Source organism: Colletes latitarsis, unplaced genomic scaffold (assembly GCF_051014445.1).
Source record: "Colletes latitarsis isolate SP2378_abdomen unplaced genomic scaffold, iyColLati1 scaffold0007, whole genome shotgun sequence".
NCBI lineage: Eukaryota > Metazoa > Arthropoda > Insecta > Hymenoptera > Colletidae > Colletes > Colletes latitarsis.
Window position 1 is genome coordinate 3,051,254 of NW_027488367.1, and position 144,179 is coordinate 3,195,432.

Below are 144,179 nucleotides of genomic sequence, written 5' to 3' on the forward strand. Positions count from 1 at the left end.
CCCAGACATAAGATGCGTTATCCTCTAAAATATTTATCCAGACCAGGTTTCGTTGAATGTTTCAGTGTGGTACCACTTTACTACGTGATCCAATCCAGAAGTAGCCCAGGATCTTAGGCTGGAAGTATGAGAAATATGCGAAAGTAAGAGCCTGATGAGGGCAAATCCTAGACCTATCCCAGACGTAACTTACGTTATCCTCTAAGATATTGATCGAAACCAGGTTTAATTGACTGTTTCAGCGTGGTACCACATTACTACGTGATCCAATCCAGAAACAGCCCAGGATCTAGCCATGAAGTATGAGAAATATGCGAAAGTATGAGCCTGATGAGGGCAAATCCTAGACCTAACCCAGACCTAACATGCGTTATCCTCTAAAATATTTATCAAGATCAGGTTTAATTGATTGTTTCAGTGTGGTCCCACATTACTACGTGATCCAAACCAGAAAAAACCCAGGATCTGTTCAACATGTATGAGAAATATGCGAAAGAATGAGCCTGATGAGAGCAAATCCCAGACCTAACCTAGACCTAACATGAATTATTCTCTAAAATATTGATCGAAACCTGGTTTAGTTGACTGTTTCAGTGTGGTCCCACATTACTACGTGATCCAATCCAGAAATAACCCAGGATCTAGCCATGAAGTATGAGAAATATGCGAAAGTATGAGCCTGATGAGGGCAAATCCCAGACCTATCCCAGACCTAACTTGCGTTATCCTCTAAAATATTGATCGAAACCAGGTTTAATTGACTGTTTCAGCGTGGTACCACATTACTACGTGATCCAATCCAGAAACAGCCCAGGATCTAGCCATGAAGTATGAGAAATATGCGAAAGTATGAGCCTGATGAGGGCAAATCCTAGACCTAACCCAGACCTAACATGCGTTATCCTATAAAATATTTATCAAGACCAGGTTTAATTGAATGTTTCAGTGTGGTAACACATTACTACGTGAACCAAACCAGAAAAAACCCAGGATCCGTTCAACAAGTATGTTAAAACTGCGACAGTATGACCCTGATGAGGGCAAATCCCAGGCCTAACCTAGACCTAACATGCGTTGTCCTCTAAAATATTGATGGAAACCAGGTTTAATTGACTGTTTCAGTGTTGTACTTCATTACTACGTGATGCAATCCAGAAAAAGCCCAGGATCTAGCCATCAAGTATGAGAAATATGCGACAGAATGAGCCTGATGAGAGCAAATCCCAGACCTAACCTAGACCTAACATGCGTTGTCCTCTAAAATATTGATGGAAACCAGGTTTAATTGACTGTTTCAGTGTTGTACGTCATTACTACGTGATGCAATCCAGAAAAAGCCCAGGATCTAGCCATCAAGTTTGTTAAATATGCGAAAGACTGAGCCTGATGAGAGCAAATCCCTGACCAAACCTAGACCTAACATGAATTACTCTCTAAAATATTGATCAAAACCAGGTTTAATTGACTGTTTCAGTGTGGTACCACATTACTACGTGATCCAATCCAGAAATAGCCCAGGATCTAGCCATGAAGTATGAGAAATATGCGAAAGTATGAGCCTGATAAGGGCAAATCCTAGACCTAACCCAGACGTAACATGCGTCATTCTGTAAAATTTTTATCAAGACCAGGTTTAATTGGATGTTTCATTGTGGTACCTCATTACTACGTGATCAAAACCAGAAAAAACCCAGGATCCGTTCAACAAGTATGTGAAGAATGCGAAAGTATGAGTCTGATCAGTGAAAATTTCAGGCCTTACCTAGACCTAACTTGCGTTGCCCTCTAAAATATTGATGGAAACCAGGTTTCATTGACTGTTTCAGTGTGGTACTACATTACTACGTGATGCAATCCAGAAAAAGCCCAGGATCTAGCCATCAAGTATGAGAAATATGCGAAAGAATGAGCCTGATGAGAGCAAATCCCAGACCTAACCTAGACCTAACATGCGTTATCCTCTAAAATATTGAGCGAAACCAGGTTTAATGGACTGTTTCAGTGTGGTACCACACTACTTCGTGATCCAAACCAGAAAAAACCCAGGATCTGTTCAACAAGTATGTGAAAAACGCTAAACTGTGAGCCTGATGAGGGCAAATCTTAGACCTAACCCAGACCTAAGATGCGTTATCCTCTAAAATATTTATCCAGACCAGGTTTAATGGACTGTTTCAGTGTGGTACCACACTACTTCGTGATCCAAACCAGAAAAAACCCAGGATCTGTTCAACAAGTATGTGAAAAACGCTAAACTATGAGCCTGATGAGGGCAAATCTTAGACCTAACCCAGACCTAAGATGCGTTATCCTCTAAAATATTTATCCAGACCAGGTTTCATTGAATGTTTCAGTGTGGTCCCACATTACTACGTGATCCAAACCAGAAAAAACCCAGGATCCGTTCAACAAGTATGTGAAGAATGCGAAAGTATGAGTCTGATGAGTGAAAATCCCAGGCCTAACCTAGACCTAACATGCGTTATCCTCTAAAATATTGATCGAAACCAGGTTTCATTGAATGTTTCAGTGTGGTACCACTTTACTACGTGATGCAATCCAGAAAAAGCCCAGGATCTAGCCATGAAGTATGAGAAATATGCGAAAGTATGAGCCTGATGAGGGCAAATCCTAGACCTAACCCAGACCTAACATGCGTTAGCCTCTAAAATATTTATCAAGACCTGGTTTAATTGAAAGTTTCAGTGTGGTACCACATTACTACGTGATGCAATCCAGATAAAGCCCAGGATCTAGCCATCAAGTTTGAGAAATATGCGAAAGAATGTGCCTTATGAGAGCAAATCCCAGACCTAACCTAGATCTAACATGCGTTATCCTCAAAAATATTGATGGAAACCAGGTTTAATTGACTGTTTCAGTGTGGTACCACATTACAACATGATCCAATCCAGAAAAAAACCCAGGATCTGTACAACAAGTATGCGAAGAATGCGAAAGTATGAGCCTTACGAGGGCAAATCCCGGACCTATACCAGACATAACTTGCGTTATCCTCAAAAATATTGATCGAAACCAGGTTTAATCGACTGTTTCAGTGTGGTACCACATTACTATGTGATCCAAACCAGAAAATAACCCAGGATCAGTTCAACGAGTATGTAAAGTGTGCGAAAGTATGAGTCTGATGTGGTCAAATCCCAGACCAATCCCAGACTTAACTTGCGTTATCCTCTAAAATATTGATCGAAACCAGGTTTAATCGACTGTTTCAGTGTGGTACCACATTACTACGTGATCCAAACCAGAAAAAAACCCAGGATCTAGCCATCAAGTATGAGAAATATGCGAAAGAATGAGCCTGATGAGAGCAAATCCCAGACCTAACCTAGACCTTACATGCGTTATCCTCTATAATATTGAGCGAAACCAGGTTTAATGGACTGCTTCAGTGTGGTACCACACTACTTCGTGATCCAAACCAGAAAAAACCCAGGATCTGTTCAACAAGTATGTGAAAAACGCTAAACTGTGAGCCTGATGAGGGCAAATCTTAGACCTAACCCAGACATAAGATGCGTTATCCTCTAAAATATTTATCCAGACCAGGTTTCGTTGAATGTTTCAGTGTGGTACCACTTTACTACGTGATCCAATCCAGAAATAGCCCAGGATCTAGGCTTGAAGTATGAGAAATATGCGAAAGTAAGAGCCTGATGAGGGCAAATCCTAGACCTATCCCAGACGTAACTTGCGTTATCCTCTAAGATATTGTTCGAAACCAGGTTTAATTGACTGTTTCAGCGTGGTACCACATTACTACGTGATCCAATCCAGAAACAGCCCAGGATCTAGCCATGAAGTATGAGAAATATGCGAAAGAATGAGCCTGATGAGAGCAAATCCCAGACCTAACCTAGACCTTACATGCGTTATCCTCTATAATATTGAGCGAAACCAGGTTTAATGGACTGCTTCAGTGTGGTACCACACTACTTCGTGATCCAAACCAGAAAAAACCCGGGATCTGTTCAACAAGTATGTGAAAAACGCGAAAGTATGAGCCTGATGAGGGCAAATCCTAGACCTAACCCAGACCTAACATGCGTTATCCTCTAAAATATTGATCGAAACCTGGTTTAATCGACTGTTTCAGTGTGGTACCACATTACTATGCGATCCAAAGCAGAAAAAACCCTCGATCAGGTCAACATGTATGTTAAAACTGCGAAAGTATGACCCTGATGAGAGCAAATCCCAGACCTAACCTAGACCTAACATGAATTATTCTCTAATATATTGATCGAAACCAGGTTTAATTGACTGTCTCAGTGTTGTACTTCATTACTACGTGATGCAATCCAGAAAAAGCCCAGGATCTAGCCATCAAGTATGAGAAATATGCGAAAGAATGAGCCTGATGAGAGCAAATCCCAGACCTAACCTAGACCTAACATGAATTATTCTCTAAAATATTGATGGAAACCAGGTTTAATTGACTGCTTCAGTGTTGTACATCATTACTACGTGATGCAATCCAAAAAAAGCCCAGGATCTAGCCATCAAGTATGAGAAATATGCGAAAGAATGAGCCTGATGAGAGCAAATCCCTGACCTTACCTAGACCTAACATGAATTATTCTCAAAAATATTTATCAAGACCAGGTTTAATTGAATGTTTCAGTGTGGTACCACATTACTACGTGATCCAAACCAGTAAAAACCCGGGATCCGTTCAACAAGTATGTGAAGAATGCGAAAGTATGAGTCTGATGAGTGAAAATCCCCGGCCTAACCTAGACCTAACATGCGTTATCCTCAAAAATATTGATCCAAACCAGGTTTAATGGACTGTTTCAGTGTGGTACCACATTACTACGTGCTCCAATCCAGAAATAGCCCAGGATCCAGCCATGAAGTATGAGAAATATGCGAAAGTATGCGCCTGATGAGCGCAAATCCTAGACCTAACCTAGACCTAACATGCGTTATCCTCTAAAATATTTATCGAGATCAGGTTTAATTGGTTGTTTCAGTGTGGTACCACATTACTACGTGATCCAATCCAGAAATAGCCCAGGATCCAGCCATGAAGTATGAGAAATATGCGAAAGTATGAGCCTGATGAGGGCAAATCCTAGACCTAACCCAGACCTAACATGCGTTATCCTCTAAAATATTTATCAAGACCAGGTTTAATTGAATGTTTCAGTGTGGTACCACATTACTACGTGATCCAAACCAGCAAAAACCCAGGATCCGTTCAACAAGTATGTGAAGAATGCGAAAGTATGAGTCTGATGAGGGCAAATCCCAGACGTATCCCAGACCTAACATGCGTTATCCTCTAAAATATTTATCAAGACCAGGTTTAATTGATTGTTTCAGTGTGGTACCACATTACTATGTGATCCAAACCAGAAAATAACCCAGGATCTGTTCAACGAGTATGTGAAGTGTGCGAAAGTTTCAGTCTGATGAGGGCAAATCCCAGACCTATCCCAGACCTAACTTGCGTTATCCTCTAAAATATTGATCGAAACCAGGTCTAATTGACTGTTTCAGCGTGGTACCACATAACTACGTGACACAATCCAGAAAAAGCCCAGGGTCTAGCCATTTAGTATGAGAAATATGCGAAAGAATGAGCCTGATGAGAGCAAATCCCAGGCCTAACCTAGACCTAACATGAATTATTCTCTAAAATATTCATCAAAACCAGGTTTAATTGACTGTTTCAGTGTGGTACCACATTACTACGTGATCCAAACCAGTAAAAACCCAGGATCCGTTCAACAAGTATGTGAAGAATGCGAAAGTATGAGTCTGATGAGTGAAAATCCCCGGCCTAACCTAGACCTAACATGCGTTATCTTCAAAAATATTCATCCAAACCAGGTTTAATGGACTGTTTCAGTGTGGTACCACATTACTACGTGCTGCAATCCAGAAATAGCCCGGGATCCAGCCATGAAGTATGAGGAATATGCGAAAGTATGCGCCTGATGAGGGCAAATCCTAGACCTAACCCAGACCTAACATACGTTATCCTCTAAAATATTTATCGAGATCAGGTTTAATTGATTGTTTCAGTGTGGTACCACATTACTACGTGATCCACACCAGAAAAAACCCAAGATCCGTTCAACAAGTATGTGAAGAATGCGAAAGTATGAGTCTGATGAGTGAAAATCCCAGGCCTAACCTGGACCTAACATGCGTTGTCCTCAATAATATTGATCGAAACCAGGTTTAATTGAGTGTTTCAGTGTTGTACTTCATTACTACGTGATGCAATCCAGAAAAAGCCCAGGATCTAGCCATCTAGTATGAGAAATATGCGAAAGAATGAGCCTGATGAGAGCAAATCCCAGGCCTAACCTAGACCTAACATGAATTATTCTCTAAAATATTCATCAAAACCAGGTTTAATTGACTGTTTCAGTGTGGTACCACATTACTACGTGATCCAATCCAGAAATAGCCCAGGATCCAGCCATGAAGTATGAGAAATATGCGAAAGGATGAGCCTGATGAGGGCAAATCCTAGACCTAACCCAGACCTAACATGCGTTATCCTCTAAAATTTTTATCAAGACCAGGTTTAATTGAATGTTTCAGTGTGGTACCACATTCCTACGTGATCCAAACCAGCAAAAACCCAGGATCCGTTCAACAAGTATGTGAAGAATGCGAAAGTATGAGTCTGATGAGTGAAAATCCCCGGCCTAACCTAGACCTAACATGCGTTATCCTCAAAAATATTGATCGAAACCACGTTTAATCGACTGTTTCAGTGTGGTACCACACTGCTACGTGACCCAAACCAGAAAAAACCCAGGATCTGTTCAACAAGTATGTGAAAAACGCGAAGGTATGAGCCTGATGAGGGCAAATCCTAGACCTAACCCAGACCTAACATGCGTTATCTTGTAAAATATTGATCGCAACCAGGTTTAATGGACTGTTTCAGTGTGGTACCACGTTACTACGTGATACAATCCAGAAATAGCCCAGGATCTAGCCATGAAGTATGAGAAATATCTGAAGTATGAACCTGACGAGGGCAAATCCTAGACCTAACCCAGACCTAACATGCGTTATCCTCTAAAATATTTATCAAGACCAGGATTAATTGATTGCTCCTGTGTGGTCCCACATTACTACGTGATCCAAACCAGAAAAAACCCAGGATCCGTCCAACAAGTATGTGAAGAATGCGAAAGTATGAGCCTGATGAGAGCAAATCCCTGACCTTACCTAGACCTAACATGAATTATTCTCTAAAATATTTATCAAGACCAGGTTTAATTGAATGTTTCAGTGTGGTACCACATTACTACGTGATCCAAACCAGTAAAAACCCAGGATCCGTTCAACAAGTATGTGAAGAATGCGAAAGTATGAGCCTGATGAGAGCAAATCCCTGACCTTACCTAGACCTAACATGAATTATTCTCTAAAATATTTATCAAGACCAGGTTTACTGGACTGTTTCAGTGTTGTACTTCATTACTACGTGATGCAATCCAGAAAAAGCCCAGGATCTAGCCGTCAAGTATGAGAAATATGCGAAAGAATGAGCCTGATGAGAGCAAATCCCAGACCTAACCCAGACCTAACATGCGTTATCCTTTAAAATATTGATCGCAACCAGGTTTAATTGACTGTTTCAGTGTGGTACCACATTACTACGTGATCCAATCCAGAAATAGCCCAGGATCCAGCCATGAAGTATGAGAAATATGCGAAAGGATGAGCCTGATGAGGGCAAATCCTAGACCTAACCCAGACCTAACATGCGTTATCCTCTAAAATTTTTATCAAGACCAGCTTTAATTGAATGTTTCAGTGTGGTACCACATTCCTACGTGATCCAAACCAGCAAAAACCCAGGATCCGTTCAACAAGTATGTGAAGAATGCGAAAGTATGAGTCTGATGAGTGAAAATCCCCGGCCTAACCTAGACCTAACATGCGTTATCCTCAAAAATATTGATCGAAACCACGTTTAATCGACTGTTTCAGTGTGGTACCACACTGCTACGTGACCCAAACCAGAAAAAACCCAGGATCTGTTCAACAAGTATGTGAAAAACGCGAAGGTATGAGCCTGATGAGGGCAAATCCTAGACCTAACCCAGACCTAACATGCGTTATCTTGTAAAATATTGATCGCAACCAGGTTTAATGGACTGTTTCAGTGTGGTACCACGTTACTACGTGATACAATCCAGAAATAGCCCAGGATCTAGCCATGAAGTATGAGAAATATCTGAAGTATGAACCTGACGAGGGCAAATCCTAGACCTAACCCAGACCTAACATGCGTTATCCTCTAAAATATTTATCAAGACCAGGATTAATTGATTGCTCCTGTGTGGTCCCACATTACTACGTGATCCAAACCAGAAAAAACCCAGGATCCGTCCAACAAGTATGTGAAGAATGCGAAAGTATGAGCCTGATGAGAGCAAATCCCTGACCTTACCTAGACCTAACATGAATTATTCTCTAAAATATTTATCAAGACCAGGTTTAATTGAATGTTTCAGTGTGGTACCACATTACTACGTGATCCAAACCAGTAAAAACCCAGGATCCGTTCAACAAGTATGTGAAGAATGCGAAAGAATGAGCCTGATGAGAGCAAATCCCAGACCTAACCCAGACCTAACATGCGTTATCCTTTAAAATATTGATCGCAACCAGGTTTAATTGACTGTATCAGTGTTGTACTTCATTACTACGTGATGCAATCCAGAAAAAGCCCAGGATCTAGCCGTCAAGTATGAGAAATATGCGAAAGAATGAGCCTGATGAGAGCAAATCCCAGACCTAACCCAGACCTAACATGAATTATTCTCTAAAATATTCATCAAAACCAGGTTTAATTGATTGTTTCAGTGTGGTCCCACAGTACTTCGTGATCCAAACCAGAGAAAACCCAGGATCCGTTCAACAAGTATGTGAAGAATGCGAAAGTATGAGTCTGATGAGTGAAAATCCCAGACCTAACCTAGACCTAACATGCGTTATCCTCAAAAATATTGATCCAAACCAGGTTTACTGGACTGTTTCAGTGTTGTACTTCATTACTACGTGATGCAATCCAGAAAAAGCCCAGGATCTAGCCGTCAAGTATGAGAAATATGCGAAAGAATGAGCCTGATGAGAGCAAATCCCAGACCTAACCCAGACCTAACATGCGTTATCCTCTAAAATATTTATCAAGATCAGGTTTAATTGATTGTTTCAGTGTGGTACCACATTACTACGTGATCCACACCAGAAAAAACCCAAGATCCGTTCAGCAAGTATGTGAAGAATGCGAAAGTATGAGTCTGATGAGTGAAAATCCCAGGCCTAACCTAGACCTAACATGCGTTATCCTCAATAATATTGATGGAAACCAGGTTTAAGTGAGTGTTTCAGTGTTGTACTTCATTACTACGTGATGCAATCCAGAAAAAGCCCAGGATCTATCCATCAAGTATGAGAAATATGCGAAAGAATGAGCCTGATGAGAGCAAATCCCAGACCTAACCTAGACCTAACATGAATTATTCTCTAAAATATTGATCGAAACCAGGTTTAATTGACTGGTTCAGTGTTGTACTTCATTACTACGTGATGCAATCCAGAGAAAGCCCAGGATCTAGCCGTGAAGTATGAGAAATATGCGAAAGAATGAGCCTGATGAGAGCAAATCCCAGACCTAACCTAGACCTAACATGAATTATTCTCTAAAATATTTATCAAGACCAGGTTTAATGGACTGTTTCAGTGTGGTACCACATTACTACGTGCTCCAATCCAGAAATAGCCCAGGATCCAGCCATGAAGTATGAGAAATATGCGAAAGTATGCGCCTGATGAGGGCAAATCCTAGACCTAACCCAGACCTAACATGTGTTATCCTCTAAAATATTTATCAAGACCAGGTTTAATTGATTGCTCCTGTGTGGTCCCACATTACTACGTGATCCAAACCAGAAAAAACCCAGGATCCGTTCAACAAGTATGAGAAGAATGCGAAAGTATGAGTATGATGAGTGAAAATCCCAGGCCTAACCTAGACCTAACATGCGTTATCCTCTAAAATATTTATCAAGACCAGGTTTAATTGATTGTTTCAGTGTGGTCCCACATTACTACGTTATCCAAACCAGAAAAAACCTAGGATCCGTTCAACAAGTATGTGAAGAATGCGAAAGTATGAGTCTGATGAGTGAAAATCCCAGACCTAACCTAGGCCTAACATGCGTTATCCTCTAAAATATTGATCCAAACCAGGTTTAATGGACTGTTTCAGTGTGGTACCACACTACTACGTGATACAAACCAGAAAAAGCCCAGGATCTAGCCATCAAGTATGAGAAATATGCGAAAGAATGAGCCTGATGAGAGCAAATCCCAGACCTAACCTAGACCAAACATGAATTATTCTCTAAAATATTGATCAAAACCAGGTTTAATTGACTGTTTCAGTGTGGTACCACATTACTGCGTGATCCAATCCAGAAATAGCCCAGGATCCAGCCATGAAGTATGAGAAATATGCGTAAGTATGAGCCTGATGAGGGCAAATCCTAGAACTAACTCAGACCTAACATGCGTTATCCTGTAAAATATTGATCGCAACCAGGTTTAGTGGACTGTTTCAGTGTGGTACCACAATACTACGTGATCCAAACCAGAAAAAACCCAGGATCTGTTCAACAAGTATGTGATAAACGCGAAAGTATGAGTCTGATGAGGTCAAATCCTAGACCTAACCCAAACCTAACATGCGTTATCCTCTAAAATATTTATCAAGGCCAGGTTTAATTGAATGTTTCAGTGTGGTACCACATTACTACGTGAACCAAACCAGAAAAAACCCAGGATCCGTTCAACAAGTAAGTTAAAACTGCGACAGTATGACCCTGATGAGAGCAAATCCCAGACCTAACCTAGACCTGACATGCGTTGTCCTCTAAAATATTGATGGAAACCAGGTTTAATTGACAGTTTCAGTGTTGAACTTCATTACTACGTGATGCAATCCAAAAAAAGCGCAGGATCTAGCCATCAAGTATGAGAAATATGCGAAAGAGTGAGCCTGATGAGAGCAAATCCCTGACCTAACCTAGACCTAACATGAATTATTCTCTAAAATATTGATGGAAACCAGGTTTAATTGACTGCTTCAGTGTTGTACATCATTACTACGTGATGCAATCCAAAAAAAGCCCAGGATCTAGCCATCAAGTATGAGAAATATGCGAAAGAATGAGCCTGATGAGAGCAAATCCCTGACCTTACCTAGACCTAACATGAATTATTCTCTAAAATATTTATCAAGACCAGGTTTAATTGAATGTTTCAGTGTGGTACCACATTACTACGTGATCCAAACCAGTAAAAACCCAGGATCCGTTCAACAAGTATCTGAAGAATGCGAAAGTATGAGTCTGATGAGCGAAAATCCCAGACCTAACCTAGACCTAACATGCGTTATCCTCTAAAATGTCGATCCAAACCAGGTTTAATGGACTGGTTCAGTGTGGTACCACACTACTACGTGATCCAAACCAGAAAAAGCCCAGGATCTGTTCAACAAGTATGTGAAAAACGCGAAAGTATGAGCCTGATGTGGGCAAATCCCATACCTATCCCAGACCTAACTTGCGTTGTCCTCTAAGATATTGATGGAAACCAGGTTTAATTGACTGTTTCAGTGTGGTCCCACATTACTACGTGATGCAATCCAGGAAAAGCCCAGGATCTAGCCATCAAGTTTGAGAAATATGCGAAAGAATGAGCCTGATGAGGGCAAATCCTAGACCTAACCCAGACCTAACATGCGTTATCCTCAAAAATATTGATCGAAACCAGGTTTAATCGACTGTTTCAGTGTGGTACCACACTACTACGTGACCCAATCCAGAAAAAACCCGGGATCTGTTCAACAAGTATGTGAAAAACGCGAAAGTATGAGCCTGATGAGGGCAAATCCTAGACCTAACCCAGACCTAACATGCGTTATCCTCTAAAATATTGATCGAAACCTGGTTTAATCGACTGTTTCAGTGTGGTACCACATTACTATGCGATCCAAAGCAGAAAAAACCCTCGATCAGGTCAACATGTATGTTAAAACTGCGAAAGTATGACCCTGATGAGAGCAAATCCCAGACCTAACCTAGACCTAACATGAATTATTCTCTAATATATTGATCGAAACCAGGTTTAATTGACTGTTTCAGTGTTGTACTTCATTACTACGTGATGCAATCCAGAAAAAGCCCAGGATCTAGCCATCAAGTATGAGAAATATGCGAAAGAATGAGCCTGATGAGAGCAAATCCCTGACCAAACCTAGACCTAACATGAATTATTCTCTAAAATATTGATGGAAACCAGGTTTAATTGACTGCTTCAGTGTTGTACATCATTACTACGTGATGCAATCCAAAAAAAGCCCAGGATCTAGCCATCAAGTATGAGAAATATGCGAAAGAATGAGCCTGATGAGAGCAAATCCCTGACCTTACCTAGACCTAACATGAATTATTCTCAAAAATATTTATCAAGACCAGGTTTAATTGAATGTTTCAGTGTGGTACCACATTACTACGTGATCCAAACCAGTAAAAACCCAGGATCCGTTCAACAAGTATGTGAAGAATGCGAAAGTATGAGTCTGATGAGTGAAAATCCCCGGCCTAACCTAGACCTAACATGCGTTATCCTCAAAAATATTGATCCAAACCAGGTTTAATGGACTGTTTCAGTGTGGTACCACATTACTATGTGATCCAAACCAGAAAATAGCCCAGGATCTATCCATGAAGTATAAGAAATATGCGAAAGTATGAGCCCGATGAGGGCAAATCCTAGACCTATCCCAGACCTAACTTGCGTTATCCTCTAAAATATTGACCGAAACCAGGTTTAATTGACTGTTTCAGTGTCGTACTTCATTACTACGTGATGCAATCCAGAAAAAGCCCCGGATCTAGCCATCAAGTATGAGAAATATGCGAAAGAATGAGCCTGATGAGAGCAAATCCCAGACGTATCCCAGACCTAACATGCGTTATCCTCTAAAATATTTATCAAGACCAGGTTTAATTGATTGTTTCAGTGTGGTACCACATTACTATGTGATCCAAACCAGAAAATAACCCAGGATCTGTTCAACGAGTATGTGAAGTGTGCGAAAGTTTGAGTCTGATGAGGGCAAATCCCAGACCTATCCCAGACCTAACTTGCGTTATCCTCTAAAATATTGATCGAAACCAGGTCTAATTGACTGTTTCAGCGTGGTACCACATTACTACGTGACACAATCCAGAAATAGCCCAGGATCTAGCCATGAAGTATGAGAAATATGCGAAAGTATGAGCCTGATGAGGGCAAATCCTAGACCTAACCCAGACCTAACATGCGTTATCCTCTAAAATATTTATCAAGACCAGGTTTAATTGAATGTTTCAGTGTGGTACCACATTACTACGTGATCCAAACCAGCAAAAACCCAGGATCCGTTCAACAAGTATGTGAAGAATGCGAAAGTATGAGTCTGATGAGGGCAAATCCCAGACGTATCCCAGACCTAACATGCGTTATCCTCTAAAATATTTATCAAGACCAGGTTTAATTGATTGTTTCAGTGTGGTACCACATTACTATGTGATCCAAACCAGAAAATAACCCAGGATCTATTCAACGAGTATGTGAAGTGTGCGAAAGTTTGAGTCTGATGAGGGCAAATCCCAGACCTATCCCAGACCTAACTTGCGTTATCCTCTAAAATATTGATCGAAACCAGGTCTAATTGACTGTTTCAGCGTGGTACCACATTACTACGTGACACAATCCAGAAATAGCCCAGGATCTAGCCATGAAGTATGAGAAATATGCGAAAGTATGAGCCTGATGAGGGCAAATCCTAGACGTAACCCGGACCTAACATACGTTATCCTCTAAAATATTTATCAAGACCAGGTTTAATTGAATGTTTCAGTGTGGTACCACATTACTACGTGTACCAAACCGGAAAAAACCCAGGATCCGTTCAACAAGTATGTGAAGAATGCGAAAGTATGAGTCTGATGAGTGAAAATCCCAGGCCTAACCTAGACCTAACATGCGTTATCCTCTAAAATATTGATCGATACCAGGTTTAATTGACTGTTTCAGTGTCGTACTTCATTACTACGTGATGCAATCCAGAAAAAGCCCCGGATCTAGCCATCAAGTATGAGAAATATGCGAAAGAATGAGCCTGATGAGAGCAAATCCCAGGCCTAACCTAGACCTAACATGCGTTATCCTCAAAAATATTGATCGAAACCTGGTTTAATCGACTGTTTCAGTGTGGTACCACATTACTGCGCGATCCAATCCAGAAAAAACCCAGGATCTGTTCAACAAGTATGTGAAAAATGCGAAAGTATGACCCTGATGTGGGCAAATCCCAGACCTATCCCAGACCTAACTTGCATTGTCCTCTAAAATATTGATCGAAACCAGGTTTAATTGACTGTTTCAGTGTGGTACCACATTACTACGTGATCCAATCCAGAAATAGCCCAGGATCTAGCCATGAAGTATGAGAAATATGCGAAAGTATGAGCCTGATGAGGGCAAACCTAGACCTAACCCAGACCTAACATGTGTTATCACCTAAAATATTTATCAAGACCTGGTTTAATTGATTGTTTCAGTGTGGTACCACATTACTACGTGAACCATACCAGAAAAAACCCAGGATCTGTTCAACAAGTATGTGAAAAACGCGAAAGTATGAGCCTGATGAGAGCAAATCCCAGACCTATCCCAGACCTAACTTGCGTTATCCACTAAAATATTGATCGAAACCAGGTTTAATTGACTGTTTCTGTGTGGTACCACATTACTACGTGATACAATCCAGAAATAGCCCAGGATCTAGCCATGAAGTATGAGAAATATCTGAAGTATGAACCTGACGAGGGCAAATCCTAGACCTAACCCAGACCTAACATGCGTTATCCTCTAAAATATTTATCAAGACCAGGTTTAATTAATTGCTCCTGTGTGGTCCCACATTACTACGTGATCCAAACCAGAAAAAACCCAGGATCCGTTCAACAAGTATGAGAAGAATGCGAAAGTATGAGTATGATGAGTGAAAATCCCAGGCCTAACCTAGACCTAACATGCGTTATCCACAAAAATATTGATCGAAACCTGGTTTAATCGACTGTTTCAGTGTGGTACCACATTACTATGTGATCCAAAACAGAAAATAACCCAGGATCTGTTCAACAAGTATGTGAAGTGTGCGAAAGTATGAGTCTGATGAGGGCAAATCCCAGACCTATCCCAGACCTAACATGCGTTATCCTCTAAAATATTTATCAAGACCAGGTTTAATTGATTGTTTCAGTGTGGTCCCACATTACTACGTTATCCAAACCAGAAAAAACCCAGGATCCGTTCAACAAGTATGTGAAGAATGCGAAAGTATGAGTCTGATGAGTGAAAATCCCAGACCTAACCTAGGCCTAACATGCGTTATCCTGTAAAATATTGATCCAAACCAGGTTTAATGGACTGTTTCAGTGTGGTACCACACTACTACGTGATACAAACCAGAAAAAACCCAGGATCTGTTCAACAAGTATGTGAAAAACGCGAAAGTATGAGCCTGATGTGGGCAAATCCCAGACCTACCCCAGACCTAACTTGCGCTGTCCTCTAAGATATTGATGGAAACCAGGTTTAATTGACTGTTTCAGTGTTGTACTTCATTACTACGTGATGCAATCCAGAAAAAGCACAGGATCTAGCCATCAAGTATGAGAAATATGCGAAAGAATGAGCCTGATGAGAGCAAATCCTAGACCTAACCCAGACCTAACATGCGTCATCCTGTAAAATATTGATCGCAACCAGGTTTAATGGACTGTTTCAGTGTGGTACCACACTACTACGTGATCCAAACCAGAAAAAACCCAGGATCTGTTCAACAAGTATGTGAAAAACGCGAAAGTATGAGTCTGATGTGGTCAAATCCTAGACCTAACCCAAACCTAACATGCGTTATCCTCTAAAATATTTATCAAGGCCAGGTTTAATTGAATGTTTCAGTGTGGTACCACATTACTACGTGAAACAAACCAGAAAAAACCCAGGATCCCTTCAACAAGTAAGTTAAAACTGCGACAGTATGACCCTGATGAGAGCAAATCCCAGACCTAACCTATACCTGACATGCGTTGTCCTCTAAAATATTGATGGAAACCAGGTTTAATCGACAGTTTCAGTGTTGAACTTCATTACTACGTGATGCAATCCAGAAAAAGCCCCGGATCTAGCCATCAAGTATGAGAAATATGCGAAAGAATGAGCCTGATGAGAGCAAATCCCAGGCCTAACCTAGACCTAACATGCGTTATCCTCAAAAATATTGATCGAAACCTGGTTTAATCGACTGTTTCAGTGTGGTACCACATTACTATGTGATCCAAACCAGAAAATAGCCCAGGATCTATCCATGAAGTATAAGAAATATGCGAAAGTATGAGCCTGATGAGGGCAAATCCTAGACCTAGCCCAGACCTAACATGCGTTATCCTCAAATATATTTATCAAGACCAGGTTTAACTGAATGTTTCAGTGTGGTACCACATTACTACGTGATCCATACCAGAAAAAACCCAGGATCTGTTCAACAAGTATGTGAAAAATGCGAAAGCATGAGTCTGATGAGGGCAAATCCCAGGCCAAACCTAGACATAACTTTCGTTATCCTCTAAAATATTGATCGAAACCAGGTTTAGTGGGCTGTTTCAGTGTGGTACCACATTACTGCACGATCCAATCCAGAAAAAACCCAGGATCTGTTCAACAAGTATGTGAAAAATGCGAAAGTATGACCCTGTTGTGGGCAAATCCCAGACCTATCCCAGACCTAACTTGCATTGTCCTCTAAAATATTGATCGAAACCAGGTTTAATTGACTGTTTCAGTGTGTTACCACATTACTACGTGATCCAATCCAGAAATAGCCCAGGATCTAGCCATGAAGTATGTGAAATATGCGAAAGTATGTGTCTGATGAGGGCAAATCCCAGGCGTAACCTTGACCTAACATGCATTATCCTCTAAAATATTGATCGAAACCAGGCTTCATGGACTGTTTCAGTGTGATACCACATTACCACATGATTCAAACATGAAAAAGCCAGGGATCTGATCAACAAGTATGTGAAATACGCAAAACTATGAGTCTGATGAGGGCAAATCCCAGGCCTAACCTAGACCTAACATGCGTTATCCTCTAAAATATTGATCGAAACCAGGTTTCATGGACTGTTTCAGTGTGATACCACATTACCACGTGATCCAAACCAGAAAAAGCAACGGATCTGGCTAACAAGTATGAGAAATATGCGACAGTATGAGCCTGATGAGGGCAAATCCCTCACCTAACAGTGTCCTAAACGGCGTTATCCTATAAAATATTGTTCGAGACCAGGATTAATCGACTGTTTCGGTGTGGTACCACTTTACGACGTGATCCAAACCAGAAAAAGCCAGGGATCTGTACAACAAGTATGTGAAAAATGCGAACGTATGAGCCTGACGAGGGCAAATCCCAGACCTATCCCAGACATAACGTGCGTTATCCTCTAAAATATTGGTCGAAACCAGGTTTCATGGACTGATTCAGTGTGATACCACAGTACCACGTGATCCAAACCAGAAAAAGCAATGGATCTGGCTAACAAGTATGAGAAATATGCGACAGTATGAGCCTGATGAGGGTAAATCCGACACCTAACCGTGTCCTAACCGGCGTTATCCTCTAAAATATTGATCGAAACCAGCTGTAATGAACTGTTTCAGTGTGGTACCACATTAGTACGTGATCCAAACCAGAATAAGCCAGGGATCTGTTCAACAAGAATGTGAAAAACGCGAATGTATGACCCTGATGAGAGCAAATCCCAGACCTAACCAAGACCTAACATGCGTTATTCTCTAAAATATTGATCGAAACCAGGTTTAATGGACTGTTTCACTGTGGTACCACATTACTACGAGATCCAGACCTGTGACAGCACAGGATCTGGCCAACAAATATGCGAGAAATGCGAAGGTATGACCCTGACGAGGGCAAATCCCACACCTAACCGAGTCCTAACCGGCGTTATCCTCAAAAATGTTGATCGTGACCAGGTTTAATCGACTGTTTCAGTGTGGTACCACATTACTACCTGATCCAAACCAGAAATAACCCAGGATCTGTTCAACAAGTATGTGAAGAATGCGAAAGTATGAGTCTGATGAGGGCAAATCCCACGCCTAACCTAGACCGAACATGCGTTATCATCTAAAATATTGATCGAAACCAGGTTTAATGGACTGTTTCTGTGTTGTACCACATTACTATGTGATCCAGACTAGAAAAAAACCCAGGATCTGTTCAACAAGTATGTGAAGAATGCGAAAGTATGAGTCTGATGAGGGCAAATCCCACGCCTAACCTAGACCGAACATGCGTTATCATCTAAAATATTGATCGAAACCAGGTTTAATGGACTGTTTCACTGTGGTACCACATTACTACGAGATCCAGACCTGTGACAGCACAGGATCTGGCCAACAAATATGCGAGAAATGCGAAGGTATGACCCAGATGAGGGCAAATCCCACACCTAACCTAGACCTAACATGAGTTATTCTCTAAAATATTGATCGAAACCATGTTTAATGGACTGTATCAGTGTGGTACCACATTACTACATGATCCTAACCAGAAAAAACCCAGGATACGTTCAACAAGTATGTGAAGAATGCGAAAGTATGAGTCTGACGAGGGCAAATCCCAGGCCTAACCTAGACCTAACATGCGTTACCCTCAAAAATATTGATAGAAACCAGGTTTAATCGACTATTTCAGTGTGGTACCACATTACTACGTGATCCAAACCAGAAAAAGCCCAGAATCTGGCCATCAACTATGAGAAATATGCGAAAGTACGAGCCTGATGAGAGCAAATCCCAGACCTAACCAAGACCTAACATGCGTTATCCTCTAAAATATTGATTGAAACCAGCTGTAATGACTGTTTCAGTGTGGTACCACATTAGTACGTGATCCAAACCAGAATAAGCCAGGGATCTGTTCAACAAGAATGTGAAAAACGCGAATGTATGACCCTGATGAGAGCAAATCCCAGACCAAACCAAGACCTAACATGCGTTATCCTCAAAAATATTGATCGAAACCAGGTTTAATGGACTGTTTCAGTGTGGTACCACATTACTACGAGATCCAGACCTGTGAAAGCACAGGATCTGGCCAACAAATATGCGAGAAATGCGAAGGTATGACCCAGATGAGGGCAAATCCCACACCTAACCGAGTCCTAACCGGCGTTTTCCTCTAAAATGTTGATCGTGACCAGGTTTAATCGACTGTTTCAGTGTGGTACCACATTACTACCTGATCCAAACCAGAAATAACCCAGGATCTGTTCAACAAGTATGAGAAGAATGCGAAAGTATGAGTCTGATGAGGGCAAATCCCAGGCCTAACCTAGACCGAACATGCGTTATCGTCTAAAATATTGATCGAAACCAGGTTTAATGGACTGTTTCTGTGTTGTACCACATTACAACGTGATCCAGACTAGAAAAAAACCCAGGATCTGGCCAACAAGTATGAGAAATATGCGAAAGTATGAGCCTGATGAGAGCAAATCCCAGACCTTATCCAGACCTAACATGCGCTATCCTCAAAAGTATTGATCGAAACCAGGTTTAATGGACTGTTTCAGTGTGGTACCACGTTACTACGTGATCCAAACCAGTGAAAGCACAGAATCTGGCCAACAAGTTTGAGAAATATGCGAAAGTATGACCCAGATGAGGGCAAATCCTAGACCTAACCGAGACCTAACATGCGTTATCCTCTAAAATATTGATCGGATCCAGGTTTAGTTGGCTGTTTCTGTGTGGTACCACTTTACTACGTTATCCAAAGTAGGAAAAACCCTCGATCAGGTCAACATGTATGATAAAACTGCGAAAGTATGACCCTGATTAGGGCAAATCCCAGGCCTAGCCTAGGCCTAACATGCGTTATCCTCTAAGATATTGGTTGAAAACAGGTTTAATGGACTGTTACAGTGTTGTACTACATTACTACGTGATCCAAATCAGAAAAAGCCCCGAATCTGGCCATCAAGTATGAGAAATATGCGAATGTACAAGCCTGATGAGAGCAAATCCCAGACCTAACCTAGACCTAACATGAGTTATTCTCTAAAATATTGATCGAAACCATGTTTAATGGATTGTTTCAGTGTGGTACCACATTACTACGAGATCCAAACCAGAAAAAACCCAGGATCTGTTCACCAAGTATGTGAAAAACGCGAAACTATGAGCCTGATGAGGGCAAATCCCAGACCTATCACTGACCTAACATGCGTTATCCTCTAAAATATTGATCGAAACCAGGTTTAATGGACTGTTTCAGTGTGGTACCACATTAGTACGTGATCCAAACCAGAATAAGCCAGGGATCTGTTCAACAAGAATGTGAAAAACGCGAATGTATGACCCTGATGAGAGCAAATCCCAGACCTAACCAAGACCTAACATGCGTTATTCTCTAAAATATTGATCGAAACCAGGTTTAATCGACTGTTTCAGTGTGGTACCACATTACTACGTGATCAAAACCAGAAAAGACCCTGGATCTGTACAAGTATGAGAAGAATGCGAAGGTATGAGCCTGACGAGGTCAAATTCCAGGCCTAACCTAGACCTAACATGACTTATCATCTATAACATTTATCGAGACCAGGTTGAATTGACTGTTTCAAGGCGGTACAACATTACTACGTGATCCAAACCAGTGAAAGAACAGAATCTGTCCAACAAGTTTGAGAAATATGCGAAGCTATGAGCCTGATGAGGACAAATCCCAGGCCTAACCTAGACCTAACATGCGTTATCATCTAAAATATTGATCGAAACCAGGTTTAATGGACTGTTACAGTGTTGTACTACATTACTACGTGATCCAAACCAGAAAAAGCCCCGAATCTGGCCATCAAGTATGAGAAATATGCGAATGTACAAGCCTGATGAGAGCAAATCCCAGACCTAACCTAGACCTAACATGAGTTATTCTCTAAAATATTGATCGAAACCATGTTTAATGGACTGTTTCAGTCTGGTACCACATTACTACGAGATCCAAACCAGAAATAACCCAGGATCTGTTCAACAAGTATGTGAAGAATGCGAAAGTATGAGTCTGATGAGGGCAAATCCCAGGCCTAACCTAGACCGAACATGCGTTATCACCTAAAATATGGATCGAAACCAGGTTTAATGGACTCTTTCTGTGTTGTACCACATTACTATGTGATCCAGACTAGAAAAAAACCCAGGATCTGGCCAACAAGTATGAGAAATATGCGAAAGTATGAGTCTGATGAGGGCAAATCCCAGGCCTAACCTAGACCTAACATACGTTATCATCTAAAATATTTATCGAGACCAGGTTGAATTGGCAGTTTCAGGGCGGTACAACATTACTACGTGATCCAAACCAGTGAAAGCACAGAATCTGGCCAACAAGTTTGAGAAATATGCGAAAGTATGAGCCTGATGCGGGCGAATCCTGGACCTAACCCAGGCCTAACATGCGTTATCCTCTAAAATATTGATCGAGACCAGGTATAATTGACTGTTTCAGTGTGGTACCACATTACTACGAGATCCAAACCAGAAGAACGCAGGATCTGTTCAACAAGCATGTGAAGAATGCGAAGGTATGAGTCTGATGAGGGCAGATTCCAGACCTAACATGCGTTATCATCTAAAATATTGATCAAAACCAGGTTTCAAGGACTGTTTCAGTGTGATACCGCATTACTACATGATTCAAACATGAAAAAGCCGGGGATCTGTTCAACAAGTATGTGAAAAATGCGAAAATATGACCCTGATGTGGGCAAATCCCAGACTTATCCCAGACCTAACTTGCGTTATCCTACAAAATATTGATCGCGACCAGGATTAATCGACTGTTTCAGTGTGGTACCACTTTTCTACGTGATCCAAACCAGAAAAAGCCAGGTATCTGTTCAATAAGTATGTGAAATATGCGAAAGTATGTGTCTGATGAGGGCAAATCCCAGGCGTAACCTTGACCTAACATGCATTATCCTGTAAAATATTGATCGAACCAGGTTTCATGGACTGTTTCAGTGTGATACCACATTACCACATGATTCAAACATGAAAAAGCCAGGGATCTGATCAACAAGTATGTGAAATACGCAAAACTATGAGTCTGATGAGGGCAAATCCCAGGCCTAACCTAGACCTAACATGCGTTATCCTCTAAAATATTGATCGAAACCAGGTTTCATGGACTGTTTCAGTGTGATACCACATTACCACGTGATCCAAACCAGAAAAAGCAACGGATCTGGCTAACAAGTATGAGAAATATGCGACAGTATGAGCCTGATGAGGGCAAATCCCTCAGCTAACCGTGGCCTAAACGGCGTTATCCTATAAAATATTGTTCGAGACCAGGATTAATCGACTGTTTCGGTGTGGTACCACTTTACGACGTGATCCAAACCAGAAAAAGCCAGGGATCTGTACAACAAGTATGTGAAAAATGCGAACGTATGAGCCTGACGAGGGCAAATCCCAGACCTATCCCAGACATAACGTGCGTTATCCTCTAAAATATTGGTCGAAACCAGGTTTCATGGACTGATTCAGTGTGATACCACAGTACCACGTGATCCAAACCAGAAAAAGCAATGGATCTGGCTAACAAGTATGAGAAATATGCGACAGTATGAGCCTGATGAGGGTAAATCCGACACCTAACCGTGTCCTAACCGGCGTTATCCTATAAAATGTTGAACGAGACCAGGAGTAATCGACTGTGGTTGTGTGGTACCACTTTACTACGTGATCCAAACCAGAAAAAGCCAGGGATCTGTTCAACAAGTATGTGAAGTATGCGAAAGTATGAGTCTGATGAGGGCAAATCCCAGGCCTAACCTATACCTAAGATGCGTTATCCTCTAAAATATTGATCGAAACCAGCTGTAATGAACTGTTTCAGTGTGGTACCACATTAGTACGTGATCCAAACCAGAATAAGCCAGGGATCTGTTCAACAAGAATGTGAAAAACGCGAATGTATGACCCTGATGAGAGCAAATCCCAGACCTAACCAAGACCTAACATGCGTTATTCTCTAAAATATTGATCGAAACCAGGTTTAATGGACTGTTTCACTGTGGTACCACATTACTACGAGATCCAGACCTGTGACAGCACAGGATCTGGCCAACAAATATGCGAGAAATGCGAAGGTATGACCCTGACGAGGGCAAATCCCACACCTAACCGAGTCCTAACCGGCGTTATCCTCTAAAATGTTGATCGTGACCAGGTTTAATCGACTGTTTCAGTGTGGTACCACATTACTACCTGATCCAAACCAGAAATAACCCAGGATCTGTTCAACAAGTATGTGAAGAATGCGAAAGTATGAGTCTGATGAGGGCAAATCCCACGCCTAACCTAGACCGAACATGCGTTATCATCTAAAATATTGATCGAAACCAGGTTTAATGGACTGTTTCTGTGTTGTACCACATTACTATGTGATCCAGACTAGAAAAAAACCCAGGATCTGTTCAACAAGTATGTGAAGAATGCGAAAGTATGAGTCTGATGAGGGCAAATCCCACGCCTAACCTAGACCTAACATGCGTTATCCTCTAAAATATTGATTGAAACCAGCTGTAATGACTGTTTCAGTGTGGTACCACATTAGTACGTGATCCAAACCAGAAAAAACCCAGGATCTGTTCAACAAGCATGGGAAGAATGCGAAGGTAAGAGTCTGATGAGGGCAGATCCCAGACCTATCCCAGACCTAACATGCGTTATCATTTAAAATATTGATCGAAACCAGGTTTAATGGACTGTTTCTGTGTCATACCACATTACTATGTGATCCAGACTAGAAAAAAACCCAGGATCTGGCCAACAAGTATGAGAAATATGCGAAAGTATGAGTCTGATGAGGGCAAATCCCAGGCCTAACCTAGACCTAACATGCGTTATCATATAAAATATTTATCGAGACCAGGTTGAATTGGCAGTTGCAGGGCGGTACAACATTACTACGTGATCCAAACCAGTGAAAGCACAGAATCTGGCCAACAAGTTTGACAAATATGCGAAAGTATGAGCCTGATGCGGGCAAATCCTGGACCTAACCTAGACCGAACATGCGTTATCATCTAAAATATTGATCGAAACCAGGTTTAATGGACTGTTTCTGTGTTGTACCACATTACTATGTGATCCAGACTAGAAAAAAACCCAGGATCTGTTCAACAAGTATGTGAAGAATGCGAAAGTATGAGTCTGATGAGGGCAAATCCCACGCCTAACCTAGACCGAACATGCGTTATCATCTAAAATATTGATCGAAACCAGGTTTAATGGACTGTTTCACTGTGGTACCACATTACTACGAGATCCAGACCTGTGACAGCACAGGATCTGGCCAACAAATATGCGAGAAATGCGAAGGTATGACCCAGATGAGGGCAAATCCCACACCTAACCTAGACCTAACATGAGTTATTCTCTAAAATATTGATCGAAACCATGTTTAATGGACTGTATCAGTGTGGTACCACATTACTACATGATCCTAACCAGAAAAAACCCAGGATACGTTCAACAGGTATGTGAAGAATGCGAAAGTATGAGCCTGACGAGGGCAAATCCCAGGCCTAACCTAGACCTAACATGCGTTACCCTCAAAAATATTGATAGAAACCAGGTTTAATCGACTATTTCAGTGTGGTACCACATTACTACGTGATCCAAACCAGAAAAAGCCCAGAATCTGGCCATCAACTATGAGAAATATGCGAAAGTACGAGCCTGATGAGAGCAAATCCCAGACCTAACCAAGACCTAACATGCGTTATCCTCTAAAATATTGATTGAAACCAGCTGTAATGACTGTTTCAGTGTGGTACCACATTAGTACGTGATCCAAACCAGAAAAAACCCAGGATCTGTTCAACAAGCATGGGAAGAATGCGAAGGTAAGAGTCTGATGAGGGCAGATCCCAGACCTATCCCAGACCTAACATGCGTTATCATTTAAAATATTGATCGAAACCAGGTTTAATGGACTGTTTCTGTGTCATACCACATTACTATGTGATCCAGACTAGAAAAAAACCCAGGATCTGGCCAACAAGTATGAGAAATATGCGAAAGTATGAGTCTGATGAGGGCAAATCCCAGGCCTAACCTAGACCTAACATGCGTTATCATATAAAATATTTATCGAGACCATGTTGAATTGGCAGTTGCAGGGCGGTACAACATTACTACGTGATCCAAACCAGTGAAAGCACAGAATCTGGCCAACAAGTTTGACAAATATGCGAAAGTATGAGCCTGATGCGGGCAAATCCTGGACCTAACCTAGACCGAACATGCGTTATCATCTAAAATATTGATCGAAACCAGGTTTAATGGACTGTTTCTGTGTTGTACCACATTACTATGTGATCCAGACTAGAAAAAAACCCAGGATCTGATCAACAAGTATGTGAAGAATGCGAAAGTATGAGTCTGATGAGGGCAAATCCCACGCCTAACCTAGGCCGAACATGCGTTATCATCTAAAATATTGATCGAAACCAGGTTTAATGGACTGTTTCACTGTGGTACCACATTACTACGAGATCCAGACCTGTGACAGCACAGGATCTGGCCAACAAATATGCGAGAAATGCGAAGGTATGACCCAGATGAGGGCAAATCCCACACCCAACCTAGACCTAACATGAGTTATTCTCTAAAATATTGATCGAAACCATGTTTAATGGACTGTATCAGTGTGGTACCACATTACTACATGATCCTAACCAGAAAAAACCCAGGATACGTTCAACAGGTATGTGAAGAATGCGAAAGTATGAGCCTGACGAGGGCAAATCCCAGGCCTAACCTAGACCTAACATGCGTTACCCTCAAAAATATTGATAGAAACCAGGTTTAATCGACTATTTCAGTGTGGTACCACATTACTACGTGATCCAAACCAGAAAAAGCCCAGAATCTGGCCATCAACTATGAGAAATATGCGAAAGTACGAGCCTGATGAGAGCAAATCCCAGACCTAACCAAGACCTAACATGCGTTATCCTCTAAAATATTGATTGAAACCAGCTGTAATGACTGTTTCAGTGTGGTACCACATTAGTACGTGATCAAAACCAGAAAAAACCCAGGATCTGTTCAACAAGCATGGGAAGAATGCGAAGGTAAGAGTCTGATGAGGGCAGATCCCAGACCTATCCCAGACCTAACATGCGTTATCATTTAAAATATTGATCGAAACCAGGTTTAATGGACTGTTTCTGTGTCATACCACATTACTATGTGATCCAGACTAGAAAAAAACCCAGGATCTGGCCAACAAGTATGAGAAATATGCGAAAGTATGAGTCTGATGAGGGCAAATCCCAGGCCTAACCTAGACCTAACATGCGTTATCATATAAAATATTTATCGAGACCAGGTTGAATTGGCAGTTGCAGGGCGGTACAACATTACTACGTGATCCAAACCAGTGAAAGCACAGAATCTGGCCAACAAGTTTGACAAATATGCGAAAGTATGAGCCTGATGCGGGCAAATCCTGGACCTAACCTAGACCGAACATGCGTTATCATCTAAAATATTGATCGAAACCAGGTTTAATGGACTGTTTCTGTGTCATACCACATTACTATGTGATCCAGACTAGAAAAAAACCCAGGATCTGGCCAACAAGTATGAGAAATATGCGAAAGTATGAGTCTGATGAGGGCAAATCCCAGGCCTAACCTAGACCTAACATGCGTTATCATATAAAATATTTATCGAGACCAGGTTGAATTGGCAGTTGCAGGGCGGTACAACATTACTACGTGATCCAAACCAGTGAAAGCACAGAATCTGGCCAACAAGTTTGACAAATATGCGAAAGTATGAGCCTGATGCGGGCAAATCCTGGACCTAACCCAGGCCTAACATGCGTTATCCTCTAAAATATTGATCGAGGCCTGGTATAATTGACTGTTTCAGTGTGGTACCACATTACTACGAGATCCAGACATGTGAAAGCATAGGAGCTGGCGAACAAATATGCGAGAAATGCGAAGGTATGCCCCTGATGAGGGCAAATCCCACACCTAACCGAGTCCTAACCGGCGTTATCATCTAAAATATTGATCGAGACCAGGTTTAATGGACTGTTTCAGTATGGTACCACATTACTACGTGGTCCAAACCAGTGGGAGCCCAGTATCTAGCCAACAAGAATGAGAAATATGCGCTAGTATGAGCCTGATGAGAGCAAATCCCAGACCTTATCCAGACCTAACATGAGTTATTCTCTAAAATATTGATCGAAACCATGTTTAATGGACTGTATCAATGTGGTACCACATTACTACATGATCCTAACCAGAAATAACCCAGGATCTGTCCAACAAGTATGTGAAAAACGCGAAACTATGAGCCTGATGAGAGCAAATCCCAGACCTAACCAAGACCTAACATGCGTTATTCTCTAAAATATTGGTCGAAACCAGGTTTAATGGACTGTTTCAGTGTGGTACCACATTACTACATGATCCAAACCAGAAAAAACCCAGGATCTGTTCAACAAGCATGGGAAGAATGCGAAGGTAAGAGTCTGATGAGGGCAGATCCCAGACCTATCCCAGACCTAACATGCGTTATCATTTAAAATATTGATCGAAACCAGGTTTAATCGACTGTTTCAGAGTGGTACCACATTACTACGTGATCCAAACCAGAAAAAGCCAGGGATCTGTTCAACAAGTATGAGAAATATGCGAAAGTATGAGCCTGATGAGGTCAAATCCCAGGCCTAACCTATACCTAAGATGCGTTATCCTCTAAAATATTGATCGAAACCAGCTGTAATGAACTGTTTCAGTGTGGTTCCACATTAGTACGTGATCCAAACCAGAAAAAACCCAGGATCTGTTCAACAAGCATGGGAAGAATGCGAAGGTAAGAGTCTGATGAGGGCAGATCCCAGACCTATCCCAGACCTAACATGCGTTATCATCTAAAATATTGATCGAAACCAGGTTTAATGGACTGTTTCTGTGTTGTACCACATTACTATGTGATCCAGACTAGAAAAAAACCCAGGATCTGTTCAACAAGTATGTGAAGAATGCGAAAGTATGAGTCTGATGAGGGCAAATCCCACGCCTAACCTAGACCGAACATGCGTTATCATCTAAAATATTGATCGAAACCAGGTTTAATGGACTGTTTCACTGTGGTACCACATTACTACGAGATCCAGACCTGTGACAGCACAGGATCTGGCCAACAAATATGCGAGAAATGCGAAGGTATGACCCAGATGAGGGCAAATCCCACACCTAACCTAGACCTAACATGAGTTATTCTCTAAAATATTGATCGAAACCATGTTTAATGGACTGTATCAGTGTGGTACCACATTACTACATGATCCTAACCAGAAAAAACCCAGGATACGTTCAACAGGTATGTGAAGAATGCGAAAGTATGAGCCTGACGAGGGCAAATCCCAGGCCTAACCTAGACCTAACATGCGTTACCCTCAAAAATATTGATAGAAACCAGGTTTAATCGACTATTTCAGTGTGGTACCACATTACTACGTGATCCAAACCAGAAAAAGCCCAGAATCTGGCCATCAACTATGAGAAATATGCGAAAGTACGAGCCTGATGAGAGCAAATCCCAGACCTAACCAAGACCTAACATGAGTTATTCTCTAAAATATTGATCGAAACCATGTTTAATGGACTGTTTCAGTGTGCTACCACATTACTACGTGATCCAAACCAGAAAAAACCCAGGATCCGTTCAACAAGTATGTGAAGGATGCGAAAGTATGAGCCTGATGAGGGCAAATCCCAGGCCTAACCTAGACCTAACATGAGTTATTCTCTAAAATATTGATCGAATCCAGGTTTAATGAACTGTTTCAGTGTGCTACCACATTACTACGTGATCCAAACCAGAAAAAACCCAGGATCCGTTCAACAAGTATGTGAAGAATGCGGAAATATGACCCTGATGGGGGCAAATCCCGGGCCTAACCTAGACCTAACATGCGTTATCCTCAAAAATATTGATCGAAACCAGGTTTAATGGACTGTTTCAGTGTGGTACCACATTACTACGTGATCCAAACCAGAAAAAGCCCAGAATCTGGCCATCAACTATGAGAAATATGCGGAAGTACGAGCCTGATGAGAGCAAATCCCAGACCTAACCGAGACCTAACATGCGTTATTCTCTAAAATACTGATCGAAACCAGGATTAATGGGCTCTTTCAGTGTGATACCACACTACTACGTGATCCAAACCAGAAAAAACCCAGGATCCGTTCAACAAGTATGTGAAGAATGCGAAAGTATGAGTCTGATGAAGGAAAATCCCAGACCTATCCTAGACCTAACATGAGTTATCCTCTAAAATATTGATCGAAACCAGGTTTAATCGACTATTTCTGTGTGGTGCCACATTACTACGTGATCCAAACCAGAAAAATACCCAGGATCTGTTCAACAAGTATGTGAAGATCGCGGAAATATGACCCTGTTGAGGGCAAATCCCAGGCCTAACCTAGACCTAACCTGCGTTATCCTCAAAAATATTTATCGAAACCAGGTTTAATCGACTGTTTCACTGTGGTACCACATTACTACCTGATCCAAACCAGAAAAATACCCAGGATCTGTTCAACAAGAATGTGAAGAACGCGAAAATATGACCCTGAGGAGGGCAAATCCCAGACCTAACCTAGACCTAACATGAGTTATTCTCAAAAATATTGATCGAAAGCAGGTTTAATCGAATGTTTCAGTGTGGTACCACATTACTACGTGATCCAATCCAGAAAAAGCCCTGGATCTAGCCATCAAGTATAAGAAATATGCGAAAGTATGTGTCTGATGAGGGCAAATCCCGGGCCTAACCTAGACATAACATGCGTTATCCTCTAAAATATTGATCGAAACCAGGTTAAATGGACTGTTTCAGTGTGGTACCACATTACTACGTGATCCAAACCAGTAAAAGCACAGAATCTGGCCATCAAGTATGAGAAATTAGCGAAAGTACGAGCCTGATAAGAGCAAATCCCAGACCTTACCTAGACCTAACATGAGTTATTCTCAAAAATATTGATCGAAAGCAGGTTTAATCGACAGTTTCAGTGTGGTACCACATTACTACGTGATCCAAACCAGAAAAAACCCAGGATCCGTTCAACAAGTATGTGACGAATGCGAAAGTATGTGTCTGATGAGGGCAAATCCCAGGCCTAACCTAGATCTAACATGCGTTATCCTCAAAAGTATTGATCGAAACCAGGTTTAATGGACTGTTTCAGTGTGCTACCACATTACTACGTGATCCAAAGCAGAAAAAACCAAGGATCCGTTCAACAAGTATGTGAAGAATGCGAAAGTCTGTGTCTGATGAGGGAAAATCCCAGGCCTAACCTAGACCTAACATGCGTTACCCTCAAAAATATTTATCAAGACCAGGTTTAATTGAATGTTTCAGTGTGGTACCACATTACTACAGGATCCAAACTAGAAAAAGTCCAGAATCTGGCCATCAAGTATGAGAAATATGCGAAAGTACGAGCCTGATGAGAGCAAATCCCAGACCTAACCTAGACCTAACATGAGTTATTCTCAAAAATATTGATCGAAAGCAGGTTTAATAGACAGTTTCAGTGTGGTACCACATTACTACGTGATCCAAACCAGAAAAAGCCCAGAATCTGGCCATCAACTATGAGAAATATGCGGAAGTACGAGCCTGATGAGAGCAAATCCCAGACCTAACCAAGACCTATCATGCGTTATTCTCTAAAATATTGATCGAAACCGGGTTTAATGGACTGTTTGAGTGAGGTACCACATTACTACGTGATCCAAACCTGAAAAAACCCAGGATCTGTTCAACAGGTATGTGAAAAACGCGAAACTATGAGCCTGATGAGGGCAAATCCCAGACCCATCCCAGACCTAACATGCGTTATCCTCAAAATATTTATCAAGACCAGGTTTAATTGAATGTTTCAGTGTGGTACCACATTACTACGTGATCCAAACCACAAAAAACCCAGGATCCGTTCAACAAGTATGTGAAGAACACGCAAATATGACCCTGATGATGGCAAATCCCAGACCTATCCCAGACCTAACTTGCGTTGTCCTCTAAAATATTGATGGAAACCAGGTTTAATTGACTGTTTCAGTGTGGTACCACATTACTACGTGATCCAATCCAGAAAAAGCCCTGGATCTAGCCATCAAGTATGAGTAACATGCGAAAGTATGAGCCTGATGAGGGCAAATCCTAGACCTAACCCAGACCTAACATGCGTTATCCTCTAAAATATTTATCAAGACCAGGATTAATTGAATGTTTCAGTGTGGTACCACATTACTACGTGATCCAAACCACAAAAAACCCAGGATCTGTTCAACATGTATGTGGAAAATGCGAAAGTATGTGTCTGATGAGGGCAAATCCCAGGCCTAACCTAGACAGAACATGCGTTATCCTCTAAAATATTGATCGAAACCAGGTTTAATCGACTGTTTCAGTGTGGTACCACATTACTACGTGATCCAAAACAGAAAAAACCCAGGATCTCTTCAACAAGTATGTGAAAAACGCGAAACTATGAGCCTGATGAGGGCAAATCCCAGACCTATCCCAGACCCAACATGCGTTATCCTCTAAAACATTTATCAAGACCAGGATTAATTGAATGTTTCAGTGTGGTACCGCATTACTACGTGATCCAAACCACAAAAAACCCAGGATCCGTTCAACAAGTATGTGACGAATGCGAAAGTATGTGTCTGATGAGGGCAAATCCCAGGCCTAAACTAGATCTAACATGCGTTATCCTCAAAAATATTGATCGAAACCAGGTTTAATGGACTGTTTCAGTGTGGTACCACATCACTACGTGATCCAAACCAGAAAAATACCCAGGATCCGTTCAACAAGTATGTGAAGAATGCGAAAGTATGTGTCTGATGAGGACAAATCCCAGGCCTGACCTAGACAGAACATGCGTTATCCTCTAAAATATTGATCGAAACCAGGTTTAATGGACTGTTTCAGTGTGCTACCACATTACTACGTGATCCAAACCAGAAAAAACCCAGGATCCGTTCAACAAGTATGTGAAGAATGCGAAAGTATGTGTCTGATGAGGGCAAATCACAGGCCTAACCTAGACATAACATGCGTTATCCTCTAATATATTGATCGAAACCAGGTTTAATGGACTGTTTCAGTGTAATACCACGTTACTACGGGATCCAAACCAGAAAAAGCACAGAATCAGGCCATCAAGTATGAGAAATTTGCGAAAGTGCGAGCCTGATGAGAGCAAATCCCAGACCTAACCTAGACCTAACATGAGTTATTCTCAAAAATATTGATCGAAAGCAGGTTTAATAGACAGTTTCAGTGTGGTACCACATTACTACGTGATCCAAACCAGAAAAAACCCAAGATACGTTCAACAAGTATGTCAAGAATGCGAAAGTATGAGCCTGACGAGGGCAAATCCCAGACCTATACCAGACATAACTAGCGTTATCATCTTAGATATTGATCGAAACCAGGTTTAATGGACTGTTTCAGTGTGCTACCACATTACTACGTGATCCAATCCAGAAAAGGTACAGAATCTGGCCATCAAGTATGAGAAATTTGCGAAAGTACGAGCCTGATAAGAGCAAATCCCAGACCTAACCTAGACCTAACATGAGTTATTCTCAAAAATATTCATCGAAAGCAGGTTTAATCGACAGTTTCGGTGTGGTGCCACATTACTACGTGATCCAAACCAGAAAAAACCCAGGATACGTTCATCAAGTATGTGAAGAATGCGAAAGTATGTGTCTGATGAGGGAAAATCCCAGGCCTAACTTAGACCTAACATGCGTTATCCTCTAAAATAACGATCGCAACTGGGTTTCATTTACTGTTTCAGTGTGGTACCACATTACTACGTGATCCAATCCAGAAAAAGCCCTGGATCTAGCCATCAAGTATGAGAAATATGCGAAAGTAGGAGCCTGATGAGGGCAAATCCTAGACCTAACCCAGACCTAACATGCGTTATCCTCTAAAATATTTATCAAGACCAGGTTTAATTGAATGTTTCAGTGTGGTACCACATTACTACGTGATCCAAACCTGAAAAAACCCAGGATCCGTTCAACAAGTATGTGAAGAATGCGAAAGTATGTTTCTGATGAGGGAAAATCCCAGGCCTAACCTAGACCTAACATGCGTTACCCTCAAAAATATTGATAGAAACCAGGTTTAATCGACTATTTCAGTGTGGTGCCACATTACTACGTGATACAAACAGAAAAAGCCCAGAATCTGGCCATCAACTATGAGAAATATGCGAAAGTACGAGCCTGATGAGAGCAATTCCCAGACCTAACCTAGACCTAACATGAGTTATTCTCAAAAATATTGATCGAAACCAGGTTTAATCGACAGTTTCAGTGTGGTACCACATTACTACGTGATCCAAACCAGAAAAAACCCAGGATACGTTCAACAAGTATCTGAAGAATGCGAAAGTATGAGCCTGACGAGGGCAAATCCCAGACCTATCGCAGACATAACTAGCGTTATCATCTTAGATATTGATCGAAACCAGGTTTAATGGACTGTTTCAGTGTGCTACCACATTACTACGTGATCCAATCCAGAAAAAGCCCTGGACCTAGCCATCAAGTATGAGATATATGCGAAAGTATGAGCCTGATGAGGGCAAATCCTAGACCTAACCCAGAACTAACATGTGTTATCCTCTAAAATATTTATCAAGACCAGGTTTAATTGAATGTTTCAGTGTGGTACCACATTACTATGTGTCCAAACCTGAAAAAACCCAGGATCTGTTCAACAAGTATGTGGAGAATGCGAAAGTATGTGTCTGATGAGGGCAAATCCCTGGCCTAACCTAGACCTAACATGCATTACCCTCAAAAATATTGATAGGAACCAGGTTTAATCGACTATTTCAGTGTGGTACCACATTACTACGTGATCCAAACCAGAAAAAACCCAGGATCCGTTCAACAAGTATGTGAAGAATGCGAAAGTATGAGTCTGATGAAGGAAAATCCCAGACCTAACCTAGACCTAACATGAGTTATTCTCTAAAATATTGATCGAAACCAGCTGTAATGAACTGTTTCAGTGTGGTTCCACATTAGTACGTGATCCAAACCAGAAAAAACCCAGGATCTGTTCAACAAGCATGGGAAGAATGCGAAGGTAAGAGTCTGATGAGGGCAGATCCCAGACCTATCCCAGACCTAACATGCGTTATCCTCTAAAATATTGATCGAAACCAGGTTTAATGGACTGTTTCAGTGTGGTACCACATTACTACGGGATCCAATCCAGAAAAAGCACAGAATCAGGCCATCAAGTATGAGAAATTTGCGAAAGTACGAGCCTGATGAGAGCAAATCCCAGACCTAACCTAGACCTAACATGAGTAATTCTCAAATATATTGATCGAAAGCACGTTTAATCGACAGTTTCAGTGTGGTACCACATTACTACGTGATCGAAACCAGAAAAAACCCAGGATCCGTCCAACAAGTATGTGAAGAATGCGAAAGTATGTGTCTGATGAGGGCAAATCCCAGGCCTACCTAGACAGAACATGGGTTATCCTCTAAAATATTGATCGAAACCAGGTTTAATGGACTGTTTCAGTGTGCTACCACATTACTACGTGATCCAAACCAGAAAAAACCCAGGATCCGTTCAACAAGTATGTGAAGAATGCGAAAGTATGAGCCTGATGAGGGCAAATCCCAGGCCTAACCTAGACCTAACATGAGTTATTCTCTAAAATATTGATCGAATCCAGGTTTAACCGACTGTTTCAGTGTGGTACCACATTACTACGTGATCCAAACCAGAAAAAACCCAGGATCCGTTCAACAAGTATGTGAAGAATGCGGAAATATGACCCTGATGGGGGCAAATCCCGGGCCTAACCTAGACCTAACATGCGTTATCCTCAAAAATATTGATCGAAACCAGGTTTAATCGACTACTTCAGTGTGGTACCACATTACTACCTGATCCAATCCAGAAAAAGCCCTAGGTCTAGTCATCAAGTATGCGAAATATGCGAAGGTATGAGCCTGATGTGGGCAAATCCTAGACCTAACCCAGACCTAACATGCGTTATCCTCTAAAATATTTATCAAGACCGGGTTTAATTGTATGTTTCAGTGCGGTACCACATTACTGTGTGTCCAAACCTGAAAAAACCCGGGATCTGTTCAACAAGTATGTGGAGAATGCGAAAGTATGTGTCTGATGAGGGCAAATCCCAGGCCTAACCTTGACATAACATACGTTATCCTCAAAAATATTGATCGAAACCCGGTTTAATGGACTGTTTCAGTGTGGTACCACATTACTACGTGATCCAAACCAGAAAATGCCCAGAATCTGGCCATCAACTATGAGAAATATGCGGAAGTACGAGCCTGATGAGAGCAAATCCCAGACCTAACCGAGACCTAACATGCGTTATTCTCTAAAATACTGATCGAAACCAGGTTTAATGGGCTCTTTCAGTGTGATACCACACTACTACGTGATCCAAACCAGAAAAAACCCAGGATCCGTTCAACAAGTATGTGAAGAATGCGAAAGTATGAGTCTGATGAAGGAAAATCCCAGACCTATCCTAGACCTAACATGAGTTATCCTCAAAAATATTTATCGAAACCAGGTTTAATCGACTGTTTCACTGTGGTACCACATTACTACCTGATCTAAACCAGAAAAATACCCAGGATCTGTTCAACAAGTATGTGAAGAACGCGAAAATATGACCCTGAGGAGGGCAAATCCCAGACCTATACCAGACCTACCTAGCGTTATCATCTATGATATTGATCGAAACCAGGTTTAATCGACTGTTTCAGTGTGGTACCACATTACTACGTGATCCAAACCAGTAAAAGCACAGAATCTGGCCATCAAGTATGAGAAATTTGCGAAAGTACGAGCCTGATAAGAGCAAATCCCAGACCTAACCTAGAACTAACATGAGTTATTCTCAAAAATATTGATCGAAAGCAGGTTTAATCGACAGTTTCGGTGTGGTGCCACATTACTACGTGATCCAAACCAGAAAAAACCCAGGATACGTTCATCAAGTATGTGAAGAATGCGAAAGTATGTGTCTGATGAGGGAAAATCCCAGGCCTAACTTAGACCTAACATGCGTTATCCTCTAAAATAACGATCGCAACTGGGTTTCATTTACTGTTTCAGTGTGGTACCACATTACTACGTGATCCAATCCAGAAAAAGCCCTGGATCTAGCCATCAAGTATGAGAAATATGCGAAAGTAGGAGCCTGATGAGGGCAAATCCTAGACCTAACCCAGACCTAACATGAGTTATTCTCAAAAATATTGATCGAAACCAGGTTTAATCGACAGTTTCAGTGTGGTACCACATTACTACGTGATCCAAACCAGAAAAAACCCAGGATACGTTCAACAAGTATGTGAAGAATGCGAAAGTATGAGCCTGACGAGGGCAAATCCCAGACCTATCGCAGACATAACTAGCGTTATCATCTTAGATATTGATCGAAACCAGGTTTAATGGACTGTTTCAGTGTGCTACCACATTACTACGTGATCCAATCCAGAAAAAGCCCTGGACCTAGCCATCAAGTATGAGATATATGCGAAAGTATGAGCCTGATGAGGGCAAATCCTAGACCTAACCCAGACCTAACATGTGTTATCCTCTAAAATATTTATCAAGACCAGGTTTAATTGAATGTTTCAGTGTGGTACCACATTACTATGTGTCCAAACCTGAAAAAACCCAGGATCTGTTCAACAAGTATGTGGAGAATGCGAAAGTATGTATCTGATGAGGGCAAATCCCAGGCCTAACCTAGACCTAACATGCATTACCCTCAAAAATATTGATAGGAACCAGGTTTAATCGACTATTTCAGTGTGGTACCACATTACTACGTGATCCAAACCAGAAAAAACCCAGGATCCGTTCAACAAGTATGTGAAGAATGCGAAAGTATGAGTCTGATGAAGGAAAATCCCAGACCTAACCTAGACCTAACATGAGTTATTCTCTAAAATATTGATCGAAACCAGGTTTAATGGACTGTTTCAGTGTGCTACCACATTACTACGTGATTCAAACCAGAAAAAACCCAGGATCCGTTCAAGAAGTATGTGAAGAATGCGAAAGTATGTGTCGGATGAGGGAAAATCCCAGTCCTAACCTAGACCTAACATGCGTTATCCTCTAAAATATTGATCGAAACCACGTTTAATGGACTGTTTCAGTGTGTAACCACATTACTACGTGATCCAAACCAGAAAAAACCCAGGATCCGTTCAACAAGTATGTGAAGAATGCGAAAGTATGAGTCTGATGAAGGAAAATCCCAGACCTAACCGAGACCTAACATGCGTTATTCTCTAAAATACTGATCGAAACCAGGTTTAATGGGCTCTTTCAGTGTGATACCACACTACTACGTGATCCAAACCAGAAAAAACCCAGGATCCGTTCAACAAGTATGTGAAGAATGCGAAAATATGACCCTGAGGAGGGCAAATCCCAGACCTATACCAGACCTAACTAGCGTTATCATCTATGATATTGATCGAAACCAGGTTTAATCGACTGTTTCAGTGTGGTACCACATTACTACGTGATCCAAACCAGTAAACGCACAGAATCTGGCCATCAAGTATGAGAAATTTGCGAAAGTACGAGCCTGATAAGAGCAAATCCCAGACCTAACCTAGACCTAACATGAGTTATTCTCAAAAATATTGATCGAAAGCAGGTTTAAACGACAGTTTCAGTGTGGTACCACATTACTACTTGATCCAAACCAGAAAAAACCCAGGATCCGTTCAACAAGTATGTGACGAATGCGAAAGTATGTGTCTGATGAGGGCAAATCCCAGGCCTAACCTAGATCTAACATGCGTTATCCTCAAAAGTATTGATCGAAACCAGGTTTAATGGACTGTTTCAGTGTGCTACCACATTACTACGTGATTCAAAGCAGAAAAAACCAAGGATCCGTTCAACAAGTATGTGAAGAATGCGAAAGTCTGTGTCTGATGAGGGAAAATCCCAGGCCTAACCTAGACCTAACATGCGTTACCCTCAAAAATATTTATCAAGACCAGGTTTAATTGAATGTTTCAGTGTGGTACCACATTACTACAGGATCCAAACTAGAAAAAGTCCAGAATCTGGCCATCAAGTATGAGAAATATGCGAAAGTACGAGCCTGATGAGAGCAAATCCCAGACCTAACCAAGACCTATCATGCGTTATTCTCTAAAATATTGATCGAAACCGGGTTTAATGGACTGTTTGAGTGAGGTACCACATTACTACGTGATCCAAACCTGAAAAAACCCAGGATCTGTTCAACAGGTATGTGAAAAACGCGAAACTATGAGCCTGATGAGGGCAAATCCCAGACCCATCCCAGACCTAACATGCGTTATCCTCAAAATATTTATCAAGACCAGGTTTAATTGAATGTTTCAGTGTGGTACCACATTACTACGTGATCCAAACCACAAAAAACCCAGGAACCGTTCAACAAGTATGTGAAGAACACGAAAATATGACCCTGATGATGGCAAATCCCAGACCTATCCCAGACCTAACTTGCGTTGTCCTCTAAAATATTGATGGAAACCAGGTTTAATTGACTGTTTCAGTGTGGTACCACATTACTACGTGATCCAATCCAGAAAAAGCCCTGGATCTAGCCATCAAGTATTAGTAACATGCGAAAGTATGAGCCTGATGAGGGCAAATCCTAGACCTAACCGAGACCTAACATGTGTTATCCTCTAAAATATTTATCAAGACCAGGATTAATTGAATGTTTCAGTGTGGTACCACATTACTACGTGATCCAAACCACAAAAAACCCAGGATCTGTTCAACATGTATGTGGAAAATGCGAAAGTATGTGTCTGATGAGGGCAAATCCCAGGCCTAACCTAGACAGAACATGCGTTATCCTCTAAAATATTGATCGAAACCAGGTTTAATCGACTGTTTCAGTGTGGTACCATATTACTACGTGATCCAAAACAGAAAAAACGCAGGATCTGTTCAACAAGTATGTGAAAAACGCGAAACTGTGAGCCTGATGAGGGCAAATCCCAGACCTATCCCAGACCCAACATGCGTTATCCTCTAAAACATTTATCAAGACCAGGTTTAATTGAATGTTTCAGTGTGGTACCGCATTACTACGTGATCCAAACCACAAAAAACCCAGGATCCGTTCAACAAGTATGTGACGAATGCGAAAGTATGTGTCTGATGAGGGCAAATCCCAGGCCTAAACTAGATCTAACATGCGTTATCCTCAAAAATATTGATCGAAACCAGGTTTAATGGACTGTTTCAGTGTGGTACCACATCACTACGTGATCCAAACCAGAAAAATACCCAGGATCCGTTCAACAAGTATGTGAAGAATGCGAAAGTATGTGTCTGATGAGGGAAAATCCCAGGCCTAACCTAGACCTAACATGCGTTATCCTCTAAAATATTGATCGAAACCAGGTTTAATGGACTGTTTCCGTGTGCTATCACATTACTACGTGATCCAAACCGGAAAAAACCCACGATCCGTTCAACAAGTATGTGAAGAATGCGAAAGTATGTGTCTGATGAGGACAAATCCCAGGCCTAAACTAGATCTAACATGCGTTATCCTCTAAAATATTGATCGAAACCAGGTTTAATGGACTGTTTCAGTGTAATACCACGTTACTACGGGATCCAAACCAGAAAAAGCACAGAATCAGGCCATCAAGTATGAGAAATTTGCGAAAGTGCGAGCCTGATGAGAGCAAATCCCAGACCTAACCTAGACCTAACATGAGTTATTCTCAAAAATATTGATCGAAAGCAGGTTTAATAGACAGTTTCAGTGTGGTACCACATTACTACGTGATCCAAACCAGAAAAAACCCAGGATTCGTTCAACAAGTATGTCAAGAATGCGAAAGTATGAGCCTGACGAGGGCAAATCCCAGACCTATCCCAGACATAACTAGCGTTATCATCTTAGATATTGATCGAAACCAGGTTTAATGGACTGTTTCAGTGTGCTACCACATTACTACGTGATCCAATCCAGAAAAGGCACAGAATCTGGCCATCAAGTATGAGAAATTTGCGAAAGTACGAGCCTGATAAGAGCAAATCCCAGACCTAACCTAGACCTAACATGAGTTATTCTCAAAAATATTCATCGAAAGCAGGTTTAATCGACAGTTTCGGTGTGGTGCCACATTACTACGTGATCCAAACCAGAAAAAACCCAGGATACGTTCATCAAGTATGTGAAGAATGCGAAAGTATGTGTCTGATGAGGGAAAATCCCAGGCCTAACTTAGACCTAACATGCGTTATCCTCTAAAATAACGATCGCAACTGGGTTTCATTTACTGTTTCAGTGTGGTACCACATTACTACGTGATCCAATCCAGAAAAAGCCCTGGATCTAGCCATCAAGTATGAGAAATATGCGAAAGTAGGAGCCTGATAGAGGCAAATCCTAGACCTAACCCAGACCTAACATGAGTTATTCTCAAAAATATTGATCGAAACCAGGTTTAATCGACAGTTTCAGTCTGGTACCACATTACTACGTGATCCAAACCAGAAAAAACCCAGGATACGTTCAACAAGTATGTGAAGAATGCGAAAATATGAGCCTGACGAGGGCAAATCCCAGACCTATCGCAGACATAACTAGCGTTATCATCTTAGATATTGATCGAAACCAGGTTTAATGGACTGTTTCAGTGTGCTACCACATTACTACGTGATCCAAACCAGAAAAAGCCCTGGACCTAGCCATCAAGTATGAGATATATGCGAAAGTATGAGCCTGATGAGGGCAAATCCTAGACCTAACCCAGACCTAACATGTGTTATCCTCTAAAATATTTATCAAGACCAGGTTTAATTGAATGTTTCAGTGTGGTACCACACTACTATGTGTCCAAACCTGAAAAAACCCAGGATCTGTTCAACAAGTATGTGGAGAATGCGAAAGTATGTGTCTGATGAGGGCAAATCCCAGGCCTAACCTAGACCTAACATGCATTACCCTCAAAAATATTGATAGGAACCAGGTTTAATCGACTATTTCAGTGTGGTACCACATTACTACGTGATCCAAACCAGAAAAAACCCAGGATCCGTTCAACAAGTATGTGAAGAATGCGAAAGTATGAGTCTGATGAAGGAAAATCCCAGACCTAACCTAGACCTAACATGAGTTATTCTCTAAAATATTGATCGAAACCAGGTTTAATGGACTGTTTCAGTGTGCTACCACATTACTACGTGATTCAAACCAGAAAAAACCCAGGATCCGTTCAACAAGTATGTGAAGAATGCGAAAGTATGTGTCGGATGAGGGAAAATCCCAGTCCTAACCTAGACCTAACATGCGTTATCCTCTAAAATATTGATCGAAACCACGTTTAATGGACTGTTTCAGTGTGATACCACATTACTACGTGATCCAAACCAGAAAAAACCCAGGATCCGTTCAACAAGTATGTGAAGAATGCGAAAGTATGAGTCTGATGAAGGAAAATCCCAGACCTAACCTAGACCTAATAAGAGTTATTCTCTAAAATATTGATCGAAACCAGGTTTAACCGACTGTTTCAGTGTGGTACCACATTACTGCGTGATCCAAACCAGAAAAATACCCAGGATCTGTTCAACAAGTATGTGGAGAATGCGAAAGTATGTGTCTGATGAGGGCAAATCCCAGGCCTAACCTAGACCTAACATGCATTACCCTCAAAAATATTGATAGGAACCCGGTTTAATCGACTATTTCAGTGTGGTACCACATTACTACGTGATCCAAACCAGAAAAAACCCAGGATCCGTTCAACAAGTATGTGAAGAATGCGAAAGTATGAGTCTGATGAAGGAAAATCCCAGACCTAACCTAGACCTAACATGAGTTATTCTCTAAAATATTGATCGAAACCAGCTGTAATGAACTGTTTCAGAGTGGTTCCACATTAGTACGTGATCCAAACCAGAAAAACCCCAGGATCTGTGCAACAAGCATGGGAAGAATGCGAAGGTAAGAGTCTGATGAGGGCAGATCCCAGACCTATCCCAGACCTAACATGCGTTATCCTCTAAAATATTGATCGAAACCAGGTTTAATGGACTGTTTCAGTGTGGTACCACATTACTACGGGATCCAATCCAGAAAAAGCACAGAATCAGGCCATCAAGTATGAGAAATTTGCGAAAGTACGAGCCTGATGAGAGCAAATCCCAGACCTAACCTAGACCTAACATGAGTAATTCTCAAATATATTGATCGAAAGCACGTTTAATCGACAGTTTCAGTGTGGTACCACATTACTACGTGATCGAAACCAGAAAAAACCCAGGATCCGTCCAACAAGTATGTGAAGAATGCGAAAGTATGTGTCTGATGAGGGCAAATCCCAGGCCTACCTAGACAGAACATGGGTTATCCTCTAAAATATTGATCGAAACCAGGTTTAATGGACTGTATCAGTGTGCTACCACATTACTACGTGATCCAAACCAGAAAAAACCCAGGATCCGTTCAACAAGTATGTGAAGAATGCGAAAGTATGAGCCTGATGAGGGCAAATCCCAGGCCTAACCTAGACCTAACATGAGTTATTCTCTAAAATATTGATCGAATCCAGGTTTAATGAACTGTTTCAGTGTGCTACCACATTACTACGTGATCCAAACCAGAAAAAACCCAGGATCCGTTCAACAAGTATGTGAAGAATGCGGAAATATGACCCTGATGGGGGCAAATCCCGGGCCTAACCTAGACCTAACATGCGTTATCCTCAAAAATATTGATCGAAACCAGGTTTAATCGACTGCTTCAGTGTGGTACCACATTACTACCTGATCCAATCCAGAAAAAGCCCTAGGTCTAGTCATCAAGTATGCGAAATATGCGAAGGTATGAGCCTGATGTGGGCAAATCCTAGACCTAACCCAGACCTAACATGCGTTATCCTCTAAAATATTTATCATTACCAGGTTTAATTGAATGTTTCAGTGCGGTACCACATTACTATGTGTCCAAACCTGAAAAAACCCGGGATCTGTTCAACAAGTATGTGGAGAATGCGAAAGTATGTGTCTGATGAGGGCAAATCCCAGGCCTAACCTTGACATAACATACGTTATCCTCAAAAATATTGATCGAAACCAGGTTTAATGGACTGTTTCAGTGTGGTACCACATTACTACGTGATCCAAACCAGAAAATGCCCAGAATCTGGCCATCAACTATGAGAAATATGCGGAAGTACGAGCCTGATGAGAGCAAATCCCAGACCTAACCGAGACCTAACATGCGTTATTCTCTAAAATACTGATCGAAACCAGGGTTAATGGGCTCTTTCAGTGTGATACCACACTACTACGTGATCCAAACCAGAAAAAACCCAGGATCCGTTCAACAAGTATGTGAAGAATGCGAAAGTATGAGTCTGATGAAGGAAAATCCCAGACCTATCCTAGACCTAACATGAGTTATCCTCTAAAATATTGATCGAAACCAGGTTTAATCGACTATTTCTGTGTGGTGCCACATTACTACGTGATCCAAACCAGAAAAATACCCAGGATCTGTTCAACAAGTATGTGAAGATCGCGGAAATATGACCCTGATGAGGGCAAATCCCAGGCCTAACCTAGACCTAACATGCGTTATCCTCAAAAATATTTATCGAAACCAGGTTTAATCGACTGTTTCACTGTGGTACCACATTACTACCTGATCCAAACCAGAAAAATACCCAGGATCTGTTCAACAAGTATGTGAAGAACGCGAAAATATGACCCTGAGGAGGGCAAATCCCAGAACTATACCAGACCTAACTAGCGTTATCATCTAAGATATTGATCGAAACCAGGTTTAATCGACTGTTTCAGAGTGGTACCACATTACTACGTGATCCAAACCAGTAAAAGCACAGAATCTGGCCATCAAGTATGAGAAATTTGCGAAAGTACGAGCCTGATAAGAGCAAATCCCAGACCTAACCTAGACCTAACATGAGTTATTCTCAAAAATATTGATCGAAAGCAGGTTTAATCGAAAGTTTCAGTGTGGTACCACATTACTACGTGATCCAATCCAGAAAAAGCCCTGGATCTAGCCATCAAGTATAAGAAATATGCGAAAGTATGAGCCTGATGAGGGCAAATCCTAGACCTAACCCAGACCTAACATGCGTTATCCTCTAAAATATCTATCAAGACCAGGTTTAATTGAATGTTTCAGTGTGGTACCACATTTCTACGTGATCCAATCCAGAAATAGCCCAGGATCTAGCCATGAAGTATGAGAAATATGCGAAAGTATGTGTCTGATGAGGGCAAATCCCAGGCCTAACCTAGACATAACATGCGTTATCCTCTAAAATATTGATCGAAACCAGGTTAAATGGACTGTTTCAGTGTGGTACCACATTACTACGTGATCCAAACCAGTAAAAGCACAGAATCTGGCCATCAAGTATGAGAAATTTGCGAAAGTACGAGCCTGATAAGAGCAAATCCCAGACCTAACCTAGACCTAACATGAGTTATTCTCAAAAATATTTATCGAAACCAGGTTTAATCGTCTGTTTCACTGTGGTACCACATTACTACCTGATCCAAACCAGAAAAATACCCAGGATCTGTTCAACAAGTATGTGAAGAACGCGAAAATATGACCCTGAGGAGGGCAAATCCCAGACCTATACCAGACCTAACTAGCGTTATCATCTAAGATATTGATCGAAACCAGGTTTAATCGACTGTTTCAGTGTGGTACCACATTACTACGTGATCCAAACCAGTAAAAGCGCAGAATCTGGCCATCAAGTATGAGAAATTTGCGAAAGTACGAGCCTGATAAGAGCAAATCCCAGACCTAACCTAGACCTAACATGAGTTATTCTCAAAAATATTGATCGAAAGCTGGTTTAATCGAAAGTTTCAGTGTGGTACCACATTACTACGTGATCCAATCCAGAAAAAGCCATGGATCTAGCCATCAAGTATAAGAAATATGCGAAAGTATGAGCCTGATGAGGGCAAATCCTAGACCTAACCCAGACCTAACATGCGTTATCCTCTAAAATATCTATCAAGACCAGGTTTAATTGAATGTTTCAGTGTGGTACCACATTTCTACGTGATCCAATCCAGAAATAGCCCAGGATCTAGCCATGAAGTATGAGAAATATGCGAAAGTATGTGTCTGATGAGGGCAAATCCCAGGCCTAACCTAGACATAACATGCGTTATCCTCTAAAATATTGATCGAAACCAGGTTAAATGGACTGTTTCAGTGTGGTACCACATTACTACGTGATCCAAACCAGTAAAAGCATAGAATCTGGCCATCAAGTATGAGAAATTTGCGAAAGTACGAGCCTGATAAGAGCAAATCCCAGACCTAACCTAGACCTAACATGAGTTATTCTCAAAAATATTGATCGAAAGCAGGTTTAATCGACAGTTTCAGTGTGGTACCACATTACTACGTGATCCAAACCAGAAAAAACCCAGGATCCGTTCAACAAGTATGTGACGAATGCGAAAGTATGTGTCTGATGAGGGCAAATCCCAGGCCTAACCTAGATCTAACATGCGTTATCCTCAAAAGTATTGATCGAAACCAGGTTTAATGGACTGTTTCAGTGTGCTACCACATTACTACGTGATCCAAAGCAGAAAAAACCAAGGATCCGTTCAACAAGTATGTGAAGAATGCGAAAGTCTGTGTCTGATGAGGGAAAATCCCAGGCCTAACCTAGACCTAACATGCGTTACCCTCAAAAATATTTATCAAGACCAGGTTTAATTGAATGTTTCAGTGTGGTACCACATTACTACAGGATCCAAACTAGAAAAAGTCCAGAATCTGGCCATCAAGCATGAGAAATATGCGAAAGTACGAGCCTGATGAGAGCAAATCCCAGACCTAACCAAGACCTATCATGCGTTATTCTCTAAAATATTGATCGAAACCGGGTTTAATGGACTGTTTGAGTGAGGTACCACATTACTACGTGATCCAAACCTGAAAAAACCCAGGCTCTGTTCAACAGGTATGTGAAAAACGCGAAACTATGAGCCTGATGAGGGCAAATCCCAGACCCATCCCAGACCTAACATGCGTTATCCTCAAAATATTTATCAAGACCAGGTTTAATTGAATGTTTCAGTGTGGTACCACATTACTACGTGATCCAAACCACAAAAAACCCAGGAACCGTTCAACAAGTATGTGAAGAACACGAAAATATGACCCTGATGATGGCAAATCCCAGACCTATCCCAGACCTAACTTGCGTTGTCCTCTAAAATATTGATGGAAACCAGGTTTAATTGACTGTTTCAGTGTGGTACCACATTACTACGTGATCCAATCCAGAAAAAGCCCTGGATATAGCCATCAAGTATGAGTAACATGCGAAAGTATGAGCCTGATGAGGGCAAATCCTAGACCTAACCCAGACCTAACATGCGTTATCCTCTAAAATATTTATCAAGACCAGGATTAATTGAATGTTTCAGTGTGGTACCACATTACTACGTGATCCAAACCACAAAAAACCCAGGATCTGTTCAACATGTATGTGGAAAATGCGAAAGTATGTGTCTGATGAGGGCAAATCCCAGGCCTAACCTAGACAGAACATGCGTTATCCTCTAAGATATTGATCGAAACCAGGTTTAATCGACTGTTTCAGTGTGGTACCACATTACTACGTGATCCAAAACAGAAAAAACCCAGGATCTGTTCAACAAGTATGTGAAAAACGCGAAACTATGAGCCTGATGAGGGCAAATCCCAGACCTATCCCAGACCCAACATGCGTTATCCTCTAAAACATTTATCAAGACCAGGTTTAATTGAATGTTTCAGTGTGGTACCGCATTACTACGTGATCCAAACCACAAAAAACCCAGGATCCGTTCAACAAGCATGTGACGAATGCGAAAGTATGTGTCTGATGAGGGCAAATCCCAGGCCTAAACTAGATCTAACATGCGTTATCCTCAAAAATATTGATCGAAACCAGGTTTAATGGACTGTTTCAGTGTGGTACCACATCACTACGTGATCCAAACCAGAAAAATACCCAGGATCCGTTCAACAAGTATGTGAAGAATGCGAAAGTATGTGTCTGATGAGGGAAAATCCCAGGCCTAACCTAGACCTAACATGCGTTATCCTCTAAAATATTGATCGAAACCAGGTTTAATGGACTGTTTCCGTGTGCTATCACATTACTACGTGATCCAAACCGGAAAAAACCCACGATCCGTTCAACAAGTATGTGAAGAATGCGAAAGTATGTGTCTGATGAGGACAAATCCCAGGCCTGACCTAGACAGAACATGCGTTATCCTCTAAAATATTGATCGAAACCAGGTTTAATGGACTGTTTCAGTGTGCTACCACATTACTACGTGATCCAAACCAGAAAAAACCCAGGATCCGTTCAACAAGTATGTGAAGAATGCGAAAGTATGTGTCTGATGAGGGAAAATCCCAGGCCTAACTTAGACCTAACATGCGTTATCCTCTAAAATAACGATCGCAACTGGGTTTCATTTACTGTTTCAGTGTGGTACCACATTACTACGTGATCCAATCCAGAAAAAGCCCTGGATCTAGCCATCAAGTATGAGAAATATGCGAAAGTAGGAGCCTGATGAGGGCAAATCCTAGACCTAACCCAGACCTAACATGAGTTATTCTCAAAAATATTGATCGAAACCAGGTTTAATCGACAGTTTCAGTGTGGTACCACATTACTACGTGATCCAAACCAGAAAAAACCCAGGATACGTTCAACAAGTAAGTGAAGAATGCGAAAGTATGAGCCTGACGAGGGCAAATCCCAGACCTATCGCAGACATAACTAGCGTTATCATCTTAGATATTGATCGAAACCAGGTTTAATGGACTGTTTCAGTGTGCTACCACATTACTACGTGATCCAATCCAGAAAAAGCCCTGGACCTAGCCATCAAGTATGAGATATATGCGAAAGTATGAGCCTGATGAGGGCAAATCCTAGACCTAACCCAGACCTAACATGTGTTATCCTCTAAAATATTTATCAAGACCAGGTTTAATTGAATGTTTCAGTGTGGTACCACATTACTATGTGTCCAAACCTGAAAAAACCGAGGATCTGTTCAACAAGTATGTGGAGAATGCGAAAGTATGTGTCTGATGAGGGCAAATCCCAGGCCTAACCTAGACCTAACATGCATTACCCTCAAAAATATTGATAGGAACCAGGTTTAATCGACTATTTCAGTGTGGTACCACATTACTACGTGATCCAAACCAGAAAAAACCCAGGATCCGTTCAACAAGTATGTGAAGAATGCGAAAGTATGAGTCTGATGAAGGAAAATCCCAGACCTAACCTAGACCTAACATGAGTTATTCTCTAAAATATTGATCGAAACCAGGTTTAATGGACTGTTTCAGTGTGCTACCACATTACTACGTGATTCAAACCAGAAAAAAGCCAGGATCCGTTCAACAAGTATGTGAAGAATGCGAAAGTATGTGTCGGATGAGGGAAAATCCCAGTCCTAACCTAGACCTAACATGCGTTATCCTCTAAAATATTGATCGAAACCACGTTTAATGGACTGTTTCAGTGTGATACCACATTACTACGTGATCCAAACCAGAAAAAACCCAGGATCCGTTCAACAAGTATGTGAAGAATGCGAAAGTATGAGTCTGATGAAGGAAAATCCCAGACCTAACCTAGACCTAATATGAGTTATTCTCTAAGATATTGATCGAAACCAGGTTTAACCGACTGTTTCAGTGTGGTACCACATTACTGCGTGATCCAAACCAGAAAAATACCCAGGATCTGTTCAACAAGTATGTGAAGAACGCGGAAATATGAACCTTATGAGGGCAAATCCCGGGCCTAACCTAGACCTAACATGCGTTATCCTCAAAGATATTGATCGAAACCAGGTTTAATCGACTGCTTCAGTGTGGTACCACATTACTACATGATCGCAACCAGAAAAAACCCAGGATCTGTTCAACAAGTATGTGAAAAACGCGAAACTATGAGCGTGATGAGGGCAAATCCCAGACCTATCCTAGACCTAACATGAGTTATCCTCTAAAATATTGATCGAAACCAGGTTTAATCGACTATTTCTGTGTGGTGCCACATTACTACGTGATCCAAACCAGAAAAATACCCAGGATCTGTTCAACAAGTATGTGAAGAACGCGAAAGTATGAGTCTGATGATGGAAAATCCCAGACCTAACCTAGACCTAACATGCGTTATCCTCTAAAATATTGTTCGAAACCAGGTTTAACCGACTGTTTCAGTGGGGTACCACATTACTGCGTGATCCAAACCAGAAAAATACCCAGGATCTGTTCAACAAGTATGTGAAGAACGCGGAAATATGACCCTTATGAGGGCAAATCCCGGGCCTAACCTAGACCTAACATGCGTTATCCTCAAAGATATTGATCGAAACCAGGTTTAATCGACTGCTTCAGTGTGGTACCACATTACTACATGATCGCAACCAGAAAAAACCCAGGATCTGTTCAACAAGTATGTGAAAAACGCGAAACTATGAGCGTGATGAGGGCAAATCCCAGACCTATCCTAGACCTAACATGAGTTATCCTCTAAAATATTGATCGAAACCAGGTTTAATCGACTATTTCTGTGTGGTGCCACATTACTACGTGATCCAAACCAGAAAAATACCCAGGATCTGTTCAACAAGTATGTGAAGAACGCGAAAGTATGAGTCTGATGATGGAAAATCCCAGACCTAACCTAGACCTAACATGCGTTATCCTCTAAAATATTGTTCGAAACCACGTTTAATGGACTGTTTCAGTGTGATACCACATTACTACGTGATCCAAACCAGAAAAAACCCAGGATCCGTTCAACAAGTATGTGAAGAATGCGAAAGTATGAGTCTGATGAAGGAAAATCCCAGACCTAACCTAGACCTAATATGAGTTATTCTCTAAGATATTGATCGAAACCAGGTTTAACCGACTGTTTCAGTGTGGTACCACATTACTGCGTGATCCAAACCAGAAAAATACCCAGGATCTGTTCAACAAGTATGTGAAGAACGCGGAAATATGACCCTTATGAGGGCAAATCCCGGGCCTAACCTAGACCTAACATGCGTTATCCTCAAAGATATTGATCGAAACCAGGTTTAATCGACTGTTTCACTGTGGTACCACATCACTACCTGATCCAAACCAGAAAAATACCCAGGTTCTGTTCAACAGGTATGTGAAGAACGCGAAAATATGACCCTGAGGAGGGCAAATCCCAGACCTATACCAGCCCTAACTAGCGTTATCATCTAAGATATTGATCGAAACCAGGTTTAATCGACTGTTTCAGTGTGGTACCACATTACTACGTGATCCAAACCAGTAAAAGCACAGAATCTGGCCATCAAGTATGAGAAATTTGCGAAAGTACGAGCCTGATAAGAGCAAATCCCAGGCCTAACCTAGACCTAACATGCGTTATTCTCTAAAATATTGATCGAAACCAGGTTTAATGGACTGTTTCAGTGTGCTATCACATTACTACGTGATCCAAACCGGAAAAAACCCACGATCCGTTCAACAAGTATGTGAAGAATGCGAAAGTATGTGTCTGATGAGGACAAATCCCAGGCCTAACCTAGACAGAACATGCGTTATCCTCTAAAATATTGATCGACAGCAGGTTTAATCGACAGTTTCAGTGTGGTACCACGTTACTACGGGATCCAAACCAGAAAAAGCACAGAATCAGGCCATCAAGTATGAGAAATTTGCGAAAGTACGAGCCTGATGAGAGCAAATCCCAGACCTAACCTAGACCTAACATGAGTTATTCTCAAAAATATTGATCGACAGCAGGTTTAATCGACAGTTTCAGTGTGGTACCACATTACTACGTGATCCAAACCAGAAAAAACCCAGGATACGTTCAACAAGTATGTGAAGAATGCGAAAGTATGAGCCTGACGAGGGCAAATCCCAGACCTATCCCAGACATAACTAGCGTTATCATCTTAGGTATTGATCGAAACCAGGTTTAATGGACTGTTTCAGTGTGCTACCACATTACTACGTGATCCAATCCAGAAAAGGCACAGAATCTGGCCATCAAGTATGAGAAATTTGCGAAAGTACGAGCCTGATAAGAGCAAATCCCAGACCTAACCTAGACCTAACGTGAGTTATTCTCAAAAATATTCATCGAAAGCAGGTTTAATCGACAGTTTCAGTGTGGTACCACATTACTACATGATCGCAACCAGAAAAAACCCAGGATCTGTTCAACAAGTATGTGAAAAACGCGAAACTATGAGCGTGATGAGGGCAAATCCCAGACCTATCCTAGACCTAACATGAGTTATCCTCTAAAATATTGATCGAAACCAGGTTTAATCGACTATTTCTGTGTGGTGCCACATTACTACGTGATCCAAACCAGAAAAATACCCAGGATCTGTTCAACAAGTATGTGAAGAACGCGAAAGTATGAGTCTGATGAAGGAAAATCCCAGACCTAACCTAGACCTAACATGCGTTATCCTCTAAAATATTGATCGAAACCACGTTTAATGGACTGTTTCAGTGTGATACCACATTACTACGTGATCCAAACCAGAAAAAACCCAGGATCCGTTCAACAAGTATGTGAAGAATGCGAAAGTATGAGTCTGATGAAGGAAAATCCCAGACCTAACCTAGACCTAATATGAGTTATTCTCTAAAATATTGATCGAAACCAGGTTTAACCGACTGTTTCAGTGTGGTACCACATTACTGCGTGATCCAAACCAGAAAAATACCCAGGATCTGTTCAACAAGTATGTGAAGAACGCGGAAATATGACCCTTATGAGGGCAAATCCCGGGCCTAACCTAGACCTAACATGCGTTATCCTCAAAGATATTGATCGAAACCAGGTTTAATCGACTGTTTCACTGTGGTACCACATCACTACCTGATCCAAACCAGAAAAATACCCAGGTTCTGTTCAACAGGTATGTGAAGAACGCGAAAATATGACCCTGAGGAGGGCAAATCCCAGACCTATACCAGTCCTAACTAGCGTTATCATCTAAGATATTGATCGAAACCAGGTTTAATCGACTGTTTCAGTGTGGTACCACATTACTACGTGATCCAAACCAGTAAAAGCACAGAATCTGGCCATCAAGTATGAGAAATTTGCGAAAGTACGAGCCTGATAAGAGCAAATCCCAGGCCTAACCTAGACCTAACATGCGTTATTCTCTAAGATATTGATCGAAACCAGGTTTAATGGACTGTTTCAGTGTGCTATCACATTACTACGTGATCCAAACCGGAAAAAACCCACTATCCGTTCAACAAGTATGTGAAGAATGCGAAAGTATGAGCCTGACGAGGGCAAATCCCAGACCTATCCCAGACATAACTAGCGTTATCATCTTAGGTATTCATCGAAACCAGGTTTAATGGACTGTTTCAGTGTGCTACCACATTACTACGTGATCCAATCCAGAAAAGGCACAGAATCTGGCCATCAAGTATGAGAAATTTGCGAAAGTACGAGCCTGATAAGAGCAAATCCCAGACCTAACCTAGACCTAACGTGAGTTATTCTCAAAAATATTCATCGAAAGCAGGTTTAATCGACAGTTTCAGTGTGGTGCCGCATTACTACGTGATCCAAACCAGAAAAAACCCAGGATACGTTCATCAAGTATGTGAAGAATGCGAAAGTATGAGTCTGATGAGGGAAAATCCCAGACCTAACCCAGACCTAACATGCGTTATCCTCTAAAATATTTATCAAGACCAGGTTTAATTGAATGTTTCAGTGTGGTACCACATTACTACGTGATCCAAACCTGAAAAAACCCAGGATCCGTTCAACAAGTATGTGAAGAATGCGAAAGTATGTTTCTGATGAGGGAAAATCCCAGGCCTAACCTAGACCTAACATGCGTTACCCTCAAAAATATTGATAGAAACCAGGTTTAATCGACTATTTCAGTGTGGTACCACATTACTACGTGATCCAAACCAGAAAAAGCCCAGAATCTGGCCATCAACTATGAGAAATATGCGAAAGTACGAGCCTGATGAGAGCAAATCCCAGACCTAACCAAGACCTAACATGCGTTATTCTCTAAAATATTCATCGAAACCAGGTCTAATGGACTGTTTCAGTGTGATACCACATTACTACGTGATCCAAACCAGAAAAAACCCAGGATCCGTCCAACAAGTATGTGAAGAATGCGAAAGTATGAGTCTGATGAAGGAAAATCACAGACCTAACCTAGACCTAACATGAGTTATTCTCTAAAATATTGACCGAAACCAGGTTTAATGGACTGTTTCAGTGTGCTACCACATTACTACGTGATTCAAACCAGAAAAAACCCAGGATCTAGCCATCAAGTATGAGAAATATGCGAAAGTAGGAGCCTGATGAGGGCAAATCCTAGACCTAACCCAAACCTAACATGCGTTATCCTCTAAAATATTTATCAAGACCACGTTTAATTGAATGTTCCAGTGTGGTACCACATTACTACGTGATCCAAACCAGTAAAAACCCAGGATCCGATCAACAAGTATGTGAAGAATGCGAAAGTATGAGTCTGATGAAGGAAAATCACAGACCTAACCTAGACCTAACATGAGTTATTCTCTAAAATATTGACCGAAACCAGGTTTAATGGACTGTTTCAGTGTGCTACCACATTACTACGTGATTCAAACCAGAAAAAACCCAGGATCTAGCCATCAAGTATGAGAAATATGCGAAAGTAGGAGCCTGATGAGGGCAAATCCTAGACCTAACCCAGACCTAACATGCGTTATCCTCTAAAATATTTATCAAGACCAGGTTTAATTGAATGTTTCAGTGTGGTACCACATTACTACGTGATCCAAACCTGAAAAAACCCAGGATCCGTTCAACAAGTATGTGAAGAATGCGAAAGTATGTTTCTGATGAGGGAAAATCCCAGGCCTAACCTAGACCTAACATGCGTTACCCTCAAAAATATTGATAGAAACCAGGTTTAATCGACTATTTCAGTGTGGTACCACATTACTACGTGATCCAAACCAGAAAAAACCCAGGATCCGTTCAACAAGTATGTGAAGAATGCGAAAGTATGTGTCTGATGAGGGCAAATCACAGGCCTAACCTAGACATAACATGCGTTATCCCCTAATATATTGATCAAAACCAGGTTTAATGGACTGTTTCAGTGTAGTACCACGTTACTACGGGATCCAAACCAGAAAAAGCACAGAATCAGGCCATCAAGTATGAGAAATTTGCGAAAGTACGAGCCTGATGAGAGCAAATCCCAGACCTAACCTAGACCTAACATGAGTTATTCTCAAAAATATTGATCGACAGCAGGTTTAATCGACAGTTTCAGTGTGGTACCACATTACTACGTGATCCAAACCAGAAAAAACCCAGGATACGTTCAACAAGTATGTGAAGAATGCGAAAGTATGAGCCTGACGAGGGCAAATCCCAGACCTATCCCAGACATAACTAGCGTTATCATCTTAGATATTGATCGAAACCAGGTTTAATGGACTGTTTCAGTGTGCTACCACATTACTACGTGATCCAATCCAGAAAAGGCACAGAATCTGGTCATCAAGTATGAGAAATTTGCGAAAGTACGAGCCTGATAAGAGCAAATCCCAGACCTAACCTAGACCTAACATGAGTTATTCTCAAAAATATTCATCGAAAGCAGGTTTAATCGACAGTTTCAGTGTGGTACCACATTACTACGTGATCCAAACCAGAAAAAACCCAGGATCCGTTCATCAAGTATGTGAAGAATGCGAAAGTATGTGTCTGATGAGGGAAAATCCCAGGCCTAACTTAGACCTAACATGCGTTATCCTCTAAAATAACGATCGCAACTGGGTTTCATTTACTGTTTCAGTGTGGTACCACATTACTACGTGATCCAATCCAGAAAAAGCCCTGGATCTAGCCATCAAGTATGAGAAATATGCGAAAGTAGGAGCCTGATGAGGGCAAATCCTAGACCTAATCCAGACATAACATGCGTTATCCTCTAAAATATTTGTCAAGACCAGGTTTAATTGAATGTTTCAGTGTGGTACCACATTACTACGTGATCCAAACCTGAAAAAACCCAGGATCCGTTCAACAAGTATGTGAAGAATGCGAAAGTATGTTTCTGATGAGGGAAAATCCCAGGCCTAACCTAGACCTAACATGCGTTACCCTCAAAAATATTGATAGAAACCAGGTTTAATCGACTATTTCAGTGTGGTATCACATTACTACGTGATCCAAACCAGAAAAAGCCCAGAATCTGGCCATCAACTATGAGAAATATGCGAAAGTACGAGCCTGATGAGAGCAAATCCCAGACCTAACCAAGACCTAACATGCGTTATTCTCTAAAATATTGATCGAAACCAGGTTTAATGGACTGTTTCAGTGTGATACCACATTACTACGTGATCCAAACCAGAAAAAACCCAGGAGCCGTTCAACAAGTATGTGAAGAATGCGAAAGTATGAGTCTGATGAAGGAAAATCCCAGACCTAACCTAGACCTAACATGAGTTATTCTCTAAAATATTGATCGAAACGAGGTTTAATGGACTGTTTCAGTGTGCTATCACATTACTACGTGATCCAAACCGGAAAAAACCCACGATCCGTTCAACAAGTATGTGAAGAATGCGAAAGTATGTGTCTGATGAGGACAAATCCCAGGCCTAACCTAGACAGAACATGCGTTATCCTCTAAAATATTGATCGAAACCAGGTTTAATGGACTGTTTCAGTGTGCTACCACATTACTACGTGATCCAAACCAGAAAAAACCCAGGATCCGTTCAACAAGTATGTGAAGAATGCGAAAGTATGTGTCTGATGAGGGCAAATCACAGGCCTAACCTAGACATAACATGCGTTATCCTCTAATATATTGATCGAAACCAGGTTTCATGGACTGTTTCAGTGTAGTACCACGTTACTACGGGATCCAAACCAGAAAAAGCACAGAATCAGGCCATCAAGTATGAGAAATTTGCGAAAGTACGAGCCTGATGAGAGCAAATCCCAGACCTAACCTAGACCTAACATGAGTTATTCTCAAAAATATTGATCGAAAGCAGGTTTAATCGACAGTTTCAGTGTGGTACCACATTACTACGCGATCTAAACCAGAAAAAACCCAGGATCCGTTCAACAAGTATGTGTAGAATGCGAAAGTATGTGTCTGATGAGGGAAGATCCCAGGCCTAACCTAGACAGAACATGCGTTATCCTCTAAAATATTGATCGAAACCAGGTTTAATGGACTGTTTCAGTGTGCTACCACATTACTACGTGATCCAAACCAGAAAAAACCCAGGGTCCGTTCAACAAGTATGTGAAGAATTCGAAAGTATGTGTCTGATGAGGGCAAATAACAGGCCTAACCTAGACATAACATGCGTTATCCTCTAATATATTGATCGAAACCAGGTTTAATGGACTGTTTCAGTGTAGTACCACGTTACTACGGGATCCAAACCAGAAAAAGCACAGAATCAGGCCATCAAGTATGAGAAATTTGCGAAAGTACGAGCCTGATGAGAGCAAATCCCAGACCTAACCTAGACCTATCATGAGTTATTCTCAAAAATATTGATCGACAGCAGGTTTAATCGACAGTTTCAGTGTGGTACCACATTACTACGTGATCCAAACCAGAAAAAACCCAGGATACGTTCAACAAGTATGTGAAGAATGCGAAAGTATGAGCCTGACGAGGGCAAATCCCAGACCTATCCCAGACATAACTAGCGTTATCATCTTAGATATTGATCGAAACCAGGTTTAATGGACTGTTTCAGTGTGCTACCACATTACTACGTGATCCAATCCAGAAAAGGCACAGAATCTGGCCATCAAGTATGAGAAATTTGCGAAAGTACGAGCCTGATAAGAGCAAATCCCAGACCTAACCTAGACCTAACGTGAGTTATTCTCAAAAATATTCATCGAAAGCAGGTTTAATCGACAGTTTCAGTGTGGTGCCGCATTACTACGTGATCCAAACCAGAAAAAACCCAGGATACGTTCATCAAGTATGTGAAGAATGCGAAAGTATGTGTCTGATGAGGGAAAATCCCAGGCCTAACTTAGACCTAACATGCGTTATCCTCTAAAATAACGATCGCAACTGGGTTTCATTTACTGTTTCAGTGTGGTACCACATTACTACGTGATCCAATCCAGAAAAAGCCCTGGATCTAGCCATCAAGTATGAGAAATATGCGAAAGTAGGAGCCTGATGAGGGCAAATCCTAGACCTAATCCAGACCTAACATGCGTTATCCTCTAAAATATTTCTCAACACCAGGTTTAATTGAATGTTTCAGTGTGGTACCACATTACTACGTGATCCAAACCTGAAAAAACCCAGGATCCGTTCAACAAGTATGTGAAGAATGCGAAAGTATGTTTCTGATGAGGGAAAATCCCAGGCCTAACCTAGACCTAACATGCGTTACCCTCAAAAATATTGATAGAAACCAGGTTTAATCGACTATTTCAGTGTGGTATCACATTACTACGTGATCCAAACCAGAAAAAGCCCAGAATCTGGCCATCAACTATGAGAAATATGCGAAAGTACGAGCCTGATGAGAGCAAATCCCAGACCTAACCAAGACCTAACATGCGTTATTCTCTAAAATATTGATCGAAACCAGGTTTAATGGACTGCTTCAGTGTGATACCACATTACTACGTGATCCAAACCAGAAAAAACCCAGGAGCCGTTCAACAAGTATGTGAAGAATGCGAAAGTATGAGTCTGATGAGGGAAAATCCCAGACCTAACCTAGACCTAACATGAGTTATTCTCTAAAATATTGATCGAAACGAGGTTTAATGGACTGTTTCAGTGTGCTATCACATTACTACGTGATCCAAACCGGAAAAAACCCACGATCCGTTCAACATGTATGTGAAGAATGCGAAAGTATGTGTCTGATGAGGACAAATCCCAGGCCTAACCTAGACAGAACATGCGTTATCCTCTAAAATATTGATCGAAACCAGGTTTAATGGACTGTTTCAATGTGCTACCACATTACTACGTGATCCAAACCAGAAAAAACCCAGGATCCGTTCAACAAGTATGTGAAGAATGCGAAAGTATGTGTCTGATGAGGGCAAATCACAGGCCTAACCTAGACATAACATGCGTTATCCTCTAATATATTGATCGAAACCAGGTTTAATGGACTGTTTCAGTGTGCTACCACATTACTACGTGATCCAAACCAGAAAAAACCCAGGATACGTTCAACAAGTATGTGAAGAATGCGAAAGTATGAGCCTGACGAGGGCAAATCCCAGACCTATCGCAGACATAACTAGCGCTATCATCTGAGATATTGATCGAAACCAGGTTTAATGGACTGTTTCAGTGTGCTACCACATTACTACGTGATCCAATCTAGAAAAGGCACAGAATCTGGCCATCAAGTATGAGAAATTTGCGAAAGTACGAGCCTGATAAGAGCAAATCCCAGACCTAACCTAGGCCTAACATGAGTTATTCTCAAAAATATTCATCGAATGCAGGTTTAATCGACAGTTTCAGTGTGGTGCCACATTACTACGTGATCCAAACCAGAAAAAACCCAGGATACGTTCATCAAGTATGTGAAGAATGCGAAAGTATGTGTCTGATGAGGGAAAATCCCTGGCCTAACTTAGACAGAACATGCGTTATCCTCTAAAATAACGATCGCAACTGGGTTTCATTTACTGTTTCAGTGTGGTACCACATTACTACGTGATCCAATCCAGAAAAAGCCCTGGATCTAGCCATCAAGTATGAGAAATATGCGAAAGTAGGAGCCTGATGAGGGCGAATCCTAGAACTAACCCAGACCTAACATGCGTTATCCTCTAAAATATTTATCAAGACCAGGTTTAATTGAATGTTTCAGTGTGGTACCACATTACTACGTGATCCAAACCTGAAAAAACCCAGGATCCGTTCAACAAGTATGTGAAGAATGCGAAAGTATGTTTCTGATGAGGGAAAATCCCAGGCCTAACCTAGACCTAACATGCGTTACCCTCAAAAATATTGATAGAAACCAGGTTTAATCGACTATTTCAGTGTGGTACCACATTACTACGTGATCCAAACCAGAAAAAGCCCAGAATCTGGCCATCAACTATGAGAAATATGCGAAAGTACGAGCCTGATGAGAGCAAATCCCAGACCTAACCAAGACCTAACATGCGTTATTCTCTAAAATATTCATCGAAACCAGGTCTAATGGACTGTTTCAGTGTGATACCACATTACTACGTGATCCAAACCAGAAAAAACCCAGGATCCGTCCAACAAGTATGTGAAGAATGCGAAAGTATGAGTCTGATGAAGGAAAATCACAGACCTAACCTAGACCTAACATGAGTTATTCTCTAAAATATTGACCGAAACCAGGTTTAATGGACTGTTTCAGTGTGCTACCACATTACTACGTGATTCAAACCAGAAAAAACCCAGGATCTAGCCATCAAGTATGAGAAATATGCGAAAGTAGGAGCCTGATGAGGGCAAATCCTAGACCTAACCCAGACCTAACATGCGTTATCCTCTAAAATATTTATCAAGACCAGGTTTAATTGAATGTTTCAGTGTGGTACCACATTACTACGTGATCCAAACCTGAAAAAACCCAGGATCCGTTCAACAAGTATGTGAAGAATGCGAAAGTATGTTTCTGATGAGGGAAAATCCCAGGCCTAACCTAGACCTAACATGCGTTACCCTCAAAAATATTGATAGAAACCAGGTTTAATCGACTATTTCAGTGTGGTACCACATTACTACGTGATCCAAACCAGAAAAAACCCAGGATCCGTTCAACAAGTATGTGAAGAATGCGAAAGTATGTGTCTGATGAGGGCAAATCACAGGCCTAACCTAGACATAACATGCGTTATCCCCTAATATATTGATCAAAACCAGGTTTAATGGACTGTTTCAGTGTAGTACCACGTTACTACGGGATCCAAACCAGAAAAAGCACAGAATCAGGCCATCAAGTATGAGAAATTTGCGAAAGTACGAGCCTGATGAGAGCAAATCCCAGACCTAACCTAGACCTAACATGAGTTATTCTCAAAAATATTGATCGACAGCAGGTTTAATCGACAGTTTCAGTGTGGTACCACATTACTACGTGATCCAAACCAGAAAAAACCCAGGATACGTTCAACAAGTATGTGAAGAATGCGAAAGTATGAGCCTGACGAGGGCAAATCCCAGACCTATCCCAGACATAACTAGCGTTATCATCTTAGATATTGATCGAAACCAGGTTTAATGGACTGTTTCAGTGTGCTACCACATTACTACGTGATCCAATCCAGAAAAGGCACAGAATCTGGTCATCAAGTATGAGAAATTTGCGAAAGTACGAGCCTGATAAGAGCAAATCCCAGACCTAACCTAGACCTAACATGAGTTATTCTCAAAAATATTCATCGAAAGCAGGTTTAATCGACAGTTTCAGTGTGGTACCACATTACTACGTGATCCAAACCAGAAAAAACCCAGGATCCGTTCATCAAGTATGTGAAGAATGCGAAAGTATGTGTCTGATGAGGGAAAATCCCAGGCCTAACTTAGACCTAACATGCGTTATCCTCTAAAATAACGATCGCAACTGGGTTTCATTTACTGTTTCAGTGTGGTACCACATTACTACGTGATCCAATCCAGAAAAAGCCCTGGATCTAGCCATCAAGTATGAGAAATATGCGAAAGTAGGAGCCTGATGAGGGCAAATCCTAGACCTAATCCAGACATAACATGCGTTATCCTCTAAAATATTTGTCAAGACCAGGTTTAATTGAATGTTTCAGTGTGGTACCACATTACTACGTGATCCAAACCTGAAAAAACCCAGGATCCGTTCAACAAGTATGTGAAGAATGCGAAAGTATGTTTCTGATGAGGGAAAATCCCAGGCCTAACCTAGACCTAACATGCGTTACCCTCAAAAATATTGATAGAAACCAGGTTTAATCGACTATTTCAGTGTGGTATCACATTACTACGTGATCCAAACCAGAAAAAGCCCAGAATCTGGCCATCAACTATGAGAAATATGCGAAAGTACGAGCCTGATGAGAGCAAATCCCAGACCTAACCAAGACCTAACATGCGTTATTCTCTAAAATATTGATCGAAACCAGGTTTAATGGACTGTTTCAGTGTGATACCACATTACTACGTGATCCAAACCAGAAAAAACCCAGGAGCCGTTCAACAAGTATGTGAAGAATGCGAAAGTATGAGTCTGATGAAGGAAAATCCCAGACCTAACCTAGACCTAACATGAGTTATTCTCTAAAATATTGATCGAAACGAGGTTTAATGGACTGTTTCAGTGTGCTATCACATTACTACGTGATCCAAACCGGAAAAAACCCACGATCCGTTCAACAAGTATGTGAAGAATGCGAAAGTATGTGTCTGATGAGGACAAATCCCAGGCCTAACCTAGACAGAACATGCGTTATCCTCTAAAATATTGATCGAAACCAGGTTTAATGGACTGTTTCAGTGTGCTACCACATTACTACGTGATCCAAACCAGAAAAAACCCAGGATCCGTTCAACAAGTATGTGAAGAATGCGAAAGTATGTGTCTGATGAGGGCAAATCACAGGCCTAACCTAGACATAACATGCGTTATCCTCTAATATATTGATCGAAACCAGGTTTAATGGACTGTTTCAGTGTAGTACCACGTTACTACGGGATCCAAACCAGAAAAAGCACAGAATCAGGCCATCAAGTATGAGAAATTTGCGAAAGTACGAGCCTGATGAGAGCAAATCCCAGACCTAACCTAGACCTAACATGAGTTATTCTCAAAAATATTGATCGAAAGCAGGTTTAATCGACAGTTTCAGTGTGGTACCACATTACTACGCGATCTAAACCAGAAAAAACCCAGGATCCGTTCAACAAGTATGTGTAGAATGCGAAAGTATGTGTCTGATGAGGGAAGATCCCAGGCCTAACCTAGACAGAACATGCGTTATCCTCTAAAATATTGATCGAAACCAGGTTTAATGGACTGTTTCAGTGTGCTACCACATTACTACGTGATCCAAACCAGAAAAAACCCAGGGTCCGTTCAACAAGTATGTGAAGAATTCGAAAGTATGTGTCTGATGAGGGCAAATCACAGGCCTAACCTAGACATAACATGCGTTATCCTCTAATATATTGATCGAAACCAGGTTTAATGGACTGTTTCAGTGTAGTACCACGTTACTACGGGATCCAAACCAGAAAAAGCACAGAATCAGGCCATCAAGTATGAGAAATTTGCGAAAGTACGAGCCTGATGAGAGCAAATCCCAGACCTAACCTAGACCTAACATGAGTTATTCTCAAAAATATTGATCGAAAGCAGGTTTAATCGACAGTTTCAGTGTGGTACCACATTACTACGCGATCCAAACCAGAAAAAACCCAGGATCCGTTCAACAAGTATCTGTAGAATGCGAAAGTATGTGTCTGATGAGGGAAGATCCCAGGCCTAACCTAGACAGAACATGCGTTATCCTCTAAAATATTGATCGAAACCAGGTTTAATGGACTGTTTCAGTGTGCTACCACATTACTACGTGATCCAAACCAGAAAAAACCCAGGGTCCGTTCAACAAGTATGTGAAGAATTCGAAAGTATGTGTCTGATGAGGGCAAATCACAGGCCTAACCTAGACATAACATGCGTTATCCTCTAATATATTGATCGAAACCAGGTTTAATGGACTGTTTCAGTGTAGTACCACGTTACTACGGGATCCAAACCAGAAAAAGCACAGAATCAGGCCATCAAGTATGAGAAATTTGCGAAAGTACGAGCCTGATGAGAGCAAATCCCAGACCTAACCTAGACCTAACATGAGTTATTCTCAAAAATATTGATCGAAAGCAGGTTTAATCGACAGTTTCAGTGTGGTACCACATTACTACGCGATCTAAACCAGAAAAAACCCAGGATCCGTTCAACAAGTATGTGTAGAATGCGAAAGTATGTGTCTGATGAGGGAAGATCCCAGGCCTAACCTAGACAGAACATGCGTTATCCTCTAAAATATTGATCGAAACCAGGTTTAATGGACTGTTTCAGTGTGCTACCACATTACTACGTGATCCAAACCAGAAAAAACCCAGGGTCCGTTCAACAAGTATGTGAAGAATTCGAAAGTATGTGTCTGATGAGGGCAAATCACAGGCCTAACCTAGACATAACATGCGTTATCCTCTAATATATTGATCGAAACCAGGTTTAATGGACTGTTTCAGTGTAGTACCACGTTACTACGGGATCCAAACCAGAAAAAGCACAGAATCAGGCCATCAAGTATGAGAAATTTGCGAAAGTACGAGCCTGATGAGAGCAAATCCCAGACCTAACCTAGACCTAACATGAGTTATTCTCAAAAATATTGATCGAAAGCAGGTTTAATCGACAGTTTCAGTGTGGTACCACATTACTACGCGATCCAAACCAGAAAAAACCCAGGATCCGTTCAACAAGTATCTGTAGAATGCGAAAGTATGTGTCTGATGAGGGAAGATCCCAGGCCTAACCTAGACAGAACATGCGTTATCCTCTAAAATATTGATCGAAACCAGGTTTAATGGACTGTTTCAGTGTGCTACCACATTACTACGTGATCCAAACCAGAAAAAACCCAGGGTCCGTTCAACAAGTATGTGAAGAATTCGAAAGTATGTGTCTGATGAGGGCAAATCACAGGCCTAACCTAGACATAACATGCGTTATCCTCTAATATATTGATCGAAACCAGGTTTAATGGACTGTTTCAGTGTGGTACCACATTACTACGGGATCCAAACCAGAAAAAGCACAGAATCAGGCCATCAAGTATGAGAAATTTGCGAAAGTACGAGCCTGATGAGAGCAAATCCCAGACCTAACCTAGACCTAACATGAGTTATTCTCAAAAATATTGATCGATAGCAGGTTTAATCGACAGTTTCAGTGTGGTACCACATTACTACGTGATCCAAATAAGAAAAAACCCAGGATACGTTCAACAAGTATGTGAAGAATGCGAAAGTATGTTTCTGATGAGGGAAAATCCCAGGCCTAACCTAGACCTAACATGCGTTACCCTCAAAAATATTGATAGAAACCAGGTTTAATCGACTATTTCAGTGTGGTACCACATTACTACGCGATCCAAACCAGAAAAAGCCCAGAATCTGGCCATCAACTATGAGAAATATGCGAAAGTGCGAGCCTGATGAGAGCAAATCCCAGACCTAACCAAGACCTAACATGCGTTATTCTCTAAAATATTGATCGAAACCAGGTTTAATGGACTGTTTCAGTGTGCTACCACATTACTACGTGATTCAAACCAGAAAAAACCCAGGATCTAGCCATCAAGTATGAGAAATATGCGAAAGTAGGAGCCTGATGAGGGCAAATCCTAGACCTAACCCAGACCTAACATGCGTTATCCTCTAAAATATTTATCAAGACCAGGTTTAATTGAATGTTTCAGTGTGGTACCACATTATTACGTGATCCAAACCTGAAAAAACCCAGGATCCGTTCAACAAGTATGTGAAGAATGCGAAAGTATGTTTCTGATGAGGGAAAATCCCAGGCCTAACCTAGACCTAACATGCGTTACCCTCAAAGAAATTGATAGAAACCAGGTTTAATCGACTATTTCAGTGTGGTACCACATTACTACGTGATCCAAACCAGAAAAAACCCAGGATCCGTCCAACAAGTATGTGAAGAATGCGAAAGTATGTGTCTGATGAGGGCAAATCACAGGCCTAACCTAGACATAACATGCGTTATCCCCTAATATATTGATCGAAACCAGGTTTAATGGACTGTTTCAGTGTAGTACCACGTTACTACGGGATCCAAACCAGAAAAAGCACAGAATCAGGCCATCAAGTATGAGAAATTTGCGAAAGTACGAGCCTGATGAGAGCAAATCCCAGACCTAACCTAGACCTATCATGAGTTATTCTCAAAAATATTGATCGACAGCAGGTTTAATCGACAGTTTCAGTGTGGTACCACATTACTACGTGATCCAAACCAGAAAAAACCCAGGATACGTTCAACAAGTATGTGAAGAATGCGAAAGTATGAGCCTGACGAGGGCAAATCCCAGACCTATCCCAGACATAACTAGCGTTATCATCTTAGATATTGATCGAAACCAGGTTTAATGGACTGTTTCAGTGTGCTACCACATTACTACGTGATCCAATCCAGAAAAGGCACAGAATCTGGCCATCAAGTATAAGAAATTTGCGAAAGTACGAGCCTGATAAGAGCAAATCCCAGACCTAACCTAGACCTAACGTGAGTTATTCTCAAAAATATTCATCGAAAGCAGGTTTAATCGACAGTTTCAGTGTGGTGCCGCATTACTACGTGATCCAAACCAGAAAAAACCCAGGATACGTTCATCAAGTATGTGAAGAATGCGAAAGTATGTGTCTGATGAGGGAAAATCCCAGGCCTAACTTAGACCTAACATGCGTTATCCTCTAAAATAACGATCGCAACTGGGTTTCATTTACTGTTTCAGTGTGGTACCACATTACTACGTGATCCAATCCAGAAAAAGCCCTGGATCTAGCCATCAAGTATGAGAAATATGCGAAAGTAGGAGCCTGATGAGGGCAAATCCTAGACCTAATCCAGACCTAACATGCGTTATCCTCTAAAATATTTGTCAAGACCAGGTTTAATTGAATGTTTCAGTGTGGTACCACATTACTACGTGATCCAAACCTGAAAAAACCCAGGATCCGTTCAACAAGTATGTGAAGAATGCGAAAGTATGTTTCTGATGAGGGAAAATCCCAGGCCTAACCTAGACCTAACATGCGTTACCCTCAAAAATATTGATAGAAACCAGGTTTAATCGACTATTTCAGTGTGGTATCACATTACTACGTGATCCAAACCAGAAAAAGCCCAGAATCTGGCCATCAACCATGAGAAATATGCGAAAGTACGAGCCTGATGAGAGCAAATCCCAGACCTAACCAAGACCTAACATGCGTTATTCTCTAAAATATTGATCGAAACCAGGTTTAATGGACTGTTTCAGTGTGATACCACATTACTACGTGATCCAAACCAGAAAAAACCCAGGAGCCGTTCAACAAGTATGTGAAGAATGCGAAAGTATGAGTCTGATGAGGGAAAATCCCAGACCTAACCTAGACCTAACATGAGTTATTCTCTAAAATATTGATCGAAACGAGGTTTAATGGACTGTTTCAGTGTGCTATCACATTACTACGTGATCCAAACCGGAAAAAACCCACGATCCGTTCAACATGTATGTGAAGAATGCGAAAGTATGTGTCTGATGAGGACAAATCCCAGGCCTAACCTAGACAGAACATGCGTTATCCTCTAAAATATTGATCGAAACCAGGTTTAATGGACTGTTTCAGTGTGCTACCACATTACTACGTGATCCAAACCAGAAAAAACCCAGGATCCGTTCAACAAGTATGTGAAGAATGCGAAAGTATGTGTCTGATGAGGGCAAATCACAGGCCTAACCTAGACATAACATGCGTTATCCTCTAATATATTGATCGAAACCAGGTTTAATGGACTGTTTCAGTGTGCTACCACATTACTACGTGATCCAAACCAGAAAAAACCCAGGATACGTTCAACAAGTATGTGAAGAATGCGAAAGTATGAGCCTGACGAGGGCAAATCCCAGACCTATCGCAGACATAACTAGCGCTATCATCTTAGATATTGATCGAAACCAGGTTTAATGGACTGTTTCAGTGTGCTACCACATTACTACGTGATCCAATCTAGAAAAGGCACAGAATCTGGCCATCAAGTATGAGAAATATGCGAAAGTACGAGCCTGATAAGAGCAAATCCCAGACCTAACCTAGGCCTAACATGAGTTATTCTCAAAAATATTCATCGAATGCAGGTTTAATCGACAGTTTCAGTGTGGTGCCACATTACTACGTGATCCAAACCAGAAAAAACCCAGGATCCGTTCAACAAGTATGTGAAGAATGCGAAAGTATGTGTCTGATGAGGGCAAATCACAGGCCTAACCTAGACATAACATGCGTTATCCTCTAATATATTGATCGAAACCAGGTTTAATGGACTGTTTCAGTGTGCTACCACATTACTACGTGATCCAAACCAGAAAAAACCCAGGGTCCGTTCAACAAGTATGTGAAGAATTCGAAAGTATGTGTCTGATGAGGGCAAATCACAGGCCTAACCTAGACAGAACATGCGTTATCCTCTAAAATATTGATCGAAACCAGGTTTAATGGACTGTTTCAGTGTGCTACCACATTACTACGTGATCCAAACCAGAAAAAACCCAGGGTCCGTTCAACAAGTATGTGAAGAATTCGAAAGTATGTGTCTGATGAGGGCAAATCACAGGCCTAACCTAGACATAACATGCGTTATCCTCTAATATATTGATCGAAACCAGGTTTAATGGACTGTTTCAGTGTGGTACCACATTACTACGGGATCCAAACCAGAAAAAGCACAGAATCAGGCCATCAAGTATGAGAAATTTGCGAAAGTACGAGCCTGATGAGAGCAAATCCCAGACCTAACCTAGACCTAACATGAGTTATTCTCAAAAATATTGATCGATAGCAGGTTTAATCGACAGTTTCAGTGTGGTACCACATTACTACGTGATCCAAATAAGAAAAAACCCAGGATACGTTCAACAAGTATGTGAAGAATGCGAAAGTATGTTTCTGATGAGGGAAAATCCCAGGCCTAACCTAGACCTAACATGCGTTACCCTCAAAAATATTGATAGAAACCAGGTTTAATCGACTATTTCAGTGTGGTACCACATTACTACGTGATCCAAACCAGAAAAAGCCCAGAATCTGGCCATCAACTATGAGAAATATGCGAAAGTACGAGCCTGATGAGAGCAAATCCCAGACCTAACCAAGACCTAACATGCGTTATTCTCTAAAATATTGATCGAAACCAGGTTTAATGGACTGTTTCAGTGTGCTACCACATTACTACGTGATTCAAACCAGAAAAAACCCAGGATCTAGCCATCAAGTATGAGAAATATGCGAAAGTAGGAGCCTGATGAGGGCAAATCCGAGACCTAACCCAGACCTAACATGCGTTATCCTCTAAAATATTTATCAAGACCAGGTTTAATTGAATGTTTCAGTGTGGTACCACATTATTACGTGATCCAAACCTGAAAAAACCCAGGATCCGTTCAACAAGTATGTGAAGAATGCGAAAGTATGTTTCTGATGAGGGAAAATCCCAGGCCTAACCTAGACCTAACATGCGTTACCCTCAAAGAAATTGATAGAAACCAGGTTTAATCGACTATTTCAGTGTGGTACCACATTACTACGTGATCCAAACCAGAAAAAACCCAGGATCCGTCCAACAAGTATGTGAAGAATGCGAAAGTATGTGTCTGATGAGGGCAAATCACAGGCCTAACCTAGACATAACATGCGTTATCCCCTAATATATTGATCGAAACCAGGTTTAATGGACTGTTTCAGTGTAGTACCACGTTACTACGGGATCCAAACCAGAAAAAGCACAGAATCAGGCCATCAAGTATGAGAAATTTGCGAAAGTACGAGCCTGATGAGAGCAAATCCCAGACCTAACCTAGACCTAACATGAGTTATTCTCAAAAATATTGATCGACAGCAGGTTTAATCGACAGTTTCAGTGTGGTACCACATTACTACGTGATCCAAACCAGAAAAAACCCAGGATACGTTCAACAAGTATGTGAAGAATGCGAAAGTATGAGCCTGACGAGGGCAAATCCCAGACCTATCCCAGACATAACTAGCGTTATCATCTTAGATATTGATCGAAACCAGGTTTAATGGACTGTTTCAGTGTGCTACCACATTACTACGTGATCCAATCCAGAAAAGGCACAGAATCTGGCCATCAAGCATGAGAAATTTGCGAAAGTACGAGCCTGATAAGAGCAAATCCCAGACCTAACCTAGACCTAACATGAGTTATTCTCAAAAATATTCATCGAAAGCAGGTTTAATCGACAGTTTCAGTGTGGTACCACATTACTACGTGATCGAAACCAGAAAAAACCCAGGATCCGTTCATCAAGTATGTGAAGAATGCGAAAGTATGTGTCTGATGAGGGAAAATCCCAGGCCTAACTTAGACCTAACATGCGTTATCCTCTAAAATAACGATCGCAACTGGGTTTCATTTACTGTTTCAGTGTGGTACCACATAACTACGTGATCCAATCCAGAAAAAGCCCTGGATCTAGCCATCAAGTATGAGAAATATGCGAAAGTAGGAGCCTGATGAGGGCAAATCCTAGTCCTAACCCAGACCTAACATGCGTTATCCTCTAAAATATTTATCAAGACCAGGTTTGATTGAATGTTTCAGTGTGGTACCACATTACTACGTGATCCAAACCTGAAAAAACCCAGGATCCGTTCAACAAGTATGTGAAGAATGCGAAAGTATGTTTCTGATGAGGGAAAATCCCAGGCCTAACCTAGACCTAACATGCGTTTCCCTCAAAAATATTGATAGAAACCAGGTTTAATCGACTACTTCAGTGTGGTACCACATTACTACGTGATCCAAACCAGAAAAAGCCCAGAATCTGGCCATCAACTATGAGAAATATGCGAAAGTACGAGCCTGATGAGAGCAAATCCCAGACCTAACCAAGACCTAACATGCGTTATTCTCTAAAATATTGACCGAAACCAGGTTTAATGGACTGTTTCAGTGTGATACCACATTACTACGTGATCCAAACCAGAAAAAACCCAGGATCCGTTCAACAAGTATGTGAAGAATGCGAAAGTATGAGTCTGATGAAGGAAAATCCCAGACCTAACCTAGACTTCACATGAGTTATTCTATAAAATATTGATCGAAACCAGGTTTAATGGACTGTTTCAGTGTGCTACCACATTACTACGTGATTCAAACCAGAAAAAACCCAGGATCTAGCCATCAAGTATGAGAAATATGCGAAAGTAGGAGCCTGATGAGGGCAAATCCTAGACCTAACCCAGACCTAACATGCGTTATCCTCTAAAATATTTATCAAGACCAGGTTTAATTGAATGTTTCAGTGTGGTACCACATTACTACGTGATCCAAAACTGAAAAAACCCAGGATCCGTTCAACAAGTATGTGAAGAATGCGAAAGTATGTTTCTGATGAGGGAAAATCCCAGGCCAAACCTAGACCTAACATGCGTTACCCTCAAAAATATTGATAGAAACCAGGTTTAATCGACTATTTCAGTGTGGTACCGCATTACTACGTGATCCAAACCAGAAAAAGCCCAGAATCTGGCCATCAACTATGAGAAATATGCGAAAGTATGGGACTGATGAGGGCAAATCACAGGCCTAACCTAGACATAACATGCGTTATCCTCTAATATATTGATCGAAACCAGGTTTAATGGACTGTTTCAGTGTAGTACCACGTTACTACGGGATCCAAACCAGAAAAAGCACAGAATCAGGCCATCAAGTATGAGAAATTTGCGAAAGTACGAGCCTGATGAGAGCAAATCCCAGACCTAACCTAGACCTAACATGAGTTATTCTCAAAAATATTGATCGAAAGCAGGTTTAATCGACAGTTTCAGTGTGGTACCACATTACTACGTGATCCAAACCAGAAAAAACCCAGGATCCGTTCAACAAGTATGTGAAGAATGCGAAAGTATGTGTCTGATGAGGGAAGATCCCAGGCCTTACCTAGACAGAACATGCGTTATCCTCTAAAATATTGATCGAAACCAGGTTTAAAGGACTGTTTCAGTGTGGTACCACATTACTACGGGATCCAAACCAGAAAAAGCACAGAATCAGGCCATCAAGTATGAGAAATTTGCGAAAGTACGAGCCTGATGAGAGCAAATCCCAGACCTAACCTAGACCTAACATGAGTTATTCTCAAAAATATTGATCGAAAGCAGGTTTAATCGACAGTTTCAGTGTGGTACCACATTACTACGCGATCTAAACCAGAAAAAACCCAGGATCCGTTCAACAAGTATGTGTAGAATGCGAAAGTATGTGTCTGATGAGGGAAGATCCCAGGCCTAACCTAGACAGAACATGCGTTATCCTCTAAAATATTGATCGAAACCAGGTTTAATGGACTGTTTCAGTGTGCTACCACATTACTACGTGATCCAAACCAGAAAAAACCCAGGGTCCGTTCAGCAAGTATGTGAAGAATGCGAAAGTATGTGTCTGATGAAGGCAAATCACAGGCCTAACCTAGACATAACATGCGTTATCCTCTAATATATTGATCGAAACCAGGTTTAATGGACTGTTTCAGTGTGCTACCACATTACTACGTGATCCAATCCAGAAAAGGCACAGAATCTGGCCATCAAGTATGAGAAATTTGCGAAAGTACGAGCCTGATAAGAGCAAATCCCAGACCTAACCTAGACCTAACATGAGTTATTCTCAAAAATATTCATCGAAAGCAGGTTTAATCGACAGTTTCAGTGTGGTGCCACATTACTACGTGATCCAAACCAGAAAAAACCCAGGGTCCGTTCAGCAAGTATGTGAAGAATGCGAAAGTATGTGTCTGATGAGGGCAAATCACAGGCCTAACCTAGACATAACATGCGTTATCCTCTAATATATTGATCGAAACCAGGTTGAATGGACTGTTTCAGTGTGGTACCACATTACTACGGGATCCAAACCAGAAAAAGCACAGAATCAGGCCATCAAGTATGAGAAATTTGCGAAAGTACGAGCCTGATGAGTGCAAATCCCAGACCTAACCTAGACCTAACATGAGTTATTCTCAAAAATATTGATCGAAAGCAGGTTTAATCGACAGTTTCAGTATGGTACCACATTACTACGTGATCCAAACCAGAAAAAACCCAGGATACGTTCAACAAGTATGTGAAGAATGCGAAAGTATGAGCCTGACGAGGGCAAATCCCAGACCTATCCCAGACATAACTAGCGTTATCATCTTAGATATTGATAGAAACCAGGTTTAATGGACTGTTTCAGTGTGCTACCACATTACTACGTGATCCAATCCAGAAAAGGCACATAATCTGGCCATCAAGTATGAGAAATTTGCGACAGTACGAGCCTGATAAGAGCAAATCCCAGACCTAACCTAGACCTAACATGAGTTATTCTCAAAAATATTCATCGAAAGCGGGTTTAATCGACAGTTTCATTGTGGTGCCACATTACTACGTGATCCAAACCAGAAAAAACCCAGGATACGTTCATCAAGTATGTGAAGAATGCGAAAGTATGTGTCTGATGAGGGAAAATCCCAGGCCTAACTTAGACCTAACATGCGTTATCCTCTAAAATAACGATCGCAACTGGGTTTCATTTACTGTTTCAGTGTGGTACCACATTACTACGTGATCCAATCCAGAAAAAGCCCTGGATCTAGCCATCAAGTATGAGAAATATGCGAAAGTAGGAGCCTGATGAGGGCAAATCCTAGACCTAACCCAGACCTAACATGCGTTATCCTCTAAAATATTTATCAAGACCAGGTTTAATTGAATGTTTCAGTGTGGTACCACATTACTACCTGATCCAAACCTGAAAAAACCCAGGATCCGTTCAACAAGTATGTGAAGAATGCGAAAGTATGTTTCTGATGAGGGAAAATCCCAGGCCTAACCTAGACCTAACATGCGTTACCCTCAAAAATATTGATAGAAACCAGGTTTAATCGACTATTTCAGTGTGGTACCACATTACTACGTGATCCAAACCAGAAAAAGCCCAGAATCTGGCCATCAACTATGAGAAATTTGCGAAAGTACGAGCCTGATGAGAGCAAATCCCAGACCTAACCAAGACCTAACATGCGTCATTCTCTAAAATATTGATCGAAACCAGGTTTAATGGACTGTTTCAGTGTGATACCACATTACTACGTGATCCAAACCAGAAAAAACCCAGGATCCGTTCAACAAGTATGTGAAGAATGCGAAAGTATGAGTCTGATGAGGGCAAATCCTAGACCTATCCCAGACCTAACTTGCGTTATCCTCTAAAATATTGATCGAAACCAGGTTTAATTGACTGTTTCAGCGTGGTACCACATTACTACGTGATACAATCCAGAAACAGCCCAGGATCTAGCCATGAAGTATGAGCAATATGCGAAAGTATGAGCCTGATGAAGGCAAATCCTAGACCTAACCCAGACCTAACATGCGTTATCCTCTAGAATATTTATCAAGACCAGGTTTAATTGATTGTTTCAGTGTGGTCCCACATTACTACGTGATACAATCCAGAAACAGCCCAGGATCTAGCCACCAAGTATGAGAAATATGCGAAAGAATGAGCCTGATGAGAGCAAATCCCAGACCTAACCTAGACCTAACATGAATTATTCTCTAAAATATTGATCGAAACCAGGTTTAATTGACTGTTTCTGTGTTGTACTTCATTACTACGTGATGCAATCCATAAAAAGCCCAGGATCTAGCCATCAAGTATGAGAAATATGCGAAAGTATGACGCGGATGAGGGCAAATCCCAGACCTAACCCAGACCTAACATGAATTATTCTCTAAAATATTGATCGAAACCAGGTTTAGTTGACTGTTTCAGTGTTGTACTTCATTACTACGTGATGCAATCCATAAAAAGCCCAGGATCTAGCCATCAAGTATGAGAAATATGCGAAAGTATGAGGCGGATGAGGGCAAATCCTAGACCTAACCCAGACCTAACATGCGTTATCCTCTAAAATATTTATCAAGACCAGGTTTAATTGAATGTTGCAGTGTGGTACCACATTGCTACGTGATGCAATCCAGAAAAAACCCAGGATCCGTTCAGCAAGTATGTGAAGAATGCGAAAGTATGAGTCTGATGAGTGAAAATCCCAGGGCTAACCTAGACCTAACATGCGTTATCCTCTAAAATATTGATCGAAACCTGGTTTAATCGACTGTATCAGTGTGGTACCACATTACTATGTGATCCAAACCAGAAAATAACCCAGGATCTGTTCAACGAGTATGTGAAGGGTGCGAAAGTATCAGTCTGATGAGGTCAAATCCCAGACCTATCCCAGATCTAACTTGCGTTATCCTCTAAAATATTTATCAAGACCAGGTTTAATTGATTGTTTCAGTGTGGTCCCACATTACTACGTGATACAATCCAGAAACAGCCCAGGATCTAGCCATGAGGTATGAGAAATATGCGAAAGTATGAGCCTGATGAGGGCAAATCCTAGACCTATCCCAGACCTAACTTGCGTTATCCTCTAAAATATTTATCAAGACTAGGTTTTATTGATTGTTTCAGTGTGGTCCCACATTACTACGTGATACAATCCAGAATCAGCCCAGGATCTAGCCATGAAGTATGAGCAATATGCGAAAGTATGAGCCTGATGAGGGCAAATCCTAGACATAACCCAGACCTAACATGCGTTATCCTCAAAAATATTGATCGCAACCAGGTTTAATGCACTGTTTCAGTGTGGTACCACACTACTACGTGATCCAAACCAGGAAAAACCCAGGATCTGTTCAACAAGTATGTGAAGAATGCGAAAGTATGAGTCGGATGAGGGCAAATCCTAGACCTAACACAGACCTAACTTGCGTTATCCTCTAAAATATTTATCAAGACTAGGTTTAATTGATTGTTTCAGTGTGGTCCCACATTACTACGTGATACAATCCAGAATCAGCCCAGGATCTAGCCATGGAGTATGAGAAATATGCGAAAGTATGAGCCTGACGAGAGCAAATCCTAGACCTAACCCAGACCTAACATGCGTTATCCTCAAAAATATTGATCGAAACCTGGTTTAATCGACAGTTTCAGTGTGTTACCACATTACTATCTGTTCCAAACCAGAAAATAACCCAGGATGAGTTCAACAAGTATGTGAAAAACGCGAAAGTATGAGTCAGATGAGGTCAAATCTCAGACCTATCCCAGACCTAACTTGTGTTATCCTCTAAAATATTGATCGAAACCAGGTTTAGTCGACTGTTTCAGTGTGGTACCACATTACTACGTGATCCAAACCAGAAAAAACCCAGGATCCGTCCAACAAGTATGTGAAGAATGCGAAAGTATGAGTCTGATGAGTGAAAATCCCAGACCTAACCTAGACCTAACATGCGTTATCCTCTAAAATATTGATGGAAACCTGGTTTAATTGACTGTTTCAGTATTGTACTTCATTACTACGTGATGCGATCCAGAAAAAGCCCAGGATCTAGCCATCAAGTGTGAGTAATATGCGAAAGAATGAGCCTGATGGGAGTAAATCCCAGACCTAACCTAGACCTAACATGAATTATCCTCTAAAATATTGATCGAAACCAGGTTTAGTCGACTGTTTCAGTGTGGTACCACATTACTACGTGATCCAAACCAGAAAAATCCCAGGATCCGTTCAACAAGTATGTGAAGTGTGCGAAAGTATGAGTCTGATTAGGGCAAATCGCAGACCTATCCCAGACCTAACATGCGCTATCCACTAAAATATTTATCAAGACCAGGTTTAATTGATTGATTCAGTGTGGTCCCACATTACTACGGGATACAATCCTGAAACAGCCCAGGATCCAGCCATGATGTATGAGAAATATGCGAAAGTATGAGTCTGATGAGTGAAAATCCCAGACCTAACCTAGACCTAACATGCGTTATCCTCTAAAATATTGATCGAAACCTGGTTTAATCGACTGTATCAGTGTGGTACCACATTACTATGTGATCCAAACCAGAAAATAACCCAGGATCTGTTCAACGAGTATGTGTAGGGTGCGAAAGAATGAGCCTGATGAGTGCAAATCCCAGACCTATTCCAGACCTAACATGCGTTATCCTCAAAAATATTGATCGAAACCTGGTTTAATCGACTGTTTCAGTGTGGTACCACATTACTATGTGATCCAAACCAGAAAATAACCCAGGATCAGTTCAACGAGTATGCGAAGTGTGCGAAAGTATGAGTCTGATTAGGGCAAATCCCAGACCTATCCCAGACCTAACATGCGCTATCCTCTAAAATATTTATCAAGACCAGGTTTAATTGATTGTTTCAGTGTGGTCCCACATTACTACGTGATCCAATCCAGAAAAAGCCCAGGATCTAGCCATCAAGTATGAGTAATATGCGAAAGAATGAGCCTGATGAGAGTAAATCCCAGACCTATCCTAGACCAAACATGAATTATTCTCTAAGATATTGATCGAAACCTGGTTTAATCGATAGTCCCAGACTGGTACCGCAATACTATGTGATCCAAACCAGAAAATATCCCAGGATCTGTTCAACAACTATGTGAAGAATGAGAAAGTATGAGTCTGATGAGTGAAAATCCCAGACCTAACCCAGACCTAACATGCGTTATCCTCTAAAATATTTATCCAGACCAGGTTTCGTTGAATGTTTCAGTGTGGTACCACTTTACTATGTGATCCAATCCAGAAATAGCCCAGCATCTAGCCATGAAGTATGAGAAATATCGCGAAAGTATGAGCATGATCAGGGCAAATCCCAGACCTATCCCAGTCCTAACTTGCGTTATCCTCTAAAATATTGATCGAAACCAGGTTTAGTCGACTGTTTCAGTGTGGTACCACATTACTACGTGATCCAAACCAGAAAAAACCCAGGATTCGTTCAACAAGTATGTGAAGAACGCGAAAGTATGAGCCTGATGAGGGCAAATCCCAGACCTATCCCAGTCCTAACTTGCGTTATCCTCTAAAATATTGATCGAAACCAGGTTTAATTGACTGTTTCAGCGTGGTACCACATTACTACGTAATACAATCCAGAAACAGCCCAGGATCTAGCCATGAAGTATGAGAAATATGCGAAAGTATGAGCCTGATGAGGGCAAATCCTAGACCTAACTCAAACCTAACATGCGTTATCCTCTAAAATATTTATCAAGACCAGGTTTAATTGAATGTTTCGGTGTGGTACCACATTACTACGTGATCCAATCCAGAAAAAGCCCAGGATCTAGCCATCAAGTGTGAGTAATATGCGAAAGAATGAGCCTGATGGGAGTAAATCCCAGACCTAACCTAGACCTAACATGAATTATCCTCTAAAATATTGATCGAAACCAGGTTTAGTCGACTGTTTCAGTGTGGTACCACATTACTACGTGATCCAAACCAGAAAAATCCCAGGATCCGTTCAACAAGTATGTGAAGTGTGCGAAAGTATGAGTCTGATTAGGGCAAATCGCAGACCTATCCCAGACCTAACATGCGCTATCCACTAAAATATTTATCAAGACCAGGTTTAATTGATTGATTCAGTGTGGTCCCACATTACTACGGGATACAATCCTGAAACAGCCCAGGATCCAGCCATGAAGTATGAGAAATATGCGAAAGTATGAGTCTGATGAGTGAAAATCCCAGACCTAACCTAGACCTAACATGCGTTATCCTCTAAAATATTGATGGAAACCTGGTTTAATTGACTGTTTCAGTGTTGTACTTCATTACTACGTGATGCGATCCAGAAAAAGCCCGGGATCTAGCCATCAAGTATGAGAAACATGCGAAAGAATGAGCCTGATGAGAGCAAATCCCAGACCTAACCCAGACCTAACATGCGTTATCCTCAAAAATATTGATCGAAACCAGGTTTAGTCGACTGTTTCAGTGTGGTACCACATTACTATGTGATCCAAACCAGAAAATAACCCAGGATCAGTTCAACGAGTATGCGAAGTGTGCGAAAGTATGAGTCTGATTAGGGCAAATCCCAGACCTATCCCAGACCTAACATGCGCTATCCTCTAAAATATTTATCAAGACCAGGTTTAATTGATTGTTTCAGTGTGGTCCCACATTACTACGTGATCCAATCCAGAAAAAGCCCAGGATCTAGCCATCAAGTATGAGTAGTATGCGAAAGAATGAGCCTGATGGGAGTAAATCCCAGACCTAACCTAGACCTAACATGAATTATTCTCTAAGATATTGATCGAAACCTGGTTTAATCGACAGTCCCAGAGTGGTACCACAATACTATGTGAGCCAAACCAGAAAATATCCCAGGATCTGTTCAACAAGTATGTGAAGAATGTGAAAGTATGAGTCTGATGAGTGAAAATCCCAGACCTAACCCAGACCTAACATGCGTTATCCTCTAAAATATTTATCCAGACCAGGTTTCATTGAATGTTTCAGTGTGGTACCACTTTACTATGTGATCCACCCCAGAAATAGCCCAGCATCTAGCCATGAAGTATGAGAAATATCGCGAAAGTATGAGCATGATGGGGGCAAATCCTAGACCTAACCCAGACCTAACATGCGTTATCCTCTAAAATATTTATCAAGACTAGGTTTAATTGAATGTTTCAGTGTGGTACCACATTACTACGTGACCCAAACCAGAAAAAACCCAGGATCTGTTCAACAAGTATGTGAAAAACGCGAAAGTATGAGCCTGATGAGGGCAAATCCCAGACCTATCCCAGTCCTAACTTGCGTTATCCTCTAAAATATTGATCGAAACCAGGTTTAGTCGACTGTTTCAGTGTGGTACCACATTACTACGTGATCCAAACCAGAAAAAACCCAGGATCCGTTCAACAAGTATGTGAAGAATGCGAAAATATGAGTCTGATGAGTGAAAATCCCAGACCTAACCTAGACCTAACATGCGTTATCCTCTAAAATATTGATCCAAACCAGGTTTAATGGACTGTTTCAGTGTGGTACCACACTACTACGTGATCCACACCAGAAAAAACCCAGGATCTGTTCAACAAGTATGTGAAAAACGCGAAAGTATGAGCCTGATGAGGGCAAATCCCAGACCTATCCCAGACCTAACTTGCGTTGTCCTCTAAGATATTGATGGAAACCAGGTTTAATTGACTGTTTCAGTGTTGTACTTCAATACCACGTGATGCGATCCAGAAAAAGCCCAGGATCTAGCCACCAAGTATGAGAAATATGCGAAATAATGAGCCTGATGAGAGCAAATCCCAGACCTAACCCAGTCCTAACATGCGTTATCCTCTAAAATATTTATCAAGACTAGGTTTAATTGATTGTTTCAGTGTGGTCCCACATTACTACGTGATACAATCCAGAATCAGCCCAGGATCTAGCCATGAAGTATGAGCAATATGCGAAAGTATGAGCCTGATGAGGGCAAATCCTAGACCTAACCCAGACCTAACATGCGTTATCCTCAAAAATATTGATCGCAACCAGGTTTAATGCACTGTTTCAGTGTGGTACCACACTACTACGTGATCCAAACCAGGAAAAACCCAGGATCTGTTCAACAAGTATGTGAAGAATGCGAAAGTATGAGTCGGATGAGGGCAAATCCTAGACCTAACACAGACCTAACTTGCGTTATCCTCTAAAATATTTATCAAGACTAGGTTTAATTGATTGTTTCAGTGTGGTCCCACATTACTACGTGATACAATCCAGAATCAGCCCAGGATCTAGCCATGGAGTATGAGAAATATGCGAAAGTATGAGCCTGACGAGAGCAAATCCTAGACCTAACCCAGACCTAACATGCGTTATCCTCAAAAATATTGATCGAAACCTGGTTTAATCGACAGTTTCAGTGTGTTACCACATTACTATCTGTTCCAAACCAGAAAATAACCCAGGATGAGTTCAACAAGTATGTGAAAAACGCGAAAGTATGAGTCAGATGAGGTCAAATCTCAGACCTATCCCAGACCTAACTTGTGTTATCCTCTAAAATATTGATCGAAACCAGGTTTAGTCGACTGTTTCAGTGTGGTACCACATTACTACGTGATCCAAACCAGAAAAAACCCAGGATCCGACCAACAAGTATGTGAAGAATGCGAAAGTATGAGTCTGATGAGTGAAAATCCCAGACCTAACCTAGACCTAACATGCGTTATCCTCTAAAATATTGATGGAAACCTGGTTTAATTGACTGTTTCAGTATTGTACTTCATTACTACGTGATGCGATCCAGAAAAAGCCCAGGATCTAGCCATCAAGTATGAGAAATATGCGAAATAATGAGCCTGATGAGAGCAAATCCCAGACCTAACCCAGTCCTAACATGCGTTATCCTCTAAAATATTTATCAAGACCAGGTTTAATTGAATGTTTCAGTGTGGTACCACATTGCTACGTGATGCAATCCAGAAAAAGCCCAGGATCTAGCCATCAAGTTTGAGAAATATGCGAAAGAATGAGCCTGATGAGGGCAAATCCTATACCCAACCCAGACCTAACATGCGTTATCCTCAAAAATATTGATCGCAACCAGGTTTAATGCACTGTTTCAGTGTGGTACCACACTACTACGTGATCCAAACCAGAAAAAACCCAGGATCTGCTCAACGAGTATGTGAAGGGTGCGAAAGTATGAGTCTGATGAGGTCAAATCTCAGACCTATCCCAGACCTAACTTGTGTTATCCTCTAAAATATTGATCGAAACCAGGTTTAGTCGACTGTTTCAGTGTGGTACCACATTACTACGTGATCCAAACCAGAAAAAACCCAGGATCCGTCCAACAAGTATGTGAAGAATGCGAAAGTATGAGTCTGATGAGTGAAAATCCCAGACCTAACCTAGACCTAACATGCGTTATCCTCTAAAATATTGATGGAAACCTGGTTTAATTGACTGTTTCAGTATTGTACTTCATTACTACGTGATGCGATCCAGAAAAAGCCCAGGATCTAGCCATCAAGTATGAGAAATATGCGAAATAATGAGCCTGATGATAGCAAATCCCAGACCTAACCCAGTCCTAACATGCGTTATCCTCTAAAATATTTATCAAGACCAGGTTTAATTGAATGTTTCAGTGTGGTACCACATTGCTACGTGATGCAATCCAGAAAAAGCCCAGGATCTAGCCATCAAGTTTGAGAAATATGCGAAAGAATGAGCCTGATGAGGGCAAATCCTATACCCAACCCAGACCTAACATGCGTTATCCTCAAAAATATTGATCGCAACCAGGTTTAATGCACTGTTTCAGTGTGGTACCACACTACTACGTGATCCAAACCAGAAAAAACCCAGGATCTGCTCAACGAGTATGTGAAGGGTGCGAAAGTATGAGTCTGATGAGGTCAAATCCCAGACCTATCCCAGATCTAACTTGCGTTATCCTCTAAAATATTGATCGAAACCAGGTTTAATCGACTGTTTCAGTGTGGTACCACATTACTACGTGATCCAAACCTGAAAAGACCCAGGATCAGTTCAACAAGTACGTGAAAAACGTGAAAGTATGAGCCTGATTAGGGCGAATCCCAGACCTATCCCAGACCTAATTTGCGTTATCCTCTGAAATATTGATCGAAACCAGGTTTAATTAAATGTTTCAGCGTGGTACCACATTACTACGTAATACAATCCAGAAACAGCCCAGGATCTAGCCATGAAGTATGAGAAATATGCGAAAGTATGAGCCTGATGAGGGCAAATCCTAGACCTAACTCAAACCTAACATGCGTTATCCTCTAAAATATTTATCAAGACCAGGTTTAATTGAATGTTTCAGTGTGGTACCACATTACTACGTGATCCAATCCAGAAAAAGCCCAGGATCTAGCCATCAAGTGTGAGTAATATGCGAAAGAATGAGCCTGATGGAAGTAAATCCCAGACCTAACCTAGACCTAACATGAATTATCCTCTAAAATATTGATCGAAACCAGGTTTAGTCGACTGTTTCAGTGTGGTACCACATTACTACGTGATCCAAACCAGAAAAATCCCAGGATCCGTTCAACAAGTATGTGAAGTGTGCGAAAGTATGAGTCTGATTAGGGCAAATCGCAGACCTATCCCAGACCTAACATGCGCTATCCACTAAAATATTTATCAAGACCAGGTTTAATTGATTGATTCAGTGTGGTCCCACATTACTACGGGATACAATCCTGAAACAGCCCAGGATCCAGCCATGATGTATGAGAAATATGCGAAAGTATGAGTCTGATGAGTGAAAATCCCAGACCTAACCTAGACCTAACATGCGTTATCCTCTAAAATATTGATGGAAACCTGGTTTAATTGACTGTTTCAGTGTTGTACTTCATTACTACGTGATGCGATCCAGAAAAAGCCCAGGATCTAGCCATCAAGTATGAGAAATATGCGAAAGAATGAGCCTGATGAGAGCAAATCCCAGACCTAACATGCGTTATCCTCAAAAATATTGATCGAAACCTGGTTTAATCGACTGTTTCAGTGTGGTACCACATTACTATGTAATCCAAACCAGAAAATAACCCAGGATCAGTTCAACGAGTATGCGAAGTGTGCGAAAGTATGAGTCTGATTAGGGCAAATCCCAGACCTATCCCAGACCTAACATGCGCTATCCTCTAAAATATTTATCAAGACCAGGTTTAATTGATTGTTTCAGTGTGGTCCCACATTACTACGTGATCCAATCCAGAAAAAGCCCAGGATCTAGCCATCAAGTATGAGTAATATGCGAAAGAATGAGCCTGATGAGAGTAAATCCCAGACCTATCCTAGACCAAACATGAATTATTCTCTAAGATATTGATCGAAACCTGGTTTAATCGATAGTCCCAGAGTGGTACCACAATACTATGTGATCCAAACCAGAAAATATCCCAGGATCTGTTCAAGAACTATGTGAAGAATGAGAATGTATGAGTCTGATGAGTGAAAATCCCAGACCTAACCCAGACCTAACATGCGTTATCCTCTAAAATATTTATCCAGACCAGGTTTCGTTGAATGTTTCAGTGTGGTACCACTTTACTATGTGATCCAATCCAGAAATAGCCCAGCATCTAGCCATGAAGTATGAGAAATATCGCGAAAGTATGAGCATGATCAGGGCAAATCCCAGACCTATCCCAGTCCTAACTTGCGTTATCCTCTAAAATATTGATCGAAACCAGGTTTAGTCGACTGTTTCAGTGTGGTACCACATTACTACGTGATCCAAACCAGAAAAAACCCAGGATCCGTTCAACAAGTATGTGAAGAACGCGAAAGTATGAGCCTGATGAGGGCAAATCCCAGACCTATCCCAGTCCTAACTTGCGTTATCCTCTAAAATATTGATCGAAACCAGGTTTAATTGACTGTTTCAGCGTGGTACCACATTACTACGTAATACAATCCAGAAACAGCCCAGGATCTAGCCATGAAGTATGAGAAATATGCGAAAGTATGAGCCTGATGAGGGCAAATCCTAGACCTAACTCAAACCTAACATGCGTTATCCTCTAAAATATTTATCAAGACCAGGTTTAATTGAATGTTTCGGTGTGGTACCACATTACTACGTGATCCAATCCAGAAAAAGCCCAGGATCTAGCCATCAAGTGTGAGTAATATGCGAAAGAATGAGCCTGATGGGAGTAAATCCCAGACCTAACCTAGACCTAACATGAATTATCCTCTAAAATATTGATCGAAACCAGGTTTAGTCGACTGTTTCAGTGTGGTACCACATTACTACGTGATCCAAACCAGAAAAATCCCAGGATCCGTTCAACAAGTTTGTGAAGTGTGCGAAAGTATGAGTCTGATTAGGGCAAATCGCAGACCTATCCCAGACCTAACATGCGCTATCCACTAAAATATTTATCAAGACCAGGTTTAATTGATTGATTCAGTGTGGTCCCACATTACTACGGGATACAATCCTGAAACAGCCCAGGATCCAGCCATGAAGTATGAGAAATATGCGAAAGTATGAGTCTGATGAGTGAAAATCCCAGACCTAACCTAGACCTAACATGCGTTATCCTCTAAAATATTGATGGAAACCTGGTTTAATTGACTGTTTCAGTGTTGTACTTCATTACTGCGTGATGCGATCCAGAAAAAGCCCGGGATCTAGCCATCAAGTATGAGAAATATGCGAAAGAATGAGCCTGATGAGAGCAAATCCCAGACCTAACCCAGACCTAACATGCGTTATCCTCAAAAATATTGATCGAAACCAGGTTTAGTCGACTGTTTCAGTGTGGTACCACATTACTATGTGATCCAAACCAGAAAATAACCCAGGATCAGTTCAACGAGTATGCGAAGTGTGCGAAAGTATGAGTCTGATTAGGGCAAATCCCAGACCTATCCCAGACCTAACATGCGCTATCCTCTAAAATATTTATCAAGACCAGGTTTAATTGATTGTTTCAGTGTGGTCCCACATTACTACGTGATCCAATCCAGAAAAAGCCCAGGATCTAGCCATCAAGTATGAGTAGTATGCGAAAGAATGAGCCTGATGGGAGTAAATCCCAGACCTAACCTAGACCTAACATGAATTATTCTCTAAGATATTGATCGAAACCTGGTTTAATCGACAGTCCCAGAGTGGTACCACAATACTATGTGAGCCAAACCAGAAAATATCCCAGGATCTGTTCAACAAGTATGTGAAGAGTGTGAAAGTATGAGTCTGATGAGTGAAAATCCCAGACCTAACCCAGACCTAACATGCGTTATCCTCTAAAATATTTATCCAGACCAGGTTTCATTGAATGTTTCAGTGTGGTACCACTTTACTATGTGATCCAATCCAGAAATAGCCCAGCATCTAGCCATGAAGTATGAGAAATATCGCGAAAGTATGAGCATGATGAGGGCAAATCCTAGACCTAACCCAGACCTAACATGCGTTATCCTCTAAAATATTTATCAAGACTAGGTTTAATTGAATGTTTCAGTGTGGTACCACATTACTACGTGACCCAAACCAGAAAAAACCCAGGATCTGTTCAACAAGTATGTGAAAAACGCGAAAGTATGAGCCTGATGAGGGCAAATCCCAGACCTATCCCAGTCCTAACTTGCGTTATCCTCTAAAATATTGATCGAAACCAGGTTTAGTCGACTGTTTCAGTGTGGTACCACATTACTACGTGATCCAAACCAGAAAAAACCCAGGATCCGTTCAACAAGTATGTGAAGAATGCGAAAATATGAGTCTGATGAGTGAAAATCCCAGACCTAACCTAGACCTAACATGCGTTATCCTCTAAAATATTGATCCAAACCAGGTTTAATGGACTGTTTCAGTGTGGTACCACACTACTACGTGATCCACACCAGAAAAAACCCAGGATCTGTTCAACAAGTATGTGAAAAACGCGAAAGTATGAGCCTGATGAGGGCAAATCCCAGACCTATCCCAGACCTAACTTGCGTTGTCCTCTAAGATATTGATGGAAACCAGGTTTAATTGACTGTTTCAGTGTTGTACTTCAATACTACGTGATGCGATCCAGAAAAAGCCCAGGATCTAGCCACCAAGTATGAGAAATATGCGAAAGAATGAGCCTGATGAGAGCAAATCCCAGACCTAACCTAGACCTAACATGAATTATTCTCTAAAATATTGATCGAAACCAGGTTTAATTGACTGTTTCAGTGTTGTACTTCATTACTACGTGATGCAATCCATAAAAAGCCCAGGATCTAGCCATCAAGTATGAGAAATATGCGAAAGTATGAGCCTGATGAGGGCAAATCCTAGACCTAACCCAGACCTAACATGCGTTATCCTCTAAAATATTTATCAAGACCAGGTTTAATTGAATATTTCAGTGTGGTACCACATTACTACGTGACCCAAACCAGAAAAAACCCAGGATCTGTTCAACAAGTATGGTAAAAACGCGAAAGTATGAGCCTGATGAGGGCAAATCCCAGACCTATCCCAGACGTAACTTGCGTTATCCTCTAAAATATTGATCGAAACCAGGTTTAATAGACTGTTTCAGCGTGGTACCACATTACTACGTGATACAATCCAGAAACAGCCCAGGATCTAGCCATGAAGTATGAGCAATATGCGAAAGTATGAGGCTGATGAGGGCAAATCCTAGACCTAACCCAGACCTAACATGCGTTATCCTCTAACATATTTATCAAGACCAGGTTTAATTGATTATTTCAGTGTGGTGCCACATTACTACGTGATACAATCCAGAAGCAGCCCAGGATCTAGCCTTGAGGTATGAGAAATATGCGAAAGTATGAGCCTGATGAGGGCAAATCCTAGAACTATCCCAGACCTAACTTGCGTTATCCTCTAAAATATTGATCGAAACCAGGTTTAATTGACTGTTTCAGCGTGGTACCACATTACTACGTGATACAATCCAGAAACAGCCCGGGGTCTAGCCCTGAAGTATGAGCAATATGCGAAAGTATGAGCCTGATGAGGGCAAATCCTAGACCTAACACAGACCTAACATGCGTTATCCTCTAAAATATTTATCAAGACCAGGTTTAATTGATTGTTTCAGTGTGGTCCCACAATACTACGTGATCCAAAACAGAAAAAACCCAGGATCTGTTCTACATGTATGAGAAATATGCGAAGGAATGAGCCTGATGAGAGCAAATCCCAGACCTAACCTAGACCTAACATGAATTATTCTCTAAAATATTGATCGAAACCAGGTTTAATTGACTGTTTCAGTGTGGTCCCACATTACTACGTGATCCAAACCGGAAAAAACCCAGGATCCGTTCAACAAGTATGTGAAGAATGCGAAAGTATGAGGCTGATGAGTGAAAATCCCAGGCCTAAACTAGACCTAACATGAATCATTCTCTAAAATATTGATCGAAACCAGGTTTAATTGACTGTTACAGTGTGGTCCCACATTACTACGTGATCCAAACCAGAAAAAACCCAGGGTCCGTTCGACAAGTATGTGAAGAATGCGAAAGTATGAGTCGGACGAGGTCAAATCCCAGACCTATCCCAGACCTAACTTGCGTTATCCTCTAAAACATTTATCAAGACCAGGTTTAATTGAATGCTTCAGTGTGGTACCACATTACTACGTGATCCAAACCACAAGAAACCCAGGATCCGTTCAACAAGTATGTGACGAATGCGAAAGTATGTGTCTGATGGGGGCAAATCCCAGGCCTAACCTAGATCTATCATGCGTTATCCTCTAAAATATTGATCCAAACCAGGTTTAATGGACTTTTTCAGTGTGGTACCACATCACTACGTGATCCATACCAGAAAAATACCCAGGATCCGTTCAACAAGTATGTGAAGAATGCGAAAGTATGTGTCTGATGAGGGAAAATCCCAGGCCTAACCTAGACCTAACATGCGTTATCCTCAAAAATATTGATCGAAACCTGGTTTAATCGACTGTTTCAGTGTGGTACCATATTACTATGTGATCCAAACCAGAAAAAACCCAGGATCTGTTCAACAAGTATGAGAAATATGCGAAAGTATGAGCCTGATGAGGGCAAATCCTAGACCTAACCCAGACCTAACATGCGATATCCTCTAAAATATTTATCAAGACCAGGTTTAATTGAATGTTTCAGTGTGGTACCACATTACTACGTGACCCAAACCAGAAAAAACCCAGGATCTGTTCAACAAGTATGTGAAAAACGCGAAAGTATGAGCCTGATGAGGGCAAATCCCAGACCTATCCCAGACGTAACTTGCGTTATCCTCTAAAATATTGATCGAAACCAGGTTTAATAGACTGTTTCAGCGTGGTACCACATTACTACGTGATACAATCCAGAAACAGCCCAGGATCTAGCCATGAAGTATGAGCAATATGCGAAAGTATGAGGCTGATGAGGGCAAATCCTAGACCTAACCCAGACCTAACATGCGTTATCCTCTAACATATTTATCAAGACCAGGTTTAATTGATTATTTCAGTGTGGTGCCACATTACTACGTGATACAATCCAGAAACAGCCCAGGATCTAGCCATGAGGTATGAGAAATATGCGAAAGAATGAGCCTGATGAGGGCAAATCCTAGACCTATCCCAGACCTAACTTGCGTTATCCTCTAAAATATTGATCGAAACCAGGTTTAATTGACTGTTTCAGCGTGGTACCACATTACTACGTGATACAATCCAGAAACAGCCCAGGGTCTAGCCATGAAGTATGAGCAATATGCGAAAGTATGAGCCTGATGAGGGCAAATCCTAGACCTAACGCAGACCTAACATGCGTTATCCTCTAAAATATTTATCAAGACCAGGTTTAATTGATTGTTTCAGTGTGGTCCCACATTACTACGTGATCCAAAACAGAAAAAACCCAGGATCTGTTCTACATGTATGAGAAATATGCGAAAGAATGAGCCTGATCAGAGTAAATCCCAGACCTAACCTAGACCTAACATGAATTATTCTCTAAAATATTGATCGAAACCAGGTTTAATTGGCTGTTTCAGTGTGGTCCCACATTACTACGTGATCCAAACCAGAAAATAACCCAGGATCTGTTCAACGAGTATGTGAAGGGTGCGAAAGTATGAGTCTGATGAGGTCAAATCCCAGGCCTAACCTAGATCTAACATGCGTTATCCTCTAAAATATTGATCCAAACCAGGTTTAATGGACTTTTTCAGTGTGGTACCACATCACTACGTGATCCAAACCAGAAAAATACCCAGGATCCGTTCAACAAGTATGTGAAGAATGCGAAAGTATGAGTCTGATGAGTGAAAATCCCAGGGCTAACCTAGACCTAACATGCGTTATCCTCAAAAATATTGATCGAAACCTGGTTTAATCGACTGTTTCAGTGTGGTACCATATTACTATGTGATCCAAACCAGAAAATAACCCAGGATCTGTTCAACGAGTATGTGAAGGGTGCGAAAGTATGAGTCTGACGAGGTCAAATCCCAGACCTATCCCAGACCTAACTTGCGTTATCCTCTAAAACATTTATCAAGACCAGGTTTAATTGAATGCTTCAGTGTGGTACCACATTACTACGTGATCCAAACCACAAGAAACCCAGGATCCGTTCAACAAGTATGTGACGAATGCGAAAGTATGTGTCAGATGGGGGCAAATCCCAGGACTAACCTAGATCTAACATGCGTTATCCTCTAAAATATTGATCCAAACCAGGTTTAATGGACTTTTTCAGTGTGGTACCACATCACTACGTGATCCAAACCTGAAAAATACCCAGGATCCGTTCAACAAGTATGTGAAGAATGCGAAAGTATGTGTCTGATGAGGGAAAATCCCATGGCCTAACCTAGACCTAACATGCGTTATCCTCAAAAATATTGATCGAAACCTGGTTCAATCGACTGTTTCAGTGTGGTACCATATGACTATGTGATCCAAACCAGAAAAAACCCAGGATCTGTTCAACAAGTATGTGAAAAACGCGAAAGTATGAGCCTGATGAGGGCAAATCCCAGACCTATCCCAGACGTAACTTGCGTTATCCTCTAAAATATTGATCGAAACCAGGTTTAATTGACTGTTTCAGCGTGGTACCACATTACTACGTGATGCAATCCAGAAAATAACCCAGGATCTGTTCAACGAGTATGTGAAGAATGCGAAAGTATGAGTCTGATGAGTGAAAATCCCAGGGCTAACCTAGATCTAACATGCGTTATCCTCTAAAATATTGATCCAAACCAGGTTTAATGGACTTTTTCAGTGTGGTACCACATCACTACGTGATCCAAACCAGAAAAAACCCAGGATCCGTTCAACAAGTATGTGAAGAATGCGAAAGTATGAGTCTGATGATGTCAAATCCCAGACCTATCCCAGATCTAACTTGCGTTATCCTCTAAAATATTGATCGAAACCAGGTTTAATCGACTGTTTCAGTGTGGTACCACATTACTACGTGATCCAAACCAGAAAATAACCCAGGATCTGTTCATCGAGTATGTGAAGGGTGCGAAAGTATGAGTCTGATGATGTCAAATCCCAGACCTATCCCAGATCTAACTTGCGTTATCCTCTAAAATATTGATCGAAACCAGGTTTAATCGACTGTTTCAGTGTGGTACCACATTACTACGTTATCCAAACCAGAAAAGACCCAGGATCAGTTCAACGAGTAAGTGAAAAACGCGAAAGTATGAGGCTGATTAGGGCGAATCCCAGACCTATCCCGGACCTAATTTGCGTTATCCTCTAAAATATTGATCGAAACCAGGTTTAATTGACTGCTCCAGCGTGGTACCACATTACTACGTGATACAATCCAGAAACAGCCCAGGATCTAGCCATGAAGTATGAGAAATATGCGAAAGTATGAGCCTGATGAGGGCAAATCCTAGACCTAACCCAAACCCAACATGCGTTATCCTCTAAAATATTTATCAAGACCAGGTTTAATTGAATGTTTCAATGTGGTACCACATTACTACGTGATCGAATCCAGAAATAGCCCAGGATCTAGCCATGAAGTATGAGAAATATGCGAAAGAATGAGCCTGATGAGGGCAAATCCTACACCCAACCCAGACCTAACATGCGTTATCCTCAAAAATAATGATCGCAACCAGGTTTAATCGACTGTTTCAGTGTGGTACCACATTACTACGTGATCCAAACCAGAAAAGACCCAGGATCAGTTCAACAAGTACGTGAAAAACGTGAAAGTATGAGCCTGATTAGGGCGAATCCCAGACCTATCCCAGATCTAACTTGCGTTATCCTCTAAAATATTGATCGAAACCAGGTTTAATCGACTGTTTCAGTGTGGTACCACATTACTACGTGATCCAAACCAGAAAAGACCCAGGATCAGTTCAACAAGTACGTGAAAAACGTGAAAGTATGAGCCTGATTAGGGCGAATCCCAGACCTATCCCAGATCTAACTTGCGTTATCCTCTAAAATATTGATCGAAACCAGGTCTAATCGACTGTTTCAGTGTGGTACCAGATTACTACGTGATCCAAACCAGAAAAGACCCAGGATCAGTTCAACAAGTACGTGAAAAACGTGAAAGTATGAGCCTGATTAGGGCGAATCCCAGACCTATGCCAGACCTAATTTGCGTTATCCTCTAAAATATTGATCGAAACCAGGTTTAATTGACTGTTTCAGCGTGGTACCCTACATTACTACGTAATACAATCCAGAAACAGCCCAGGATCTAGCCATGAAGTATGAGAAATATGCGAAAGTATGAGCCTGACGAGGGCAAATCCTAGACCTAACTCAAACCTAACATGCGTTATCCTCTAAAATATTTATCAAGACCAGGTTTAATTGAATGTTTCAGTGTGGTACCACATTACTACGTGATCCAATCCAGAAAAAGCCCAGGATCTAGCCATCAAGTGTGAGTAATATGCGAAAGAATGAGCCTGATGGGAGTAAATCCCAGACCTAACCTAGACCTAACATGAATTATCCTCTAAAATATTGATCGAAACCAGGTTTAGTCGACTGTTTCAGTGTGGTACCACATTACTACGTGATCCAAACCAGAAAAATCCCACAATCCGTTCAACAAGTATGTGAAGTGTGCGAAAGTATGAGTCTGATTAGGGCAAATCGCAGACCTATCCCAGACCTAACATGCGCTATCCACTAAAATATTAATCAAGACCAGGTTTAATTGATTGTTTCAGTGTGGTCCCACATTACTACGGGATACAATCCAGAAACAGCCCAGGATCCAGCCATGAAGTATGAGAAATATGCGAAAGTATGAGTCTGATGAGTGAAAATCCCAGACCTAACCTAGACCTAACATGCGTTATCCTCTAAAATATTGATGGAAACCTGGTTTAATTGACTGTTTCAGTGTTGTACTTCATTACTACGTGATGCGATCCAGAAAAAGCCCAGGATCTAGCCATCAAGTATGAGAAATATGCGAAAGAATGAGCCTGATGAGAGCAAATCCCAGACCTAACCCAGACCTAACAAGCGTTATCCTCAAAAATATTGATCGAAACCTGGTTTAATCGACTGTTTCAGTGTGGTACCACATTACTATGTGATCCAAACCAGAAAATAACCCAGGATCAGTTCAACGAGTATGCGAAGTGTGCGAAAGTATGAGTCTGATTAGGGCAAATCCCAGACCTATCCCTGACCTAACATGCGCTATCCTCTAAAATATTTATCAAGACCAGGTTTAATTGATTGTTTCAGTGTGGTACCACTTTACTATGTGATCCAATCCAGAAATAGCCCAGCATCTAGCCATGAAGTATGAGAAATATTGCGAAAGTATGAGCATGATGAGGGCAAATCCTAGACCTAACCCAGACCTAACATGCGTTATGCTCTAAAATATTTATCAAGACTAGGTTTAATTGAATGTTTCAGTGTGGTACCACATTACTACGTGACCCAAACCAGAAAAAACCCAGGATCTGTTCAACAAGTATGTGAAAAACGCGAAAGTATGAGCCTGATGAGGGCAAATCCCAGACCTATCCCAGTCCTAACTTGCGTTATCCTCTAAAATATTGATCGAAACCAGGTTTAATTGACTGTTTCAGCGTGGTACCATATTACTACGTGATACAATCCAGAAACAGCCCAGGATCTAGCCATGAAGTATGAGCAATTTGCGAAAGTATGAGGCTGATGAGGGCAAATCCTAGACCTAACCCAGACCTAACATGCGTTATCCTCTAACATATTTATCAAGACCAGGTTTAATTGATTATTTCAGTGTGGTGCCACATTACTACGTGATACAATCCAGAAACAGCCCAGGATCTAGCCATGAGGTATGAGAAATATGCGAAAGTATGAGCCTGATGAGGGCAAATCCTAGACCTATCCCAGACCTAACTTGCGTTATCCTCTAAAATATTGATCGAAACCAGGTTTAATTGACTGTTTCAGCATGGTACCACATTACTACGTGATACAATCCAGAAACAGCCCAGGGTCTAGCCATGAAGTATGAGCAATATGCGAAAGTATGAGCCTGATGAGGGCAAATCCTAGACCTAACCCAGACCTAACATGCGCTATCCTCTAAAATATTTATCAAGACCAGGTTTAATTGATTGTTTCAGTGTGGTACCACTTTACTATGTGATCCAATCCAGAAATAGCCCAGCATCTAGCCATGAAGTATGAGAAATATTGCGAAAGTATGAGCATGTTGAGGGCAAATCCTAGACCTAACCCAGACCTAACATGCGTTATCCTCTAAAATATTTATCAAGACTAGGTTTAATTGAATGTTTCAGTGTGGTACCACATTACTACGTGACCCAAACCAGAAAAAACCCAGGATCTGTTCAACAAGTATGTGAAAAACGCGAAAGTATGAGCCTGATGAGGGCAAATCCCAGACCTATCCCAGTCCTAACTTGCGTTATCCTCTAAAATATTGATCGAAACCAGGTTTAGTCGACTGTTTCAGTGTGGTACCACATTACTACGTGATCCAAACCAGAAAATATCCCAGGATCTGTTCAACAAGTATGTGAAGAATGTGAAAGTATGAGTCTGATGAGTGAAAATCCCAGACCTAACCCAGACCTAACATGCGTTATCCTCTAAAATATTTATCCAGACCAGGTTTCATTGAATGTTTCAGTGTGGTACCACTTCACTATGTGATCCAATCCAGAAATAGCCCAGCATCTAGCCATGAAGTATGAGAAATATTGCGAAAGTATGAGCATGATGAGGGCAAATCCTAGACCTAACCCAGACCTAACATGCGTTATCCTCTAAAATATTTATCAAGACTAGGTTTAATTGAATGTTTCAGTGTGGTACCACATTACTACGTGATCCAATCCTGAAAAAGCCCTGGATCTAGCCATCAAGTATGAGTAATATGCGAAAGTATGAGCCTGATGAGGGCAAATCCCAGACCTATCCCAGTCCTAACTTGCGTTATCCTCTAAAATATTGATCGAAACCAGGTTTAGTCGACTGTTTCAGTGTGGTACCACATTACTACGTGATCCCAACCAGAAAATATCCCAGGATCTGTTCCACAAGTATGTGAAGAATGTGAAAGTATGAGTCTGATGAGTGAAAATCCCAGACCTAACCCAGACCTAACATGCGTTATCCTCTAAAATATTTATCCAGACCAGGTTTCATTGAATGTTTCAGTGTGGTACCACTTTACTATGTGATCCAATCCAGAAAAAGCCCAGCATCTAGCCATGAAGTATGAGAAATATTGCGAAAGTATGAGCATGATGAGGGCAAATCCTAGACCTAACCCAGACCTAACATGCGTTATCCTCTAAAATATTTATCAAGACTAGGTTTAATTGAATGTTTCAGTGTGGTACCACATTACTACGTGACCCAAACCAGAAAAAACCCAGGATCTGTTCAACAAGTATGTGAAAAACGCGAAAGTATGAGCCTGATGAGGGCAAATCCCAGACCTATCCCAGCCCTAACTTGCGTTATCCTCTAAAATATTGATCGAAACCAGGTTTAGTCGACTGTTTCAGTGTGGTACCACATTACTACGTGATCCAAACCAGAAAAAACCCAGGATCCGTTCAACAAGTATGTGAAGAATGCGAAAATATGAGTCTGATGAGTGAAAATCCCAGACCTAACCTAGACCTAACATGCGTTATCCTCTAAAATATTGATCCAAACCAGGTTTAATGGTCTGTTTCAGTGTGGTACCACACTACTACGTGATCCACACCAGAAAAAACCCAGGATCTGTTCAACAAGTATGTGAAAAACGCGAAAGTATGAGCCTGATGAGGGCAAATCCCAGACCTATCCCAGACCTAACCTGCGTTGTCCTCTAAGATATTGATGGAAACCAGGTTTAATTGCCTGTTTCAGTGTTGTACTTCAATACTACGTGATGCGATCCAGAAAAAGCCCAGGATCTAGCCACCAAGTATGAGAAATATGCGAAAGAATGAGCCTGATGAGAGCAAATCCCAGACCTAACCTAGACCTAACATGAATTATTCTCTAAAATATTGATCGAAACCAGGTTTAATTGACTGTTTCAGTGTTGTACTTCATTACTACGTGATGCAATCCATAAAAAGCCCAGGATCTAGCCATCAAGTATGAGAAATATGCGAAAGTATGAGCCTGATGAGGGCAAATCCTAGACCTAACCCAGACCTAACATGCGTTATCCTCTAAAATATTTATCAAGACTAGGTTTAATTGAATGTTTCAGTGTGGTACCACATTACTACGTGACCCAAACCAGAAAAAACCCAGGATCTGTTCAACAAGTATGTGAAAAACGCGAAAGTATGAGCCTGATGAGGGCAAATCCCAGACCTATCCCAGACGTAACTTGCGTTATCCTCTAAAATATTGATCGAAACCAGGTTTAATTGACTGTTTCAGCGTGGTACCACATTACTACGTGATACAATCCAGAAACAGCCCAGGATCTAGCCATGAAGTATGAGCAATATGCGAAAGTATGAGGCTGATGAGAGCAAATCCCAGACCTAACCTAGACCTAACATGAATTATTCTCTAAAATATTGATCGAAACCAGGTTTAATTGACTGTTTCAGTGTTGTACTTCATTACTACGTGATGCAATCCATAAAAAGCCCAGGATCTAGCCATCAAGTATGAGAAATATGCGAAAGTATGAGCCTGATGAGGGCAAATCCTAGACCTAACCCAGACCTAACGTGCGTTATCCTCTAAGATATTTATCAAGACCAGGTTTAATTGATTGTTTCAGTGTGGTCCCACATTACTACGTGATCCAAAACAGAAAAAACCCAGGATCTGTTCTACATGTATGAGAAATATGCGAAAGAATGAGCCTGATGAGAGCAAATCCCAGACCTAACCTAGACCTAACATGAATTATTCTCTAAAATATTGATCGAAACCAGGTTTAATTGACTGTTTCAGTGTGGTCCCACATTACTACGTGATCCAAACCGGAAAAAACCCAAGATCCGTTCAACAAGTATGTGAAGGATTGCGAAAGTATGAGGCTGATGAGTGAAAATCCCAGGCCTAACCTAGACCTAACATGAATCATTCTCTAAAATATTGATCGAAACCAGGTTTAATTGACTGTTTCAGTGTGGTCGCACATTACTACGTGATCCAAACCAGAAAAAACCCAGGGTCCGTTCAACAAGTATGTGAAGAATGCGAAAGTATGAGTCTGATGAGTGAAAATCCCAGGCCTAACCTAGACCTAACATGCGTTATCCTCAAAAATATTGATCGAAACCTGGTTTAATCGACTGTTTCAGTGTGGTACCATATTACTATGTGATCCAAACCAGAAAATAACCCAGGATCTGTTCAACGAGTATGTGAAGGGTGCGAAAGTATGAGTCTGACGAGGTCAAATCCCAGACCTATCCCAGACCTAACTTGCGTTATCCTCTAAAATATTGATCGAAACCAGGTTTAATCGACTGTTTCAGTGTGGTACCACATTACTACGTGATCCAAACCAGAAAAAACCCAGGATCAGTTCAACAAGTATGTGAAAAACGCGAAAGTATGAGCCTGATTAGGGCGAATCCCAGACCTATCCCAGACCTAACTTGCGTTATTCTCTAAAATATTGATCGAAACCAGGTTTAATTGACTGTTTCAGCGTGGTACCACATTACTACCTGATACAATCCAGAAACAGCCCAGGATCTAGCCATGAAGTATGAGAAATATGCGAAAGTATGAGCCTGATGAGGGCAAATCCTAGATCTAACCCAAACCAAACATGCGTTATCCTCTAAAATATTTATCAAGACCAGGTTTAATTGAATGTTTCAGTGTGGTACCGCATTACTACGTGATCCAAACCAGAAAAGACCCAGGATCCGTTCAACAAGTATGTGAAAAATGCAAAAGTATGAGTCTGATGTGTGAAAATCCCAGACCTAACCTAGACCTAACATGCGTTATCCTCTAAAATATTGATGGAAACCTGGTTTAATTGACTGTTTCAGTGTTGTACTTCATTACTACGTGATGCGATCCAGAAAAAGCCCAGGATCTAGCCATGAAGTATGAGAAATATGCGAAAGAATGAGTCTGATAAGAGCAAATCCGAGACCTAACCTGGACCTAACATGAATTATTCTCTAAAATATTGATCGAAACCAGGTTTAATTGACTGTTTCAGTGTGGTCCCACATTACTACATGATCCAAAGCAGAAAAAACCCTCGATCAGGTCAACATGTATGTTAAAACTGCGAAATTATGACCCTGATGAGGGCAAATCCCAGGCCTAACCTAGACCTAACATGCGTTGTCCTCTAAAATATTGATGGAAACCAGGTTTAATTGACTATTTCAGTGTTGTACTTCATTACTACGTTATGCAATCCAGAAAAAGCCCAGGATCTAGCCATCAAGTGTGAGAAATATGCGAAAGAATGAGCCTGATAAGAGCAAATCCCAGACCTATCCTAGACCTAACATGAATTATTCTCTAAAATATTGATCGAAACCAGGTTTAATTGACTGTTTCAGTGTGGTCCCACATTACTACGTGATCCAAACCAGAAAAAACCCAGGATCCGTTCAACAAGTATGTGAAGAATGCGAAAGTATGAGTCTGATGAGGGCAAATCCTAGACCTAACCCAGACCTAACATGCGTTATCCTCTTAAATATTTATCAAGACCAGGTTTAATTGAATGTTTCAGTGTGGTACCACATTACTACGTGATGCAATCCAGAAAAAGCCCAGGATCTAGCCACCAAGTTTGAGAAATATGCGAAAGAATGAGCCTGATGAGGGCAAATCCTAGACCTAACCCAGACCTAACATGCGCTATCCTCTAGAATATTGATCGCAACCAAGTTTAATGGACTGTTTCAGTGTGGTACCACACTACTACGTGATCCAAAGCAGAAAAAACCCAGGATCTGTTCAACAAGTATGTGCAAATCGCGAAAGTATGAGTCTGATGAGGTCAAATCCCAGACCTATCTCAGACTTAACTTGCGTTATCCTCCAAAATATTGATCGAAACCAGGTTTAATCGACTGTTTCAGCGTGGTATCACATTACTACGTGATACAATCCAGAAACAGCCCAGGATCTAGCCATGAAGTATGAGAAATATGCGAAAGGATGAGCCTGATGAGGGAATATCCTAGACCTAACCCAGACCTAACATGCGTTATCCTCTAAAATATTTATCAAGACCAGGTTTAATTGAATGTTTCAGTGTGGTACCACATTACTACGTGATGCAATCCAGAAAAAGCCCAGGATCTAGCCACCAAGTTTGAGAAATATGCGAAAGAATGAGCCTGATGAGGGCAAATCCTAGACCTAACCCAGGCCTAACATGCGCTATCCTCTAGAATATTGATCGCAACCAAGTTTAATGGACTGTTTCAGTGTGGTATCACACTACTACGTGATCCAAACCAGAAAAAACCCAGGATCTGTTCAACAAGTATGTGAAAAACGCGAAAGTATGAGTCTGATGAGGTCAAATCCCAAACCTATCCCAGACTTAACTTGCGTTATCCTCTAAAATATTGATCGAAACCAGGTTTAATCGACTGTTTCAGCGTGGTATCACATTACTACGTGATACCATCCAGAAATAGCCCAGGATCTAGCCATGAAGTATGAGAAATATGCGAAAGCATGAGTCTGATGAGTGAAAATCCCAGGCCTAACCTAGACCTAGCATGCGTTATCCTCTAAAATATTTATCAAGACCAGGTTTAATTGAATGTTTCAGTGTCGTACCACATTACTACGTGACCCAAACCAGAAAAAACCCAGGATCTGTTCAACAAGTATGTGAAAAACGCGAAAGTATGAGCCTGATGAGGGCAAATCCTAGACCTAACCCAGACCTAACACGCGTTATCCTCTAAAATATTTATCAAGACCAGGTTTAATTGATTGTTTCAGTGTGGTCCCACATTACTACGTGATACAATCCGGAAACAGCCCAGGATCTAGCCACGAAGTATGAGAAATATGCGAAAGTATGAGCCTGATGGGGGCAAGTCCTAGACCTATCCCAGACCCAACTTGCGTTATCCTCTAAAATATTGATCGAAACCAGGTTTAATTGACTGTTTCAGCGTGGTACCACATTACTACGTGATACAATCCAGAAACAGCCCAGGATCTAGCCACGAAGTATGAGAAATATGCGAAAGTATGAGCCTGATGAGGGCAAATCCTAGACCTATCCCAGACCCAACTTGCGTTATCCTCTAAAATATTGATCGAAACCAGGTTTAATTGACTGTTTCAGCGTGGTACCACATTACTACGTGAAACAATCCAGAAACAGCCCAGGATCTAGCCATGAAGTATGAGCAATATGCGAAAGTATGAGCCTGATGAGTGCAAATCCTAGACTTAACCCAGACCTAACTTGCGTTATCCTCTAAAATATTGATCGAAACCAGGTTTAATTGACTGTTTCAGCGTGGTACCACATTACTACGTGATACAATCCAGAAACAGCCCAGGATCTAGCCACGAAGTATGAGAAATATGCGAAAGTATGAGCCTGATGAGGGCAAATCCTAGACTTAACCCAGACCTAACATGCGTTATCCTCTAACATATTGATCGAAACCTGGTTTAATCGACTGTTTCAGTGAGGTACCACATTACTATGTGATCCAAACCAGAAAAAACCCAGGTTTCGTTCAACAAGTATGTGAAGAATGCGAAAGTATGAGTCTGATGAGGGAAAATCGCAGGCCTAACCTGGACATAACATGCGTTATCCTCTAAAATATTGATCGAAACCAGGTTTAGTCGACTGTTTCAGTGTGGTCCCACATTACTACGTGATCCAAAACAGAAAAAAACCCAGGATCTGTTCTACATGTATGAGAAATATGCGAAAGAATGAGCCTGATGGGAGCAAATCCCAGACCTAACCTAGACCAAACATGAATTATTCTCTAAAATATTGATCGAAACCAGGTTTAGTTGACTGTTTCAGTGTTGTACTTCATTACTACGTGATGCAATACAGAAACAGCCCAGGATCTAGCCATGAAGTATGAGAAATATGCGAAAGTATGAGCCTGATGAGGGCAAATCCTAGACCTAACCCAAACCTAACATGAATTATTCTCTAAAATATTGATCGAAACCAGGTTTAGTTGACTGTTTCAGTGTTGTACTTCATTACTACGTGATGCAATCCAGAAAAAGCCCAGGATCTAGCCATCAAGTATGAGAAATATGCGAAAGAATGAGCCTGATGAGAGCAAATCCCAGACCTAACCTAGACCTAACATGAATTATTCTCTAAAATATTGATCGAAACCAGGTTTAATTGACTGTTTCAGTGTGGTCCCACATTACTACGTGATCCAAACCAGAAAAAACCCAGAATCCGTTCAACAAGTATGTGAAGAACGCGAAAGTATGAGTCTGATGAGGACAAATCCCAGGCCTAACCTAGACCTAACATGCGTTATCCTCAAAAATATTGATCGAAACCTGGTTTAATCGACTGTTTCAGTGAGGTACCACATTACTATGTGATCCAAACCAGAAAATAACCCAGGATCTGTTCAACGAGTATGTGAAGTGTGCGACAGTATGAGTCTGATGAGGTCAAATCCCAGACCATTCCCAGACTTAAGTTGCGTTATCCTCTAAAATATTGATCGAAACCAGGTTTAATCGACTGTTTCAGTGTGGTACCACATTACTACGCGATCCAACCCAGAAAAAACCCAGGATCTAGCCATCAAGTATGAGAAATATGCGAAATAATGAGCATGATGAGAGCAAATCCCAGACCTAACCTAGACCTAACATGAATTATTCTCTAAAATATTGATCGAAACCAGGTTTAATTGACTGTTTCAGTGTGGTACCACATTACTACGTGATCCAAACCAGAAAAAACCCAGGATCCGTTCAACAGGTATGTGAAGACTGCGAAAGTATGAGTCTGATGAGTGAAAATCCCAGACCTAACCTAGACCTAACATCCGTTATCCTCTAATATATTGATCCAAACCAGGTATAATGGACTGTTTCAGTGTGGTACCACACTACTACGTGATCCAAACCAGAAAAAACCCAGGATCTGTTCAACAAGTATGTGAAAAACGCGAAAGTATGAGCCTGATGAGGGCAAATCCAAGACCTATCCCAGACCTAACTTGCGTTGTCCTCTAAGATATTGATGGAAACCAGGTTTAATTGACTGTTTCCGTGTTGTACTTCATTACTATGTGATGCAATCCAGAAAAAGCCCATGATCTAGCCATCAAGTTTGAGAAATATGCGAAAGAATGAGCCTGATGAGGGCAAATCCCAGACCTAACCTAGACCTAACATGCGTTATCCTCTAAAATATTGATCCAAACCAGGTTTAATGGTCTGTTTCAGTGTGGTACCACACTACTACGTGATCCACACCAGAAAAAACCCAGGATCTGTTCAACAAGTATGTGAAAAACGCGAAAGTATGAGCCTGATGAGGGCAAATCCCAGACCTATCCCAGACCTAACCTGCGTTGTCCTCTAAGATATTGATGGAAACCAGGTTTAATTGCCTGTTTCAGTGTTGTACTTCAATACTACGTGATGCGATCCAGAAAAAGCCCAGGATCTAGCCACCAAGTATGAGAAATATGCGAAAGAATGAGCCTGATGAGAGCAAATCCCAGACCTAACCTAGACCTAACATGAATTATTCTCTAAAATATTGATCGAAACCAGGTTTAATTGACTGTTTCAGTGTTGTACTTCATTCTTACGTGATGCAATCCATAAAAAGCCCAGGATCTAGCCATCAAGTATGAGAAATATGCGAAAGTATGAGCCTGATGAGGGCAAATCCTAGACCTAACCCAGACCTAACATGCGTTATCCTCTAAAATATTTATCAAGACTAGGTTTAATTGAATGTTTCAGTGTGGTACCACATTACTACGTGACCCAAACCAGAAAAAACCCAGGATCTGTTCAACAAGTATGTGAAAAACGCGAAAGTATGAGCCTGATGAGGGCAAATCCCAGACCTATCCCAGACGTAACTTGCGTTATCCTCTAAAATATTGATCGAAACCAGGTTTAATTGACTGTTTCAGCGTGGTACCACATTACTACGTGATACAATCCAGAAACAGCCCAGGATCTAGCCATGAAGTATGAGCAATATGCGAAAGTATGAGGCTGATGAGAGCAAATCCCAGACCTAACCTAGACCTAACATGAATTATTCTCTAAAATATTGATCGAAACCAGGTTTAATTGACTGTTTCAGTGTTGTACTTCATTACTACGTGATGCAATCCATAAAAAGCCCAGGATCTAGCCATCAAGTATGAGAAATATGCGAAAGTATGAGCCTGATGAGGGCAAATCCTAGACCTAACCCAGACCTAACGTGCGTTATCCTCTAAGATATTTATCAAGACCAGGTTTAATTGATTGTTTCAGTGTGGTCCCACATTACTACGTGATCCAAAACAGAAAAAACCCAGGATCTGTTCTACATGTATGAGAAATATGCGAAAGAATGAGCCTGATGAGAGCAAATCCCAGACCTAACCTAGACCTAACATGAATTATTCTCTAAAATATTGATCGAAACCAGGTTTAATTGACTGTTTCAGTGTGGTCCCACATTACTACGTGATCCAAACCGGAAAAAACCCAAGATCCGTTCAACAAGTATGTGAAGGATTGCGAAAGTATGAGGCTGATGAGTGAAAATCCCAGGCCTAACCTAGACCTAACATGAATCATTCTCTAAAATATTGATCGAAACCAGGTTTAATTGACTGTTTCAGTGTGGTCCCACATTACTACGTGATCCAAACCAGAAAAAACCCAGGGTCCGTTCAACAAGTATGTGAAGAATGCGAAAGTATGAGTCTGATGAGTGAAAATCCCAGGCCTAACCTAGACCTAACATGCGTTATCCTCAAAAATATTGATCGAAACCTGGTTTAATCGACTGTTTCAGTGTGGTACCATATTACTATGTGATCCAAACCAGAAAATAACCCAGGATCTGTTCAACGAGTATGTGAAGGGTGCGAAAGTATGAGTCTGACGAGGTCAAATCCCAGACCTATCCCAGACCTAACTTGCGTTATCCTCTAAAATATTGATCGAAACCAGGTTTAATCGACTGTTTCAGTGTGGTACCACATTACTACGTGATCCAAACCAGAAAAAACCCAGGATCAGTTCAACAAGTATGTGAAAAACGCGAAAGTATGAGCCTGATTAGGGCGAATCCCAGACCTATCCCAGACCTAACTTGCGTTATTCTCTAAAATATTGATCGAAACCAGGTTTAATTGACTGTTTCAGCGTGGTACCACATTACTACCTGATACAATCCAGAAACAGCCCAGGATCTAGCCATGAAGTATGAGAAATATGCGAAAGTATGAGCCTGATGAGGGCAAATCCTAGATCTAACCCAAACCAAACATGCGTTATCCTCTAAAATATTTATCAAGACCAGGTTTAATTGAATGTTTCAGTGTGGTACCGCATTACTACGTGATCCAAACCAGAACAGACCCAGGATCCGTTCAACAAGTATGTGAAAAATGCAAAAGTATGAGTCTGATGAGTGAAAATCCCAGACCTAACCTAGACCTAACATGCGTTATCCTCTAAAATATTGATGGAAACCTGGTTTAATTGACTGTTTCAGTGTTGTACTTCATTACTACGTGATGCGATCCAGAAAAAGCCCAGGATCTAGCCATGAAGTATGAGAAATATGCGAAAGAATGAGTCTGATAAGAGCAAATCCGAGACCTAACCTGGACCTAACATGAATTATTCTCTAAAATATTGATCGAAACCAGGTTTAATTGACTGTTTCAGTGTGGTCCCACATTACTACATGATCCAAAGCAGAAAAAACCCTCGATCAGGTCAACATGTATGTTAAAACTGCGAAATTATGACCCTGATGAGGGCAAATCCCAGGCCTAACCTAGACCTAACATGCGTTGTCCTCTAAAATATTGATGGAAACCAGGTTTAATTGACTATTTCAGTGTTGTACTTCATTACTACGTTATGCAATCCAGAAAAAGCCCAGGATCTAGCCATCAAGTGTGAGAAATATGCGAAAGAATGAGCCTGATAAGAGCAAATCCCAGACCTATCCTAGACCTAACATGAATTATTCTCTAAAATATTGATCGAAACCAGGTTTAATTGACTGTTTCAGTGTGGTCCCACATTACTACGTGATCCAAACCAGAAAAAACCCAGGATCCGTTCAACAAGTATGTGAAGAATGCGAAAGTATGAGTCTGATGAGGGCAAATCCTAGACCTAACCCAGACCTAACATGCGTTATCCTCTTAAATATTTATCAAGACCAGGTTTAATTGAATGTTTCAGTGTGGTACCACATTACTACGTGATGCAATCCAGAAAAAGCCCAGGATCTAGCCACCAAGTTTGAGAAATATGCGAAAGAATGAGCCTGATGAGGGCAAATCCTAGACCTAACCCAGACCTAACATGCGCTATCCTCTAGAATATTGATCGCAACCAAGTTTAATGGACTGTTTCAGTGTGGTACCACACTACTACGTGATCCAAAGCAGAAAAAACCCAGGATCTGTTCAACAAGTATGTGCAAATCGCGAAAGTATGAGTCTGATGAGGTCAAATCCCAGACCTATCTCAGACTTAACTTGCGTTATCCTCCAAAATATTGATCGAAACCAGGTTTAATCGACTGTTTCAGCGTGGTATCACATTACTACGTGATACAATCCAGAAACAGCCCAGGATCTAGCCATGAAGTATGAGAAATATGCGAAAGGATGAGCCTGATGAGGGAATATCCTAGACCTAACCCAGACCTAACATGCGTTATCCTCTAAAATATTTATCAAGACCAGGTTTAATTGAATGTTTCAGTGTGGTACCACATTACTACGTGATGCAATCCAGAAAAAGCCCAGGATCTAGCCACCAAGTTTGAGAAATATGCGAAAGAATGAGCCTGATGAGGGCAAATCCTAGACCTAACCCAGGCCTAACATGCGCTATCCTCTAGAATATTGATCGCAACCAAGTTTAATGGACTGTTTCAGTGTGGTATCACACTACTACGTGATCCAAACCAGAAAAAACCCAGGATCTTTTCAACAAGTATGTGAAAAACGCGAAAGTATGAGTCTGATGAGGTCAAATCCCAAACCTATCCCAGACTTAACTTGCGTTATCCTCTAAAATATTGATCGAAACCAGGTTTAATCGACTGTTTCAGCGTGGTATCACATTACTACGTGATACCATCCAGAAATAGCCCAGGATCTAGCCATGAAGTATGAGAAATATGCGAAAGCATGAGTCTGATGAGTGAAAATCCCAGGCCTAACCTAGACCTAGCGTGCGTTATCCTCTAAAATATTTATCAAGACCAGGTTTAATTGAATGTTTCAGTGTCGTACCACATTACTACGTGACCCAAACCAGAAAAAACCCAGGATCTGTTCAACAAGTATGTGAAAAACGCGAAAGTATGAGCCTGATGAGGGCAAATCCTAGACCTAACCCAGACCTAACACGCGTTATCCTCTAAAATATTTATCAAGACCAGGTTTAATTGATTGTTTCAGTGTGGTCCCACATTACTACGTGATACAATCCGGAAACAGCCCAGGATCTAGCCACGAAGTATGAGAAATATGCGAAAGTATGAGCCTGATGGGGGCAAGTCCTAGACCTATCCCAGACCCAACTTGCGTTATCCTCTAAAATATTGATCGAAACCAGGTTTAATTGACTGTTTCAGCGTGGTACCACATTACTACGTGATACAATCCAGAAACAGCCCAGGATCTAGCCACGAAGTATGAGAAATATGCGAAAGTATGAGCCTGATGAGGGCAAATCCTAGACCTATCCCAGACCCAACTTGCGTTATCCTCTAAAATATTGATCGAAACCAGGTTTAATTGACTGTTTCAGCGTGGTACCACATTACTACGTGAAACAATCCAGAAACAGCCCAGGATCTAGCCATGAAGTATGAGCAATATGCGAAAGTATGAGCCTGATGAGTGCAAATCCTAGACTTAACCCAGACCTAACTTGCGTTATCCTCTAAAATATTGATCGAAACCAGGTTTAATTGACTGTTTCAGCGTGGTACCACATTACTACGTGATACAATCCAGAAACAGCCCAGGATCTAGCCACGAAGTATGAGAAATATGCGAAAGTATGAGCCTGATGAGGGCAAATCCTAGACTTAACCCAGACCTAACATGCGTTATCCTCTAACATATTGATCGAAACCTGGTTTAATCGACTGTTTCAGTGAGGTACCACATTACTATGTGATCCAAACCAGAAAAAACCCAGGTTCCGTTCAACAAGTATGTGAAGAATGCGAAAGTATGAGTCTGATGAGGGAAAATCGCAGGCCTAACCTGGACATAACATGCGTTATCCTCTAAAATATTGATCGAAACCAGGTTTAGTCGACTGTTTCAGTGTGGTCCCACATTACTACGTGATCCAAAACAGAAAAAAACCCAGGATCTGTTCTACATGTATGAGAAATATGCGAAAGAATGAGCCTGATGGGAGCAAATCCCAGACCTAACCTAGACCAAACATGAATTATTCTCTAAAATATTGATCGAAACCAGGTTTAATTGACTGTTTCAGTGTGGTCCCACATTACTACGTGATCCAAACCGGAAAAAACCCAGGTTCCGTTCAACAAGTATGTGAAGAATGCGAAAGTATGAGTCTGATGAGGGAAAATCGCAGGCCTAACCTGGACATAACATGCGTTATCCTCTAAAATATTGATCGAAACCAGGTTTAGTCGACTGTTTCAGTGTGGTCCCACATTACTACGTGATCCACACCAGAAAAAACCCAGGATCCGTTCAACAAGTATGTGAAGAATGCGAAGGAATGAGTCTGATGAGGTCAAATCCCAGACCTATCCCAGACATAACTTGCGTTATCCTCTAAAATATTGATCGAAACCAGGTTTAATCGACTGTTTCAGCGTGGTACCACAATACTACGTGATACAATCCAGAAACAGCCCAGGATCTAGCCATGAAGTATGAGAAATATGCGAAAGTATGAGCCTGATGAGGGCAAATCCTAGACCTAACCCAAACCTAACATGAATTATTCTCTAAAATATTGATCGAAACCAGGTTTAGTTGACTGTTTCAGTGTTGTACTTCATTACTACGTGATGCAATCCAGAAAAAGCCCAGGATCTAGCCATCAAGTATGAGAAATATGCGAAAGAATGAGCCTGATGAGAGCAAATCCCAGACCTAACCTAGACCTAACATGAATTATTCTCTAAAATATTGATCGAAACCAGGTTTAATTGACTGTTTCAGTGTGGTCCCACATTACTACGTGATCCAAACCAGAAAAAACCCAGAATCCGTTCAACAAGTATGTGAAGAACGCGAAAGTATGAGTCTGATGAGGTCAAATCCCAGGCCTAACCTAGACCTAACATGCGTTATCCTCAAAAATATTGATCGAAACCTGGTTTAATCGACTGTTTCAGTGAGGTACCACATTACTATGTGATCCAAACCAGAAAATAACCCAGGATCTGTTCAACGAGTATGTGAAGTGTGCGACAGTATGAGTCTGATGAGGTCAAATCCCAGACCATTCCCAGACTTAAGTTGCGTTATCCTCTAAAATATTGATCGAAACCAGGTTTAATCGACTGTTTCAGTGTGGTACCACATTACTACGCGATCCAACCCAGAAAAAACCCAGGATCTAGCCATCAAGTATGAGAAATATGCGAAATAATGAGCATGATGAGAGCAAATCCCAGACCTAACCTAGACCTAACATGAATTATTCTCTAAAATATTGATCGAAACCAGGTTTAATTGACTGTTTCAGTGTGGTACCACATTACTACGTGATCCAAACCAGAAAAAACCCAGGATCCGTTCAACAGGTATGTGAAGACTGCGAAAGTATGAGTCTGATGAGTGAAAATCCCAGACCTAACCTAGACCTAACATCCGTTATCCTCTAATTTATTGATCCAAACCAGGTATAATGGACTGTTTCAGTGTGGTACCACACTACTACGTGATCCAAACCAGAAAAAACCCAGGATCTGTTCAACAAGTATGTGAAAAACGCGAAAGTATGAGCCTGATGAGGGCAAATCCAAGACCTATCCCAGACCTAACTTGCGTTGTCCTCTAAGATATTGATGGAAACCAGGTTTAATTGACTGTTTCCGTGTTGTACTTCATTACTATGTGATGCAATCCAGAAAAAGCCCATGATCTAGCCATCAAGTTTGAGAAATATGCGAAAGAATGAGCCTGATGAGGGCAAATCCCAGACCTAACCTAGACCTAACATGAATTATTCTCTAAAATATTGATCGAAACCAGGTTTAATTGACTGTTTCAGTGTGGTCCCACATTACTACGTAATCCAAACCAGAAAAAACCCAGGATCCGTTCAACAAGTATGTGAAGAATGCGAAAGTATGAGTCTGATGAGTGAAAATCCCAGGCCTAACCTAGACCTAACATGCGTTATCCTCAAAAATATAGATCGAAACCTGGTTTAATCGACTGTTTCAGTGTGGTACCACATTACTATGTGATCCAAACCAGAAAAAACCCAGGATCTGTTCAACAAGTATGTGAAGAACGCTAAACTGTGAGCCTGATGAGGGCAAATCTTAGACCTAACCCAGACCTAAGATGCGTTAACCACTAATATATTTACCCAGACCAGGTTTCATTGAATGTTTCAGTGTGGTACCACATTACTACGTGATCCAAACCAGAAAAAACCCAGGATCCGTTCAACAAGTATGTGAAGAATGCGAAAGTATGAGTCTGATGAGGGCAAATCCTAGACCTAACCCAGACCTAACATGCGTTATCCTCTTAAATATTTATCAAGACCAGGTTTAATTGAATGTTTCAGTGTGGTACCACATTACTACGTGATGCAATCCAGAAAAAGCCCAGGATCTAGCCACCAAGTTTGAGAAATATGCGAAAGAATGAGCCTGATGAGGGCAAATCCTAGACCTAACCCAGACCTAACATGCGCTATCCTCTAGAATATTGATCGCAACCAAGTTTAATGGACTGTTTCAGTGTGGTACCACACTACTACGTGATCCAAAGCAGAAAAAACCCAGGATCTGTTCAACAAGTATGTGCAAATCGCGAAAGTATGAGTCTGATGAGGTCAAATCCCAGACCTATCTCAGACTTAACTTGCGTTATCCTCCAAAATATTGATCGAAACCAGGTTTAATCGACTGTTTCAGCGTGGTATCACATTACTACGTGATACAATCCAGAAACAGCCCAGGATCTAGCCATGAAGTATGAGAAATATGCGAAAGGATGAGCCTGATGAGGGAATATCCTAGACCTAACCCAGACCTAACATGCGTTATCCTCTAAAATATTTATCAAGACCAGGTTTAATTGAATGTTTCAGTGTGGTACCACATTACTACGTGATGCAATCCAGAAAAAGCCCAGGATCTAGCCACCAAGTTTGAGAAATATGCGAAAGAATGAGCCTGATGAGGGCAAATCCTAGACCTAACCCAGGCCTAACATGCGCTATCCTCTAGAATATTGATCGCAACCAAGTTTAATGGACTGTTTCAGTGTGGTATCACACTACTACGTGATCCAAACCAGAAAAAACCCAGGATCTGTTCAACAAGTATGTGAAAAACGCGAAAGTATGAGTCTGATGAGGTCAAATCCCAAACCTATCCCAGACTTAACTTGCGTTATCCTCTAAAATATTGATCGAAACCAGGTTTAATCGACTGTTTCAGCGTGGTATCACATTACTACGTGATACCATCCAGAAATAGCCCAGGATCTAGCCATGAAGTATGAGAAATATGCGAAAGCATGAGTCTGATGAGTGAAAATCCCAGGCCTAACCTAGACCTAACATGCGTTATCCTCAATAATATTGATCGAAACCAGGTTTAATCGACTGTTTCAGCGTGGTATCACATTACTACGTGATACAATCCAGAAACAGCCCAGGATCTAGCCATGAAGTATGAGAAATATGCGAAAGGATGAGCCTGATGAGGGAATATCCTAGACCTAACCCAGACCTAACATGCGTTATCCTCTAAAACATTTATCAAGACCAGGTTTAATTGAATGTTTCAGTGTGGTACCACATTACTACGTGATGCAATCCAGAAAAAGCCCAGGATCTAGCCACCAAGTTTGAGAAATATGCGAAAGAATGAGCCTGATGAGGGCAAATCCTAGACCTAACCCAGGCCTAACATGCGCTATCCTCTAGAATATTGATCGCAACCAAGTTTAATGGACTGTTTCAGTGTGGTATCACACTACTACGTGATCCAAACCAGAAAAAACCCAGGATCTGTTCAACAAGTATGTGAAAAACGCGAAAGTATGAGTCTGATGAGGTCAAATCCCAAACCTATCCCAGACTTAACTTGCGTTATCCTCTAAAATATTGATCGAAACCAGGTTTAATCGACTGTTTCAGCGTGGTATCACATTACTACGTGATACCATCCAGAAATAGCCCAGGATCTAGCCATGAAGTATGAGAAATATGCGAAAGCATGAGTCTGATGAGTGAAAATCCCAGGCCTAACCTAGACCTAACATGCGTTATCCTCAATAATATTGATCGAAACCAGGTTTAATCGACTGTTTCAGTGTGGTACCACATTACTACGTGATCCAAACCAGAAAAAAACCCAGGATCTGTTCAACGAGTATGTCAAGTGTGCGACAGTATGACCCAGATGAGGGCTGATCCCAGACCTATCCCAGACCTACCATGCGCTATCCTCTAAAATATTTATCAAGACCAGGTTTAATTGATTGTTGCAGTGTGGTCCCACATTACTACGTGATCCAATCCAGAAAAAGCCCAGGATCTAGCCATCAAGTATGAGTAATATGCGAAAGAATGAGCCTGATGAGGGCAAATCCTAGACCTAACCCAAACCTAGCATGCGTTATCCTCTAAAATATTTATCAAGACCAGGTTTAATTGAATGTTTCAGTGTCGTACCACATTACTACGTGACCCAAACCAGAAAAAACCCAGGATCTGTTCAACAAGTATGTGAAAAACGCGAAAGTATGAGCCTGATGAGGGCAAATCCTAGACCTAACCCAGACCTAACACGCGTTATCCTCTAAAATATTTATCAAGACCAGGTTTAATTGATTGTTTCAGTGTGGTCCCACATTACTACGTGATACAATCCGGAAACAGCCCAGGATCTAGCCACGAAGTATGAGAAATATGCGAAAGTATGAGCCTGATGGGGGCAAATCCTAGACCTATCCCAGACCCAACTTGCGTTATCCTCTAAAATATTGATCGAAACCAGGTTTAATTGACTGTTTCAGCGTGGTACCACATTACTACGTGATACAATCCAGAAACAGCCCAGGATCTAGCCACGAAGTATGAGAAATATGCGAAAGTATGAGCCTGATGAGGGCAAATCCTAGACCTATCCCAGACCCAACTTGCGTTATCCTCTAAAATATTGATCGAAACCAGGTTTAATTGACTGTTTCAGCGTGGTACCACATTACTACGTGAAACAATCCAGAAACAGCCCAGGATCTAGCCATGAAGTATGAGCAATATGCGAAAGTATGAGCCTGATGAGTGCAAATCCTAGACTTAACCCAGACCTAACTTGCGTTATCCTCTAAAATATTGATCGAAACCAGGTTTAATTGACTGTTTCAGCGTGGTACCACATTACTACGTGATACAATCCAGAAACAGCCCAGGATCTAGCCACGAAGTATGAGAAATATGCGAAAGTATGAGCCTGATGAGGGCAAATCCTAGACTTAACCCAGACCTAACATGCGTTATCCTCTAACATATTTATCAAGACCAGGTTTAATTGATTGTTTCAGTGTGGTCCCACATTACTACGTGATCCAAAACAGAAAAAAACCCAGGATCTGTTCTACATGTATGAGAAATATGCGAAAGAATGAGCCTGATGGGAGCAAATCCCAGACCTAACCTAGACCAAACATGAATTATTCTCTAAAATATTGATCGAAACCAGGTTTAATTGACTGTTTCAGTGTGGTCCCACATTACTACGTGATCCAAACCGGAAAAAACCCAGGTTCCGTTCAACAAGTATGTGAAGAATGCGAAAGTATGAGTCTGATGAGGGAAAATCGCAGGCCTAACCTGGACATAACATGCGTTATCCTCTAAAATATTGATCGAAACCAGGTTTAGTCGACTGTTTCAGTGTGGTCCCACATTACTACGTGATCCACACCAGAAAAAACCCAGGATCCGTTCAACAAGTATGTGAAGAATGCGAAGGTATGAGTCTGATGAGGTCAAATCCCAGACCTATCCCAGACATAACTTGCGTTATCCTCTAAAATATTGATCGAAACCAGGTTTAATCGACTGTTTCAGCGTGGTACCACAATACTACGTGATACAATCCAGAAACAGCCCAGGATCTAGCCATGAAGTATGAGAAATATGCGAAAGTATGAGCCTGATGAGGGCAAATCCTAGACCTAACCCAAACCTAACATGAATTATTCTCTAAAATATTGATCGAAACCAGGTTTAGTTGACTGTTTCAGTGTTGTACTTCATTACTACGTGATGCAATCCAGAAAAAGCCCAGGATCTAGCCATCAAGTATGAGAAATATGCGAAAGAATGAGCCTGATGAGAGCAAATCCCAGACCTAACCTAGACCTAACATGAATTATTCTCTAAAATATTGATCGAAACCAGGTTTAATTGACTGTTTCAGTGTGGTCCCACATTACTACGTGATCCAAACCAGAAAAAACCCAGAATCCGTTCAACAAGTATGTGAAGAACGCGAAAGTATGAGTCTGATGAGGTCAAATCCCAGGCCTAACCTAGACCTAACATGCGTTTTCCTCAAAAATATTGATCGAAACCTGGTTTAATCGACTGTTTCAGTGAGGAACCACATTACTACGCGATCCAACCCAGAAAAAACCCAGGATCTAGCCATCAATTATGAGAAATATGCGAAATAATGAGCCTGATGATTGCAAATCCTAGACCTAACCCAGACCTAACATGCGTTATCCTCTAAAATATTTATCAAGACCAGGTTTAATTGAATGTTTCAGTGTGGTACCACATTACTACGTGATCCAAACCAGCAAAAACCCAGGATCTGTTCAAAAAGTATGTGAAGAACGCGAAAGTATGAGCCTGATGAGGGCAAATGCCAGACCTATCCCACACCTAACTTGCGTTGTCCTCTAAAATATTGATCGAAACCAGGTTTAAATGACTGTTTCAGTGTGGTACCACAATACTACGTGATCCAGAAAAAGTCCAGGATCTAGCCATCAAGTATGAGAAATATGCGAAAGTATGAGCCTGACGAGGGCAAATCCTAGACCTAACCCAGACCTAACATGCGTTATCCTCTAAAATATTTATCAAGACCAGGTTTAATTGAATGTTTCAGTGAGGTACCACATTACTACGTGAATCAAACCAGAAAAAAACCCTGGATCTGTTCAACAAGTATGTGAAAATCGCGAAAGTATGAGCCTGATGAGGGCAAATCCCAGACCTAACCTAGACATAACATGCGTTATCCTCTAAAATATTGATCGAAACCAGGTTTAATGGACTGTTTCGGTATGGTACCACATTACTACGTGATCCAAACCAGAAGTATCCCAGGATCTGTTCAAGAAGTATGTGAAGAATGCGAAAGTATGAGACTGATGCGGGCAAATCCTAGACCTAACCTAGACATAACATGCGTTATCCTCTAGAATATTGATCGAAACCAGGTTTAATGGACTGTTTCAGTGTGGTACCACGTTACTACGTGATCCTATCCAGAAAAACCCCAGGATCTAGCCATGAAGTATGAGAAATATGCGAAAGTATGAGCCTGACGAGGGCAAATCCTAGACCTAACCCTGTCCTAGCATGCGTTATCCTGTAAAATATTGATCGAAACCAGGTTTAATTGAATGTTTCAGCGTAGCATCACATTACTATGTGATCCAAACCAGTGGAAGCCCAGGATCTGGCCAACAAGAAAGAGAAATATGCGAAAGTACGAGCCTGATGACAGCAAATCCCAGACCTAACCAAGACCTAACATGAAGTATCCTCTAAAATATTGATCGAAACCAGGTTTAATTGACTGTTTCAGTGTGGTACCACATTACTACATGATCCAAGCCAGAAAAAGCCCAGGATCTAGCCATGAAGTATGAGAAATATGCGAAAGTATGAGCCTGACGAGGGCAAATCCTAGACCTAACCCTGTCCTAGCATGCGTTATCCTGTAAAATATTGATCGAAACCAGGTTTAATTGAATGTTTCAGTGTGGTACCACATTACTACGTGATGCAAACCGGCAAAAACCCAGGATCTGTTCAACAAGTATGTGAAAAACGCGAAAGTATGAGCCTGATGAAGGCAAATCCCAGACCATTCCCAGACATAACTTGCGTTATCCTCCAAAATATTGATCGAAACCAGGTTTAAATGACTGTTTCACTGCGGTACCACATTACTACGTGATACAGAGCAGAAAAAACCCAAGATCTAGCCATCAAGTATGAGAAATATTCGAAAGTATGTCCCTGATGAGGGCAAATCCCAGACCTAACCCAGACCTAACATGCGTTGTCCTCTAAAATATTTATCAAGACCAGGATTAATTGACTGTTTCAGTGTGGCATCACATTACTACGTGATCCAAACCAGTGTAAGCCCAGGATCTGGCCAACAAGTATGAGAAATATGCGAAAGTACGAGCCTGATGAGAGCAAATCCCAGACCTAACCAAGACCTAACATGAATTATCCTCTAAAATATTGATCGATTCGAGGTTTAATGGACTGTTTCAGTGTGGTACCACATTAGTACGTGATCCAAACCAGAAAAAGCCAGGGATCTGTTCAACAAGTATGTGAATAACGCGAAAATATGACCCTGATGAGGGCAAATCCCGGACCTATCCCAGACCTAACTTGCGTTATCCTAAAAAATATTGATCGGAACCAGGTTTAATTGACTGTTTCAGTGTGGTACCACATTAGTACGTGATCCAAACCAGAAAAAGCCCAAAATCTGGCCATCAAGTATGAGAAATATGCGAAAGTATGACCCTGATGAGAGCAAATCCCAGACCTATCCCAGACCTAACTTGCGTTATCCTATGAAATATTGATCGAAACCAGGTTTAATTGACTGTTTCAGTGTGGTACCACATTAGTACGTGATCCAAACCAGAAAAAGCCCAGAATCTGGCCATCAAGTATGAGAAATATGCGAAAGTATGACCCTGATGAACGGCAAATCCCAGACCTATCCCAGACCTAACTTGCGTTATCCTATAAAATATTGATCGAAACAAGGTATAATTGACTGTTTCATTGTGGTACCACTTTCCTACGTGATCCAAAGCAGAAAAAACCATCGATCAGGTCAACAAGTATGTCAAGTATGCGAAAGTATGACCCTGATGTGGGCAATTCCCAGATCTAACCTATACCTAACATGCTTTATCCTCTAAAATATTAATTGAAACCAGGTTTAAATGACTGTTTCAGTGTGGTACCACATTACTACGTGATCCAATCCAGAAAAAGTCCAGGATCTAGCCATCAAGTATGAGAAATATGCGACAGGACGAGCCTGATGGGAGCAAATCCCAAACCTATCCTAGATCTAATATGCGTTATCCTCTAAAATATTGATCGAAACCGGATTGAATGGACTGTTTCTCTGTGGTACCACATTACTACGTGATCCAAACCAGAAAGAACCCACGATCTATTCGACAAGTATGTGAAAAACGCGAAAGTATGAGCCTGATGAGGGCAAATCCCAGACCTATCCCAGACATAACTTGCGTTATCCTCTAAAACATTGATCGAAACCAGGTTTAATTGACTGCTTCAGTGTGGTACCACATTACTACGTGATCCAATCCAGAAAAAGCCCAGGAACTGTTCAAGAAGTATGTGAAAAATGCGAAAGTATGATCCTGATGAAGGCAAATCCCAGACCTATCCCAGACATAACTTGCGTTACCCTCTAAAATATTGATCAAAACCAAGTTTAATTGACTGTTTCAGTGTGGTACCACGTTACTACGTGATCCAATCCAGAAGAAGCCCAGGATCTAGACATCAAGTATGAGAAATATGCGAAAGTACGAGCCTGAAGAGAGCAAATCCCAGACATATCCTAGGCCTAACATGCGTTATCCTCTAAAATATTGATCGAAACCAGATTCAATGGACTGTTTCTGTGTGGTACCACATTACTACGTGATCCAAACCAGAAAGAACCCAGGACCTGTTCAACAAGTATGTGAAAAACGCGAAAGTATGAGCCTGATGAAGGCAAATCCCAGACCTATCCCGGACCTAACTTGCGTTATCCTAAAAAATATTGATCGAAACCAGGTTTAATTGACTGTTTCAGTGTTGTACTTCATTACCACGTGATGCGATCCAGAAAAAGCCCAGGATCTAGCCATCAAGTATGAGAAATGTGCGAAAGTAAGAGCCTGATGAGGGCAAATCCCAGACCTATCCCAGACCTAACTTGCGTTATCCTATAAAATATTGATCGAAACCAGGTTCAATGGACTGTTTCAGCGTGGCATCACATTACTACGTGATCCAAACCAGTGGAAGCCCAGGATCTGGCCAATAAGAAAGAGAAATACGCGAAAGTACGAGCCTGATGAGAGCAAATCCCAGATCTAACCAAGACCTGACATGAATTATTCTCTAAGATATTGATCGAAACTGGGTTCAGTGGACTGTTTCAGTGTGGTACCACGTTACTACGTGATCCAATCCAGAAAAAACCCAGGATCTAGCCATCAAGTATGAGAAATATGCGAAAGAATGAGCCTGATGAGGGCAAATCCTAGACCTAACCCAGACCTAACACGCGTTATCCTCTAGAATATTTATCAAGACCAGGATTAATTGACTGTTTCAGCGTGGCATCACATTACTACGTGATCCAAACCAGTGGAAGCCCAGGATCTGGCCAACAAGAAAGGGAAATACGCGAAAGTACGAGCCTGATGAGAGCAAATCCCAGACCTAACCAAGACCTAACATGAATTATTCTTTAAGATATTGATCGAAACCAGGTTCAATGGACTGTTTCAGTGTGGCACCACGTTACTACGTGATCCGATCCAGAAAAAGCGCAGCATCTAGCCATCAAGTATGAGAAATATGCGAAAGTATGACCCTGATGGGGGCAATTCCCAGACCTAACCTAGACCTAACATGCGTTATCCTCAAAAATATTAATTGAAACCAGGTTTAATGGACTGTTTCAGTGTGGCACCACACTACTACGTGATCCAAACCAGAAAAAACCGAGGACCTGTTCAACAATTATGAGAAATATGCGAAAGTACGAGCCTGATGAGAGCAAATCCCAGAGCTCTCCCAGACCTAACTTGCGTTATCCTCTAAAATATTGATCGAAACCAGGTTTAGTTGACTGTTTCAGTGTCATACCACATTACTACGTGATCCAATCCAGAAAAAGCCCAGGATCTAGCCATGAAGTATGAGAAATATGCGAAAGTATGAGCCTGATGAGGGCAAATTTCAGAACTATGCCAGACATAACTTGCGTTATCCTCTAAAATAATGATCAAACCAGGTTTAATTGACTGTTTCAGTGTGATGCCACATTACTACGTGATCCAATCCAGAAAAAGCCCAGGATATAGCCATGAAGTATGAGAAATATGCGATTAGTATGGGCCTGACGAGGGCATATCCTAGACCTAACCCAGACCTAACATGTGTTATCCCCTAAATTGTTATCAAGACCAGGTTTAATTGAATGTTTCAGTGTGGTACCACATTACTACGTGATCCAAACCAGCAAAGAACCAGGACCTGTTCAACAAGTATGTGAAAAACGCGAAAGTATGAGCCTGATGAAGGCAAATCCCAGACCAATCCCAGACATAACTTGCGTTATCCTCTAAAATATTGATTGAAACCAGGTTTAATTGACTGTTTCAGTGTGATACCACATTACTAAGTGATCCAATCCAGAAAAAGCCCATGATATAGCCATGAAGTATGAGAAATATGCGAAAGTATGAGCCTGACGAGGGCATATCCTAGACCTAACCCAGACCTAACATGCGTTATCCTCTAAAATATTTATCAAGACCAGGTTTAATTGAATGTTTCAGTGTGGTACCACATTACTACGTGATCCAAACCAGCAAAAACCCAGGATCTGTTCAACAAGTATGTGAAAAACGCGAAAGTATGAGCCTCATGAGGGCAAATGCCAGACCTATCCCACACCTAACTTGCGTTGTCCTCTAAAATATTGATGGAAACCAGGTTTAAATGACTGTTTCAGTGTGGTACCACATTACTACGTGATCCAATCCAGAAAAAGTCCAGGATCTAGCCATCAAGTATGAGAAATATGCGAAAGTACGAGCCTGATGAGAGCAAATCCCAGAGATCTCCCAGACCTAACTTGCGTTATCCTCTAAAATATTGATCGAAACCAGGTTTAATTGACTGTTTCAGTGTGGTACCACATTACTACGTGAACCAAACCAGAAAAAAACCCTGGATCTGTTCAACAAGTATGTGAAAATCGCGAAAGTATGAGCCTGATGAGGGCAAATCCCAGACCTATCCCACACCTAACTTGCGTTGTCCTCTAAAATATTTATCACGACCAGGATTAATTGACTGTTTCAGTGTGGCATCACATTACTACGTGATACAAACCAGTGGAAGCCCAGGATCTGGCCAACAAGAATGAGAAATACGCGAAAGTATGAGCTCGACGAGGGCAAATCCTAGACCTAACCCAGACCTAACATGCGTTATCCTCTAAAATATTTATCAAGACCAGGTTTAATGGTCTGCTTCAGTGTGGTACCACATTACTACGTGATCGAAACCAGAAAAAACCCAGGATCAGTTCAAGAAGTATGTGAAGAATGCGAAAGTATGAGCCTGATGAAGGCAAATCCCAGACCTATCCCAGACATAACTTGCGTTATCCACTAAAATATTGATCGAAACCAGGTTTAATTGACAGTTTCAGTGTGATACCACATTACTACGTGATCCAATCCAGCAAAGCCCAGGATCTAGCCATGAAGTATGAGAAATATGCGAAAGTACGAGGGGCGGTCGAGGGCAAATCTTAGACCTAACCTAGACATAACATGCGTTATCCTCTAAGACATTGATCGAAACCAGGTTTAATTGACTGTTTTAGTGTGGTACTACTTTACTACGTGATCCAAAGCAGAAAAAACCCTGGATCAGATCAACATGTATGTTAAAACTGCGAATGTATGACCCTGATGAGGGCAAATCCCAGGCCTAACCCAAACCTAACATGCGTTATCCTCTAAAATATTGATCGAAACCAGGTTTAGTGGACTGTTTCAGTGTGGTACCACATTACTACGTGATCCAAACCAGCAAAAACCCAGGATCTGTTCAACAAGTATGTGAAAAACGAGAAAGTATGAGCCTGATGAGGGCAAATCTCAGACCTATCCCAGACATAACTTGCGATATCCTCTAAAATATTGATCGAAACCAGGTTTAATTGACAGTTTCAGTGTGATACCACATAACTACGTGATCCAATCCAGAAAAAGCCCAGGATCTAGCCATGAAGTATGAGAAATATGCGAAAGCAAGAGCCTGACGAGGGCAAATCCTAGACCTAACCCAGTCCTAACATGCGTTATCCTCTAAAATATTTATCAAGACCAGGTTTAATGGTCTGCTTAAGTGTGGTACCACATTACAACGTGATCGAAACCAGAAAAAACCCAGGATCAGTTCAAGAAGTATGTGAAGAATGCGAAAGTATGAGCCTGATGAAGGCAAATCCCAGACCTATCCCAGACATAACTTGCGTTATCCACTAAAATATTGATCGAAACCAGGTTTAATTGACAGTTTCAGTGTGATACCACATTACTACGTGATCCAATCCAGAAAAAGCCCAGGCTCTAGCCATGAAGTATGAGAAATATGCGAAAGTATGAGACTGACGAGGGCAAATCCTAGACCTAACCCAGACCTAACATGCGTTATCCTCTATAATATTTATCAAGACCAGGTTTAATGGTCTGCTTCAGTGTGGTACAACATTACTACGTGATCGAAACCAGAAAAACCCAGGATCAGTTCAAGAAGTATGTGAAGAATGCGAAAATATGAGAGTGATGCGGGCAAATCGTAGACCTAACCTAGACATAACATGCGTTATCCTCTAAAATATTGATCGAAACCAGGTCTAATGGACTGTTTCAGTGTGGTACCACATTATTACGTTATCCAAACCAGAAAAAACCCAGGATCTGTTCAACAAGTATGTGAAAAACGCGAAAGTATGAGCCTGATGAGGGCAAATCTTAGACCTAACCTAGACATAACATGCGTTATCCTCTAAGACATTGATCGAAACCAGGTTTAGTGGACTGTTTCAGTGTGGTACCACATTACTACGTGATCCAAACCAGCAAAAACCCAGGATCTGTTCAACAAGTATGTGAAAACCGCGAAAGTATGAGCCTGATGAGGGCAAATCCCAGACCTAACCTAGACCTAACATGCGTTATCCTCAAAAATATTGATCGAAACCAGGTTTAATCGACTGTTTCAGTGTGGTACCACATTACTACGTTATCCAAACCAGAAAAAGCGCAGAATCTGGCCATCAAGTATGAGAAATATGCGAAAGTACGAGCCTGATGAGAGCAAATCCCAGACCTATCCCAGACCTAACATGCGTTATCCTCTAAAACATTGATCGAAACCAGGTTTAGTGGACTGTTTCAGTGTGGTACCACATTACTACGTGATCCAAACCAGCAAAAACAGAGGATCTGTTCAACATGTATGTTAAAACTGCGAATGTATGACCCTGATGAGGGCAAATCCCCGGCCTAACCCAAACCTAACATGCGTTATCCTCTAAAACATTGATCGAAACCAGGTTTAGTGGACTGTTTCAGTGTGGTACCACATTACTACGTGATCCAAACCAGCAAAAACCCAGGATCTGTTCAACAAGTATGTGAAAAACGCGAAAGTACGAGCCTGTCGAGGGCAAATCTTAGACCTAACCTAGACCTAACATGCGATATCCTCAAAAATATTGATCGAAACCAGGTTTAATGGACTGTTTCAGTTTGGTACCACTTTACTACGTGATCCAAAGTAGAAAAAACCCTCGAACAGGTCAACATGTATGTTAAAACTGCGAAAGTATGACCCTGATTAGGGCAAATCCCAGGCCTAACCTAGATCTAACATGCGTTATCCTCTAAAATCCTTATCGAAACCAGGTTTAATGGACTGTTTCAGAGTGGTACCACGTTACTACGTGATCCAAACCAGAAAAAACGCAGGATCCGTTCAAACAAGTATGTGAAAAACGCGAAAGTATGAGCCTGATGAGGGCAAATCTCAGACCTATCCCAGACATAACTTGCGTTATCCTCTAAAATAATGATCGAAACCAGGTTTAATTGACTGTTTCAGTGTGGTACCACATTACTACGTGATCCAATCCAGAAAAAGTCCAGGATCTAGCCATCAAGTATGAGAAATATGCGAAAGAATGAGCCTGATGAGGGCAAATCCTAGACCTAACCCAGACCTAACATGCGTTATCCTCTAAAATATTTATCAAGACCAGGATTAATTGACTGTTTCAGTGTGGCATCACATTACTACGTGATACAAACTAGTGGCAGCCCAGGATCTGGCCAACAAGAATGAGAAATATGCGAAAGTATGAGCTCGACGAGAGCAAATCCCAGACCTAACCTAGACCTAACATGCGTTATCCTCAAAAATATTGATCGAACCCAGGTTTAATGGACTGTTTCAGTGTGGTACCACATTACTACGTGATCCAATCCAGAAAAAGTCCAGGATCTAGCCATCAAGTATGAGAAATATGCGAAAGAATGAGCCTGATGAGGGCAAATCCTAAACCTAACCCAGACCTAACATAAGTTATCCTCTAAAATATTTCTCAAGACGAGGATTAATTGACTGTTTCAGTGTGGCATCACGTTACTACGTGATCCAAACCAGTGGAAGCCCAGGATCTGGTCAACAAGAATGTGAAATATGCGAAAGTATGAGCCTGACGAGAGCAAATCCCAGACCTGACCTAGACCTAACATGCGTTGTCCTCTAAAATATTTATCGAAACCAGGTTTAATTTACTGCTTCAGTGTGGTACCACTTTGCTACGTGACCCAAAGCAGAAAAAACCATCGATCAGGTCAACATGTATGTTAAAACTGCGAAAGTATGACCCTGATGAGGGCAAATCCCAGACGTAACCTAGACCTAACATGTGTTATCCTCTGAAATAATAATCGAAACCAGGTTTAATGGTCTGCTTCAGTGCGGTACCACATTACTACGTGATCCAAACCAGAAAAAACCCAGGATCTGTTCAACAAGTATGTGAAAAACGCGAAAGTATGAGCCTGATGAGGGCAAATCCCAGAACTATCCGAGACATAACATGTGTTATCCTCTAAAATATTGATCGAAACCAGGTTTAATTGACCGTTTCAGTGTGATACCACATTACTACGTGTTCCAATCCAGAAAGAGCCCAGGATATAGTCATGAAGTATGAGAGATATGCGAATGTATGAGCCTGACGAGGGCAAATCCTAGAACTAACCCAGACCTAACATGCGTCATCCTCTAAAATATTTATCAAGACCAGGTTTAATTGAATGTTTTAGTGTGGTACCACATTACTACGATATCCAAACCAGCAAAAACCCAGGATCTGTTCAACAAGTATGTGAAAAAAGCGAAAGAATGAGCCTGATGAGGGCAAATCTCAGACCTATCCCAGACATAACTTGCGTTATCCTCTAAAATAATGATCGAAACCAGGTTTAATTGGCTGTTCAGTGTGATACCACATTTCTACGTGATCCAATCCAGAAAAAGCCCAGGATATAGGCATGAAGTATGAGAAATATGCGAAAGTATGAGGCTGACGAGTGCAAATCCTAGACCTAACCCAGACCTAACATGCGTTATCCTCTAAAATATTGGTCGAAAGCAGGTTCAATGGACTGTTTCAGTGTGGTACCACGTTACTACGTGATCCTACCCAACAAAAGCCCAGGATCTAGCCATCAAGTATGAGAAATATGCGAAAGTACGAGCCTGATGATAGCAAATCCCCGACCTAACCAAGACCTAACATGAATTATTCTCTAAGATATTGATCGAAACCAGGTTTAATGGACTGTTTCAGTGTGGTACCACATTACTACGTGATCCAAACCAGAAAATACTCAGGATCTGTTAAACAAGTATGTGAAAAACGCGAAAGTATGACCCTGATGTGGCCAAATCCCAGGCCTAACCTAGACCTAACATGCGTTATCCTCTAAAATATTGATCGAAAGCAGGTTCAATGGACTGTTTCAGTGTGGTACCACGTTACTACGTGATCCTATCCAGAAAAACCCCAGGATCTAGCCATCAAGTATGAGAAATATGCGAAAGAATGAGCCTGATGATGGCAAATCCTAGACCAAATCCAGACCTAACACGCGTTATCCTCCAAAATATTTATCAAGACCAGGATTAATTGACTGTTTCAGCGTGGCATCACATTACTACGTGATCCAAACCAGTGGAAGCCCAGGATCTGGCCAACAAGAAAGAGAAATATGCGAAAGTACGAGCCTGATGAGAGCAAATCCCAGACCTAACCAAGACCTAACATGAAGTGTTCTCTAAGATATTGATCGAAACCAGGTTTAATGGACTGTTTCAGGGTGGCATCACATTACGACGTGATCCAAACCAGTGGAAGCCCAGGATCTGGCCAACAAGAATGAGAAATATGCGAAAGTATGACCCTGATGGGGGCAATTCCCAAACCTAACCTAGACCTAACATGTGTTATCCTCTAAAATAATAATCGAAACCAGGTTTAATGGTCTCCTTCGGTGTGGTACCACATTACTACGTGATCCAAACCAGAAAAAACCCAGGACCTGTTCAACAATTATGTGAAAAACGCGAAAGTATGACCCTGATGAAGGCAAATCCCAGACCTATCCCAGACAAAACTTGCTTTATCCTCTAAAATATTGATCGAAACCAGGTTTAGTTGACTGTTTCAGTGTGATACCACATTACTACGTGATCCAATCCAGAAAAAGCCCAGGATCTAGCCATGAAGTATGAGAAATATGCGAAAGTATGAGCCTGATGAGGGCAAATTTCAGACCCATCCCAGACATAACTTGCGTTATCCTCTAAAATAATGATCAAACCAGGTTTAATTGACTGTTTCAGTGTGATACCACATTACTACGTGATCCAATCCAGAAAAAGCCCAGGATATAGCCATGAAGTATGAGAAGTATGCGAAAGTATGAGCCTGACGAGGGCAAATCCTAGACCTAACCCAGACCTAACATGCGTTATACTCTAAAATATTTATCAAGACCAGGTTTAATTGAATGTTTCAGTGTGGTACCACATTACTACGTGATCCAAACCAGCAAAAACCCAGGATCTGTTCAACAAGTATGTGAAGGACGCGAAAGTATGAGCCTGATGAGGGCAAATGCCAGACCTATCCCACACCTAACTTGCGTTGTCCTCTAAAATATTGATGGAAACCAGGTTTAAATGACTGTTTCAGTGTGGTACCACAATACTACGTGATCCAATCCAGAAAAAGTCCAGGATCTAGCCATCAAGTATGAGAAATGTGCGAAAGTATGTGCCTGACGAGGGCAAATCCTAGACCTAACACAGACCAAACATGCGTTATCCCCTAAAATATAGATCGAAACCAGGTTCAATGGACTGTTTCAGCGTGGCATCACATTACTGCGCGATCCAAACCAGAAAAAGCCCAGGATCTAGCCATCAAGTATGAGAAATATGCGAAAGAATGAGCCTGATGAGTGCAAATCCTAGACCTAACCCAGACCTAACATGCGTTATCCTCTAAAATATTTATCAAGACCAGGTTTAATTAAATGTTTCAGTGAGGTACCACATTACTACGTGAACCAAACCAGAAAAAAACCCTGGATCTGCTCAACAAGTATGTGAAAATCGCGAAAGTATGAGCCTGATGAGGGCAAATCCCAGACCTATCCCACACCTAACTTGCGTTGTCCTCTAAAATATTTATCAAGACCAGGATTAGTTGACTGTTTCAGTGTGGCATCACATTACTACGTGATACAAACCAGTGGAAGCCCAGGATCTGGCCAACAAGGATGAGAAATATGCGAAAGTATGAGCCTGGTGAGGGCATATCCTCGACCTAACCCTGACCTAACATGCGTTATCCTCTAAAATATTTATCAAGACCAGGTTTAATGGTCTGCTTCAGTGAGGTACCACATTACTACGTGATCGAAACCAGAAAAAACCCAGGATCTGTTCAAGAAGTATGTGAAGAATGCGAAAGTATGAGACTGATGCGGGCAAATCCTAGACCTAACCTAGACATAACATGCGTTATCCTCTAAAATATTGATCGAAACCAGGTTTAATGGACTGTTCCAGTGTGGTACCACACTACTACGTGGTCCAAACCAGAAAAAACCCAGCATCTGTTCAACAAGTATGTGAAAAACGCGAAAGTATGAGCCTGATGAGGGCAAATCTCAGACCTATCCCAGACATAACTTGCGTTATCCTCTAAAAGAATGATCGAAACCAGGTTTATTTGGCTGTTCAGTGTGATACCACATTTCTACGTGATCCAATCCAGAAAAAGCCCAGGATATAGCCATGAAGTATGAGAAATATGCGAAAGTATGAGGCTGACGAGTGCAAATCCTAGACCTAACCTAGACCTAACATGCGTTATCCTCTAAAATATTGATCGAAAGCAGGTTCAATGGACTGTTTCAGTGTGGTACCACGTTACTACGTGATCCTATCCAGAAAATGCCCAGGATCTAGCCATCAAGTATGAGAAATATGCGAAAGAATGAGCCTGATGAGGGCAAATCCTAGACCTAATCCAGACCTAACACGCGTTATCCTCCAAAATATTTATCAAGACCAGGATTAATTGACTGTTTCAGCGTGGCATCACATTACTATGTGATCCAAACCTGTGGAAGCCCAGGATCTGACCAACAAGAATGAGAAATATGCGAAAGTATGACCCTGATGGGGGCAATTCCCAAACCTAACCTTGACCTAACATGTGTTATCCTCTAAAATAATAATCGAGACCAGGTTTAATGGTCTGCTTCAGTGTGGTACCACATTACTACGTGATCGAAGCCAGAAAAAACCCAGGACCTGTTCAAAAAGTATGTGAAGAATTCGAAAGTATGAGACTGATGAGGGCAAATGCCAGGCCTATCCTAGACATAACATGCGTTATCCTCTAAAATATTGATCGAAACCAGGTTTAATGGACTGTTTCAGTGTGGTACCACATTACTACGTGATCCAAACCAGAACAAACCCAGGATCTATTCAACAAGTATGTGAAGTATGCGAAAGTATGACTCTGATGAGGGCAAATCCCAGGCTTAACCTAGACCTAACATGCGTTATCCTCCAAAATCTTGATCGAAACCAGGTTTAATGGACTGCTTCAGTGTGGTACAACATTACTACGTGATCGAAACCAGAAAAAACCCAGGATCAGTTCAAGAAGTATGTGAAAAACGCGAAAGTATGAGCCTCATGAAGGCAAATCCCAGACCTATCCCAGACATAACATGCGTTATCCTCTAAAATATTTATCAAGACCAGGTTTAATGGTCTGCTTCAGTGTGGTACCACATTACTACGTGATCGAAACCAGAAAAAACCCAGGATCAGTTCAAGAAGTATGTGAAGAATGCGAAAGTATGAGCCTGATGAAGGCAAATCCCAGATCTATCCCAGACATAACATGCGTTATCCTCTAAAATATTGATCGAAACCAGGTTTAATGGTCTGCTTCAGTGTGGTACAACATTACTACGTGATCGAAACCAGAAAAAACCCAGGATCAGTTCAAGAAGTATGTGAAAAACGCGAAAGTATGAGCCTCATGAAGGCAAATCCCAGACCTATCCCAGACATAACATGCGTTATCCTCTAAAATATTGATCGAAAGCAGGTTCAATGTACTGTTTCAGTGTGGTACCACGTTACTACGTGATCCTACCCAACAAAAGCCCAGGACCTGTTCAACAAGTATGTGAAAAACGCGAAAGTATGAGCCTCATGAAGGCAAATCCCAGGCCTAACCTAGACCTAACATGCGTTATCCTCTAAAATATTGATCGAAAGCAGGTTCAATGGACTGTTTCAGTGTGGTACCACGTTACTACGTGATCCTATCCAGAAAAACCCCAGGATCTAGCCATCAAGTATGAGAAATATGCGAAAGAATGAGCCTGATGAGGGCAAATCCTAGACCAAATCCAGACCTAACACGCGTTATCCTCCAAAATATTTATCAAGACCAGGATTAATTGACTGTTTCAGCGTGGCATCACATTACTACGTGATCCAAACCAGTGGAAGCCCAGGATCTGGCCAAACAAGAAAGAGAAATATGCGAAAGTACGAGCCTGATGAGAACAAATCCCAGACCTAACCAAGACCTAACATGAAGTATTCTCTAAGATATTGATCGAAACCAGGTTTAATGGACTGTTTCAGGGTGGCATCACATTACGACGTGATCCAAACCAGTGGAAGCCCAGGATCTGGCCAACAAGAATGAGAAATATGCGAAAGTATGACCCTGATGGGGGCAATTCCCAAACCTAACCTAGACCTAACATGTGTTATCCTCTAAAATAATAATCGAAACCAGGTTTAATGGTCTCCTTCGGTGTGGTACCACATTACTACGTGATCCAAACCAGAAAAAACCCAGGACCTGTTCAACAATTATGTGAAAAACGCGAAAGTATGACCCTGATGAAGGCAAATCCCAGACCTATCCCAGACAAAACTTGCGTTATCCTCTAAAATATTGATCGAAGCCAGGTTTAGTTGACTGTTTCAGTGTGATACCACATTACTACGTGATCCAATCCAGAAAAAGCCCAGGATCTAGCCATGAAGTATGAGAAATATGCGAAAGTATGAGCCTGATGAGGGCAAATTTCAGACCTATCCCAGACAAAACTTGCGTTATCCTCTAAAATAATGATCAAACCAGGTTTAATTGACTGTTTCAGTGTGATACCACATTACTACGTGATCCAATCCAGAAAAAGCCCAGGATATAGCCATGAAGTATGAGAAGTATGCGAAAGTATGAGCCTGACGAGGGCAAATCCTAGACCTCACCCAGACCTAACATGCGTTATACACTAAAATATTTATCAAGACCAGGTTTAATTGAATGTTTCAGCGTGGTACCACATTACTACGTGATCCAAACCAGAAAAAAACCCTGGATCTGTTCAACAAGTATGTGAAGTATGCGAAAGTATGAGTCTGATGAGGGCAAATCCGAGGCCTAACCTAGACATAACATGCGTTATCCTCTAAAATATTGATCGAAACCAGGTTTAGTGGACTGTTTCAGTGTGGTGCCACATTACTACGTGATCCAAACCAGCAAAAACCCAGGATCTGTTCAACAAGTATGTGAAGAACGCGAAAGTATGAGCCTGATGAGGGCAAATGCCAGACCTATCCCACACCTAACTTGCGTTGTCCTCTAAAATATTGATGGAAACCAGGTTTAATTGACTGTTTCAGTGTGGTACCACAATACTACGTGATCCAATCCAGAAAAAGTCCAGGATCTAGCCATCAAGTATGAGAAATATGCGAAAGTATGAGCCTGACGAGGGCAAATCCTAGACCTAACACAGACCTAACATGCGTTATCCCCTAAAATATAGATCGAAACCAGGTTCAATGGACTGTTTCAGCGTGGCATCACATTACTGCGTGATCCAAACCAGAAAAAGCCCAGGATCTAGCCATCAAGTATGAGAAATATGCGAAAGAATGAGCCTGATGAGTGCAAATCCTAGACCTAACCCAGACCTAACATGCGTTATCCTCTAAAATATTTATCAAGACCAGGTTTAATTAATTGTTTCAGTGAGGTACCACATTACTACGTGAACCAAACCAGAAAAAAACCCTGGATCTGTTCAACAAGTATGTGAAAATCGCGAAAGTATGAGCCTGATGAGGGCAAATCCCAGACCTATCCCACACCTAACTTGCGTTGTCCTCTAAAATATTTATCAAGACCAGGATTAATTGACTGTTTCAGTGTGGCATCACATTACTACGTGATACAAACCAGTGGAAGCCCAGGATCTGGCCAACAAGGATGAGAAATATGCGAAAGTATGAGCCTGGTGAGGGCATATCCTCGACCTAACCCTGACCTAACATGCGTTATCCTCTAAAATATTTATCAAGACCAGGTTTAATGGTCTGCTTCAGTGAGGTACCACATTACTACGTGATCGAAACCAGGAAAAACCCAGGATCTGTTCAAGAAGTATGTGAAGAATGGGAAAGTATGAGACTGATGCGGGCAAATCCTAGACCTAACCTAGACATAACATGCGTTATCCTCTAAAATATTGATCGAAACCAGGTTTAATGGACTGTTCCAGTGTGGTACCACACTACTACGTGGTCCAAACCAGAAAAAACCCAGCATCTGTTCAACAAGTATGTGAAAAACGCGAAAGTATGAGCCTGATGAGGGCAAATCTCAGACCTATCCCAGACATAACTTGCGTTATCCTCTAAAATAATGATCGAAACCAGGTTTATTTGGCTGTTCAGTGTGATACCACATTTCTACGTGATCCAATCCAGAAAAAGCCCAGGATATAGCCATGAAGTATGAGAAATATGCGAAAGTATGAGGCTGACGAGTGCAAATCCTAGACCTAACCTAGACCTAACATGCGTTATCCTCTAAAATATTGATCGAAAGCAGGTTCAATGGACTGTTTCAGTGTGGTACCACGTTACTACGTGATCCTAACCAGAAAAAGTCCAGGATCTAGCCATCAAGGATGAGAAATATGCGAAAGAATGAGCCTGATGAGTGCAAATCCTAGACCTAACCCAGACCTAACATGCGTCATCCTCTAAAATATTTATCAAGACCAGGATTAATTGACTGTTTCAGTGTGGCATCACATTACTACGTGATACAAACCAGTGGAAGCCCAGGATCTGGCCAACAAGAATGAGAAATATGCGAAAGTATGAGCCCGACGAGAGCAAATCCCAGACCTGACCTAGACCTAACATGCGTTGTCCTCTAAAATATTTATCGAAACCAGGTTTAATTTACTGTTTCAGTGTGGTACCACTTTGCTACGTGATCCAAAGCAGAAAAAACCATCGATCAGGTCAACATGTATGTTAAAACTGCGAAAGTATGACCCTGATGAGGGCAAATCCCAGACCTAACCTAGACCTAACATGTGTTATCCTCTGAAATAATAATCGAAACCAGGTTTAATGGTCTGCTTCAGTGCGGTACCACATTACTACGTGATCCAAACCAGAAAAAACCCAGGATCTGTTCAACAAGTATGTGAAAAACGCGAAAGTATGAGCCTGATGAGGGCAAATCCCAGAACTATCCCAGACATAACTTGTGTTATCCTCTAAAATATTGATCGAAACCAGGTTTAATTGACCGTTTCAGTGTGATACCACATTGCTACGTGAACCAATCCAGAAAGAGCCCAGGATATAGTCATGTAGTATGAGAAATATGCGAAAGTATGAGCCTGACGAGGGCAAATCCTAGAACTAACCCAGACCGAACATGCGTTATCCTCTAAAATATTTATCAAGACCAGGTTTAATTGAATGTTTCAGTGTGGTACCACATTACCACGTTATCCAAACTATTAAAAACCCAGGATCTGTTCAACAAGTATGTGTAAAACGCGAAAGTATGAGCCTGATGAGGGCAAATCCCAGACCTATCCCTCACCTAACTTGCGTTGTCCTCTAAGATGTTGATGGAAACCAGGTTTAAATGACTGTTTCAGGGTGGTACCACATTACTACGTGATCCAATCCAGAAAAAGTCCAGGATCTGTTCAACAAGTATGTGTGAAACGCGAAAGTATGAGCCTGATGAGGGCAAATCCCAGACCTATCCCACACCTAACTTGCGTTGTCCTCTAAGATATTGATGGAAACCAGGTTTAAATGACTGTTTCAGGGTGGTACCACATTACTACGTGATCCAACCCAGAAAAAGTCCAGGATCTAGCCATCAAGTATGAGTACTATGCGAAAGTATGAGTCTGATGAGGGCAAATCCCAGGCCTAACCTAGACATAACATGCGTCATCCACAAAAATATTGACCGAAACCAGGTTTACTGGACTGTTTCAGTGTGGTACCACAATACTGCGTGATCCAAACCAGACAAAACCTAGGATCTGTTCAACAAGTATGTGAAAAACGCGAAAGTATGAGCCTTATGAGGGCAAATCCCAGACCTATCCCAGACATAACTTGCGTTATCCTCTAAAATATTGATCGAAACCAGGTTTAATGGACTGTTTGAGTGTGGTACCACATTACCACGTGATCCAAACCAGAAAAAACCCAGGATCTGTTCAAGAATTATGTGAAGAATGCGAAAGTATGAGAGTGATGCGGGCAAATCCTAGACCTAACGTAGACATAACATGCGTTATCCTCTAAAATATTGATCGAAACCAGGTCTAATGGACTGTTTCAGTGTGGTACCACATTATAACGTGATCCAAACCAGAAAAAACCCAGGATCTGTTCAACAAGTATGTGAAGAACGCGAAAGTATGAGCCTGATGAGGGCAAATCTCAGACCTATCCCAGACATAACTTGCGTTATCCTCTAAAATAATGATCGAAACCAGGTTTAATTGACTGTTTCAGTGTGATACCACATTACTACGTGATCCAATCCAGAAAAAGCCCAGGATATAGCCATGAAGTATGAGAAATATGCGAAAGTATGAGCCTGACGAGGGCAAATCCCAGACCTATCCCAGACCTAACATGCGTCATCCTCTACAATATTTATCAAGACCAGGTTTACTTGAATGTTTCAGTGTGGTACCACATTACTACGTGATCCCAACCACAAAAAACCCAGGATCCGTTGAACAGGTATGTGAAGAATGCGAAAGTATGAGTCTGGTGAGTGAAAATCCCACGACTAACCTAGACCTAACATGCGTTATCCTTTAAAATCTTGATCGAAACCAGGTTTAATGGACTGTTTCAGTGTGGTACCACATTACTACGTGATCCAAACCAGAAAAAACCCAGGATCCGATCAACAAGTATGTGGAAAACACGAAAGTATGAGACTGATGAGGGCAAATCCCAGACCTATCCCAGACATAACTTGCGTTGTCCTCTAATATATTGATCCAAACCAGGTTTAATTGACTGTTTTAGTGTGGTACCTCTTTACTACCTGATCCAAAGCAGAAAAAACCCTCGATCAGGTCAACATGTATGATAAAACTGCGATTGTATGACCCTGATGAGGGCAAATCCCAGGCCTAACCTAGACCAAAAATGCGTTATCCTCTAAAATATTGATCGAAACCAGGTTTAATTGTCTGCTTCAGTGTGGTATCACATTACTACGCGATCGAAACCAGATAAAGCCCAGGATCTGTTCAAGAAGTATGTGAAGAATGCGAAAGTATGAGACTGATGAGTGCAAATCCTAAACCTAACCTAGACCTAACTTGCGTTGTCCTCTAAAATATTGATGGAATCCAGGTTTAATCGACTGTTTCAGTGAGGTAACACTTTACAACGTGATCCAAACCATAAAAAGCCAGGGATCTGTTCAACAAGTATGTGAAAAATGCGAAAGTATGACCCTGATGAGGGCAAATCCCAGAACTATCCCAGACCTAACTTGCGTTGTCCTCTAAAATATTGTTGGAAACCAGGCTTAAATGACAGTTTCAGTGTGGTACCACATTATACGTGATCCAAACCAGAAAAAACCGAGGATCTGTTCAACAAGTATGTGAAAAACGCGAAAGTATGAGCCTGATGAGGGCAAATCTCAGACCTATCCCAGACATAACTTGCGTTATCCTCTAAAATAATGATCGAAACCAGGTTTAATTGACTGTTTCAGTGTGATACCACATTACTACGTGATCCAATCCAGAAAAAGCCCAGGATATAGCCATGAAGTATGAGAAATATGCGAAAGTATGAGCCTGACGAGGGCAAATCTTAGACCTAACTTAGACATAACATGCGTTATCCTCTAAAACATTGATCGAAACCAGGTTTAGTGGACTGTTTCAGTGTGGTACCACATTACTACGTGATCCAAAGCAGAAAAAACCCTGGATCAGATCAACATGTATGTTAACACTGCGAATGTATGACCCTGATGATGGCAAATCCCAGGCCTAACCCAAACCTAACATGCGTTATCCTCTAAAATATTGATCGAAACCAGGTTTAATGGACTGTTTCAGTGTGATACCACATTACTACGTGATCCAATCCAGAAAAAGTCCAGGATCTAGCCATCAAGTATGAGAAATATGCGAAAGAATGAGCCTGATGAGGGCAAATCCTAAACCTAACCCAGACCTAACATAAGTTATCCTCTAAAATATTTCTCAAGACCAGGATTAATTTACCGTTTCAGTGTGGTACCACTTTGCTACGTGATCCAAAGCAGAAAAAACCATCGATCAGGTCAACATGTATGTTAAAACTGCGAAAGTATGACCCTGATGAGGGCAAATCCCAGACCTAACCTAGACCTAACATGTGTTATCCTCTGAAATAATAATCGAAACCAGGTTTAATGGTCTGCTTCAGTGCGGTACCACATCACTACGTGATCGAAACCAGAAAAAACCCAGGATCTGTTCAAGAAGTATGTGAAGAATGCGAATGTATGAGACTGATCATGGCAAATCCCAGACCTATCCCAGACCTAACATGCGTCATCCTCTACAATATTTATCAAGACCAGGTTTACTTGAATGTTTCAGTGTGGTACCACATTACTACGTGATCCCAACCACAAAAAACCCAGGATCCGTTGAACAGGTATGTGAAGAATGCGAAAGTATGAGTCTGGTGAGTGAAAATCCCAGGACTAACCTAGACCTAACATGCGTTATCCTTTAAAATCTTGATCGAAACCAGGTTTAATGGACTGTTTCAGTGTGGTACCACATTACTACGTGATCCAAACCAGAAAAAACCCAGGATCCGATCAACAAGTATGTGGAAAACACGAAAGTATGAGACTGATGAGGGCAAATCCCAGACCTATCCCAGACATAACTTGCGTTGTCCTCTAATATATTGATCCAAACCAGGTTTAATTGACTGTTTTAGTGTGGTACCTCTTTACTACCTGATCCAAAGCAGAAAAAACCCTCGATCAGGTCAACATGTATGTTAAAACTGCGATTGTATGACCCTGATGAGGGCAAATCCCAGGCCTAACCTAGACCAAAAATGCGTTATCCTCTAAAATATTGATCGAAACCAGGTTTAATTGTCTGCTTCAGTGTGGTATCACATTACTACGCGATCGAAACCAGATAAAGCCCAGGATCTGTTCAAGAAGTATGTGAAGAATGCGAAAGTATGAGACTGATGAGTGCAAATCCTAAACCTAACCTAGACCTAACTTGCGTTGTCCTCTAAAATATTGATGGAATCCAGGTTTAATCGACTGTTTCAGTGAGGTAACACTTTACAACGTGATCCAAACCATAAAAAGCAAGGGATCTGTTCAACAAGTATGTGAAAAATGCGAAAGTATGAGTCTGATGAGGGCAAATCCCAGGCCTAACCTAGACATAACATGCGTCATCCACAAAAATATTGACCGAAACCAGGTTTACTGGACAGTTTCAGTGTGGTACCACATTATACGTGATCCAAACCAGAAAAAACCGAGGATCTGTTCAACAAATATGTGAAAAACGCGAAAGTATGAGCCGGATGAGGGCAAATCCCCGACTAATCCCAGACATAACTTGCGTTATCCTCCAAAATATTGATCGAAACCGGGTTTAATTGACTGTTTCAGTGTGTTACCACTTTACGACGTGATCCAAAGTAGAAAAAACCCTCGATCAGGTCAACATGTATGTTCAAACTGCGAAAGTATGACCCTGATTAGGGCAAATCCCAGGCCTAACCTAGACCTAACATGCGTTATCTTTTAAAATCTTGATCGTAACCAGGTTTAATGGACCGTTTCAGTGTGGTACCACATTACTACGTGATCCAAATTAGAAAAAACCCTCGATCATGTCAACATGTACGTTAAAACTGCGAATGTATGACCCTGATGAGGGCAAATCCCAGGCCTAACCTAGACCTAACATGCGTCATCCTCTACAATATTTATCAAGAGCAGGTTTACTTGAATGTTTCAGTGTGGTACCACATTACTACGTGATCCCAACCAGAAAAAACCCAGGATCCGTTGAACAGGTATGTGTAGAATGCGAAAGTATGAGTCTGGTGAGTGAAAATCCCAGGACTAACCTAGACCTAACATGCGTTATCCTCAAAAATATTGATCGAAACCAGGTTTAATCGACAGTTTCAGTGTGGTAGCAAATTACTACGTGATCCGAACCAGAAAAAAACCCAGGACCTGTTCAACAAGTATGTAAAAAATGCGAATGTATGACCCTGATGAGGGCAAATCCCAGACCGATCCCAGACCTAACATGTGTTATCCTCTAAAATAATAATCAAAACCAGGTTTAATGGTCTGCTTCAGTGTGGTACCACATTACTACGTGATCGAAACAAGAAAAAACCCTCGATCAGGTCAACATGTATGTTAAAACTGCGATTGTATGACCCTGATGAGGGCAAATCCCAGGCCTAACCTAGACCTAACATGCGTTACCCTCTAAAATATTGATCGAAACCAGGTTTAATGGTCTGCTTCTGTGTGGTACCACATTACTACGCGATCGAAACCAGAAAAAACCCAGGATCTGTTCAAGAAGTATGTGAAGAATGCGAAAGTATGAGACTGATGAGTGCAAATCCTAAAACTAACCTAGACCTAACTTGCGTTGTCCTCTAAAATATTGATGGAATCCAGGTTTAATCGACTGTTTCAGTGAGGTAACACTTTACAACGTGATCCAAACCATAAAAAGCAAGGGATCTGTTCAACAAGTATGTGAAAAATGCGAAAGTATGACCCTGATGAGGGCAAGTCCCAGACCTATCCCAGACCTAACTTGCGTTGTCCTCTAAAATATTGTTGGAATCCAGGCTTAAATGACAGTTTCAGTGTGGTACCTGATTACTACGTGATCCAAACCAGAAAAAACCGAGGATCTGTTCAATAAGTATGTGAAAAACGCGAAAGTATGAGCCGGATGGGGGCAAATCCCCGACTAATCCCAGACATAACTTGCGTTATCCTCTAAAATATTGATCGAAACCGGGTTTAATTGACTGTTTCAGTGTCGTACCACATTACTACGTGATCCAAACCAGAAAAAACCCAGGATCTGTTCAACAAGTATGTGAAAAATGCGAATGTATGACCCTGATAAGGGCAAATCCCAGACCTATCCCAGACCTAACTTGCGTTATCCTCTAAAATATTGATCGAAACCAGGTTTAATTGACTGTTTCAGTTTGGTACCACTTTACTACGTGAGCCAAAGTAGAAAAAACCCTCGATCAGGTCAACATGTATGTTAAAACTGCGAAAGTATGACCCTGATTAGGGCAAATCCCAGGCCTAACCCAAACCTAACATGCGTTATCCTCTAAAATATTGATCGAAACTAGGTTTAATGGACTGTTTCAGTGTCGTACCACATTACTACGTGATCCAAACCAGAAAAAACCCAGGATCTGTTCAACAAGTATGTGAAAAACGCGAATGTATGACCCTGATGAGGGCAAATCCCAGACCTATCCCAGACCTAACTTGCGTTATCCTCTAAAATATTGATCGAAACCGGGTTTAATTGACTGTTTCAGTGTGTTACCACTTTACGACGTGATCCAAAGTAGAAAAAACCCTCGATCAGGTCAACATGTATGTTCAAACTGCGAAAGTATGACCCTGATTAGGGCAAATCCCAGGCCTAACCTAGACCTAACATGCGTTATCCTTTAAAATCTTGATCGTAACCAGGTTTAATGGACCGTTTCAGTGTGGTACCACATTACTACGTGATCCAAATTAGAAAAAACCCTCGATCAGGTCAACATGTACGTTAACACTGCGAATGTATGACCCTGATGAGGGCAAATCCCAGGCCTAACCTAGACCTAACATGCGTCATCCTCTACAATATTTATCAAGGCCAGGTTTACTTGAATGTTTCAGTGTGGTACCACATTACTACGTGATCCCAACCAGAAAAAACCCAGGATCCGTTGAACAGGTATGTGAAGAATGCGAAAGTATGAGTCTGGTGAGTGAAAATCCCAGGACTAACCTAGACCTAACATGCGTTATCCTCAAAAATATTGATCGAAACCAGGTTTAATCGACAGTTTCAGTGTGGTAGCACATTACTACGTGATCCGAACCAGAAAAAAACCCAGGACCTGTTCAACAAGTATGTGAAAAATGCGATTGTATGACCCTGATGAGGGCAAATCCCAGGCCTAACCCAGACCTAACATGCGTTATCCTCTAAAATATTGATCGAAACCAGGTTTAATGGTCTGCTTCTGTGTCGTACCACATTACTACGTGATCTAAACCAGAAAAAACCCAGTATCAGTTCAACAAATATGTGAAAAACGCGAAAGTATGAGCCTGATGATGGCAAATCCCAGACCTATCCCAGACCTAACGTGCGTTATCCTCTAAAATATTGATCGAAACCAGGTTTAATTGACTGTTTCAGTTTGGTACCACTTTACTACGTGATCCAAAGTAGAAAAAACCCTCGATCAGGTCAACATGTATGTTAAAACTGCGAAAGTATGACCCTGATTAGGGCACATCCCAGGCCTAACCTAGATCTAACATGCGTTATCCTCTAAAATCTGGATCGAATCCAGGTTTAATGGACTGTTTCAGTGTGGTACGACATTACTACGTGATCTAAACCAGAAAAAACCCAGTATCAGTTCAACAAGTATGTGAAAAACGCGAAAGTATGAGCCTGATGAGCGCAAATCCCAGACCTATCCCAGACATAACTTTTTTTTTTTTTTTTTTTGTCGTGGGGAAAATCTTCGAGAGACTCCCTCCCACCTCTTTCGGGAGAGGCGGGAGGGTTGTGTGGGATTCCCCGCGCCCGTAGAATGAAGGACGCGGGACCTACCCACTAAAAACCCCACGGTGACCCTTCCGCACGATTTGGGAGGATACCGGGAATCGCTCGAAGCATTCTTCCGGTATCCTTCCCGTGCCCGCGCTTTGCGCCCATCCCCGGGGGGACAAACGGTCCCCCCGGTAGACACACTGTCTCATAGCGGCAGGACGGGGCCACTCCATCCCGCCGCCATCCGTCCCGGGGCCGCATTTAGTGGCGGGCTGCGAGCCCCAACCCGCAACCGCCTGCGACCCCGTTTCTACCCCTCAGCGGCCGGGAGCTGATGGCCGCTCCAGGCCACCGAGGGTGCCTCCCCGTGGGCCGGACCCACCCGGTCCGACCCATCGCCGCCTGGCGGGAGGAGGCTCCCCTCAGGGCCCGCCTCCCAGCCAGGGTCATCCGCCGCGCAAAGGCCGCCGCCCGCGACGCCTGGCGACCAGGCGACGCCCTCGCGCCACCATACGAGCGCGAGCCTCAGCGCGCCGCTGAAGCTCGCGCTCCCTTCCCGCGACCTCCTTTTGCAGCATTACGGTCTTGCAGATGGAGGCCACGGCCTTCCACTTCCTCTCGCTGCCGAGCATGGCGCGCACCTCACCCGGCAGCGAGACATCCCGCCCTATGACGCCGACCAGGACACGTCGCTCCCCCTCCCAAGCTGGGCATACCTGGAGGGTATGATCAGCCGTGTCCTGCTCGGCGTCACAATGGCAGCAACGTGCCGTCGGCTCCTTCCCTATCCGGCACAGGTATCTTCCGAAGCTACCATGCCCGGAAAATACCTGTGCCATCCGGTAAGTAAGGCTTCCATGGCCTCTGTCCAGCCACTCACACAGGAGTGGCCGAACAGCCCCGACTGTCCGGTGCCCCGCAGTTGGCAGGGCCAACCGCTCCTGTCACGCGAGCACCACGAACTGCCGGGCCTGGCGCTTCAAATCGCCCCAAGCAGGTTCCTGCTCTCCCGGGACCGCCCCCACTCCCGCGCGACGGTCGACACGATCCCAGACATAACTTGCGTTATCCTCTAAAATATTGATCGAAACCAGGTTTAATTGACTGTTTTAGTGTGGTACCACTTTATTACGTGATCCAAAGCAGAAAAAACCCTGGATCAGATCAACATGTATGTTGAAACTGCGAATGTATGATCCTGATGAGGGCAAATCCCAGACCTAACCCAAACCTAACATGCGTTATCCTCTAAAATATTGATCGAAACCAGGTTTAATGGACTGTTTCAGTGTGATACCACATTACTACGTGATCCAATCCAGAAAAAGTCCAGGATCTAGCCATCAAGTATGAGAAATACGCGAAAGAATGAGCCTGATGAGGGCAAATCCTAAACCTAACCCAGACCTAACATAAGTTATCCTCTAAAATATTTCTCAAGACCAGGATTAATTGACTGTTTCAGTGTGGCATCACGTTACTACATGATCCAAACCAGTGGAAGCCCAGGATATGGTCAACAAGAATGAGAAATATGCGAAAGTATGAGCCTGACGAGAGCAAATCCCAGACCTGACCTAGACCTAACATGCGTTGTCCTCTAAAATATTTATCGAAACCAGGTTTAATTTACTGTTTCAGTGTGGTACCACTTTGCTACGTGATCCAAAGCAGAAAAAACCATCGATCAGGTCAACAAGTATGTGAAAAACGCGAAAGTATGAGCCTGATGAGGGCAAATCCCAGAACTATCCCAGACATAACTTGTGTTATCCTCTAAAATATTGATCGAAACCAGGTTTAATTGACCGTTTCAGTGTGATACCACATTGCTACGTGATCCAATCCAGAAAGAGCCCAGGATATAGTCATGTAGTATGAGAAATATGCGAAAGTATGAGCCTGACGAGGGCAAATCCTAGAACTAACCCAGACCGAACATGCGTTATCCTCTAAAATATTTATCAAGACCAGGTTTAATTGAATGTTTCAGTGTGGTACCACATTACCACGTTATCCAAACTATTAAAAACCCAGGATCTGTTCAACAAGTATGTGTAAAACGCGAAAGTATGAGCCTGATGAGGGCAAATCCCAGACCTATCCCTCACCTAACTTGCGTTGTCCTCTAAGATGTTGATGGAAACCAGGTTTAAATGACTGTTTCAGGGTGGTACCACATTACTACGTGATCCAATCCAGAAAAAGTCCAGGATCTGTTCAACAAGTATGTGTGAAACGCGAAAGTATGAGCCTGATGAGGGCAAATCCCAGACCTATCCCACACCTAACTTGCGTTGTCCTCTAAGATATTGATGGAAACCAGGTTTAAATGACTGTTTCAGGGTGGTACCACATTACTACGTGATCCAACCCAGAAAAAGTCCAGGATCTAGCCATCAAGTATGAGAACTATGCGAAAGTATGAGTCTGATGAGGGCAAATCCCAGGCCTAACCTAGACATAACATGCGTCATCCACAAAAATATTGACCGAAACCAGGTTTACTGGACTGTTTCAGTGTGGTACCACAATACTGCGTGATCCAAACCAGACAAAACCTAGGATCTGTTCAACAAGTATGTGAAAAACGCGAAAGTATGAGCCTTATGAGGGCAAATCCCAGACCTATCCCAGACATAACTTGCGTTATCCTCTAAAATATTGATCGAAACCAGGTTTAATGGACTGTTTGAGTGTGGTACCACATTACCACGTGATCCAAACCAGAAAAAACCCAGGATCTGTTCAAGAATTATGTGAAGAATGCGAAAGTATGAGAGTGATGCGGGCAAATCCTAGACCTAACGTAGACATAACATGCGTTATCCTCTAAAATATTGATCGAAACCAGGTCTAATGGACTGTTTCAGTGTGGTACCACATTATAACGTGATCCAAACCAGAAAAAACCCAGGATCTGTTCAACAAGTATGTGAAAAACGCGAAAGTATGAGCCTGATGAGGGCAAATCTCAGACCTATCCCAGACATAACTTGCGTTATCCTCTAAAATAATGATCGAAACCAGGTTTAATTGACTGTTTCAGTGTGATACCACATTACTACGTGATCCAATCCAGAAAAAGCCCAGGATATAGCCATGAAGTATGAGAAATATGCGAAAGTATGAGCCTGACGAGGGCAAATCTTAGACCTAACCTAGACATAACATGCGTTATCCTCTAAAACATTGATCGAAACCAGGTTTAGTGGACTGTTTCAGTGTGGTACCACATTACTACGTGATCCAAAGCAGAAAAAACTCTGGATCAGATCAACATGTATGTTAACACTGCGAATGTATGACCCTGATGATGGCAAATCCCAGGCCTAACCCAAACCTAACATGCGTTATCCTCTAAAATATTGATCGAAACCAGGTTTAATGGACTGTTTCAGTGTGATACCACATTACTACGTGATCCAATCCAGAAAAAGTCCAGGATCTAGCCATCAAGTATGAGAAATATGCGAAAGAATGAGCCTGATGAGGGCAAATCCTAAACCTAACCCAGACCTAACATAAGTTATCCTCTAAAATATTTCTCAAGACCAGGATTAATTTACCGTTTCAGTGTGGTACCACTTTGCTACGTGATCCAAAGCAGAAAAAACCATCGATCAGGTCAACATGTATGTTAAAACTGCGAAAGTATGACCCTGATGAGGGCAAATCCCAGACCTAACCTAGACCTAACATGTGTTATCCTCTGAAATAATAATCGAAACCAGGTTTAATGGTCTGCTTCAGTGCGGTACCACATTACTACGTGATCGAAACCAGAAAAAACCCAGGATCTGTTCAAGAAGTATGTGAAGAATGCGAATGTATGAGACTGATCATGGCAAATCCCAGACCTATCCCAGACCTAACATGCGTCATCCTCTACAATATTTATCAAGACCAGGTTTACTTGAATGTCTCAGTGTGGTACCACATTACTACGTGATCCCAACCACAAAAAACCCAGGATCCGTTGAACAGGTATGTGAAGAATGCGAAAGTATGAGTCTGGTGAGTGAAAATCCCACGACTAACCTAGACCTAACATGCGTTATCCTTTAAAATCTTGATCGAAACCAGGTTTAATGGACTGTTTCAGTGTGGTACCACATTACTACGTGATCCAAACCAGAAAAAACCCAGGATCCGATCAACAAGTATGTGGAAAACACGAAAGTATGAGACTGATGAGGGCAAATCCCAGACCTATCCCAGACATAACTTGCGTTGTCCTCTAATATATTGATCCAAACCAGGTTTAATTGACTGTTTTAGTGTGGTACCTCTTTACTACCGGATCCAAAGCAGAAAAAACCCTCGATCAGGTCAACATGTATGTTAAAACTGCGATTGTATGACCCTGATGAGGGCAAATCCCAGGCCTAACCTAGACCAAAAATGCGTTATCCTCTAAAATATTGATCGAAACCAGGTTTAATTGTCTGCTTCAGTGTGGTATCACATTACTACGCGATCGAAACCAGATAAAGCCCAGGATCTGTTCAAGAAGTATGTGAAGAATGCGAAAGTATGAGACTGATGAGTGCAAATCCTAAACCTAACCTAGACCTAACTTGCGTTGTCCTCTAAAATATTGATGGAATCCAGGTTTAATCGACTGTTTCAGTGAGGTAACACTTTACAACGTGATCCAAACCATAAAAAGCCAGGGATCTGTTCAACAAGTATGTGAAAAATGCGAAAGTATGACCCTGATGAGGGCAAATCCCAGAACTATCCCAGACCTAACTTGCGTTGTCCTCTAAAATATTGTTGGAAACCAGGCTTAAATGACAGTTTCAGTGTGGTACCACATTATACGTGATCCAAACCAGAAAAAACCGAGGATCTGTTCAACAAGTATGTGAAAAACGCGAAAGTATGAGCCGGATGAGGGCAAATCCCCGACTAATCCCAGACATAACATGCGTTATCCTCTAAAATATTGATCGAAACCGGGTTTAATTGACTGTTTCAGTATGGTACCACATTACTACGTGATCCAAACCAGAAAAAACCCAGGATCCGATCAACAAGTATGTGAAAAACGCGAATGTATGACCCTGATGAGGGCAAATCCCAGACCTATCCCAGACCTAACTTGCGTTATCCTCTAAAATATTGATCGAAACCGGGTTTAATTGACTGTTTCAGTGTGTTACCACTTTACGACGTGATCCAAAGTAGAAAAAACCCTCGATCAGGTCAACATGTATGTTCAAACTGCGAAAGTATGACCCTGATTAGGGCAAATCCCAGGCCTAACCTAGATCTAACATGCGTTATCCTCTAAAATCTGGATCGAATCCAGGTTTAATGGACTGTTTCAGTGTGGTACGACATTACTACGTGATCTAAACCAGAAAAAACCCAGTATCAGTTCAACAAGTATGTGAAAAACGCGAAAGTATGAGCCTGATGATGGCAAATCCCAGACCTATCCCAGACCTAACGTGCGTTATCCTCTAAAATATTGATCGAAACCAGGTTTAATTGACTGTTTCAGTTTGGTACCACTTTACTACGTGATCCAAAGTAGAAAAAACCCTCGA